Source organism: Podarcis erhardii, assembly GCF_964252035.2.
Source record: "Podarcis erhardii genome assembly, chromosome: 15".
Classification (NCBI taxonomy): Eukaryota; Metazoa; Chordata; class Lepidosauria; order Squamata; family Lacertidae; genus Podarcis; species Podarcis erhardii.
The window spans coordinates 3,651,286-3,782,828 of NC_138505.1; the positions used below are offsets into that span (position 1 = coordinate 3,651,286).

Here is a 131,543-nt window from a genome sequence, read left to right on the forward strand (position 1 = left end):
AAATGCATTAAACAATGACAAAATCACATTGGGAGTGTCACAGACTAGCCATCCTTTTGTTAAGTGAGACATGAAGAAGTTCTTGATTTGTCTTTTTCTGCTGCCCTGGACCTGCTGCTAAGTCTGTTTCTTGCAGGGACCTGGTTTTAAGATCTTACAGTCCTCCTTAAAATGCAAACCGCAGCCAAGTACCCTCCTGATGTTGTGGTACTACAGCTCCCGTCAGTCCCAGCCATTGGGAATCGTAGTTCCCAAAGATGTGCAGGGGTTGGTGTTGGCTGGTGAGCACGTACAGAGCTACTCTTTCAGAGCTTAGTGAGTGCAAATGCAGGACCCATTTCCCCTTCCCTCTAGCATACTTCCCTCTGCAGGAAGACCATTCAACCCAGGCAGCTGCTCTGCTGGGCAAAAGCTCCACCTGTTGGTTCCACCACAACTATAAAAAGCACAGGAGCCTTTTCAGCTGAAGCAGGGGGTGGGAAGGAGGAAGTGGGAAACTTATGACTATATTGCTGCTGGTGGTGGGTTCCCTCCCCCCGAAAAGAAATGGGAAATGGGTCATAGGAGGAACTGACTACTTTGCTGCAAGCCATGAAGTGGTTTTCTTTAGGCACAAAATCTGAGCTGCTTCTTCACACACACACACATACCAGTTTGCTAAACTATCTCACATGTATCCCTCCTTTCCTCCAAATAGCTTGAGGGGGCGCTATATCCTCCAAGCAACCCTGTGAGGTAGCTTAGGATGGGAGGCAGTAATGGATGGGCCGAAGTTGCCCCTATCGGAGCTTAATGGCTGAATTTGGCGGTGGCAGTGGGGAAGAGATTTGGTCTATTGGTCCAAAATGCCACAGCCAGACTACTGGCTGGGATTCTGTTTAGATCTCACATAACCCATCTTAAAAGCGGCTGCACCGGTTGCCGGTTTGTTTCTGGGCCCCATTCAAGGTGCCATGATGGCAGGGGGTTGGATTAGATGACCCTTTTGGGTCTCTTGGAACTCTGTGTAAACACACCTGAATGTGAAAGTGAAGCAAGAGCACTCCCTGGTGGGACAGGCCAAAGTAAATCAATATATACTGTTCTGCACACCAGTAGATTGTAGGAATTGTATAAATTGTCCTCATTATTATTCTGGTCCCTGGGCCTCTTCAGAGCCACCCTGCAGCATCACAGAGGCAGAAACTTTAAAAGGGGTGAGAGAAGCAGAGCTTAACCTCTGATACAGGCTTTGCGGAGGCAGCTACTCAGAAGCCAGTGATGTAAAAAGAAAAAGGCAGAGAAGTTTAACTCCTGGCCAGAAGCATCAGTTGCAGGCATCTCAACTCTTCAACTGGCAGAAGCAGGAGCCTGAGAGATGGGGGGGAGGCGGGGGGATGCTCTGGGGCAGTGTGGGGTAGTGGTTAAGACACTGAGCTAGGGACTGGGAGCAGAATTGAGAGGCCTTTTGCTGTAGCTGCTCTGTCATCATGGCATTGCATGTTTACCTGAGCTAGGTGAGTGTTAAGGCTGTAACCGCGTCAGAGATCTGAGGGAGGGCACCAGCTGAGCGTGTGGAACAGCCCGCAATTGAATCACTGGCAGTTCCAGATTTAGAAATAACCCCCCCCCCCCGAGAACCTGAGCCAGCCAGCCAAAGTAGGCATCCTTAAGTGAAATGGACCAATATTCCTGCATTGCAGGGGGTGGGCTACATGGCCACAGGGTCCCTTCCAACTCCGTGTAAGGCAGCTGCTACATGGTTTGTGTCCATGTAGAAGAAAGGCTGTGGCTGCCCTACACCCCATACATTTAAGGCTCCCCCCCAAAAAAATCCTGGGAACTGTAGCTGCGTTTCCCAGCACCCCTAACAAATGAGTTCCCAGGATTCTTCGGAGGTTAAATGTAGCGTGGCCAAACCGATTTTTTTCTCTGTTGAGAGAGGGAAGTAATGGTTCTTATTAAAAAAGGATTAAATGAGTTTACATAGATCTCCTGATAGCTATTTATGCACAATAGAGCCTCCAGATATAGAAGCAATATATCCTGGGAGTACCAGGAAACAGGGCAAGCTGCTCCTCGTTTCTGGCCGTTGTGGGGAAAGCACCCAGTGTAATGAACCATGGATTATTACGTAAGCGAGCCATTGGCTCTGCAGAAGTGTCTCTGCCAGTTCACAGGTCTGCTAGAAAAAAAAGAAACCTTTGTCCAATCTCATTAAGAACCATGAGGACTGGGATCTTACTTTATTTTTTCTTGCAAGTAGCTCAGTGATAAGGGTGGTGGGGGTGGGCTGCAGCGCAGTGCACTATGGGTAAAGTGGCATTGGGGTGGGGAGGTGGGCAATGTTCAGGCTTTTGGGCAGGAGAGATGGATGTACCAAGGTTTCTTTCTTACTCCCAGCCTGTGCCCCATTGAATGCATACTCAGGGTGCCTTGTGAGTCATGGAGCATCATGGGTACAGGGAAGGGTTGCAGCTCAGCAGCAGGACACCTGCCTTGCATGCAGAAGGCCCCAAATCCAATCCCCTGTGGCATTTCCAGGAAAGCTGGGGGAGATCCTAATCCTCAAGGTATCGGGAATACACTGTTTTTGAGGTACTGGTCAACTGACACCCCCCACAACGCCCCATCTCTGGAAACAGACCCTAAAGCACAGCCTCATGAGATTCTGAATCCCAATGTCTATCCCACAGCACATGAGCCTGAGATGGCACAGTGGTCCAAGTTAATTTGGCCCTGGGGAAAACACCATATTCCCATATCATATTTTGACCATATCATATCATATTTTGACCATATTCCCGTATGCTTAAAACCCACCAGCTGAAATTCAGGAAAAAAGAAACTCTTTTCTCATCAAAGTTGAGCACAACATCATGAATAAAACATGTGGCATATCGTTTATTTTGCATAATTGCTCTGTTAAGCCAGGGCAAGGGACAAAAGGCTGACACGAAAAACAGTAAAATGCTTCTGAGATACGGGCCCACAGACATCATCAAGCTGGTCCTCTTCATCATGAGGGCCAGAAACTTGATTTTTTAAAAAGTACACAAAAAGGGGGGGAAAGAACTAGAAATTATCCAGATGCTGAATTATGCAGTCATTACTAAAAAGTTCTTGTTGCTTTTAAATCGCAAAGTGGTTGGTGCCATATTTTTGGGACGCCGGGAGATCAATCCTTGCACTTTGGCAAGCAATGGCTGAGTTTTGCAAGATAGAAATGAGAATCGCTGTGGGTTTTTAAAAGAATTTATCCTGATCTTTCATTTTTCCTTCTCAGAAAGGACAGCACTGCATTGTTACACTATTCAATATCGTATACATAACTTCTGGAACACGAGAGGAACAGTCTTCCCCTCTATTCCAAGCCTGGGGTGCACCCCACTTTCAACTGAGAGTTATGAAAGAAGACAGTGGTAGATTCCAAGAATTCAGGCTTCATGACAAATGTAAGTATATTTCGATGACTATCACACATCTCCAGAACAAGGTTCCCATCGTCTCATCTCAATTCTTACTCCCCACCCCCTAGAATAGGTGAGCAGGATGATGCCTGGATTGGGGGGGGGGAGAGACAGGTATGTGTGTTCTTTACCCCCCACTGAAGAAGGGGGGGAGGGGAAGACATCACCAGAAACAACAGATGGACAGGAAACCTGCTCAGATTAAATCTGCTTGTTTCCAGAATTGTGTGAGCGCCGGGGGAAGATTGCAGCCCTGTCCCATTTCACATTAAGAGAGGGGTGGACACAAAGGGGACCCACGTGAACCCCAAAATCCTCAACAATGCAACAACAACAAAAAGCTTTTGTGCTACGGATGCTTTTTATGGCTTGGAAGTGTCCCCTGTCCTGAAGCGTTACAAGAAAAAAGGAAGCCAAGAGGGTTCCGCTAATGAGCGAGGCCCACTTTTAATTGCACAGGTTATGGGAGGAAACAGGGCCAGCTTCAATGGTGGATACCTTGAGTCTCATCATCCCAGAAGGCAAACACCACACTTGCTTGTCTGGGTTTCCAGAGAACAGAGGAACCTGAAGGCTTCCTTCAGGACAAGCCATGCCTACTTTTTCCTTGACTAGCCAGGTGCAGCCAGCTTCAATGTCCCCCAACTTCCTTGTTGTTCCCAGTGCCGACTGGAATCCCAGTTCCCCTATACATTATGGGGAAAGCACAATGCTCTAAAGACATACACAGCATTCAAGCCCTGGTGGGGGGCTTGGCAGCTGCTGGGAAAGGGGGGCACTTGAGAAAGTTGCTAGCCCAGCAGGGTGAACAGTTGGGGTGGGGGCAGGCAGACCCCTCCATTTCATTAACACTGCTCGAGGGAGATAACGTGCAAGACCTGAACACACGAGTGCGGACGCTAGTGAAACGAGTGCGCGGCAACGAGTTCCTCTATATGCCTCGGGTGTTCACAGGTGACGGAATTACACAGCACTTTAAGCATCATTTCAGGGGGCAAATTCTGCCCCCATTCCCTGACATCGTATAAACAAGAATACAATTTTGATATATTTATATATATATGTATATATGTATAAAAGGTTATGGCGTAGGGTGTTTCTTTTTTAAAAAACCAAACACCCATTGAGCTTTTAAAAATCCCTGATGATCGCACACTGAGCATCGTCCACTCATCGGGCTCCCCAAGTCCTCGCGACTGCTTTTGGACTCTGCACACGTGGCTTTCTCCAAAACACAACCGGTTCGCGGCAAGTCTGCCGGGAAGGAGGGAAACAGCGGCCTCGCCGGAGGCTCCACCCAAGTTGGGAACGAGCCGGACTCCCTCTGCGACGCTTCGCCTGCAGCGCTTCTGCTTCCCAGAAGTAGGAAGACTTTGGCAGTCTTTGACAGAAGTTAGAAAGGTGGGGGGGGGGAGAGTGACAAACGCTCCTCCCTCCCTGCGTCGCTACACGGGGGGCCAGGGGAAACTGCACCATCTGCACAGATCTTTTCCCATCCTTATTCCGAAAAGGGGGGGAACATGTTCAGCTCAGGAAACTCTTCGTTGTTGTAGCTGGCTCCTTGTTCCCCTAGCATGGACAACATGTCCTGTAAATGAAAGGGAATTCGAAAATGAGAATGAAATTATCGTTGCTTAGGTGACAGTGCACTGTATCTTCTAGGACGGGCAGAAAGTGGTTCCTGAATGCAGGAGAAGGGTTTCCTACTTGCAAACATTTAACACCGCCCCCTAAAATGAACCCCACCCTCAAATGTGCTATGTAAAACCTTTATCTGTATTAACTCAGATCCCTTCTGGATCATACATTTAAAGCACCCTTATACCACTTTTGGGACCCGGGTGGCGCTGTGGGTTAAACCACAGAGCCTAGGACTTGCCGATCAGAAGGTTGGCGGTTCGAATCCCCGCGATGGGGTGAGCTCTGGCCCTCCTCCTGCCAACCTAGCACTTCGAAAGCACGTCAAAGTGCAAGTACATAAATAGGTACCGCTCCGGTAGGAAGGTAAACGGCGTTTCCATGTGCTGCTCTGGTTCGCCAGAAGCGGCTTAGTCCTGCTGGTCACATGACCCGGACTGTACGCCGGCTCCCTCGGCCAGTAAAGCGAGATGAGCGCCGCAACCCCAGAGTCGGTCACGACTGGACCTAATGGTCAGGGGTCCCTTACCTTTACCTTTATACTACTTTAATAGTTATGGCTTCCCAGAAAGAATCCTGGGGACTGTCGTTTGTTAAGGGTGCTGTGAGAGGATCTAGAGCTGCTGCCGGTCTGTGTAGAAAATACTGAGTTAGGTGGACCAACGGTCTCGCTCAGTATAGTGCGGCTTCTTGGGTTATCAGTGCTTTTAAATAAATCAAAGATGGGGAAATAGAGTCGGCTGCCGTAGGTTTAAATCCTGGTTTGGATCCCTAGCAAGAGGATCACTGGCGTCTTGGCCTCTGTTTATAAAACGGGGAGCAGGAAACGTTACTGGAATCGTGGCAGAGGGGAGGTTGACTGACCGGGAAGACTTCCGACTGGTTTGGTGGTGGCTGCTGGGTGTGCGACTCGCTTGGACTCTGTCCGTGGTGCTGACCCTGCCACTGCGACCACACAGCGACCCCCTCCGCTGCCCGGGGCTGGAACGGGGCTGGGGCCTGCCCGCTCTCTCCAGCAGCTTTGAAAGGAACAAAAATGCAGTTAGCACCGAGTGTAGCAGACAAGACTGTTCTTTCCCCATGCCCTTGATAACACGCTTTGGTCTAGATTGACTGGTTTGGCTTAGAAGGAGTTGGTGGGCGGAAACACCCTGTTTGGGCTGCAGAAAGAGGTCTAGCAATCAGAAGTGGGGCAGAAGGTAGATCCCAGGTGGATTCACAGGAGATGCCCTCCCTTGTGAGGTGAGCCTGTCTCCCTTGTTATTGACATTCAAGAAGCATTTGAAAGTATTCCTGTTGGAAGACTGAAAGATACTGTTCCCGGCAACCATGAAATGATTGTGCAATTGATGGCATGCTCTGAATAACTCTTGCAATGTTACAGAGACTGGACATATTGGAGAACTGAAATTTGGATGAACTCTAATATGCAGTTGATTAAGAAACTTAAAGCACCCACAGAGGGGAGGAGGGGAGTCCTCTAGGATTTGGGAGAATCTTGTTTTATTTTAAACTTTTCTTTTATTGAAAAATGTTAATCGTGATTTATTTTGTAAAACCAATAAAAATTATTTCAAAAAATTGATTATGCTTTTGTTTCCAGGACAAAGACATTTAAAAGGATGTAGAGTATTAATCAGCCAAAGGCTTGGTTGAAGGGAAATGCTTTTGCCTGGTGCCTAAAGATATGCAAGGAAGGTGCCAGGTGGGCCTCCCTGGGGAGAGCATTCCACAAACAGGGAGCCACTACAGAAAAGGACCTGTTGTCATGTTGCCAGCCTCTGGACCTCTCTTAGAGGAGGCACATGAAAAAGGGACTCAGATAATGATCCCAGGGTCCATGTAGGTTCATATGGAGAGAGGCGGCCCTTGTGGGCTCTTGTTACGTTCAGGCATGGTCTCCCCAGCCCTAGCAGAAGGTGCCTGGATTTGAACCTGGGACTTTCTGCAAGCAAAGCAGGTATTCTTCTGCTGAGCTCCGGCCCTTCCCGCTGTGCTCAACATACACGCCCATCATTTCAGTGTTGCTTCTGCAGAACGAGGAACTGCACGGCGAAAGAGTCCTGCCTCTTCAGCAGAAGGATCACCGCTTGCAACTTCCAAACCCGGTGGGGAACACTCACCAAAGCTGGCGTTGCGGCTGGCAAGGCTTGGGTAGGCAGACCCGCCTGGCGAAGCTGTGGAGCCTTGTGTCGACATGGGGCTGAAGGAGGACGGGGTGCCTTGGAAGGTGCCCATGGCAAAGGAAGGCGGCCGAGTCTTAACAGCATGGGAAGCCGCCTGCTAGAAGAGCACGAAAAAGAAATTTAAGCAGTGAGCAGATAAATAAAAAGCAACTGGTAGGTTACGGGAAGCTGGAGTGTATGTCCTTGCAGGAAAAAAATGTCCCTCCTTGGGAGATTTTTAAGCAGAGGCTGGATGGCTGTCGGTTATGTACAATCTCGTTGAGATTCCTGCCATCGCAGGGGGTTGCACTAGATGACCACCAGGGGTCCCTTCAAACTCTACAAGTCTATGATTCTACGAGGCAGAAGCTTCCTATACTCCTAAACCAGGCCCAGCTCCAGCTTCTCCAGCAGACACGGCAGCTTGTGACTATTCGACACAAAACTGTGGCTAAGCCCACTTCGGACCAGGGATGCCCATATATATGGTCTGTAGGAAAAAGACAAAAACTACCTGGGCAGTGAAAGACGTGCGTGTCGTCCCTGAAGCCCACGTGGTCCCGGAGACCTGATCAGGATTGGAGTGGCGAGAGATCTGGGCCAGGATCTGCCCCGCCGAGGCTGAATGCGGTGCTGTGGGCAGCTGCTGCTGAATGACGTTCACGGGGGGCACCATCGTGCTGCTCCTACAGAGGCGAGGAAGAGGGCAGAGTTAAGGGAGGAAAGGCCAGTGTGGCTGAAGAGGCACGCAGAGAGCTGGCATGCCATTCATTCCTCCATTTGTTCACTCAGTTTCTATCTCGCCTTTCTTCTGAGGAGCTCAAGGCGGCATACGTGGTCCCCCCACCCCCTTTGATGTAGGTTAAGCTGCGAGACTGTGAGCTTGGTGGCCGAGTGAGGATTTGAATCATCACTCACTCTAACCACTGCACTGCAGAGGCTGGGCTAAACTGAAAAGGAACCTCAGCCAATCACAGGAGTCTTAAGACTATCCCTTGGACCTCACCTGAAGTTCTCGGTGGGACGAGGAGCTATGAAACTGCTTCCCTGGGAGAAGAGGGACTGGCTGGCGGGCAGAGAGCCAGAAGAGATGGCTTTCGTCTGGTCTGATTGAGAGAGAGAGAGAAGCATGGTTAGCCCCAACCTGGCCACCCAAGAACGCGATATTGGGCGGTATCCAACGAGGACCTACTGATACTAATGGGCTTTATTCCAAGAGACTGGCTCTCTCCTTGCCCTTCCTGCTGGCAGATGAAGATAAATTTATTCTGACAGGCTTTTGGGAATGACTGTTTTTAAGGAAAGGGCTTCTGACACTGCCGTGCTGCTTTTTTATTATCTATATTTCAATCTGCCTTTATGCTATTTTCATTCCACTCTAGTTTAAACAAACTATTTTAAAATATGCTTTTAGCTTCTTCTACATTCTCTGTGCCATTTTAACTTGTGTAAGTCACCTTGAGTCCCGGCCTGGGGAGAAGGCAGGATTTATAAATTAAACAGCTAAATAAGGAACAAATCCACTACCTTTGTTCATTTCAAGGGGTCCTGGTCTTAGCAGGACTAATGCTGGATCCAACTCATAGGAAGCTATAGCAAAAAGGCTGCTTGGGCCCATCTCGCCCAGGACTGTCGACACTGATGGCAGCGCCTCTCCAAGGTTTCAGGTGAGGTCGGACGTCCCCAGCCCTACCTGAATATGCCCCTGGGGATTGAACTTGCGACCTCTGGCGTTCCCCAAGATTTCTCTCTTTTTTTCTCCCAGGGGATGGACTGACATGGCTACTGATTACCGGCTCTGATTTCCCACCCCCGACCCCAACCCTCTCACCTGTGCTGATGCTGCTGTAAATTTCACTGAAGCGAGGGTCCCGCTCCTGACTGAAGAGGCTCTCTGCTTTCTCCAGAGGTTTACCATGGTCCGGGCCAGTGGTGGCCACCGGTTGAACGGCAGCCTGGAAGGAGATGAGCAAACACAGGGTTGCACAGTTAGCTCAATCCTACTCCTGAGTAGATCCTCTGAAATCAACGTGCCTAAGGTCAGTCAAACCCATTAACTGCAGAGTCTTGAGTATGATTAATGTTGGATACAATCTGCAGGTGTCAACATGTGCACACACAACTAAATAAGTGATAAGCCCAGGGATTTATTTCCATTTCCATCCCCCACCCCGTCCCGAGAGTTCAGGGCACCATACCCCATTCCTCCTCCCCTAATTGTATCCTCACAACTACCCCAAGAAGTGGGTTAGGCTGAGAGATGGCAACTGGGCCCCTGGACACCCCAATAAGCTTCACGGCTGAGCAAGGATTGGAATCTAGGTGTGTTCTAACATAAATCCTGCAACATGCCACTTAAATGAGAATGGACAGGGTGGGAGAATCCTGTCTGGATTGCCACTCCACAAAATCTATGTTTTCAGTTGTGTGCATGCAAAGGGGGCAGGCTGAAGGATGGCTGAAGAGGGGAGTTATGGAAAAAAAAGTCATTTCTTCCTCTCATGCCACTGCAGTCCTGTATTGAACGACTCCTCTAGTCGCCAATGGCGACTGGCAACTCCACAGAGGTGAGCACCATGAGTTCCTTCCAGTGGAGTGTGTGGTCTGCCAAAGGAGGGACACAGTGATCCGTGTCAGCGGGTGTGTTTGTGTGTGCCCTCTGCCAGGTCTCAATTTAGGGCAGGGAGCTGGAAACTCTTGGAACCTTTGCCGATTTACCTGGGCGTGGTCGTAACTGGCTAAGCTCTCCCTGACAGGGACCACGTCGACGTCTGTTGGCTGTGTTGCCTGCTGCCTGAAACGCAAGCCATTTTAAGAGGTTAGGAGCCGGTCGTGGGTCAGAGGAAAGTGACACAAAGCAGGGAGAGGAACTGAGCAGAGCTTACAAGGTGCTCCGACACCTACATGCCCCAGGGGGCCTTGGAATAGACCCCTCACAGAGCAAAGGGCCCCAGGGTGACTCCAGCCAGCCCCCCACTTACCTCGTCGCCAGCTGGGCAGGACTCATCTCCAAAGGCAGGCTGGCGTTTGGGCCCAGTTGGGGCCGCTGCATCTGACTGGCCAAGGCAGGCCGGGACTCCTGGCTGGCGTTCCTGGGGGGTCATCGGGGAAGGGAAGGTCAGGGATCGGAGGGAGCCAATCGCAACCCTCAGAGCATTCCAGTGAGCCAGGGGATCTTTATGCACCTCCCTCTTCTTAAGGCTGTTTTTGGCACCTGCTAAAGTCTTTTTCGCTACCCCAGACACACAATTCTTTTTACATGTATCTGTTGGTTTTAAATCTGCATTTTGAGAAATTTCAGGCATGTTTGTTTTTAAAGCTTGATTGTAATCAGTTTAAAAACAAAACAAAACACATTACACTGTTCTACGTAAGCGACTCCATAATAAATGCAAAATCTGGCTTTGATTTCTCTGAAGCTCCCCGTCTGAAGCTGGTATATGGAAATGGGATGGATGAGTGTATGGGTGTGTGGGGTTCTCCCCACCCCCAAGTGAAGGGGCAGAAATAGATTGTGCAAAAGCTTACTCAAGCCGACTGCCACAACACTCTCTCAGAGGCCACCCACCCCTCCACACCACCACAAAATTATTTTTAAAATAGACTGAAAGATGGGCAGTGGGCAGAAAATTGAGAGCAGTCTCCAATGTTGGCGCTACTCAAAGCAGAGCTACTGAAATCAATCAACATAACTTAGTTCCATTCATTTCAATGGGTCTACTCTCAGTAAAACTTAGCTGGAGATGATTCTTAGTCTTTAGCTCAACCTGCAAATGTGTCCCAGTTTCAGATTTAGGGATGGTGAATGTATGGATTCACTCAAGGAAATGACACCAACATGACAATATGGGGCAGACCAAGAGGAGAGCTGGTGTCCTGATGGCTGAGGGGGGCGGCATTATGGGTCACATCCCATTCCAGTCCTACTCAGCAGCAGACCCACTGAAACTAATGAACCTCCTGCTGTGGATGGGCCATTGGCCTGATCCAGCAGGCTTTTCTTATGTTCTCCAAGGTAGTCAGGTTCTGTAGGTCTGCTCCAATTAAGGCTAGCGTATTCCCTGACATCACAGCAGCCTGTCCAATCAAGAGCAAAAGAGGGGGATACTCAGAGCAGACAGGCGGTTTAGACCAAGGGAAGGGCAGAAAGTAGACTGAGATCTGTGGGGAGATCTCAGGGCAATTTTGCAGTAGATCAACAAGGGTTTCTGACCCCAGAGCAAGAAAAAGCAAGTTTTCCCACCTAGGTTAGGCAGCTAAAATGAAGAAATCTGAACTCATAGTTGGCAGATTTTTGTGTGTGTGCAAAAGAGCTGTGACCTCTAGCACTGGAAACAAATCCCTACACTCTGGAGGCTCCTTGCTCCTTAATTCTAAGGGTGGCAGCTAACTAAGTTCTAGTCAGGGCAGACATATGGAAATCTATGGACCTACGTTAGCCTGTCCACTGATTTCAGTGAGCCCACTCTGCATAGGACTAGCATCGGGTACCCAAAGGCCACATTCACACCATAAATTTAAAGCACGGTGATGCGACTTTAAAGAGCTATGGCTCCCCCCCCCCAAGGAATCCTGGGAGCTGTAGTTGATGCTGAGAGTGTTCAGGAAGAGTGTCATATTCCTTTCCCAGAGCTACAATTCCCAGAGAGGCTTATCCCTCTTTCCCATGAAACTCTGGGAATTGTAGTTCTGAGAAGGGAATAGAGGGGCCTCCTAACAACTCCCAGCACCCTTAACAAATAATATTTTCCCTAATTCTTTGAGGGAAGCTGTGACTTTCCAAAGTTGTATTTAAAAGTGAATGTGCCCTGCCTAATTTTGCATCTGGCTGGTAGGTCTTGGGGTTCAACTGAACAACAACAACAAAAAAAGGCAAAGGAGATTTGACAACCCAGAAGCAGAAACTTATTTTAATGCATTTTGCTTAAAAAGAGGCTGGAATGAAGCTAAGGAGGAGTTTTTTGGGGTGGGAGACTGCAAAGCCCCCTCCGCCCTGCAAGTCTTTCAAGGACACAGCAAAAGAGCAGGCCCCGCTGCCAGTGGGGGTGACACAGGGGGTCCCCGTGTACGTACTTCACATTGGTGTTGGTACAGATGATGTACTCTATCTCATCTGAGTAGGGGTTCTGGAAGGTGAAGGAGCTAGTTCTCATCCAGAGCCATTCTTGGTTCTTGGACCGGAAACGGAACATGACGGACAGAACTTGGCCTTTTAACTTCACCACCTGGAAAAACGGGGGTGGGGTGGGGTTTTGGTTTGGTTTTACGCCGGCAACAGCAGCAGCCACAGCAGAGGGGTGGAAAGGAAAGACCCCCCCCCCCAACAAAACATGCACTTCCTGAAAGAGCAGCGCTTACCCTAAGACCCAGGATCAGAAGAACCCCAAATAAAGCTCTGCTACTTTGGAGCTTCCCAAAATTACCCCCCCCCCAACTTCAACTTTCTAAAAGATGCCAGCAAAGGGGGCTAGGGCAAGAGATGAGATTGGGTTGGGGGCTGCGACTTCCCTGCCCTCTTTTAATGCCAGCACTGGCTACAATTCCTCCTTGCCTGGGATTTTGGAGGTTGCCTTCCCTGGGGCAGGGATTCCCCTATGCCTCTCAGTACCCCTGCTTTGCACCCCCAAAGACGGTTTTGCCTGGCTGGAGATGTTTCCTCGAACTCTGATCCTGCCTCTCGCTCACCTGGACAGAAGACAGAGAGGCATCTGTGTGTGTGTAGGAACCAATCTATTCTACAGAACTCAAATTTACGTTCTTGGCCCCACCCACTTTTGACTATGGCCCCACCCACCAGTGGCATGTGGCCCCCAGAAGGTTGCCAAGAACGGAATGTGGCCCTCAAGCTGAAAAAGTGGTTTCTGCAAGCTTGCGCTGGGGCACCTGACAGGTATTTATTTCCATTTTCCACAGATGTTGATGGTTATGGGGTGGAATGCAGGACTGTGAAGGTCGTGAAAAGCCAGCTTCCCCTCCCTCCCTCCCTCCCTCCCGGGGCTCTGGAAAGATGGCCTGAAGTTTGTGCTCCAGACCAGGTAACAGATTGGTCTGTAAGGCAGGCATGTGTGCAACCTCTGGATCTTACGACTCCCACCAGCCCTGACGGCAAGCGTGGCCAACGGCCAGGGAGGAGATGGGAGTTGTAGTTCAGCAACCTCAGGAGGGCCCAAGGCTCCCCCTGCCTGCTCCGACGGCATTCAAAATGTGTTTGCCAAGGGGTGTGTGCTGGGTTGTTGCGCAGATGCCAGGCTGAATCAGTCATGGACTCATGGCTGGTTTACCTGCTGGAAGCTGTCCCTCAAAAGCTGGTGGTCTTCCGGGTGGCAGAAGTCAACAATATCCTTTCCCAAGAGTTCCTAATTTTTTGTGGGGGGGGGGGCGGGGAGAGAGAGAAAGAGTCAGAATGTCACTGCTGAAGGCAGGTTACCTTTTTCAATGAATCTGGGGACACTTTTCAACTTCAGTAGGAATGATAGGATTTTGTCAGAGGACTGATTTCTAAATCGGGGGACTGTCCCCGGGAAACCTTATGCTATACGCAACTTTCATTGATTTGAAAGCTGCGTTCGACTCAATTTTGCGAGTAAGACTCTGGGATAAGCTGAACTCCTCAAATATAGACAAAAGACTGCTGTACTTGATTAAATGCTTATACAATGATACTGTGATGAAAGGCGTGCTGCTCTACAAATGGACAACTTACAAGCCACAAAGGGAGTTAAGCAAGGGTGTATTTTAGCCCCGGCACTGTTTAACTTATATATAAATGATATTGTCCAGGATGCTGGACTAAGCGGGCTTTTGGCCTGGACCCAGGGAGCCAATGTGCACCCAGCTCTTGCTGGGAACCCCCTCCTCCAGTTCCCCGCACCTGTGGCTGGTAGCCAACGGTGGCCACGCAACGGTGGTCGACGAAGGTGAAGAGGCAGTCGGTGTTGTGCCGCGAGATGAACTCTGTGGGCTGGCACACGGTGTTTATGTCCACGCAGCTGGGCGAGCTCGTGACCTGCAAGGGAAGGGAGACGCTAAGAGGTTAGGGGCCGGTTACAGAGAGGGGGCTAGGCAGGAGGGATTGGGCTTCCCGCTTGGAGGAGAGACAGCCCTTTCCCCCGTAAGAAGGCGAGTTGGCAAGTAAGGGGAGGCAGGAAACTCTGCGGAAGGCCCCTGATTATTTCTCTTATTTCTCTTCTCCCTAAGAGCTGAGAGAGGCGAGGGACTGGGCCCTAATCTCTGCCATGCGCTCACCAAACTGGCCATCTCGCGGGGATTCTTTAGCCATGATTCCCGCATTGCAGGGGGTTGGACTAGATGGCCCTTGGGTTGCCCTTTCAACTCTCCTATGATTCTACGAAAGTGGCCTCAGGCAAGCTGCCAGCCCTGCCCTGGAGCAACACAGGGGACAGCAATTGTGGTCCGGCTTTTGAGGCTCTCAGATAAGGACACCTGCTGCAATAAGGTACAAAGAAGGCTCAGCAATCGATGGCAACCTGGTTCCCGCGTCCTTTTGGGGCTTGAGGGAAAGGCTAACTCACCTGCAGCCTGCCGATGGCCACCAGGCAGAACTTGCTCCCCTGCCCAGCATCTGGGTCGTCATCTGGGAGGGAGACCCCTGTGGATGGCAAGAAGGAGGAGTTGAGCTCAGAGCCAGGACAGGCTTTTCTCAAAGGTGGGTTCTGGTCTTAGTGGGTTAAAAATACCGTATTTTTCGCTCTATAACACGCACCCGATCATAACACGCATGTAGTTTTTAGAGGAGGAAAATCCGTAGGCATGCCACCCGTAGGCATTCCCTCCATAACACGCACAGACATTTCCCCTTACTTTTTAGGAGGAAAAAAAGTGAGTGTTATGGTGCAAAAAATACGGTATATATGTTATTGACCCCATGTGGCTGGTACAGTGGGAGAAATTTGGTGGAGGTAGAGAGGGACCAGCATTGTGTGAAACACTTCTGAACCAAGGGGTAATTGGAAGCCATTGAAAACGGGGGTCTCCGTGTGGAAACCCTCGCGGGGTAAAATTAGTGGGGATCTTGCTATGGGAAAGGAGGGAGAAAACAACTGACAGAGGGGAAGAGAAGGGATGCAGTAATTTTTTAAAAAAATTGCTAGTGAATTAAAAAAAAGAAAGATGAGGGTAAGAGGGAAGTGAAGGAACCTCAGAAAGGATAATTGACAGTTATGTAGAAGAAAAATGAAAACAAGGGAAAGAAAATCTGAGCAAGTTAGGATGCATGGCTTTATTTAAGCATAGATGCAACCTGAGCATAGGATGGAGGGGCTCACAGCATTAAAACTCCAGCAGATATTGCCTCCTCATTAAGTTCCCAACAAGATTATCAAATTGTAGCTTTGGATCCAGAACAGAGCAGGACAATCCTGTGTGTCTCCAGCTTCCAGCATCAGCCAACACATGCACACATTTTCTCTCTTTTTTTTTCACACAGAGCACCCCCTGGCCTATCGTTCTCCAGCCTAGGATGACTTGGCATACAGACAGGCAAGGTGGGGAAAGATCCCCCCCATTGATCTCTATGGCAACCAAACCAGCTCTTTAAGACATGTAAATGGCAGTACTTCAGCGGCCAGCTAAAGCTGGAATCTTGTGAAGAAACTTGTCTGGGCAGTTCAGTGGCCTCTTCTACTAGACTCTAAACCCACTGGATACAAGATCACAGGCCTGGAAGGGACCCATGAACATCATCCAGACTTCCCGCCCTCCTGATAAAAACCCTATAACTATTTTTAGAAGAACAGGACTTCAAAGTAACAGGAAATAAATGAATTAGCAGAAACATCAAAAATGAGACATTCAGGTGAGGTTACCTGCCGGTGGCCAGGCTTTGATGTAGCCTGTGCAGTGGACCACGACAAAATGAGGCTCGCCATCCTTCACAGCACCCAACCCATTCCTGGAAGGAGGGAGCAGAGAGAAATATGTTGCCAGGGCTGCATTTGCTGATCTTACTGGGGTGCGGGGGTGGGGGGGGGATGAGAGTCCACCTGAACTCTCAGCAAGGCAACCTGCCAACAAAAACATCAGCTCTACCCCCTGCACTGATTAAACAAATGTGAGAGGCAGCGGTGGTATAGTGGTTAGAGTATCAGACTAGGACCTGGAAGATCAGAGTTTGACTACTCCACTTTGCCACATGAAGCTAACATTGGGCTGCTTGCTACCCTTTATCAGCCAACCAAGCCCTGGCTCCCTGAACAACCAGTTTTACCGGGTCCTGTTTCTCATAAAGCTGAGGCGATTCATGGAGACTGGATCCACCGTGGCATTGCCGCATCTGTGGAGCGAAGAACAGAAACAAACTCACGTTACTTCCACTTTCACCCAAAGATTCTGGTTCCTCCCGCCCCCTGCAAGACGTTGGTATCTTCGCTTAGGGACCAAGCTGGCCCACAGCCCTTTGCCTGCTTCCTTGTGGCAGAACTACACAGATTTGCTTCCATGCCACCTGGCAAGGGAGCACTCCCAAAAGCCATGCTGTGGCTGCTTCTGGTCATGAAGCTAAGAGTCTACTGGATCAGGCCAGGGGCCCATCTAGTCCAGCGTCCTGTTCTCGCAGTGGCGGAACCCCACAAGCAGGAATTGAGGACAAGAGCCCTCTCCCCTCCTGTGGTTGCCAGAAACTTTTATTCAAAAACAATGCAGTTGCCATCCATTTCTGGGGACTTTTAAGGCTGAAGGGGAGAAACCTGGAGCAGGAACCCCCAGCCCTGCCCTGCCCGGACCCTGTATGTTTTTAAATTTGCTGTAAGTCACCTGGAGACTGCTATAGATCAGGCAACTGATGAACTGAATATTAATAATACTCTCTCCTTCCTCCTCACCCACACAGCAGCGTCGAGTGTGTGAATTAACATCTCCCCAATCCATTTATATTTTATAGCAGGAGGCTTTTAAAATAATAATAATACTAGTGATATACAGATTTGGCAGTTCGCTGAACAAGTGGTTAGTGGGGCTGTCCTTCTGCGCAATAGATTTTCTACATAAACCGGGTCCCTATTGGAAGCTTTGCTTGGATTTTCTCAGGGTTGCATTTTTATTGAAAGGTTTGTTCCCTGACCTGGCTATGAACCAGTGGTGTAGAAGTAAATTCTTAATACACTACGTTGCTTGGCACATTTCTTAACAGAAACATGGCCTTGAACAACGTCTCCTTTTCTGAAGGTTCAACAATGTGTTTATTACCGTATTTACTTGAATCTAATGCTCACCTTTTTTGGCCAAATTATGCTGTGAAAATTAAGGCGCGCATTAGATTCGATGGCACATTTACATTTGCCGGCAAATACTTTTTTTGGGTTTCACAGTTCTGAAAATTGAAGCGCGCATTAGATTTGATGGCACATTGGACTCGAGTAAATACAGTAGCTACAATACACTTCCAAAGCACCATAGCGTACTGTTGCATCACACCAAGGCCTCTTAGCCTGTCCCTCTCACTTTTTCCTAAACTAAAAAGCCATAGATTCTGCTAGAGGAGTTACTGCAGCCTCTGCAGCATTCTGGATCCTTTCATTCTTTGCCCTTCCCTAACCCCTTTTTCCAGCTCTATAGTACCCATTAACATGGTCAGACAACCAGAACCATACTCAGTGCCAGGGAATGTCGCCTTCCTGAACCCTGGAGAGCCTCTGCCTGTCAGTGTAGACAGCACTGGTCTAGATGGACCAAGGGTCTGACTCAGTATAAGATAGCTTCAAGTGATCCTGGGCTCATGTTTTGACAAATCATGCTCTGGCACTGCATCCCAAGCAGGCCCTGACACTTCTCCTTGATTGCGGTCCTTATTTACGCCCAGCTCACGCAGAAACGACATGTGGGTTTTGTACGCGGAACCGAGGAGCCCCGTCCTACCTCATCCGACAAATGAAAGACCGCCGGGATCCCATGCACATCCGCATGGATTGCTGCCCTTCCTTCTTGACGGTCCCCGTCTTCAGGTCCAGGATGCGACCTGGGAAACAGGAAATCGTCATTGTCACAGTCAAAAATGCGAGGGCAGTTCCGCTCAGGAGAAACCTACCTTTCAAGGTTGTTGTTGGGTTTTTTTTGCACTCCCCAGCAAAAGGAATGCACATGGCAGACAGTTAAGAATTGACTGTCAAAAGTGGACACTTACAGTAGCTTCTATGGCTTCCAGTAACCATGCACTAGCATTCTCTGGTTTGCGCCCTATGGAGCAGTTGCAGCAACAGGGAACCTCCAATTTATGTACCTGCTCCCGATGGGCTGTGCGCACACAGCTGGAGATTATGCCTGCGTGGAAACTTCCCCTGCTCCTCCCTTTTCAATTCCCTCCTGGTTCTGGGAGACAGTGGCTCGGGGGAGAATAGGGAAGCACTGGACTCTTTACTTGCCTGACCTGCCTTCCTCCTCTTCTTCTGACCCATTCTGTGCTCCACCCTCCATCTCTGGAGATTCCCCTGCCTCCGACTCTTGCCTCCTGGCTGACACAGGTCCCCCCAGATCATGGACTGCCTCTCCCAAGTTAGACTCCAGCCCTCTTCCCCCCAATGCACCCTCACCAGCACTTTGCCAGCCCCTAACAGCAGTATTCTGCAACGTAAAAACCTCAGAAGAGCCCTGCTGGATCAGGACCAAAGGGGGTGTGATGGCCTGTGACTCGGGCTCGGACTCAGAACCAGAGGAGTCTCAGTCCGCACCAGATCCTTAGCCTCAGGCATCATCTGAACCAAGTCTGGGGCTTGATACTGAAGAGTCCCATTCTGCACAGGTTCCCCTGCAACAAGCACCAGCTGGGCTGAATCAGGGGCCTGAGCCTGCCCTGGCTCCAGATGCAGAGATGACCTCATTGCTTCCAGCTGGGCCATCACTTACAGCTGCTCCACTACCGGTTGGGTCAGGAGAGGCGGAGGTAGCTTCTGGGTCTAGTAACCCACCGATGTCTCCCGAGCTGCAGAAACTGAGGTCTGAGAGAAGGAGAGACCTGAGTACTCGCAGGAGGAGTGCTTGCCTTGGGTGAGACAGGGAGGTGAGTCGCCGGGGGATCAGGACCGGCCGTTACCCTGACAGAGATAAAAGGCGGCTGGACCCCGTCCCAGGTTGTGGGAGCAATATTGCGGTATGTTAGATTCTGCCTGAGATCCTGTGCCTGTCCTTGCCTTGTTTCCTGCCTTGGCCCTGTCGGACTGACTCCCAGCAGAACCTTTGGATTCTGGACCGGTCCTGGACTGTGTTTCAAGGGTTACCCCCGGGCCCAGCACAGGGGGCCCATCTAGTTCTAGCATCCTGTTCTCACAGCGGTCAAATGACCCAAACCACCCAGGAATCTAGATAGATTGCCTCAGGATCTGGAGGTTCAATAGGAATATCTGAAGAGCTGGATCAGCCCAACAGCCCGTCCAGTCCAGCATCCTGTTTTCACAGTGGCGAACCAGGTGCCTGTGGGAAACTTGCAAGCGGGACTTGAGTTCAAGAGCAACTCTGCCCTCTTGTGGTTTTCTAGCAAGTGGTATTGGGTTCTGCTTCCCCAAGGTTGGCAAGCATTGTTGCCATTCTGAGCGGAACGGGGGGCACTCCTGCGCTAAAAAGCAGGGCGAAGCATAAATCCCGGGACATCCACGGTTATGAAATGTCAACAGGATTTCAGCAGGAAGTTACAGGACATGCGGTGACTGGGATGGTGGTGGCAGGACAGCCGAGCTCACCCGTGAGGGCGTTTTCCGACGTGGAGAGCTGTTCCCGCAGCTTGTCCACGTCGTCGGGGTGCACCTGGTCGTAGAGGGTGCTGCCGAACCACTGGGACTGGGGCTGGTTCAGGACGGGCGTCACGGAGTCGGAGACGTAGACCACCCGGCCCGTCTCGCAGGACACGATGAAGAGGAACCCGTCGGCCGCCTCCAGAATCAAGTGTTTAAGCTCCTGCAGAGAGAGAGAGAGAGATAGAGATGGCAGAGCATTAAGCTTAGTAGTGTTCACACTGACTGGCAGCAGGCATTCCCATCCCTACCTGGAGATGCCAGCAATTGGACCTGAGACCTTTTGCATGCAAAGCCTGTGCTCTACCCCCGAGGCATGGCTCCCGAAAAATAAACTCAAGATTCTAGTCCTCATGACTCTGAATAGGAACATTGGGAGCTACTTTGCCCCCAAGGGGTCTCTGGGGATTGAGAGAGCAAGTCTCTCCCAGCCTTACGTGGAAAATCATTTATTACAATTGTACTCCGCCTTTCTTCCAAGGACCTCAAGGTGGCAAACACAGTTTTCCTCTTCCTCCACTTTATCATCGCAACAACCCTGCGAGGGAGGTGAGGCTGAGAGAGGCAGTGACTGGCCTAACCGAGGCCCCCCACAGTGAGCTTCCTGGCTGAGTGGGGATTTGAACCCTGCTCTCCCAGGTCCTAGTCCGACACCCTCACTGGCGTTTCTCAAACTTGGGTCCCCAACCGTTGTTGGATTACAGCTCCCATCATCCCTAGGTAGCAGGACCAGCGGTCCAGGATGCTCGACTCTCATGTGACCAAACATACACTGGGGGAAAATCCAATTCAATTCAAACCTGGAAATAGTGGGAGCGAGCCGGAAAGTCCTTGTGGCACACAAGGAGAGCCCAAAGAGGACGTCAGGGAGGGCGGAGGAAGCCCCAAAGGCACCAGAGGCACAGCAGGGATTTGTTTAGGCTGCTCAGCCTCTCTGCCTAACAGCTGCAGCAGCAGCAGCTGCTGCCACTTTTATTTACACATCCTCCAGCCTCCTGGAGGCCCCAGAACTTCAGTTCTAGTTATGGATATTTTTGGATTTGCTCTGGGTTGGAGAAAGCACGGCACAGAGGGCGTTTAAAGGGAGTTTAGAGGGTGCTCCCTACTTACGCACATGGAGGCCCTGTACGTAACCCCCGCGTTAAGTGGGGATAGACAGACGCCTGTGTCGGAATTCTGTACGGCCGACCTACTCCTCCTCCGATGTTCCTCCGACTGTGATTAACGACCTAAGCCTTTGATGAGGCTTCAAGCACGTTCCCTCATTACGCAGAGTATCCAGGCAGCAGAAGGACGAGAAATATAAGCTACACTGCTAGGTGTTATTTCTAACTACGCAGACAGAAAAGAATATACATCCTCTCTCTGTGAGAGTCAGTGAACGAACTGAGACAAAGAAACAGGAAACCAACAACATCCGTCTCCCGTTTGACTTCCAACAGTCTGGAATGTAAACAGAGTCTTGTGACTCCAAAAACTGCACAGTGGCATAAACAGAAATCTAACAGCCTGTACCTGGTCAGTGAGGAAGGAAGGCTTGTAGGTGCCGTCAGTGGAGGTGTTCCCGGTGCCCCGCAGGGACTTCATGTGCGAGACGGCCATGCGCAGGATGGTGAGCTTGTCAGGCTTGCGGGCCAGGGCGCTGCAGGTGGGGACCATGTCTGACAGCTCCGTTATGTAGGCCGTCATCTTGTTCCTTCGGCGGCGCTCGATCTCGCTGTGGTTCTCCCTGCAGGTCGGCAGGAGGGTGAAAGGAGGCAGGCCGGTTAGTTCACAAGGCTCCAGTGGCCAACCCTGCGCACGGTCGCACGAGAGGAGGAGGAGGAGGAGGAGGAAAGGAATGGATGCGGGGCCAGGAATCGTGGTTAGAGGCTGCAAAACTCTCATGCTGGACATGCAACAGGAAAGGTGCAAGAGAAACTTCCGGCCGCTTCAAAACAGGAACAACCATAGAAGCAGCTCTTGGAGCCAAAAGGACCATCGGGCGCTGGGTTCTGCTTCTGGCAACTGGCAGCCAGTTAGGTGCCTTTGGGATGCTCACAGGGCACAGCAGTTGAGAGCATGAAAAGAGCCCTGTTGCCAGATCAGGCCACTGGGGGCCCATGTGGTCTGGCACCCTGCTCTCACAGTGGCCAAAGCCCCTAAGCATTGAGACAGGCTGCCTCTGGATCTCAGTAGCTGAGAAACAAGCTGAGCTTTGGAGAAGAAAACCACGGTTTGTTGGGGCAATGCATAGTCAACCTGTGATTAAACAAACCACAGTTATTGTTACGTGCAAACCAGGCCCTCAGGCGTGGCAAGGATGTAACAGGCCACTTTAAAGGAAACGTTCGCAGGTCGGACTGTGAAAGCCACCCTCCCAACACTCCTCCCCTCCAAAAAAAAGATTACACTGGGCTTCCTCCAAGGAAAAAAGAAACCGGGTTAGAGGCAACGCAATGAGTCTGATGTGTGGCAAGCGTGGAATGGGAGATGGAACTGGATGGATGGTGGAGTGAAGACGGAACAAGTATTTTTTTTCTTTCATGGGAAAAAAGTAGGCTTGGAATTGTCCATCTTGACAGCTAATTTTTGGGAACCTTTGGCTGGGATCTTGTGCTTCCCAGTACAAACACACAAAGGAACCAAGTGAAGCAAAAAAAGGGAGCAACTTTTCTGCAGAGCAGACTTACGGGCTTCTCTGCAGAACTCCTCGCCAGTGCTCCCCCCTACATCCCTTCTCTGCACAAGAAGTTGGGGGGGCCTGGCACTAGTGCGACTCGCAGAGTAACCATGGGAGATCTTGGCTTTGGCTGAATTGGGCGCCCACAAAAAGCTGAGAATCTTTTTTTTTTATATAATATTTTTATTAAGTTTCTTTTCTTATAGTCAAAGATATACAGAGTAAAGAAAAAAGAAAGAAAACAGAAAAAAAGGAGAAAGTATAAAGAGTCCAACTTTCCTTAATATTTTTTAACAAACCAACTGGACTTCCCCACATCCTCCAAACCCTGCATTCTTTGTAGTACAAACATCAGCAATTTGTTACCTTGTTTCATAACTTACTGTATCTTTCGATTTATCATGTTTCTAGATTCACAATGTTATGTCCCAATTCTTATGTATTTAAATTAAACATAATAAAGTTATTTCATAATTCCACCTCTTATTTCTTGTACCTTAGTTTTCATTTCACCTAATCAAGTTGCTGAAGCTAGAGTTTCCTAAATCGTGCATTTTCTTAACATTCATACAGCTTATAATGTTTTTGCAAATAGTCCTTAAATTTTTTCCAGTCCTCTTCCATTGTTTCTTCTCCCAAGTCTCGGATTCTGCCAGTCATTTCAGCCAGTTCCATATAGTCCATCAACTGCGTCTGCCATTCCTCCAGCGTGGGTAAATCTTGTGTCTTCCAATACTTTGCGATAAGAATTCTTGCTGCTGTGGTAGCGTACATAAAGAGATTTCTATCCTTCTTTAACACTTTCTGGTCCACAATGCCCAGAAGAAAGGCCTCCGGTTTCTTGGGAAAGGTATACCTAAATACCTTTTTTAACTCATTGTAAATCACCTCCCAGAAGGCCTTCACTTTTGGACAAGTCCACCAGAGGTGAAAGAATGTCCCTTCCGCCTCCTTATATTTCCAGCATTTATTGTCAGACAGGTGATATATCTTAGCAAGCTTGACTGGGGTCATGTACCACCGGTATACCATTTTCATAATGTTTTCCTTCAAGGCATTGCATGCCGTGAATTTCGTTCCGGTGTTCCATAACCTTTCCCAGTCCTCAAACATGATGTTATGCCCAATATCCTGTGCCCATTTTATCATGGCAGATTTAACTGTCTCATCCTGTGTATTCCATTTAAGCAGCAAGTTATACATTCTCGAAAGTATCTTAGTTTTTGGTTCTAGCAATTCCGTCTCTAGTTTCGATTTTTCAACCTGGAACCCAACCTTTTTGTCCATTTTAAAAACCTCTTGAATTTGAGCATAATGTAGCCAATCTCGCACCTTATTTTTTAATTTTTCCAAGCTCTGCAACCTCCAATTGTCTCCAGTTTTTTCAATTATTTCCCAATATTTCGGCCAGTAGGCCTCCATATTAAGTCTTTTTCGGGCCTTAGCCTCCACCGGTGATAGCCACCTCGGGGTCTTACCCTCTAATAAGTCTTTGTATTTAGTCCAGACCATAAATATTGCTCTTCTGACAATATGGTTTTTAAACAATCTGTGAACTTTAACCTTGTCGTACCACAAATATGCATGCCGACCAAAAGCATTGTCAAACCCTTCCAGATCCAGGACATCAGTGTTCTCCAACAAAAACCAATCTTTCAACCAGCAGAAGGCTGCAGATTCATAATACATCCTCAAGTCCGGCAGGGCAAACCCCCCTCTTTCTTTCGAATCAGTTAATATTTTAAACTTTATTCGGGGCTTTTTGCCCTGCCAGACAAACTTAGAAATATCCTTCTGCCACTTTCCAAAACATTCCACTTTGTCCACGATCTGTAGGGCCTGGAACAGAAATAAAATTTTCGGCAATACATTCATTTTTATAGCTGCAATTCGACCCAGCAAGGAAAGTTTCAATCTTGACCAAATTTCCAAATCTCTTTTGATTTCCGACCAACATTTTTCATAGTTATCTTTAAACAAATTCAAATTTTTGGAGGTCAAATGAACCCCTAGGTATTTCACTTTTTTAACCACATTTAGTTCTGTCTCTTTCTGAAACTCCTCTGTTTCTGTAGGTGTCAAATTTTTAGCCAAAACCCTAGTTTTTTGCTTGTTCAACTTAAATCCCGCCACCCGACCAAATTCATAAATCAGTTCTAAAACTCTTTTTGTACTAGATACTGGCTCCTGTAATGTTAAAACCAAATCATCTGCAAATGCTTTCAGTTTATATTGTTTCACTCCGACCTGGATTCCTTGTACCAACCGGTCCTCCCTAATCATGTTCAAAAGCACCTCCAGGACTGAAATGAATAAAAGGGGGGATAAGGGGCACCCCTGTCGTGTCCCTTTTTCAATTTTAAACTCCTCTGTCACCACATTGTTCACTATCAGTTTAGCTTTTTGCTCTGAATAAATTGCTTCTATTCCATTTTTAAACCCCCGTCCCACTCCCATCCCTTCCAAGTTTTTCTTCATAAACATCCAGGATATGTTGTCAAAGGCTTTCTCCGCATCAATAAAAATTAACACCGCTCTCGTATTGATATTTGTTTGTAAAAGTTCCAAGATGTCAATGATGTTTCTGGTGTTGTCAAACAAATGCCTGCCAGGGAGAAAGCCCGCCTGGTCCTTGTGAATCACTCCATTAAGTACTTTTTTAAACCTACTTGCCAGAATATCCGCAAAAAATTTTATAATCCACATTTAGGAGTGAGATGGGACGGTAGTTCTTAAGTTGAGTCTTTTCAGTCTCTGATTTGGGTATCAATGTGATGAAAGCTTCTTTCCACGTTTCCGGTGCCTTCTTCCCCTCCATGATCTGGTTACAAACCTCCATCAAAGGTTGTATCAAATAATCTTTCAAAGTCTTATAATATTTGGAGGTGAGTCCATCAGGGCCTGGAGATTTGCCTAATTGCAAATTCTGGATAGCACCTTCAATTTCCTGTTGTGTTATTTTGCAGTTCAGGATTGTTCTCATTTCCTGAGGTAGTTTTGGTAATCCATTAATTTTTAAAAATTGATCCACCTCAAACTCTTTCTGTGGCCCCTGTGCATAAAGTTCTTTAAAATATCTCTGGAAACACTTTCTAATTTCTTCTGGTTTCTGAACAATTCCCCCTTCAATCTCTAGGTTTGTAACTGTATTTAATTTTTGTCTCTTTTTTAACTGCCATGCTAGCACTTTCCCACATTTATTTGCTGATTCAAATGATCTTTGCTTCATTTGTTTAATTTTCCATTCAACCTCTTGATTTATCAATTTCGAATATTGTGCTTGATAAAATTTCACTTCTCTCAGCACCTCCTTCGACTTTGGCCTAGATCTTAATTTTTTCTCTCCTTCTCTTATTTTCTCCAATATCTTATCCTTCTTTTCATTCCAGAGTCTTTTCTTAATCGTATTTTGTTGTATCAGAAACCCTCTCATAACTGCTTTACTTGCGTCCCAGATTGTTCTTTTTTCCACCGTGGTATTTAAATTTATCTCAAAATAGTCTTTTAGAGTTTTTGGGGCCTTCTTCACAATCTCCTGATCTCTTAATAAGGTGTCATTCATTTTCCATCTAAAAGAACCGATTAAATTGAGTCTCAATTCCACTTTCAAGGCATTATGGTCGGAGCAGGTTCTTGGGCAGATTTCCACTTTTCTAGTCTTAGGTGCCAGTCCTCTAGTTGTCCATATTTGGTCGATTCGTGTCCATGACAGGTGAGCCTCGGAAAAAAAGGTTCCTTCTTTACCTAAGGGGTTCTTTGTCCTCCATATGTCAATCAAATCCATATTGTCAGTTAGTTCAAAAAAGGTTTTAGGTAGCCTGCCGTCTTTTGTTATAACAAAAAGCTGAGAATCTTGACACCTGACAATAAATCCTTTAGCTCCTCAAGAGCCTTCTCCTCCCCCCAAACCAGGTGTGGCGAAACCTTTGGCCCTCCAGCTGTTTATTTATTGCTGATTGATTGATTGATTGATTGATTGCACTTAGATCCCACCTCCTTTCCCCCAAGGAGCTCACAGTACATGGCTCTCCCCCCCCGCCCACTTTATCCTCACAAGAACCCTGTGAGGTAGGTGAGGCTGAGAGAGGCAGCGATTGGCTACGGTTACTTCGTGGCTAAGTGGTCTCTACAAGGTCCTAGGTCTCTACAAGTTCCTAGTCCAACACGGACCATTGCACCGCAATGGCTCCCAGTCTGTTGCTGAACTACAGCTCCCATCAGCAAGCATGGCCAATGGCCAGGCATGATGATGATGATGATGATGATGGGAGTTGTAGTCCAGCATAATCCAGAGGGCCAGAGATTCCCCCACACCTGACATAAGGGGGAGGGAGATGGCTGCAGCCCCAGGAGGCTTCTTTGGCCCAGGGAATGGGGTGGCTCTCCAAGGCAACTGTTGAACTACAACTCCCAGCAATGTCATCATCAACCCTGACCGCTGGGCCAGCCTGGCAGGGGCTGATGCGCATTGGGAGTTCAAGAACACCTGGAGGACACCTGGAGGAGATGCTTTTCTCTAGACCTTCTTTATTGTCCTGAAATGCTGTTAACACAGACACACATGCTACAGAAAAACAACCTTGCAGAAACTGTTGCTGTTCTCTCTCTACCTGCCTTGGGTTCTATACTCCCAATATTCCAACTCGCTTTCTGCTATAGTTTGGACATGACAAATCTTTAGCTCTCAGTTATGTTCAGGATTATTATCCTACTTGGACCAAGCCTCTGTGCTTGCTATCTGCTGGATCTATTGTGGATTGTGGCTTTTCCCTCTGAACCAGCCCAGAGGGAAATTTCACCTTGCCAGCGCCATCCCTATGACTTTACCCCACAGCAAAACCATCTGAAGGCCTTCCCCCAACTCCTGAAGAAAGACTTCAACACAATGCATCGGGTGGGACTTTGCTCTTCTAGGCTGCGGGCAGTTTGGAAGTAAAAGAAAAAGAGTCCAGCCGTAGATTCTCGCAAAAGCGGAGGCCTGTCTTGTCCAGCATCCTATCTGCACAGCCGCCAAATGCCCCTAGGAAGCGAGATAGACTGCCTCTGGACCTGGAGGTTCCAGAAGAGCCTGGCTGCTGGATCAGACCAAGGGGGTCCCACCTAGTCCAGCGTCCAATTCTCACAGCGGCCAACCAGAGATGCCCCAACAGAAACCCCACAAGTTCTACTGAAAGGGCACGGTACCAATAAATAAATTTAAAAGTTTCCACGTAGATGCAGGGAGAGAGTCTCAACACGCTCAGCAGGCTCAGGTGCCACCTCAAGCACCAAAGTCAAGATTAAGCTGCAAAAAATAAAAAGGATTCTAAAAGTGCTTGCCGCTGCTACCTGTGGCGCTGTTGTTAATGTAGGTTAAATGTCTCTCTCACCCACCCACCCCAAGCATTGCAATCAAGGGGCCGGCGGCTTTGGACTGGCGGTAAGAGGAGCCTGAGAGGAGATATGCTAGGCATCTTCAAATATCTCAAGGGCTGTCACGTGGAAGAAGGAACAAGCTTGTTTTCTCCTGCTCTGGGGGGCAATGGCTTCAGGTTACAAAGAAAGGAGAGTCCGACGAAACATCAGGAAGAACTTTCTGACAGTAAGAGCTGTTTGACAGTGGAACAGACTCCCACTAGAAGTGGTGGGCTCTCCTTCCTTGGAGGTGTTTAAGCAGAGGTTGGGTGGCCATCTGTCATGGATGCTTTAGCTGAGATTCCTGCATTGCAGGGGGTTGGACTGGATGACCCTCGGGGGTCCCTTCCAACTCAATTCTATAACTGCCTCCCAGTTTTGACAGAGGACCACCTCGGCTAAGAAGTGGCAGCCAAGGTCCTTTTGGTCGCCCCATTAAAAAACCAGCCTGCCATCAAGTCCCCCTGTTGATTGGGCAGCCAGATGAGGCATAAGCGATACCAGCTGCCGACCCCCCTCACAAAGGCCGGCTTCGTCATAAGCCAGTAGAGCAGGAACAAAGACAGCTGCCTTATACAGAGTCAGCCCACTGGTCCACCCAGCTCAGTATCGTCAGCACTGACTGGCAGCAGCATCTCAAGATTTCAGACTTAGAGGCCATTCCTGATCCTACCTGGAGATACCGGGGATCTTCTGCATGCAAAGCAGGTAATCTGAAACTCAGCTATAGCCCTTACCCTAAAATAAAGTAAGAATCCAGTCCTCATGGCTCTGAACGAAGGGTTTCTACAAAGCCAGACCCTCGCTCTGCCTTGTCTACACTGACCTGCTGAAGTTCTCCAGGGTTTCAGGCATGAAACGTTTGCAGCTCCACCTGGAACTGGGAAATGAACCCGGGTTCATTTGAATGCTGCTGCTGAGCCCCTTGCCCTTATTTGGCAACCCACCCTGCTTCTGAAAGAGCCAAACATGCCGTTCATCAAACCAAACCAGGAAAGGTGCTGATTTTTCAGGTAAGTCTCGTGTTTGGGTTCAAGACCTCGATTTAAGGAAGGAAGCAGGTGAGGGCAGGGAGACTATTAAGAGGAGGTGGACGGGGAGGGGTGTCACAGAGGAGGAAAAGAGGAGGAGGAGGAGAAGGAGCTCTGCTTTGCCATGCTTAAGTAAAAAACACACACAACCAAATCTCCATTCTCCTACCTGGCCAGTCTTTCCTTATCCGCTGAGCTCTGCTCATCATCAGACCTGGAAATAAAAGGGGTGAGCTAAGCTAAAACTGGGGAGGAAAAAAATGTATTTTAAAGTAACGGGGAATAAAAGAAAGGAGGGTGGGGGAAGGGAATGTAACAGGAGACCCAATTTATCTGCAATAAGAAGCGGAAGGTGGGGGGGGGGTGTCATGACTTTGCTGGCATTCTGGAACCAGCTGCAGGCTGGGTGCTATATGCCCTGCGTGAGAGGAAAAGGTCTCCGTCCAGAGGGGCTTACAAACCGTGTTAGAGACACGGATGAGGGTGGAGAGAGAAAAAACAAGAGGTGAGAGAAGAGGAGAAAGTCTGGCCAGAGTATAGTGTGGAGCAAGTGAAGGACGAGTTAGGTGGCACAGCAGGACCCCACAAAGGACACTATGTATGTATATATTTATTTATTTTTATTTCACTATATATACAGAGAGCATTATTGTAAAACAAACAATACTAAACCTCAACCTCAAAGCATGTTACAAAAAGAATAAAACAAAGCATCGGAGGGGAAAATCTGTGTGTGTGCGCTAAACTAAAACCCAGAGTAAACCACACAGAAGTCTATGTACTTGGAGAGGCTTTGCCTAAACAAAAATGTTTCTACCAGACATCAAGAACACTACAGTAAAGGCGCCAGCCTGATGCGTCAATAGGCAGGGAGTTCCAAAGTGTGGGGGCTGCCATACCAAAAGAGTGGAGCAAATATTTACGTGGCACCTGGAACACTGCCAGTTCCACAGGCTGGAGCTGCTCACTAGAATGTAAGCCCCAGGACTTGGTTCTAATACTAGGGGAGCTGTACGTCCCTTGCAACATGCCAAGGCATGAGAAGCAGAGGGCCTCTGAGAGCATGCAGAGCGCCTTGCTGCTGACCAAGACACAGCCATGTGGGTTGAGAAGTGCAAAGGCAAGCTTTCATGAACACCATTCCCAAATCCCAAAAAGGAAAGGTGGGATACTTATATGATGAATAATAATAATATTACGGAATGGGAAGTTCTCAGTGGGGAAACTGATTGGCTATTAGTTACGGTTTTGCAGCACTGCATGAAGACTTAAAAAGGAAAAAAAAAATCTGAGGCTTTTAATTCTTAACCTGTGGTGGAACTGGTTCAACCACTGCCTCCTGTTAGTTTTTAAAATGACTGTCTCTTTCCAAAGGAGTCCTGAAGCAACTTGCGAATGTCACAAAATACAAAATATAGTTGGACAATAAAGGACGTGTTCAAAACAAGTAGCCTAAAAGTGTTCACCCAAGGAAGGTTACCGAGCCACATGAAATATCCACGCTGCCAAAGGAATGCCAGACCCCTCAGCGCTGTCCAAATCGCCTGGGGGAATATTGGAAACCAAACCACAGGAAAGGCCAGGAATGTTCCTCATACTGGTCTGTCTAGTTCAGTACTGTTCACACTGGCTGGCAGTGGCTTTCCAGGGTTTTAGGCAGCGAATCTTTCCAAGATGACCCCAGTGGGGACTGAACCTGGGACCTTCTGAATGCAAAGCAGGTGCTCTACTATTGAGCTAAGATTCTAGTCCTCATGGTTCTGAAGGACCAGCTAAAAATAGAAACGTAGGAAGCTGCCTTATACCAAGCATTGTCCGCCCTGATTCTCCAGGTCTCAGACCAGGATTTTTCCCTCTCCCTACCTTGGGAGATGCTGGGGCCTTCTGCAGGCAAAGCAGGTGTTCTGCCACTGAAGCTGCAGACCTTCCCCCAAATAATTATCCAATTAAAACAGCAGTGGTAACATCCAGACTGCCTTTTAAGCCCTGCCACTTCCCACTTTCAAATCTTAAAAAAACTGGGTTGAAGCCAGATTTGGCGGGGGAAGGAAACCTGGGTTGCAGCTTTAAAAGAAACGCCCCTCCGCCACCCCCAAACGACTGATGCAAATCCAGCAGAGCGGTTTTTGCAAGTCAGGAGGAGGAGGAAACAGAGAAATCTCCACCCCTTCTCAAAATCTAAAAATCCTCCAGAACTGAGAAGCAGAAATCTTGCCTTCCCCAGCAGGCAAACAGCTACGAAGGGAGGCAGGGATATTGCATTGGGCGCCAGTAACCTCTTTTGCTTCCCACTGCATCTCGGCTAGTAATCAACTTGCAACGAAGAACCTGAACCCAAGCCTGTATTTTTCCTCCTCCCTCCCACTCAGTTTTTGTGTCTTTCTTTAAAAAAAGGATTGTTAAATCTTTTTTTAAAAAAGTTATACTTTTTACATTACAAAATCAAAAATATTTAACAGAAACGATAAAGAGAGATGAAAATGAAGAGGTGTTAAAAAGCGATGTGTAAGCCACTCTGGGAGCAGGATAAAAATAAATAAATACCAAAATGAATAAGAAGAAGAACATAGGGAGACCAGAAGAGCCTGGCTGCTGGATCAGGCCCAGTGATCCATTTGGTCGAGCATCCTGGCCAACCCGATGCCCAAGTGGGAAGGCCGCCAGCAGGACTTGGGCACCAGAGCAGCTCCCCACCGGCCCCCGCAGTTTCCTGCAACTGTTATCCAGACGCATGGCTGGCTCCCAGTGTGGAGGCAGAGAATAGCCATTGTGGCTAGGAGCCATCGATAGCACTCTCCTCCTCCTTGAATTTGTCTAATCCTCTTTTGAAGGCATCCAAGTTGGCGGCCCTCAACTGTAGGAGCAAGTGCCACAGTTGAGCCGTGTGAAGAAGCACTTCAAAAGCAAAAGTTTTCTTTTACAGTCCTTTCAGTTCATTCATCCGAACCTCCTCCCCATCGGAAAAGACCGTCTCTGTACTAAGCAAGGTAGCTAAGTCATGGGTAGGCAAACTAAGGCCCAGGGGCCGGATCCGACCCAGTCGCCTTCTCAATCCTGCCCGCGGACGGTCCAGGAATCAGCGTGTTTTTACATGAGTAGAATGTGTCCTTTTATTTAAAGTGCATCTCTGGGTTATTTGTGGCACATAGGGATTCGTTCATATATATGTTTTCAAAATATAGTCCGGCCCCACACAAGGTCTGAGGGACAGTGGACCAGCCCCTTGCTGAAAAAGTTTGCTGATCCCTGAGCTAAGTCCTTGTTACCAGGGGTGTTGAAATCCCCCATGAATTCCAACCTTGCACGAGGGCACCCATTTTGAAGACGGGAGTAAATAACCCTCCGAGTGATCCCAACATGATGGATGGTGCAGCTGGGGGACGGGCCCAGCTCGTAGGGTGGAAGATACACCTTAATAAGTAACAAGGATGATATGGTACAATGGCATCTTTTGTGAGGGTTCGGTTCCAAGTGTTCTGTGCGTACATGGTAACATGTATACTCCAACCCTTGGAGCCATCCCTGCGCCAGAACCCCTGGGCTTTTGGAGCTGGTGTGTTGAGAAGTCCTGGCCCGCCAAGCAAGGCAGAGCGTTTATATGCTCTTTCCACACCAGGAAAACCTGGCACAAAAAGAGCTTTTGCGGTCTCTCGCCTTGCTTACCAGGCAAGGCCTGCTTGGAACACCGGCTCTGGGTTGCTCTCGCGAAATCTTGTGGGCCTATCCTGAGTTTTCACGAAATCTCGCGCTTCTGCAGCTGGCACACCGAGAGGGCCTTGCACAGAAAGCAAGTCAGGGAGCTTAAAGGCTCTTTTCATGCAGGAAGAACCTTGCGTGCTTTTAATTTGCGTGATTTCACCCGGCCGGCCTTCAACCACAAAAGGTTGAAACTGCACAGGTTTAATGTGTGCAAGTTGCCAACGTTCTGTACTTCCGTTTTCATCCTTCCTGGACCAGGCCAGATGCAGGAGGTGGAGGTTATGCCCTGGTCTTACTGGGCAAACCACAAAGGACTTCTTTGCCATGCTGAAAACTGGTGAATCAAGCCAGAATCATCAGTGAAAGCATTTTGAGGCTAGGTTCGGATCTGGGCAAAGAGTCCAGGCTGACTGGCTCCTCCTGCTGACTCACAGCGCTCAGCCCCCTAAGAGAGAGATTTCCTGCATCTGACAGGCACCAAAGATAATGGCAGGCAGATGGTGGGGGCGAGCTCCCCAGCTTTAAAAAAAAGGAAGAAGAAAGAAGATCGGCTTTTGACCTTTAAACAGCAAAATGGCCTCACTTCGAACCAGGTTTGCGCAAGGCAGGCGAGTGTTAAAAGTCACTGCGGGCAACAGTTTCTCTCGCCAGCGAGTCAGAGATGCTTATCTTTGAAGAGGAAGAAGAGGAACAGGAAGAAAAATCCCCCCTCCAATTTAAGACGTTTGTGCAGGGATTAAAAAGAAGTCGCTGGATGGCTGCCGGTATGTGGCAATTTAACGGAAAGAATAGCCTGACCTCAGGCAAGCGGATATGAGCAAACTCCTTGACCTGTCTGTTGAGACAGTGTGGCAGGTCCAAACAAACCACGGGATTTAATTTTTAAAAAAACTTATGTCTCACTTTCCCATCAGGCCCCTCCCTCCCTCTGTTATTTACGCCCAGGTTCCGCCAGCTTCCCATCCCACCCCTGCCTCAGTTTACCACCTGGTGCTTGCCTTCTCTTTCTCCCCAGCCCTTTATTCCTGCCTCCGTTTCCCCACCCAGTGCCTGCCTTCTGTCTCTTTCCTCCCTGGAGCAAGTTGCTCTGAGAGCTTTGCCATTTAAAAAACCAACAAGTAATAATAATTTTTAAAACCCTGGCTTTGCAGTCTGCTGCCCCCCCCCCCCCGCGAAAGAGCAGCTGCATTCTTTTAATTAGCCGTGCTTAAAAACAAAGTGAAAATTACTCCAGCCACCCCCTGCACCCCAAATTTTGAGAAAGAGGCTATTTGCTTTGCTGTTTCAAAGGCAGAGTTTTCGGAGGGATTGGGAGGCGGGAGAAGGCGCAGAGGGAGGGAGGGAGGGAAGGAGGGCTGGATTACATGGGATGCTTCGAGCCAGGGCAGAGATGGATGAAAGGCCACCTGGAGCTCAGGTGAGTGGCAAATGACAAGGGTACAGCGCCTGGGCCTCAATGGCTCCTGCAGGGCAGAGGCGCTGGAGGAAGCCTTACCTAGCAAACCGCTCCTTGTCGTTCGGGAGCTGGTCATCATCGCACCTAGGAGAATTGGGAGAAGGAAGACATGAGAAAAGGGCAGCTTCGAACAGCACGGAACAGACTGCGCCTCTTTGGACAACGGCCTGGGCCACAACTGCTGAGACTTGGGAGACTGTTTCATTCCGATCGTTAGAATTCCAAGTCTTGGCAAGTCACCGTTCTTGGAAGAAGAATATTCTTTTTTATTTGCAATATAAATGTTTTATATGAAAATATTTTATCTGCAAATACAGCAGCTCGGGTCCATATGGGCGCTTTGTACAGTCCTTTTCTTTTAGTCGCCTTCTTTTGAAAAGAAAGTATGGTGGTGAATTTTTCTTGATTCACCTTTTTGTAAACTGCTTTGAGGTTTTTACAGCCCAGCGGTATATAAATTTTTTGAAACCAACTAACTGGCTAAGAAATACATGCTCAGAAGACCGGCTAGCCTGGATCTCCTACTGACAACGACACTGGCTTGAAGAGATTAAGCTTTTGAACAGTGACTGTTTCAGAGCCGTAGCTCATCAGGATCCCATACGGGATGAGATGGTGTTGCAGGACTCCATAGCCTAGTTCATCAGGGATCCCAGGCTAGATCATGGAATCACAGAAGTGTGGGCTTGGACGGGACCCCAAGGGTCGACTTGTTCAAACACCGGCACTGCAGGAATCACAGCTAAAGGAAGCTATCCAACTTCTGTTTAAAAACCTGCAATGGATGATAGCCCAACACCTTCTGAAGGAGTCCGTTCTACTGTCAGATAGCTCTTACCCTCAGAAAGTTCTTCCAGATGTTTTGCTGGAATCTCCTTTCTTCTAACTTGAACCCACTGCTTCAGGTCCCACCCTCTGGAGCAGTGGCAAATAAGTTTAATCCATCTTACATTTGACAGACCTTCAGATATGTGAAGACTGCTATCTTATCACCCTTCAGTTTTCTCTTCTGCGGGCTAAACATACCCAAACTCCCTCAATCGTCCCTCCTAAGGCTTGGTTCCCAGACCCTTGATTATCTCGGTCGCCAGACTCCACACACATTCCAGCCTAAACATATCATTCTTAAGATATTATAACGTTGCAGCTCTACGTAGCCATGCTCATCAGGGATCTTCCGCTAGACATGACAATATTGCTGTACTATGTAGCCTATCAAGTGTGGCTATGCACTGGCATCACTAAGGGCAAAACGAAGCCTTCTGTAAATGAAGGAGATCCTTCCTGCACTGGACACGAGTCATCCCAGCCAATCAGGGATACCAGAGAGAAAAGAATTTGACCTCAGCTCTTGCACAGCCAAGTCCCATTCCCTTCTATTTCACAAGACGGATCCCTCTCTCGCTTTGGCTCAGCACAAGTCCCCAAGCCCCTTGCCACTGGAAGTCCGTCTCACCTGAGAAATTTGCTGTTCCCTTCTCCGTCGTCATCAAAATCGAGCCTGGAGAACAAGAGCAAGAACCACTGTTATCTCAGCTGCAACAAACCTCACCCTCGGACTCCCAAGTCAAACAGCAGGTGAAGAAAATGAAAGCCAAGTAGAGTCTTAAAACTCAAGAGGGCTCCAAGGATGTTGAAATTTAGATGTAGGGTTTACTGTACCTCCTCCCACCTGGCCTGGTCTCAACTCATCCCAAAACTCTTCCCAGAGGCAGCAAAAGACGGGCCCTCTACCTGTTCTTGGACTCCAGCTCCCATCAGCCCCAACGTCAGCAAGGACAACAATAAAGGATGATGGGAGTTGTAGTCCAACAATATCGGGGGGGGGCCGGCACCAAGCTGGTTTTGCCTCAGCAGGAGAGATGGGAAGAGGCTTGTTGCAACAGCTTTGCCGACACCCCAGCTCCATCTGGCGCCTGCTCCTACCCCTGAATTGTGCCAGCAATTGGTCATTAATGGAGGAGATATTTAAGAATTGGGGCCTGAGTTTGATTTTTCCCCTTTTCCCTCCCCGTCCCTTTTCCCTTGTGTCTCAGGCTTTTTTGTAAGGCTGTGGCAGAGACTGCCTTGTTTTAATGGATAGCATGTAAGCCACTCTGAGAAACTTTTCAGCTAAAGAGTAAGGTACAAATGCGCCCAATAAATTCTAAAAACAGGCGGGAAGCCTAAATGCAGCCCTCCTGGCCTCACTATCTGGATTCCGAGACCCTCCTGCAGGCCACGCCCTCTCCCAATAGGCCACACCCCTCACAGTCCTGCTTCGTGCCTTCAACTGTTTCTTCCTGGCTGGGATGTGTCTGCTGAACTGTGATGCCATCTTCTGTTTGCATGGAAGGAGGGAGGCTCGTGTGCACGTACGAGAAATGTCTGAAGTTGCTGCCCGTACCAATTTTTGTACAGTAAGCCCGCAACTTGCGCAGGGGTTACATTCCAGAGATTGCGCCTGAAGCCAAAAATTACTTAAAGTCAAAGCACACTGGGTTCAACGGTGGGTGGGAATGCCCAAGTCTTTTTTTCTCAGATGCCTGTCCACTTTTTATTTTTATTTTTTGCCAAGTGTGTAAAATTGAATGCGCACAAGTTAAATGTGTGTAGGTTGTGGGCTTGCTGTACCAGCAAAAATATTTGCAGATGCTAATGTACTTTTGAACTACATTCCTGTAGCATGGAGATTAAAGGGCAGGACAGCAAAAGTGGAATTTGTGAGCCTTCATGGTAGCCAAGAAGCTTAAAACTTCGAATTTGGAAGGCTATCTATCACAAAATGGTCTTGAGAATCTCACCAGCCCTGGCTACATTTGAACACACTTCCTACAAACGCATCAGTCTCGTAGGTGTACTTATTTTGGCTGGCTTATTTTGGCTGGCTATTTAAGATGGATGTACTGATGTTTATTGTATTCTTAATGTAAGCTGATGGATTGTTTTTGCTATTTTAAAGCTCCTCTTCATTTTTTGCCTCTTTCTTCTTTGTTAAATTGCTATTCAAGAATCAGCTTTCTTAAAAAGACAAACTTCTGGCTTCTGGGATGAATCCGATAGAGCAAAGGGAGAGTTGTATCCACGACGCCAGAAGGCTACATGCGGCCCTTGGGTTGGAAGGGGGGAGCCCCCACCCCGGGGAGCATCCTCATTCCAAGTGACCACCGGAGCCACCCTTACCCTGTCCTGCGCTTGTTTGCTCTCTGGACAATGCTCCCTCCAGAACATGCGTCGGGTCCAGGCGTCCCTGAAGCAGAGCCCAGCAAGGGGACATCCGGTGCCATTTCTGGAAGGAGAGGGGGAAAGACGAGAGGGGAAGTGAGGCATCATCCCTTTAAAGCCCTAAACGGCCTCGGCCCAGTATCCCTGAAGGAGCGTCTCCACCCCCATCATTCTGCCTGGACACTGAGGTCCAGCACCAAGGGCCTTCTGGCGGTTCCCTCCCTGCAAGAAGCCAAGTTACAGGGAACCAGGCAGAGGGCCTTCTCGGTGGTGGTGTCCGCCCTGTGGAACACCCTCCCACCAGATGTCAAAGAGAACAACTACCAGACTTTTAGAAGACATCTGAAGGCAGCCATGTTTAGGGAAGCTTTTAATGTTTGATGTATTATGGTATTTTAATATTTTGTTGGAAGCCGCCCAGAGTGGCTGGGGAAACCCAGCCAGATGGCGGGGTACAAATACCATATTTTTCGCTCTATAAGACGCACCAGACCACAAGACGCACCTAGTTCTTGGAGGAGGAAAACAAGAACAAAAAAATTCTGAATCTCAGAAGCCAGAACAGCAAGAGGGATTGCTGCGCAGTGAAAGCAGTGATTCCTCTTGCTGTTCTGGCTTCTGGGATAGCTGCGCAGCCTGCATTCACTCCATAAGACGCACACACATTTCCCCTTCCTTTTTAGGAGGGAAAAGGTGAGTTATAGAGCAAAGAATACGGTAATAAATTATCATCATCATCATCATCATCCCGAGAGAGCAGCAGACATCTGCTCTGGGTTGCTCTGTCGACTGGCTGGCTTGCCAGACAAACACCACATCGCCAGAGCTGAGCCTTCTACATACACCCACAGCAGGATGGAAGTACCAGACTTTCTGGCACATCTCTCTGAAGAAAACACACTGGACACCAGAGAGAAAACATGCACAACTCGAAGGGGAAATGTGTCTGGTTTTTAAGAAGGCGATGTCAGGATCAAAGTCGCTCATCGTTCCCACTTAGTCACAATCTGGGGTTGTGCGAATACTGAAAGATCTGGGACAGACAGAAGGAAGGACTTCTTCGCACAGTGCAGAATTATGGATTTTGCTCCCACAAAAAGACAACAACGGGTGTTGCCTTGGAGGGGCTTTATTTATTTAAGGGAAGGTTTTATGACATGGTGTGGACCCTGCGAAACAACAAAACAACTCCAGTTTGAATGAATGGTGAGCACTCATCCCATAAGAAACACCCATCTGGAAGCCCCCAAAGTCTCCTGGCCCCAGATGCCCAACAGAGGGAAAAGGGAAACAGAAAAGCAAGTACTTCTTAATGCAGCGCCGCGTTAAACTATGGAATTCTCTCCCATTGGAGACAGTGGTGATCACCCACTTGGATGGTTTTAAAAGAGGAATGAGACAAATTCATTAAGGAGAAGGCTAGGCTCTGTCTCCAGAGTTAGAGGCAGCAACACTACTGAAATCCAGTTGCTAGAAACCGCAGGCAGGAGAGAGTAGTTCTTGTGCTCAGGTCCTGCCTTTGAGCACTGGGGCATCTGGTTGGCCTCTCCTGATGTTCCTATTGAACCTCCATGTCCAGAGGCAGTCTACCTCCATTCCTAATTTCTTTGGGGCATTTGGCCACTGTGAGAACAGGACCCAAGACTAGATGGGCCACTGGCCCGATCCGGCAGGCTCTTCTCATATTCTTATTTGCCCCTCAAATAACAAACCGTTGACTCAATTGGGCTGCCACAGATGGAAGAACTCTTGGAGCAATAAAAGCGCATCACGGGCATGGCATGTTTTATGCCGAGGCACTCACGGAAAAGAACAAAACAATACCCACAAATATAATTTAAAATCCTGCTGCAGGCTTCTCTCAGGACTCCGTTCCCTCTGAGGCAGGCCCGATCTAATTAATACCACAAGGCTGTAAAACTCAGAGAACAAGCCATAAACCATCTGAAGTGCTCTTAGGGGCTTCAATCTCCCTGCCTTGCTTCTCTGGGTGTTTTTTTTTGCGAAGAGTTAATAAGATCATATTCATGTACAAAGCCTTCAGAGACTGTCCAGAACAGAAAGGCAGTCAGGAAAAGAGCAGCAATGACGCAACACCAGTCTAAGTTCTGCTCCTTACAACCCTTTTACGAATTGAAAAAATAAAATAAAATCAATTTTCTGCCTGCAGCTGACAGTGGAGAAGGAGTCTGCTGAAAATGAAAGGTTTCCCCGCAGGGAAAGGGGAAAAAGCAGAAGACCAAAAGCCCACTCAAGGAGGGGAACTCTTAAGAGCGCCAGGAGTGGTCAGGCGATATCCCTCCCCACCATTCCTCTCACAGAGCTCCCTGTGATGAGGGACTGAGTGCTAAACCACTCTGGGAATTGGAGTTAAGAGTCCAAAATATCTGAAAGGCAATGTCCTCTCCTTTCGTTTCTGCCCTGGTGACTCCCCATCTTCCATCCTCCATAACGGCGGGAGGACCACCATTTTCCAGCAGGCCTATGTCCTTCATCCTACACGTCTATTCTCAGAGAAGACATGCCATAGAGACAGGGAGACCACCATCTCCAGCTCTTGAGGAGGCAGCTGGTCCATCTAGGCCAATGGGGCAGTGCCTCACCAACTTCTGCCAGCAGCCTGCCTTCTTGGTTGCTGCCAGTCCACTGTCTCATCAGCTTCCTCCTTGGTCTGAGTTGCCCCTTATAGACAGAACTCAACAGGGAGGAGACAAAACTAGAATTTGCTCTAGCACCACCTACTGCTGGTCTCCCTGCCTTAAAGGTAAAGGACCCCCGACAGCTAAGTCCAGCCGCAAACGACTCTGGGATTACAGCGCTCATCTCGCTTTACCGGCCGAGGGAGCCGGCGTTTGTCCACAGACAGTTTTTCCAGGTCATGCAGCCAGCATGACTAAGATGCTTCTGGCGAAACCAGAGCAGCACACGGAAACACCATTCACCTTCCCGCCAGAGAGGTACCTATTTATCTACTTGCACTGGTGTGCTTTTGAACTGCTAGTTGGCAGGAGCTGGGACCAAGCAATGTGGGGAATTGCACCGCTGACCTTCCAATCAGCAAGCCCTAGGCTCTGTGGTTTAGACCACAGCGCCACCCTGCCTTACGTCCTACCAATTTCAACAGGCAACACCAGGGGCAGTCCCTGCCTTCAAGCACTACCTGCCAGCTGAAATGAAACTGCCTAGAGTAATATAAACTGCCTGATGAACTTTATGCAGATGCCCTTACGGAAATATTTCCTTTCTTGGGTTCAACAAAAGGTTAGCAGGCAACTAGGGCAAGTGGCAAACAAGCAGCTCTCTGGGTCTGAGGACCAGTTCCTGCAGACACCTGACATCCCCTTCAAAGTTGCTGCTGCAAAAATCCAACGCTGAACCAAAGGCGTGGCCAAACGGGTTCTCCCCATCTTATCCTCACAACAACCCTGTGAGGTAGGTCAGGCTGGCAGGTCACCCAATGAGCTTAAGAAGAGCTTGCTGGATCTTGCCAATGGCCCATCGAGGCCAGCATCCTGTTCTCATTGCAGCCACCCAGTTGCCTCTTTTGGGAAACCCGCTTTCCGAAATCGGTTTTCAAAATCAGAGGCTCAGCACGGCAAGCCATCATGGCCAGTAAAGGTAAAGGGACCCCTGACGATTAGGTCCAGTCGTGGCCGACTCTGGGGTTGCGGCGCTCATCTCGCTTTACTGGCCGAGGGAGCCGGCGTCTGTCCGCAGACAGCTTCCGGGTCATGTGGCTAGCATGACTAAGCCGCTTCTGGCGAACCAGAGCAGCACACGGAAACGCCGTTTACCTTCCCGCTGGAGCGGTACCTATTTATCTACTTGCACTTTTTTTTGATGTGCTTTCGAATTGCTAGGTTGGCAGGAATCATGGCTAGTAACCATTGACAATTTTCTCCACACCTCACAATTCATGCCTCCCCCTGCTTCTAAGTCCCATGCATTTAAATATATCAGAGTCGATGAAATATGTAGTAGAAACACTCAAGGAAAATCTACCTGTAGTTTTATACGCACTACATTGAGATTTTGTGCCAATGAATCCCAACTTCCTCCCCTCACTTCTACGTGCCCTACTCCACTTTGCACCCCTAACAGGAGAAAACACACCATCATTAATGGTTAAACCAAGCGATTTCTTGGCTTGCAGAGCTCCCCCCACCCAGACTGTGCATGAATCTATAGGTCGCCTTCCTGTGTCTCCCTAAATGCTCTTGCATTCCAGAAAGCGCACTGCGGCTCAGTCACCCTTGTCGTCCGCCCACATCCCCAAATCATCCAGCCAAGGGGGTGTTTTTCTATTTGTTTGATCCTAATGTAATCTTAAATTTCATCACGTTTTCTTGTGTTGTGTATTTAATCAGTCAATATTTTTCTTTTCATTTTTAGAGAAAGGTCAGCTATTAATCCCTTAATAAAGAAAAGGGTCATTTCCATTGGCGGTGCCCCCTCCCCAAGCCAAGACTCCCCCCCCGTCAAATCCTAACTCCAACTAAACCTTTTCCAAAGGGGTACCCAGGAAAAGTCTGCAGCAGAAAAAAGTGTTGTCATGCCCAAAAGCTGATTTCACGATAAATGTGTTATTTCAGGGGAACCCTATTATCCAGCTCATTTACGTCACTCCAAGCCCTGAGCCACCCCATTCCCCTCTCAGCCCACAACTGCCACAGCATCCTCAAGTCATTCTTAGAATCATAGAATCATAGAATCATAGAGTTGGAAGAGACCACAAGGGCCATCGAGTCCAACGCCCTGCCAAGCAGGAAACACCATCAGAGCACTCCTGACATATGGTTGTCAAGCCTCTGCTTAAAGACCTCCAAAGAAGGAGACTCCACCACACTCCTTGGCAGCAAATTCCACTGTCAAACAGCTCTCACTGTCAGGACGTTCTTCCTAATGTTTAGGTGGAATCTTCTTTCTTGTAGTTTGGAACCATTGCTCCGTGTCCGCTTCTCTGGAGCAGCAAAAAGCAACCTTTCTCCCTCCTCTATGTGACATCCTTTTATATATTTGAACATGGCTATCATATCCCCCCTTAACCTCCTCTTCTCCAGGCTAAACATGCCCAGCTCCCTTAGCCGTTCCTCATAAGGCATTGTTTCCAGGCCTTGGACCATTTTGGTTGCCCTCCTCTGGACACGTTCCAGTTTGTCAGTGTCCTTCTTGAACTGTGGTGCCCAGAACTGGACACAGTACTCCAGGTGAGGTCTGACCAGAGCAGAATACAGTGGCACTATTACTTCCCTTGATCTAGATGCTATACTCCTATTGATGCAGCCCAGAATTGCATTGGCTTTTTGAGCTGCCGCGTCACACTGTTGGCTCATGTCAAGTTTGTAAATTCTTACCTGTACTGTACTCCAAGCCCCTGCCCCAGTTATAACCCTATGCTCCCCATGCTATTAAGAACCCTTTGGCCACACCCCCAGTCAAGCCACACACTCCGCCATCCCAAAGAAACTCCCCTCTGCAGGGGTGGCCCCCAGATTCGCTTCAGCTCCCCCAAACCTCTACGTCTGAACCTTCCCCCCAATATCTCATGATTCCATGTAGCCCCCCCACTCCCCACAATTCACCTACAGTCATCCTTAATCTATAACCCCTACCTGCTCACAGACACGTTCATCCTAGAACTCTCCATTATCTCAAACTGCAAGTCTAAGCCCCCAAATCTGTATCTCTGAGCCCCATGGGTTCCCCTTACCCTGTGCTGAAGGCAGCCCTGCTTCGAGAAGCTTTTAATGTTTAATAGGGTATTGTGTTTTAGTGTTTTGATGGAAGCTGCCCAGAGTGGCTGGGGGGGACCCAGCCAGATGGACGGGGTACAAATAAATTATTATTATTATTATTAGATGGGAGGGGTACAAGTAATAAATTATTATTATTATTATTAGATGGGAGGGGTACAAGTAATAAATTATTATTATTATTATTATTATTATTATTACTACTACTACTACTACTATATTACTTCCCCTTTCCACCCCCAGTCTCACCCTCCCCATCCCAAATCCCCCTCAAACCCTCTCCCACTAAGACCCCCAACTCATAACTCACTCCCCCCATTCCCTTTCCCCCCCAAAACCCCCTCCCCCTGAGCCCCTCATTAACCCCTTCCATCCCTCCGCCCCCTCCCCTCCTGTCACTCCAAGCCCTCCCCCCACCTACCTCGTGCTGCCCCCTCCCCACAGCTCCCCCCTCCCCCAGACCCTCCCCCCAAAGCCGCTCCAGCCCCCCAACCCCTAACCGTGAGCCCCCTCCCGCTCCCCCCCCCACCAACCCGACGCCCAGGCCTCTGCCTCCCCCCCCCACTCACCCTGGTTAGCAGCGGCTGTTGCCATGGCGACAGGAGGAGAGGGAGGCCGCTCTCCCCCCCCCCGCCCCTGCCTCAGTTCTCCCCTCTCGCCAAGCGTCAATTCCAAGATGGCGGCCGCTCCAGCTCCGGGCGAGCCCCGCGAGGGGGCGTGGCCGAGGAGGCGGGGAGAGAGGGCTCTCCCATTGGCGCGCGGCCTCCCTTGGGGGCGTGGCCTCGCCTCTCTCTCCTCCCGCGAAGGCAGCTGACGGGGCGGGGGTCAGGGAAGGGCGGGGCTTATAGATAGGGGCGGGGCTTGGGGAAAAGAAAAGGCTGGTTCCGAGGGGCTCCCCGCGCGGCGCGTTGTCGGGAAGGGGAATGCGATGACGTCAAAGTGACGTAGTTTAAAGGGGCGGGGCGGGGGAGGGAATCTCGGGTGACCTCACAGAGTGACGTGGCTTCAGCGGGAAAGGGTTTTTTTGGGTGTGACACCATCGGCAGGGCTGGTTTTAATTGAAAAATTAAAAGGAGGGGTGGGGACGATGCCGTCAGCTTGGCTTTTAATATAATTTTGTAAAAAGGTCGGGGTTCCAGGTGTGACGTCATGGGTGCGTTTCATTCATTCATTCCAATACGTAATAAGTATTATTCCAAAGTTGTTACTATTCAATAGTTGTATTTAACACACAGAAGGTTGCTTATTTTTCTCTGTAACTACTGTACATATGGGGGGGGGGCTCTTTCCAGGAGACTTGCAATCTTAGTACAGTGATACCTCAGGTTACAGACGCTTCAGGTTACAGACCCAGAAATAGTGCTTCAGGTTAAGAATTTTGCTTCAGGATGAGAACAGAAATCGGGCTCCGGCGGCGCGGCAGCAGCAGGAGGCCCCATTAGCTAAAGTGGTGCTTCAGGTTAAGAACGGACCTCCAGAACAAATTAAGTACTTAACCTGAGGTACCATTGTAAAAGGTAAAGGGACCCCTGACCATTAGGTCCAGCCGTGGCCGACTCTGGGGTTGCGGTGCTCATCTCGCTTTATTGGCTGAGGGAGCCGGCGTACAGCTTCCGGGTCATGTGGCCAGCATGACTAAGCCGCTTCTGGCGAACCAGAGCAGCGCACGGAAACGCCGTTTACCTTCCTGCTGGAGCGGGACCTATTTATCTCCTTGCACTTTGACGTGCTTTCGAACTGCTAGGTGGGCAGGAGCAGGGACCGAGCAACAGGAGCTCACCCCATTCCAGGGATTCAAACTGCCAACCTTCTGATCGGCAAGCCCTAGGCTCTGTGGTTTAACCTACATCGCCACTCACGTCCCTAACCTGTAGGCACTAGGCTTGGATGAAATGTAGGTGAAATCACACAGAGGTTCCATTCTGATCTGTCCTGCTCCTACTACCAGTCCTTTTCACTGCAGTGAGTTCTGGTACACAGGAACAAGCATGTCATCTGAGCCAACCTCAAAGGAGTAGTTATCTCAAGGCAGCGTGCTTAGAATAACAGCCCTCTGAGTCTTGGTTGCATCAGCAAGTCCTCAGTCCTGCTGCGAATGCACTCTGCACATGTTTAGAGGCTATGTCATTTGAATCAGGGAACTGGAACTTCAAGGCTGGGCTTTCTCTGTTCTGAAATTCTTTCCAGGCCAAACCCCTTTTTGGCTCTGCACCTTCCTAGAGCACTTTTGGCCTGTCCAGAATGTGTGCTTGAAGTGTGGCAATGCTTCTTCCTCACCTGAGCGGAGAGAAACCTGTGACTTTCATGTGACACTAAGGTAGCCTTCTGTATACACACCTTTTGTTCAACCCAGAAAGTTGCAAAAAAAGATTCCCCACCCTTGATCTTAATGACACCTTCACCTTCAAGGCTGTGCCTGGCTCCTCATGATGCTGACAGAAGCGCAGAACTGTAGAGTTGGACTCTGTAATAAATGAAAATCTTCCCTTATTCCCTTATGGGGAACACAAGAGCCCTTATAGAGTCCTTTGTAGGTTCTCCATCAGTCAGAGAAAAGAACAGAGGCCAACCAGAGAATATTGAGAAGCAAAGCAGCTCGTAAGCCTGATCTTTATTGAACTGTTGCAACAGGGTGCTCCCCTCACACGCAGGAAAGGAGGAGGACCCAGAACCCAGGTGTGCCTGCCCTTATATAGACATTTTAAATTGCCCGCCCTGGAGTCCAAGACCACCCCCAGAAACATCATACATATATCACAGAAAGGGCGGTCTACAGCAGAAATCTGAGGGTTTTGTTTATCTCCTGTCATTTATCTCCTGTCTGGCAGGTTACCTCTTAATGCTTACTTGATTGGATACCCTGGGGAGCCTGGCCAGTCTTTTGTAGTGACAAATACTTAGTTCCTGAGCCAGCTCACAGGCTCACCCTATTCATACAGACATACCCTTAAGACAGGTTTTGTGAATGAAAAGACAGTGGGGAGGCTTTTCCCTTTTCCTTCGACCTTGCAGAGAAAACATTTGGTTAGTTTGGAAGCCAAAATGGCTCCAGGACTGCCCTCCTGTGCTGCCTCAGACATGTGGCCCATACATTTATGTACATGTTTGCCTGGGAAATCCACGAACATTTATTATATATATAAGACCTTAGTTTTTTATTTCAATGGGACCCCAAGGGTCATCTACCCCAACCCCCCCACGATGCAGGACCCTCGAGCAGGGTGGTGGGGCCGGAACCTGGCCTGTTCCTCAGCTGTCCGTCCCCCCCCCCCCCGCCCTTACAGTGGTACCTTGGTTCTCAAACGCCTTGCTACTCAAACAACTTCGAACCCAAACACTGCAAACCTGGAAGTAAGCGTTCTGGTTTGCGAACTTTTTTTGGAAGCCAAACGTGCTAGCACTTTGCAGCTGCATTGCATCCATATCGTAACACCACGCTTCCGTTTCAAGTGTTACGCTGAGGTCTGTCTGTTTTTGCTATTTATTTTGTGTTTCTGTTTTTGCAGCTCTTTTTGTTTTGTTTTTGTGACTGTGTGGAACCCAGTTCAGCTACTGATTGATTGATTGATTGATTGATTGACTGACTGATTGGCAGTACATTGTTTATTGCTTCCCTTTTATGGATCAATGGTCCCGCTAGGTGGTAAAATTCATGTTAAATTGCTGTTTTGGGTGTTGTTTTTAAAAGTCTGGAACTGATTAATCCATTTTGCATTACTCTCTATGGGTAAGCACACCTTGGTTTTGGAACAGACTTCCGGAACGGATTAAGTTTGAGAACCAAGGTACTGCACTGTACAGGAAAAGAAACCCCACATGGAAAGATATGCTGGCTGAGTGACTGAGGGTACAATTTAATGGGTGAGAGATCATGTTGCTCTCATTACCGGGAGCGTTTGAAACGTGATGCCACCCCAACTTGATGAAGTATTCATGATACCTTTGGGCTACAGCAGAGGGGAGCTGGAGCTGCCCAGTGGTTAAGATCAGCTACGAAGGATAACCAGCAGATCTCTTGCCAACTTACAAGGGACATCTCTGTGTCATCAGATTCCAAACGTACGGTAGGAGCCAAATCCGGTTGACTTCGTACCACTTCTCTGTCTCCCCTGCATCTGCAGTGTCTTTTGTTTGACCTAGCCACTGTGATCCACGCGACGGTCACCTCCAGACTTGATTATTGTAACTCGCTCTACGTGGGGCTGCCCTTGAGACTGACCCAGAAACTCCAGCGGGTGCAGAATGCTGTGGTGAGACTCCTTATGGGGTCCTCGCTGCGAGATCACATTCACCCGGTGCTATACCAGCTGCACTGGCTCCCAGTGGAGTACAGGGTCAGGTTTAAGGTGCTGGTTTTAACCTTTAAAGCTCTATACAGCTTAGGACCCTCGTACCTACGGGACCGCCTCTCCTGATATGTCCCACGGAGGAACTTACGGTCTTCAAACAAAAACATCTTGGAGGTCCCGGGCCACAGGGAGGTTAGGCTGGCCTCAACCAGAGCCAGGGTCTTTTCAGTACTGGCCTTGGGAGATTTTTAAACAGAGCTTGGGTGGCCAAATGGTTAGACAAAACGGCCTCTGGTGTTCCTTTGAACCCTTCTGTTCTAAGATTCTAAATATAACAAGTGCAGGGGTTCGGGGGGTGTCACTAGGCATTTCAGATGTTGCTGAACTACATATCCCATCCTCCCTGTCTTCTGGCTTCCGAGGGCTGATGGGAGTTGTAGTTCAGCACCATCTGGATGGCTGGGTGTCCCACATGCCTGAAATATGATAGCCCCTAAACTTAATCAGAAGCCAGTTCCTCTCTTATTATACGCAGACGATGCTGTCCTACTATCATTAACGAGCCTGGGTCTGAAACGTCTTATATCCTCACTGATCTCTTACTGCGAATGTAACAAACTCTCTATAAATTATGAGAAGACAAAAATTTTGGTCTTCTCGAATGGTTGGAAATTAGAGAAATGGAAAATAAGAGGGCAAGAAATCCAACAAGTGAAAATCCATAGGTATCTGGGAATCTTATTCCAGAGCAATTTAGGGTGGGTAACCCATCGCACAAATGCCATAAAACAGGCAAAGTGCACCTCATCAGCAGTTGCCCGTTTTTATTATCAGATAGGTAATCAATTTATTCCTGCGGCCATTCAGATATTTCAAACAAAAGTGCAATCCCAGTTACTTTATGGAATCCCGCTATGGGTCCAAGCATATAACAGTGATTTAAAAAAAATTCATTCCAGCTTTTTGAGACGTATTCTTGGACTCCCAGCTGTGATCAAATATGAAACAATGTGTGCAGAAATAGGCATACACACACTGGAATATTGGGCATGGTCCACCTCAATAAAGTACTGGTTACGCTGCCACTTTCGCTGCCCTCCATCAAGTCTGCTCGCTGATTTGCTCAAAGACTCCTATAAATCAAGATGGTATCAGCACCTCGAAAAAAAGATTGAATCTTTAGGCATCGAGCTGGAGCCCCTGTACAACTCTAATGAGCAGTACATTTTTCATAATATCCTAACTAGACTAAAGGATGTCGAGACAAAATATTATGGCAGCTGTAAACAAAATTTGCTCCCCCACATTCTATGATTTAAATATCTTAGATAGTAGAGCCAATTACGTCACTAAATTAATAATCCCAGCCCAACGTAGGGCTTTTATGCTGGCCCGTTTAAATGTTTTTCCCTCAGCATTTGTCAGGGGAAGATATCAAAACGTTCCTAGAAACAAGAGATTCTGCAGATGCTCTATGAATGTCCCGGACACTGTAGAGCATATTCTCCTTCATTGCCCATTGCACAGTACGCTCCGTCAACGCGTGCTGTCCCCTCTTTCGGGTGGTCTGGAACCCCAGCAAGGTAAATGCGTGGGACTTTACCTATCCGACGCTGACCAAAGGGTAACGGCGGGGGTAGCTGAGTTTTTGGCAGCAGTCCTCCAAGGAGCAGATTAACAAGGGAAACCACTGATTTTATATGTATATATATATATATGTATGTAATCATCTGCTGCCTTTTTATATACATTTCAAGGTTTTTATATGTTATTTTCTCTTTTATGGTTTTATTTGCATAATGCCTAATAAAGGTTTGATAATAATAATAATAAAAAAGCTCAGTCGGTATGTAAAGGTAAAGGGACCCCTGACCGTTAGGTCCAGTTGCGGACAACTCTGGGGTTGCGGTGCTCATCTCGCTTTACTGGCTGAGGGAGCCGGCATACAGCTTCCGATCATGTGGCCAGCATGACCAAGCCGCTTCTGGCGAACCAGAGCAGCACATGGAAACACCATTTACCTTCCCGCTGGAACGGTACCTATTTATCTACTTGCACTTTGACGTGCTTTCAAACTGCTCGGTTGGCAGGATCAGGGACAGAGCAATGGGAGCTCACCCCTTGCGGGGATTAGAACCGCCGACCATCCGATCGGCAAGCCCAAGAGGCTCCGTGCTTTAGACCCATGTCCCTAACTCAGTGGGTAGAGACTCTTAATTTCAGGGTCATGGGTTTGAGCCCCACACTTAGCAAAAGATTCCTGCATTGCAAGGGGTTGGAACTCTACAATTCTATTATTCACCCCCCCACACACGAATGTACGGCCAGGGGTCTGAACCCAGATGGCCCCACACCATCCTGCCTCTCTCTCCCCACAGGTGAGCAGACATGTTTTCGCCCGGCTGGTGAGAAGCAGGCTGCCCCGCCGGCCCCATGGAGAATCCCACGCCAGAGACCTTCGTGGATGTGGACAAGGGAATCTGCATCGGCTTCCTCTCACTCATGTGCTTCTTCCTGATGCTCATGATGGTGCGCTGTGCAAAGCTCATCGTGGACCCCTACACCGCCATCCCCACCTCGACTTGGGAGGAGGAGCAGCTTGACTGACAGCGTCCATCAGCACGCAGCAGCGCCCATGATGGGGAGAGACAAGGTGGAAAATAAAGGTGGATGGAAAGCAGACGCTTAACAGTATTAATCCTTCCTCTTGCTTGCTCCACTGCTGGACTGGACCATCTGGATTCCTTCCAACTCTATGATCCTTTGATTCCATAATTCCCATAGTAGTTCTCCCCTGTTCCAAGAAGCAATGGAAAGCTCAGGACAAAATGCATTGTCTGACGTCAGATCCAAGCCAGACATTTAAAGCACTACTTTCCCAAAGAATTCTAGGAAACTGCCATTCTTCCTCCTCTCAGAGCTACAATTTCTAGCACCCTGAACAAACTAGAGTTCCCAGGATCCTTTGGAGGAATTCATGGTTTTTTAAAAAATGTGCATTGAGTGTACTTTAAATGTACAGTCTGGATCTGCCCTCTGGCTGATTTGGTTCCCGGACAGATTCCCAGCATGGGTTGCAATCAAATGTACAATTGGAAAACAGTATACAGTGGTACCTCGGGTTAAGAACTTAATTCGTTCCGGAGGTCCGTTCTTAACCTGAAGCACTTTAGCTAATCGGGTTCTGCCGCCGCCGCCGCCGCACAATTTCTGTTCTCATCCTGGGGCAAAGTTCTCAACTCGAGGTACTATTTCTGGGTTAGCGGAGTCTGTAACCTGAAGTATGTATTTGTAACCTGAACTGTTTGTAACCCGAGGTACCACTGTGTGGTAAGTGTGCAGCGGCGGCAGCAGGAGGCCCCATTAGCTAAACTGGTACATCAGGTTAAGAAAGGTTTCGGGTTAAGAACGGACCTCCGGAATGAATTAAGTTTGTGAGGTACCACTGTACAATCATAAAACCTACTTGCAAGAGAGAGAGAGAGACACTCCAGGAACCTGCAGGGAATAAAACAGTTCCACTTTCCTGGTTTCATGGATATGAAAACAATTAAAAGCCGTTTTGTGTGTAAAACTATTCTAAACGTATAAACAGTTGAAAAATAGTTCTGATACACACGCAGCCTAGGAGGAAGATTTCCACTTTAAAGTCTTGTTGAAATGTTTGGAAACGGTTTCGGTCCTTTTGAGGATGGCGGTGAGAATATATGGCAGTCTTTGCCAACCTGGTGAGACTGGGCAAATTCATGAATGATAAGGTTATCAATGGCTATGAGCCACAAATCTCAGTTGCTGGAAACTACAGGGGAAAGGGTGCTGTTATGTTCAAGTCCTGTTTGTGAGTTTTCCACAGGCATCTGGTTGGCCAATATGAGAACAAGATTCAGCTCTTCTTATGTTCTTCGGGGGAACCTCCAGGTCCAGTGGCAGTCTATCTAGATTCCTAGATTCTTTGGGACCTTCTGCTTGCAAAGCAAGTACTCATCCTGAAATATAAATGAAGATTCCAGTCCTCATGATTCTGAATAAAGGGCTGATTTAATGGGAACACGGAATGCTGCCTTATAGCAAGCCATCAGCACAGCCCTGTTTCCTGGGAGTTGAGGTTCAAAACAGCCATGCTATCTGGGTGGGCTGATGGGAGTTGTAGTAGAAAACACCTCGAGGGCGCCAGGTTGAAGGCTGAGATACAAATCCATGCCGAGCGCAGAGTTCAAGGCCTCTGACACTGTGCTGTAAAAGTGCCCTGATGTTATCCAAGGCAGCCCCTCACGGCAGTTCCCACGACCCTTGGAAAGTGAAACGATGCTTGTTTCCTTTGGAGTAAACTTGCTACGCCTTGTGCTATAAGAAAAGCTACTTTCATGCTGTGAAAAGTGTAGCAGAATGAATGGAGAGCTTCAGCGGACATTTATTGGTTCTCTTGGAAGAAAATTATTATTTTGACTGCTGGTCATGAAGGGTTTTCATTCATTCATTCATTCATTCAATTTGTATACCGCCCTTCACCCACAGATTTACAGCTTCCCTCTTTGTGTGAAACTGTTCGCATGTATATTTATATCTACCTCACCCACTCACCGAAAACAAACCTGATTATGTTAATATAAAATTAAATTCCTACCTAAAAAGTCACACTTCTTGACTCTGGAGTGATTTATGTTTTCCTGTTCATTTTTTGCATCTTGAGATACCTGGAGAAAAGGAGGGTGGGGCCGCTTAAATCATCATCATCCTAACGGGATTGTGTCGCTGGTTTTTATTTTTTAAATAAAAGTTGCACAAATCCCAGTTAAGAGTTGAAGTGGGAAAAATAGGCCACTGGCCCTTTAAAAGAAAAAAGACATGCAACCCCTAGGGCGCATGCGCCTTTCCGCCTCCTGCTTCCCAATTGAGCATCCGAAGCCTTCTCCCTATGCAAGTGCTATTGCTGCGCCGCGCATGCGCGCTAAGCCCAAACAGCGGCGGGGTGGGCCTCTTTCCTGAGGCGCATGCGTAGACGTGAGAAGCTTCCCGGCCGCTTCCTCGCGATCTCCTCCCGGCAACCGCCTTCCCGCCACGCATGCGCACAGCTGCCGGCCGGCCGCTCGGTGGGTGTGGCCTAAAAGAAATAGCCTCGGGATATGCGATGTGGCCCCGCCCCCGGAAGCACGTTGACCGGGCTTCCGGTCCATCCTAAAGTGCCCGGTTCCAAGGAAAATAATTCCCCCCCTTTTCTTTGGCCCCTCGGGGGGGGGAGGGGGAGAGGTAGGTATGGGGGGGCTGGAGCTTTGGGAAGGGGGGCTACAAAGGGGGGAGGGGCCTGTCTGTCAGGCAAGGGGAGGGACTTTATTATTGGGGGGGGGAGTGAGTAGGAAGGGGCTGAATGGGGGGGGGCCTGAATGTTAAGACTGGTGCAGGCCTTCAAAGGTGGGCAGGGGGCAGGATTCGGGGTGGGTGGTGCAGATTGGGGGGTGAGGGTCTTGAATGGTGAGACTGGGGCATGCCTTCAAAAGTGGGTGGGGCAGACTGAACTTGGGGGTGGGGTGGGGGCTGCAAAGGTGGGAGGGGCCTGTGTGTCAGGCAAGGGGAGGGACTTTATTATTGGGGGGGGAGTGAGTAGGAAGGGGCTGAATTGGGGGGGGGCTGAATGTTAAGACTGGTGCAGGCCTTCAAAGGTGGGTGGGGGGCTGGATTTGGGGTGGGTGCTGCAGATTGGGGGGTGAATTTGGGGGTGGGGGTCTTGAATGGTGAGACTGGGACATGCCTTCAAAAGTGAGTGGGGCAGACTGAAATTGGGGGTTTGGGGTTGCTACAAATTGTGGAGAGGGCTTGACTTGGGGGGGGGGCTTCCATTAGACGTGCAGGTTGTTGGGGAAAGACATTGGCATGCTCTCAAAAGCTAAAGGGGTTTAGAGAGAGGCCAGATTTGAGAAGGGATGGTGGACCACTGGGTGGGAGTGGGTGTCTCTTTCGGAGGTGTTTGTGTGCGAAAGAGGGAGGCTGAATGAGAGAGGGGTTGAATAGGGGTGCATCTTTCTTAGAGGATGTATTGCTGGGGAAAGGTGGTTGAATCTATTTAGGGCTAAGTGGCATGTGGGGGGTGGGGTAAGAGTAGATGGATTTGGGGGTGAGGGAGGAAAGGGCCATCTCAGGGGACCATTACTCTTCTTGTTGTCGTTTAGTCGTGTCCGCCTCTTCGTCACCCCCTGGACCAGAGCACGCCAGGCCCTCCTGTCTTCCACTGCCTCCCACAGTTTGGTCAAGCTCATGTTCGTAGCTTCGACAACACTGTCCAGCTATCTCATCCTCTGTCGTCCCCTTCTCCTTGTGCCCTCCATCTTTCCCAACATCAGGCTCTTTTCCAGGGAGTCTTCTCTTCTCATGAGGTGGCCAAAGTCTTGGAGCCTCAGCTTCAGGATCTGTCCTTCCAGTGAGCACTCAGGGCTGATTTCCTTCAGAATGGAGAGGTTGGATCTTCTTGCAGTCCATGGGACTCTCAAGAGTCTCCTCCAGCACCAGAATTCAAAAGCATCCATTCTTCGGCGTTCAGCCTTCTTTATGGTCCAGCTCTCACTTCCATATATCACTACTGGGAAAACCAGAGCTTTAACTATACGGACCTTTGTCGGCAAGGTGGTGTCTCTGCTTTTTAGCATGCTGTCTAGGTTTGTCATTGGTTTTCTCCCAAGAAGCAGGCATCTTTTAATTTTGTGACTTTTAATTTTGTGTCTTTTAATTTTGTTACTCTTAGAGCAGAGGAACTTCCCAGGTAGGAAAGCTTCCTGCATCAGAATGTGACTAGCTGGAAGAGACTTGGAGCCTGAATGTGGAGAATACTTTGATCCCTTAGTGGAGGGACAAGTGTGTGAGCTGTTCCAAAGGGATGTGATCCCCTAAAGAGAACAGGGGGCCGTGTTTGAGGGATAGGTAATGGTAAAGGGACCCCTGACCATTAGGTCCAGTCGTGGCCGACTCTGGGGTTGGGGCGCTCATCTCACTTTACTGGCTGAGGGAGCCGGCGTACAGCTTCCGGGTCATGTGGCCAGCAGGACTAAGCCGCTTCTGGCGAACCAGAGCAGTGCACGGAAACACCGTTTACCTTCCCGCCGGAGCGGTACCTATTCATCTACTTGCACTTTGATGTGCTTTCGAACTGCTAGGTTGGCAGGAGCAGGGACCGAGCAATGGGAGCTCACCCCGTCATGGGGATTCGAACCGCCGACCTTCTGATCTGCAAGTCCTAGGCTCTGTGGTTTAACCCATAGTGCCACCCGTGTCCCTCCGTGTTTGAGGGATACATGGGTCTATTCATGTCGTTAATATTTTCCGGGATAAGCGTTTTATGTAGGTAATTGTTTAAAATATTTTCTGGTTTTAAACTTCAGTTATTTAGGAACATAAGAAGGCCTTTGACCCATCTAGTCCAGTATCCTGTTCTCACAGTGTCCAGCAAGCCCGTTTCCTTTTCAGTGGTTTCCCGCAAATTGTATTCAAAAGCATTGCTGCCTCTGACTGGTGGTAGAGCACAGCCGTCATGGCTAGTAGCTATCGATAGACCTCTCTTCCTCCACAAATTTGCCCAGTCCTCTTTTTTAAAATCCATCCAGGTTGGTGGGAATTATTATCTCCTGTGAAAAGAAAGGACTTTTTCACAAAGAGAAACTATGGAATTTGATTCCATAAGAGGTAATAATAATAATACTACAGTGGTACCTTGGGTTACATACGCTTCAGGTTACATACACTTTAGCGTACAGACTCCGCTAACCCAGAAATATTACCTCGGGTTAAGAACTTTGCTTCAGGATGAGAACAGAAATCGTGCTGTGGCGGCGCAGCCACAGTGGGAGGCCCCGTTAGCTAAAGTGGTACTTCACGTTAAGAACAGTTTCAGGTTAAGAACAGACCTCCAGAACGAGTTTAGTCCTTAACCCAAGGTACCACTGTAATAATAATTCATTATTTATACCCCGCCCATCTGGGTGGGTTTCCCCAGCCACTCTGGGAGGCTTCCAACAAAATATTAAAATACAATGGTCTGTTAAACATTAAAAGCTTCCCTAAACAGGGTTGCCTTCAGATGTCTTCTAAAAGTCTGCTAGTTGTTTTTCTCTTTGACATCTGGTGGGAGGGTGTTCCACAGGGTGGGTGCCACTACTGAGAAGGCCCTCTGCCTGGTTCCCTGTAAGTTCACTTCTTGCAGTGAGGGAACCACCAGAAGGCCCTTGGTGCTGGACCTCAGTGTCCGGGCAGAACGATGGGGGTGGAGATGCTCCTTCAGGTATAAATAAATAAATAAATATGTTAAAGCTATGTTAAACAGACAATGGAGAATGCTATGGAAAGCGATTTTGTTCCCCAACTGTGAAGAAGCACACAAGTAGTGGTGACTGCCAGCTTGGACAGCTTGAAAAGTGAATGGGACTAATTCATGCCGAATAAGGCTATCCGTAGCTACTAGCTACAGCGGCTGTGCTTCACTCCATTGTCGCAGGCAGTATGCTTCTGAATACCAGTGGTTGGGAATTGCAAGTGTGGAGAGTGTTCTTGCCCTAAGGCTCTGCTTGCTGGGTTTCCAGAGGAATTGCCGTATTTTTTGCTCTATAAGACTCACTTTTTCCCTCCTAAACGTAAGGGGAAATGTGTGTGCGTCTTATGGAGCGAATGCAGGCTGCGCAGCTATCCCAGAAGCCAGAACAGCAAGAGGGATTGCTGCTTTCACTGCGCAGCGATCCCTCTTGCTGTTCTGGCTTCTGAGATTCAGAATATTTTTTTTCTTGTTTTCCTCCTCCAAAAACTAGGTGCGTCTTGTGGTCTGGTGCGTCTTATAGAGCGAAAAATACGGTAAGTTGGCTGTTGTGCGAATAGGATGCTGGACTTGATGGGGTTTTGGCCTGGTCCAGCAGCCTGGCTCTTCTGACATTCTCACTGCCTGATTGGGTCAGGAGAGGAGATACAAGATACACACACAGAAGCTGCACATAGCCTGATGCCAGCAGGTTGAGTTACAGCCGTTTGGTTTGTGATGGCGTTACATACCGTTCGAAATAAGTCGATGAGATTCCATTTGGCCTGGTTTCATTGTGTATGGCTGGTTTATAGTTCATAAACGCCTTCAGGAGGCACCATTTGCCCGAGAAGCAACCTATATGAGTTTATTAAATATAAACATACAGTGGTGCCCTGCAAGACGAATGCCTCGCAAGACGAAAAACCCGCTAGACGAAAGGGTTTTCCGTTTTTCGAGGCGCTTCGCAAGACGAATTTCCCTATGGAAATTCGCAAGACGAATTTCCCTTCCCCCCCTTTTTCTAAGCCGCTAATAGCTGTTTAGCCGCTAAGCCGCTAATAGCGCTAATCCGCTAATAGGGATGCTTCGCAAGACGAAAAAACCGCTAGACGAACAGACTCGCGGAACGGATTATTTTCGTCTTGCGAGGCACCACTGTACATGCTTTTCTCTTCAGATGGTTGGCAGTGTTTTAAACTGAATGCTTCTGGGAACAATGTAGGGAAGAGGAGGGGAAGGGCTGAACAATGTTTTGGGTGCCCCACGTCTGAACGCTTCCTTCTTTTGAACAACCTCAGTTTCTGCCATGATGGCCGAGTCCCCAGAGATGGAGCTGCAGCAAGAGGTGTTGGAGGAACTAGGGATCTCCCTGGAGGATCTCAAGCAGCTGATCGACGAGGAGCTGGAGAAGTCGGAGCGCATCGCGCAGCGTAAGAAGCAACTGGAGGGCGTGGCGGAGACCGTGAAGCAGAAGGAGGATGAAGTGGCCCGGGTAGACATTCTCCTGGACAACGCTGTGAAGTAAGTTGCAAGCCGGGGTGTGGAGGCATGAAAGCGTTTCCCCCGGTTTAGGTTTGGTTCGATTGCTGCATAATGCTTGCATTTCCTGTGTAAAGCTTCTGCCGGTGAATACTTCACCCTCCTGTGCAGGACAGTCTCTGAAGCAGAAATGGCTAACCTCTGGCCCTCCAGATGTTGCTCAGTTGCAGCTCCCAGCATTCCTGACTTTTGGACATGCTGAGGGGAGCTGAAGTCCCATTTTCTCCCCCCATTTTATGCTCATCGTTTTCTTGAGTTTTTGTTTCCTATTGTGCCCTGTGTCCAGGGCAGCTGTTTACCAGCTCCATCTGGTATGCAGGATGAGACCCTACCTGCCCGCAGACTGCCTCGCCAGAGTGGTGCATGGTTATCTCCTGCTTGGACTACTGCAATGCGCTCTACGTGGGGCTACCTTTGAAGGCGACCCGGAAACTGCAATTAATCCAGAATGTGGCAGCTAGACTGATGACTGGGGCGGCCGCCGAGACCACATAACACCGGTCTTGAAAGACCTACATTGGCTCCCAGTACGTTTCCGAGCACAATTCAAAGTGTTGGTGCTGACCTTTAAAGCCCTAAACGGCCTCGGTCCTGTATATCTGAAGGAGCGTCTCCACCCCCATCATTCTGCCCGGATGCTGAGGTCCAGCGCCAAGGGCCTTCTGGCTGTTCCCTCCCTGTGGGAAGCCAAGTTCCAGGGAACCAGGCAGAGGGCCTTCTCGGTGGTGTCACCTGCCCTGTGGAACACCCTCCCACCAGATGTCCAAGAGAACAACAACTACCAGACTTTTAGAAGACATCTGAAGGCAGCCCTGTTTAGGGAAGCTTTTAATGTTTGATGTATTACAGTATTTTAATATTTTTTTGGAATGCTGCCCAGAGTGGCTGGGGAAGCCCAGCCAGATGGGCGGGGTATAAATAATAAATTATTATTATTATTATTATTATTATTATTATTATTAATAATAATAATAATAATTTTGCTCTGTTGCCAATGCTTTCTTAACTTAGTTTTCAGGCAAGGGTGTTGTTTTGTTAGATGCTCATTAGCTCAGTTGGCTGGAGCACAGGGCTGATAACGCCAAGGTTGCAGGCCTGATCTCCGTAACGGACAGCTGCATATTCCTTCATTGCAGGGTTTTGGATCAGACGATCCCCAGGTCCCTTCCACTGCTATGATTCTGTGGTGCCTTTTTGATCATAGTTGGAGTATTAGTTTTAAGTGTGTGGCAGGCCGCCTTGAGGGCATCTTGGTTTGGAGTAAAGTGGGGTGTCAGAAAACCTCCGCAAACCTAAAACATTTGTGAGAAGGTTCTGTGTTTCCTTGACAAGCTGGTTCTCCCGTAATAGCTTATTTGTTTGTTTGTTTATTGAATTTATATCTCACCTTGAGGTGGTGTACATAGTTCCCCCCCATCTCACTGAATTCCCCTCAACAACCCTGTAAGGTAGTTACAGGCAGGTAGCCGTGTTGGTCTGCCGTAGTCGAAACAAAATACAAAAAATTCCTTCCAGTAGCACCTTAGAGACCAACTAAGTTTGTTATTGGTATGATATTTTGTGTGCATGCACGCTTCTTCAGATACACTGAAACAGAAGTCACCAGACCCTTATATATAGTGAGAAGGTGGGGAGGTGTATTACTCAGAAGGGTGGTGGGAATGGGTGATTGGCAGATAGGTGTGGTAAACCTGTTGACGGCTGTTAATGACTGCAATTGGTCGTCTTCTTCTTTGGCGATCCCTCGTAGCCGAGTAAGATTGTCTTCCATAAACACGGTTTTAACAGTGAGTCAGTAAGTGACTGTGGAGGCCAATTCTGGATCCACGCGTCCTTCCACAGTGGGGACATTGGTTTCCGGGCATGAGCTGATCACGGTGTGGATTTGCCAAGCGTGCCTTCCTCCTAGCACATTTCTAGCATGTGCTAGAATTGGTCTTACAGGAAAAAGCAAAGGGTGAGATGGCTAAAAATAGCTTTATCATGTATTCTGTAAGGTAGGTTGGGCTGTGAGGCAGTGACACCCCCCCCCCCCAGATCACACCCAGTGAGCTCTATGGCTGAGTGAGGATTCGAACCCTCGTCTTCCAAACTATAGTCTGACACTCCAACACACTGATTTCTCCAGTGTGGTGTAGTGGTTAAGAGCGGTAATCTCGTAATCTGATGAACCGGGTTCATGTCTCCGCTCCTCCACCTGCAGCTGCTGGGTGACCTTGGGCCAGTCATACTTCTCTGAAGTCTCTCAGCCCCACTCACCTCACAGAGTGTTTGTTGTGGGGAGGAAGGGAAAGGAGAATGTTAGTCGCTTTGAGACTCCTTCGGGTAGGGATAAAGCTGAGGCGATTTCACCCCTCCCATATCCAAGAATCTCCTGACGAGTCTGCTAATTCTCCAGAGAGGAGGAGCAGTGTTCTGCTTTCTACTTATTCAGCTCCAGCACCAAGTCAGTCAGTCAGTCAGTGTGTCGGAGAGAGAGAGAGACTGAGTGTTAGAGATCGTGTGTAGAGATAAGGTTGCTGCTAAGAGCAGCTGCAGACACTCAGTGCAGCATTCATTTATGCTTAGACCTATTTAGCTCTGTATATAGTTTTGTATCATAGTTGTAGTTATAGAATAAAAGAAGATATTCTACAGAGCTGCTCTCCGAGTGGTTTATACACTGCTAGACTCTGCTATACTCTGCTGTGCGACGACTGTATTGTGGAAGTGAATCCGGTGCTCACGGCTCTAAGCTGTGAGTCCACAGCACTTTGACCTGTTCCAGTTGGAAGGAGGTGGTCTCTGGAAGTGCTACCCAGCTCGCCTAGCCCAGTCGGGGTTGAAGTGCATGAGTCCAGTTGGTGACACTGGCTCAAGGGCGATGCTGACAAAAGCGGGATATCAAATCCAATTCTTCTTCTCCTCTCTCTCTCTCTCTCTCCTCTTGCTACCCCAACAGGGCTGTGGGTGAATGTGAAGTTCTAGTCAAGGACATATATGCGAACCTGGGCCTGGAGTATCTGGAGACTGACTCGGACGAGGAGGATGCATCCAGGCCCATGGAAGTGATCGAGATCCCTGATGAGGACGACGACGACGACGTCATGAGCATCGATTCAGGTTAGGCGCCTGGTGGAGTCAAGCAAGAAAGACCAGGTGTGGGGGATCTTTGGTCCTCCAACTGTTGCTGAACTACTGACTCTCATTAGCCCTAGCTATGCTTGGAAGGCTAAGGATGATGGGAGTTGTAGTTCAGCAGCATCTGGAGGACCTGAGGCTCTGAGATGTCTTCTGATGCCTTATATGCATATGGGGAAGTGAGGGGCAGGTGGGGCTCGCCGACCTGGGAAGGTAGTCCATCTAGGAGAAGGAGCCAACAGTGTGACGCGACAGCTCAAAAAGCCAATGCAATTCTGGGCTGCATCAATAGGAGTATAGCATCTAGATCAAGGGAAGTAATAGTGCCACTGTATTCTGCTCTGGTCAGACCTCACCTGGAGTACTGTGTCCAGTTCTGGGCACCACAGTTCAAGAAGGACACGGACAAACTGGAACGTGTCCAGAGGAGGGCAACCAAAATGGTCAAAGGCCTGGAAACGATGCCTTATGAGGAACGGCTAAGGGAGCTGGGCATGTTTAGCCTGGAGAAGAGGAGGTTAAGGGGTGATATGATAGCCATGTTCAAATATCTAAAAGGATGTCACATAGAGGAGGGAGAAAGGTTGTTTTCTGCTGCTCCAGAGAAGTGGACACGGAGCAATGGTTCCAAACTACAAGAAAGAAGATTCCACCTAAACCTTAGGAAGAACTTCCTGACAGTAAGAGCTGTTCGACAGTGGAATTTACTGCCAAGGAGTGTAGTGGAGTCTCCTTCTTTGGAGGTCTTTAAGCAGAGGCTTGACAACCATATGTCAGGAGTGCTCTGATGGTGTTTCCTGCTTGGCAGGGGGTTGGACTCGATGGCCCTTGTGGTCTCTTCCAACTCTAGGATTCTATGATTCTATGAAAACTCTGATCCTAAACCTCTGCTGTCTTGCGGGATATCTTTGGGAGAAGAAAAGACTAAGGCATAAACCCTACACGAAACCGGAGACGGTAGGATGGGACCTTGTGCGCCTCCTCCTGGCAACTCCTGCAGCCAAGCTGGTGCCAAATGTATTGCTCTGCTTTCTTTTGGACCACATCAGTGAGGCTGAGGAGTGGGGGGCTTGTCTGAGCAGTCCAGGCTTGTGTCCCAGGGCTTAGGTGCTGCTAATGCATTGGTTTGACTTCATCCACAGAGGTACACTCCACTGTCTCTTGAGACCGATGGAAGCCAACAATATATGCATAGATAAACAAAGCATTTTTAGTTCACTATTTAGCCGATAAAGGCTCCCAGAGCAGCTTGCAACAATTGGTAAAAAGACATCCTCTGCTTACTATGTAAATAGACATCCTGTGCTTACAATGTAAATAACACAGCACTAAAGGGAAACGGAATGGGGAGGGTGGAGGATGTATACTGAAAATCAGGTGCATATTCCCCCTCACACACAATACAGTGGTACCTCGGGTTACAGACGCTTCAGGTTACATACGCTTCAGGTTACAAACTCCGCTAACCCAGAAATAGTACCTCGAGTTAAGAACTTTGCTTCAGGATAAGAACAGAAACCATGCGGTGGCAGCAGGAGGCCCCATTAGCTAAAGTGCTGCTTCAGGTTAAGAACAGTTTCAGGTTAAGAACGGACCTCCAGAACGAATTAAGTTCTTAACCCAAGGTACCACTGTAATTGATTATAACTCATCTGAAATGGGTGGCAGGCTTATAGATACTTCCTAGAAGTAAGGGCTTTTTTTTACATCTAAACTTTTTTTTTAATTACAGCAGATGCAAGTAACAAAATGGCGAAGGATCAGAAGTTGGTGAGTTTTTTGGGTGGTGGGAAATCACTTGAGTATCAAGATCTTATAGATAAATGTTTTCCTGCACCCTGCCCAGCTTCAGCAGGTGCCCTCAGGGCCTGGGGCCCCAATCCTGGGAACTGAAGGTTCCAGCACCCCTTTGTTCAAGGGAGAGGCATGTGCGTTCACAAAAGGGGAGGTGTCTGGGTCTGATGACTGGGTGAAGCTTACTGTGCTGATTCCCACCAGCTGTCACTCCTTGCCACTGGGTGCTTTTCCGTTTGCTGCCTGGGAGCAGGGAGAATTAGCTGGGTGGGTGGGGAAACTGCCAGGGGAAGGGGGTCACCTTGAACATGCGCAGCAAGCTATGTCTGTAACTATGCCACATTTCAAGGGCATTGCTGGCTCAGTTGATTAGAGCAGCTTGCTGATAATGCCAAGGTTGCAGGTTGGGTCCTTGTAGGAGATAGCTGTGTATTCCTACATTGTAAGGGCTTGGACTAGATCAGAGCTTTCCAGACTTTTCAAGTTGGTGGCACACTTTTTGGACATGTGTCATTCTGTGACACAGTAATTCAGGTTGGCATCCTTTTGCCACACAGTAATTCAGGTTGGCATCCTTTCGCGACACAGTAATTCTGGTTTTTCATCCTTTCGCGACACAGGAATTCAGTTTTGCATCATTTCGTGACACAGTGATTCAGTTTTACTGGCAAACTGGAGGTTAAACCAAGCCTTTCCAGCCCCAGGAGAAGTGCAGGGAGAGTTCGTGCAACACGCATACAAACTGCAGCCAACACACTTAACGTGTCGCGACGCACAGTTTGGAAAGCTCTGGACTAGATGAATCTCAGGCTCCCCTTCCAGCTCCACAATTCCATGTTTCTACGACGCAGGTGGTGCTGTGGGTTAAACCACAGAGCCTAGGACTTGCCGATCAGAAGGTTGGCGGTTCGAATCCCTGTGACGGGGTGAGCTCCCGTTGCTCAGTCCCTGTTCCTGCCTACCTAGCAGTTCGAAAGCACCTCAAAGTGCAAGTAGATAAATAGGTACCGCTCTGGCGGGAAGGTAAACGGCGTTTCCGTGCGCTGCTCTGGTTCGCCAGAAGCGGCTTAGTCATGCTGACCACATGACCCGGAAGCTGCACGCCGGCTCCCTCGGCCAGTAAAGCGAGATGAGCGCTGCAACCCCAGAGTCGGCCACGACTGGGCCTAATGGTCAGGGGTCCTTTACGTTTACCTTTACCTATGACTCCCAAGAGCACCACCTCAGCTCTGCTAGTCCAAAAAGGGCCCTCCTGTTCTCCCTCTATGACCAACCATCCAGATGGCATAGCGGGCCAAGAGAAGCTCACCTCTTGGTGTTCCGGGTTCGAGTCCTGTGCTCGTTTTGTTCTCCCGGGAAAAATTTAAAAAGGAGGGAATTAAGAGATGCCTGTCCCTTCTGTCTGCAGCTTCGGGAAGCCATGGCTGCAATGAGGAAGTCTGCGCAGGATGTTCAGAAATTCATGGACGCCGTGAACAAAAAGGATGGCCTGGATTCCTACAGGGGTAGTTGTGCGCGAAAAAATATCAGTGGTCCAATATGTGAGCTGGCTTCAGCTTTTCAGGGCTCCATTTTTATCTGTGTACACTGGGGTGGTCAGTCCTCTGGAGTCCACTTGCCAGTGTGTGTGTGGCTAAAGGGAACCTTGTGATTGGTTTGCATCCATGGCATATACTGGCCAGAAGATATGATTCAGATCCTGATTTGGCTGTTTGTGAGGGGGGAGGCCTCAGTCTGGGGCACTTCGTAGGTTGCAGGGCTGTTATTATTATTTATTGAATTTATATACCGCCCTATACCCAGGGGTCTCAGGGCGGTTCACAGAATAAAATCAATATATAAAACCACATAATATAATACAGCTCTGCTTATGACTGGTGACACAAATCCAAATGCACAAGGAATGTTGCATAGAAGAACTGCCAATCTGGGTATAAAACATCAGCATTTTTTTAGTAAACAATTATGGGGTACGACGACCAGAAATGCTCAAGCATTTTATTGTCAAGTTCCTGGCAGTAACTTCTCTCTGTCTCTCGCAATCTGTCTTCAACTTTCTTATCTTTGGCCAGAACTGGAGCAAGGTCATCCCTCCAGAGAGCACTGAAGCCTGAGAAATTTCAGAAGGATAGCTGCAGAGACAAGGGTAGACATAATAGTTTTGGGGTGAATGAAGAAGCAATCACTTAACATTCTCTAGTCTTCTGTTGGCAGTTCTGTGAGCGTGAGCGAGATGCTTCTGGGTGAGGACTGCAAAATTGCAAATACAGTCGTACCTTGGAACCTGAACACCTTGCTAGTTGAACGTTTTGGCTCCCGAATGCTGCAAACCCGGAAGTGAGTGTTCCGGTTTGCAAACGTTCTTTGGAACCCGAACGTCCGACGCAGCTTCCGATTGGCTGCAGGAGATTCATGCAGCCAATCGGAAGCCGCGCCTTGGTTTCTGAACGTTTTGGAAGTCAAACGGACTTCCGGAACGGATTCCACTTGACTTCCAAGGTACCACTGTAGATCCAGAGGCTTTTTGACCCTGATCCACACAGTCGCAGAGCAGACCTCCAGGTCGCGTGGCAGAGCATCCCATAATGACAGCAGTGACAGATCTGGAGCACAAGGGTCTAAAGGAAATGGTTCTCAAGCATCCTCCCCCCTCTGCCTGTTTGCAGGATCGCAGCAGGTGAGTCCCGGCTGCGAGCTCACCCATGATGGAGACCTGTCCGTCGGAGACCGCGTCCTGGGGAAGAAGCGGACAAAGACCTGGCACAAGGGCACCCTGATCGCCATCCAGACTGTGGGTGAGTGTGCCAGCCTGCTGGCCAAAGATTGCACTGTTTTATTTACTTAGAGCTTGCCTCTCATGTGCACTCGCCACTAAGCGATGTGCGAGGGTGTGCTGCGGAAACAGAAATTGATAACACCAGAATTCAGTTAAAATGTTTCCTGGGATACAGTGGTGTCTCGCAAGACAAAATTAATCCGTTCCGCGATTCTCTTCGTCTAGCGGTTTTTTGTCTTGCGAAGCAAGCCCATTGACTGCTTAGCGGATTAGCGCTATTACCAGCTTTTAGCGGCTTATCGGCTTAGCAGATAAGCAGATAAGCGGCTTAGCGGCTTAGAAAAGGGGGGGAGGGGAAAAAACCCGCATTTTCGTCTTGCGAAGCAAGCCCATAGGAAATTCGTTTAGCGAAGCGCCTCCAAAACGGAAAACCCTTTCGTCTAGCGGGTTTTCCGTCTTGCGAGGCATTCGTCTTGCGGGGCACCACTGTATATTAGGAAGGTCTTCAGTAGGCACCGAAAGTTCAGCAGGGAGAGTGGGCCTGCCTGATCTCAGCTGGAATATATACCGTATTTTTCTCTCTATAGGATGCACTTTTTCCCCTCCAAATTTAAGTGGAAATGTATGTGCGTCCTGTGGAGCGGTTGCAAGCTCCTTGGCTTCAGGGATAGCGACCTGAAGCCTCCAGAGCGCAGCGGAAGCTCCTGCTGCGCTCTGGAGGCTTCGGGTTCCTTTTGCTGAAGCTGGGAGAGCAAGACTTTCCCGGCTTCAGCAGAGAGGGAGAGCTGCGCAGCGCCCCTTCAGCCAAGCAGGAGGAGAAATGGAAGGGGCTCCGTTTCTCCTGCTGCTTCGCTGAAGGGGCGCTGAGCAGAGAGGGGGAGAATTTTTTTACCTTGTTCTCCCCCTCTAAAACAAGGTGCGTCCCATGGTCGGGTGCGTCCTATAGAGCGAAAAATACGGTAACTACAGGTGAGGCGGGCAGGTGTTGGTGAGACTTGCCTGGGACGGTGTTTAGGGGCACTGCTGGTCAGCTGACTGTCGGATCTGCAGAAGCTCCTCTCTCTTCAAAACGCAGGGCGAGACAGCATTTGGAGAGGGTGTTCTGAAAACCGTTGAGGTGGCAAACAAAAAAAAAAAGCCAGATGATTGACAGGTGGGTGGCTGCCCAGCTGTGAGGATTGACCAGGATTGGCAGAACAGGCGCTGCTATGGATACCACATCATGCCCGTTCTGCAATTGTAACATCTCGTTCTTTTTATGGCGGCAGCAACTACACTTCGGAACTCCCAGCCTTTTGATGCTTTCTGTCTACTCACTTCAGCAAGCACGCTTGTTTAGACAACCTACCCAGAAGTTTAGAAATCTGATGTGCACGTTTTAATCTGTTTTCAGTCTTTTTGAAAGTCTTAAATTATCGCTGTTATCTTTTCTTATCGCTAATCCCATACCATCTGTTTTTGTAAACGGCTTTGAGGTTGCATTTTTAAACAGCCGAGCGCTGTGTGTATTTTTTTGAAATAAGGAAAGAAGCGAGGGGTTTGGGGGGAAGAGAGCCATCTGGGGGTCTGTCTACTTGAATAGCAAAGGATCTTGTGCCCCCCAATAACTGCCACGCCACTTCTAATACTCTTCCCCCACAAAAAAGCTTAGGTTAAAAATTGACCCCTATTTGTAATGACCGGCTGGAATGGAAAAAAGTTGGGAGCTGCACGGTCAGGGAAAAAAGAATGCTGTCCAGGGTTGTAAAGACTGTGGAGAGAATAATTGGGTGCACTCTTCCCACCTTGGATCAAATCTACGCTTCCAGGTGCCATAAGAAAGCTGCAGAGATAGCGCAGGATAGTGTGCACCCCGGAAATGATCTCTTTCAGCTTCTGCCTTCTGGAAGAAGGTCCAGGGTTATAAAGACCAGGACTAGCCGCCTGAGAAACAGTTACTATCCAAATGCGATTTTGGTTTTAAATGCAGTATAAGGAGTCTCTATAGGAGTATATTGTATTTTAAAATGGGGTTTCAGAGTTTTTAGGGGGTTTTGAATGTCTTATGTAGATTTTTCAATTTCATTGTTCTGAATGGGACAATATTGTAAAGTTGCGAGCCAGGGTCGCCCCATTTTTCAGCCACTGCCCCTCCCCTTTCGCCCTCTCCCAGGCCCTGGGAAGAAATACAAGGTGAAGTTCGACAACAAAGGGAAGAGCCTTCTCTCGGGGAACCACATCGCCTACGACTACCATCCTTCGGCCGACAAGCTCCATGTTGGGAGCCGGGTGGTGGCTAAGTACAAGGACGGCAACCAGATGTGGCTCTATGCCGGGATCGTGGCCGAGACGCCCAACGCCAAGAACAAGATGAGGTCTGAGGGGCGGGCGCGTCAGAGCGTGTTACCTTTCCCTTTTTATGGTCAAGAAACCATTGCAGTTCTTTCCCGGCCAGTTAACACATGAATGTGCATCATTGCTTCCGATATACAGTGGTACCTCGGGATGCGAACGGGATCCGTTCCAGAGTCCCGTTCGCATCTCGAAGCAAACGTAACCCGTGTTTGCGCGTGTGCGGGTCATGTCTCAGTGCTTCTGTGCATGCACATGACGTCATTTTGACAGTCTGCGCATGCGCATGCGGCGAAACCCAGAAGTAACGCACTCCGTAACTTCCGGGTTGCCACGGAGAGCAACCTGAAAATGCTTAACCCGAAGCGTATTCATCCCGAGGTATGACTGTATTCATTTAGAGAAGCAGGACCAAAGCGGGAGACAGGCCAGCAACAGCGGAGAACTTTTTCCTTTAAGCCCAAGGGCTACGTTCTCTTCTGGGCAGTTTTGTGGGGGCCACTTGCCAGGGCATCGGGAGGGGCCGGGGCAACTGCAGAAAACATCTTTGTTCAGGCCAGCCCCTCCAGACACGTAAAAGTTCTCAGGTTTTTTTTTTAAAGTTTGCTGTTGAATGTTTCAGCGACCTGCTTTTAACTGAATTTTTATCGTTGATTTTTAATCCCCTATTTTGCCTTATTTTTGTGTAAAAAACAGCTCTGAGGTTTCATTACAGTCAAGTGGAATGTAGATTTTCATTAGTGGGTGGAGCAATGTGAATAAGTGGGCGGTGCAAAGTATGTCCGATTTTACCTTTTTTGCACGGTAGACTAGTTCCTACACTTTGGAACTCCCTGCCTATTGGCAGCAGGCAGGCCCTTTCCTTGTGCTCCTTTTTGGCGCCTGCTAAAAACATGTTTGTTCAGACAAGCCTGCCCTGTTTAGAAAGTTTGATGCAAGTTTTAACCCGTTTTCAGTCTTAAATGATTGCTGTTAATTTTCCTTACTGAAAATTTTTATTGCTTTATCTCTTTTTTAAACCACCACGGGGATTCGAACCGCCGACCTTCTGATCGGCAAGTCCTAGGCTCTGTGGTTTAACCCACAGTGCCACCTGCGTCATGGGTGTGTGGATTTTTGGTTATGGAAGGATTTGCGAAAACCCTGTTCCCCTAACACTTGTTTCTTTCCAAAAATGCATCTGTCACTTGACTGTAAACAAAAAAAAAAAAACCAGCAACAGCAAAATACTTGGACGTGGTTTGCAAAAAGGAATAAAACAATGAAATGACCAGTAAAAGAAAAATGGATAAAGACAACTATTTAAAGCATTAAAGGAAAGAAATTGTGCTAGAATCCTTGGGACTGAGTCCTGCTGTTTAACTGTGCGCTTCCTCCCCCCTTCCCTCCCTCCCAGGTTCCTCATCTTCTTCGATGATGGTTACGCCTCCTACGTCGTCCAGCCAGAGCTCTACCTGATCTGCAGGCCTCGTGAGTTTGTTTGTTTCAGTCCGATTGTTCATTTATCTAAACATGTGTCTCTTCTGCCTTCTGAGGGTGTGAGGCTTTTCTCCTCTTTTTACAAAAACTGTGTGTGTAGAGGAAGATGTCAGTTAACTGAAACAGCAGCATTACAGTAAGGGAAAGACGGTAGCAGCTTTGCATCCCTAAAGTTTGCTAGGCAACTCAAAGCAACTTACAACTGTTTCAGCAAAAAAACAAGCACATACAGTACACTAAAACCAGCACACACACACACACACACAGACATATATACACATATACATATATACACACCCACACCCCATTCAGTGCTTTTTTCTGGGGGGACGCAGGGGTACGCATACCCCTAAACATTTTGTGAATCTTAAGTTTGGCCTCATTGAGGGGCAGTATTTCAATATGAATAGGAAAGTGAGAGTACCCCTAAACATTTTCTTAGGGGAAAAAAGCACTGCTCCCATGTATATACACACAGTGGTACCTTGGTTGTCAAATGTAATCTGTTCCGGAAGACCGTTGACTTCCGAAACATTCAACAACCAAGGCGCAAAGGGCGGGCAGCAATTTCAATTGAGAAAATTGGAAAACATGCAGCGGAAGCATTTACTGTGTGTGTGTGTGTGTGTGTGTGTAGATATAGATGGCATTAAAACATCCAAACTACACAACAAGGCCACAGATCAGGGTATCTGAGAGCCAGTGTGGTGCAGTGGTTAAGAGCGGTAGTCTCGTAATCTGGGGAACCGGGTTCGATTCCCCGCTCCTCCACATGCAGCTGCTGGGTGACCTTGGGCCAGTCACACTTCTCTGAAGTCTCTCAGCCCCACTCACCTCACAGAGTGTTTGTCATGGGGGAGGAAGGGAAAGGAGAATGTTAGCCGCTTTGAGACTCCTTCGGGTAGGGATAAAGCGGGATATCAAATCCAAACTCTTCTTCTTCTTCTTTTTGAAGTACAACTCCCATCATTCCCTGCAGGACCACTGGTCAGGGATAATGGGAATTGTAGTCCAAAAAGATCTGGGGAACCAAGTTTGGGAAACCTGGCCATATAGATAATTAAAAGCCAAAGGCCTGATGAAAAATGAGGGTTTTTTGCCTGGCACCTAAAGACATGCAATGATGATGCCAGGCGAGAGCCTCCCTTTCTAAGTTGCTTTGTGTGGATGATAAAGCTGGAAAAGCAAGAGAAGTATTTTGAAAAGTGTTCCGTGCGGGAAAAATTCCTTTTTTAAATACTTTCCTTAAAAAAAAAAAAAGCAATCTGTGTGTTTTCCTTCCACCAGTCAAGAAGTCGTGGGAGGACATAGAAGACATCTCGTGCCGCGATTTCATTGAGGAGTACGTCACGGCGTACCCAAACCGGCCGATGGTCTTGCTCAAGAGCGGCCAGCTGATCAAAACCGAGTGGGAGGGGACCTGGTGGAAGTCCCGCGTGGAAGAAGTGGACGGGAGTCTGGTGAAAATCCTCTTCCTGGTAGGATCCGCTAAGGTATCGCTCACCCTTCCTTGCCTGCTTTGGATTATCTCTCTGTCGGAATACAAGGGGGGTCCGCTGCCCTTTGCGCGTCTTTCCCAGGACGCGAGATTCGTTGCGCCTGCTCCCCTACAGGACAGGGGGGTGAACAGCAGTAGGAGCCCAGCGATTGCAAGAGACAAGTGCTGAACTGCTGGGCCTTTGGGGGGGGTGTACAAACTCCCCCTGCAGGACAGTAGGATGTAGCGCACCAGAAGCCCAGTGTGACTAAGAAATGGATGCTGGGGCGGGTGTTTGCGTACATACCTCCCCCTGCAGGTCAGGAGGGTACATAGCACAGGAAGTCCAGTGTGACCAAAGGATTAGTGCTTTACCATTGGACTTCTGAGAGGGGGTGTTGACACACTCCCCCTGCAGGACAGTAGGATGTAGCGCACCAGAAGCCCAGTGTGACCAAGAGATGGGTGCTGGGGCGGGTGTTTGCGTACATACCTCCCCCTGCAGGTCAGGAGGGTACATAGCACAGGAAGTCCAGTGTGACCAAAAGATTACTGCTGTACCACTGGACTGTGTGTGTGTTTGTGTTGACACACTCCCCCTGCAGGACAGGAGGGTGTACGGCACCAGAAGCCCAGTGTGACCAAGAGTGCTAAACTTGTATGTGCGTATTAATCCCTTGACCCTCCCTGAGGGAACTGAGCCACGGTGCCTTTTTGCTCTCCCCGCACTGCCAGGATGACAAGCGCTGTGAATGGATCTACCGGGGATCCACCCGCCTGGAGCCGATGTTCAGCATGAAGACCTCCACCGCCTCCACCCTGGAGAAAAAGCAAGGAGGGCAAATGAGGACTCGCCCGAACGTCGGTAAAGCCATCCGCCTCCTGTCTTTCTGAGCGCCATTCTGAGAATTGCCTGTGACCCGCATTGTCGGGAATGAGGAGGGGAGATAACGCAAGGGGAAGGGTGTCCTTTAAGTTCGTTAAATTTGTGCATCCCTTCCCCAAAGCAATTTGCAACCGAACCAGAAAAAAAAATATAACAAGCACGGACCCACATTTTGGGACACAGCTGTGTGAAATCGACTTGCCCGCCTCTGTCTCCAAGCTCCTCTCCCATCCTAAACTTTTCCTTTCTCTCTCTCTCCCGCCAGGGGCCGTCCGGAGCAAAGGGCCGGTCGTCCAGTACACGCACGACTTAACAGGGACCAGCTCACAGTTCAAGCCCGTGGAACCTCCTCTGCCAATGCCTGTTGTGATGTCCCAGCCGGTTTCTCCCCAGTTCATTGACGTGGAGTAAGTCGCTGAGGATTGCTCCGCGATGGGGAGCCTGGGAGGGTTATCGCTTGCTCTGTTCGCCGGCGGGCAAAGTGGCATCGCTCCAAGGTCTGCAGGCTGGCAGTCTTGGGTTTGGTGTGTTCAGCTAAAAGCATAGCTGTCAACCGTCCCTTATTTGGCGGGAAATTCCCTAACCCCAGCGCCGTTTCCCGCTGCTGTCCCAGATTGATGATGTCCCTTAAATTTCCCGGGTTTCAAAGGAAGCAGCCGGCCAGGGAGGAGGGAGGCTCCAGCTGTGTTGCTTGGCTGCGTTGCTCACCCAATGAGGAGTCTGAGAATGACTGGGGGGTGGAGCTTGCATGCCTTGTGCCAATCAAATTGGCCGCGTTGCCTGGGGACTCGCCTTTGCTCTGCGCTTCCCAGCGGAGAGGGGACGGTGGTTTTCCTTGCTGCATCCCCTTTGCTGGGTTGCTGCGCTGTGGGAACCACCGCTGGAGGCTTCATTTGACTGCTGGCTGGGCTTTCTGCCTTTGGCTCAGAGAGGCTCAGAAGTTGAACATACCTGTGCTTGGAATTGGATGGATACCTCATCAACGGCCCGCTCACCCTTGCCAGGGTGATCATCTCTTATTTTGGCTGCTGATCCCTTATTTTCGAGGCTGCTGGTCCCTTATTTTCAAATCTGTAAGTTGACAGCTATGAGCTAAAAGGCTAAAGTCACAAATGATGAGGGCAGCCTTTCCACTTGAGACCCTGGGGAGCCACCACTCCTTGGAACGGATGATGCTGGTCTTCCCCTACAACCCTGGACTCCAAATCCCATCATCCACAACAACTGCTCGCACTTGCTGGGAATGATGGGCGTTGGACTCCTAGGACAGAAACAATTGCCTGGCGTTCTCCAGCCATTTCTGCCTCCTTCCTTAACCTTGGGAGTTTTGTACTGAATCTCTCGCCCTCCTCCTTTCGGCGCAGAAGCCTCGAGAGCCAGCTCGCTCAGGCCAAGAAGCAGCAGGTGGCAAAGAAGAGCACTTCGTTCTTGCGTCCCGGTTCGGTGGGATCGGGGCCGCCCTCCCCGACCTCCCCCATCCTGAGCGAAACGCCTCCCGTGGGCAAGACGGGCGTGACCCAGCAGTTCCGGTGAGTGTCAGAGTTCTGAAACCACATGCAGCAGTGAACGTAAATAGCCGTATCGCCATCTCTTGCTCGTCCTGTCTACTCCATGGCAACTCTGCCAGCCTCTGTGCATTGGGTGGGCAGGGCAGGGGAAACAAGAAAGTCTAAAGCTGGAAGCCTACTTTTTATTAATCCCCACGACGGGGTGAGCTCCCACTGCTCTGCCCCAGCCCCTGCCAACCTAGCAGTTTGAAAGCACACTGGCGCAAGTAGATAAATAGGTACCATTGTGGTGGGAAGGTAGACGGCGTTTCTGTGCGCTCTGGTTTCCGTCACGGTGTTCTGTTGCTCCAGTAGCAGTTTAGTCCTGCTGGCCACATGACCCAGAAAACTGTCTGTGGACTAACGTCAGCTCCCTCGGCTCCACAACCTCATAGGTGCCTTTGACTGGACTTAACTGTCCAGGGGCCCTTTACCTTTACCTTTTTGTACAAACAAACCCAGCAAAATCCACTTACCAGAGGCAAAAGTGGGATGGGCATACATACTGTTAGCATCCTTTCATCTTCTCAAATCCACCCCCCTCTTGTCTCTAGCCTCAGAGGTAGACAGAGACTTACAGAACAATCCTGAGTATAGGAAACCAGTTTAAGTTAAGTTGGTGTAAGTTACTGCTGTTCCGTACTCCGTTCAGGAGACAGACTGAGCCTGGCAAAGAGAAAACAAGCCATCAAAGTGGACTTTGACTTAGCATCATCATCAGCCAGTGTGGTGTAGTGGTTAAGGGTGGTAGACTCATAATCTGGTGAACCAGTTTGCTTCCCCGCTCCTCCACATGCAGCTGCTGGGTGACCTTGGGCTAGTCACACTTCTCTGAAGTCTCTCAGCCCCACTCACCTCACAGAGTGCTTGTTGTGGGGGAGGAAGGGAAAGGAGAATGTTAGCCGCTTTGAGACTTCGTAAAGGTAAAGGGACCCCTGACTGTTAGGTCCAGTCGCAGACGACTCTGGTGTTGCGGCTCTCATCTCACTTTACTGACAGAGGGAGCCGGCGTACAGCTTCCGGGTCATGTGGCCAGCATGACTAAGTTGCTTCTGGCAAACCAGAGCAGCGCACGGAAACGCTGTTTACCTTCCCGCCGGAGCGGTACCTATTTATCTACTTGCACTTGGACGTGCTTTCGAACTGCTAGGTGGGCAGGAGCAGGGACCGAGCAACGGGAGCTCACCCCGTCGCGGGGATTCGAACCGCCGACCTTCTGATCGGCAAGCCCAAGAGGCTCAGTGGTTAACCCACAGCGTCACCCACGCCCCTCTGAGACTCCTTAGGGTAGTGATAAAGCGGGATATCAAATCCAAATCCAAACAGCAGAATAGAAGTGCAGCAAAATGAGTAACTCTGCTTTGTGCAGGCCAACGGAGGCTGAAAAGCGGGGGGCATCAGTGGTACCCTGCGATTGAGTGTGGGTGGGTGGATCCTGCCCCAGCTGCACCCGTTGTGCTCACTGCCAGTCCCCCTCTCCCCCCAACCCCACCCCGATTCTCTCCCCGGAAGGTTCTCGGGCGCCCAGCCCTCCAGCAGCCCCACCCCGCAGTTCTACGGCATGATGGACCGGGTGCCCAACGACCCCACCTACCGGGCTCCTGTGGAGAAGCTCTTCTACCTGCCCCACGTCTGCAACTACACCTGCCTCTCCCGGACGCGCCCCTTCCAGACCGACCAGCACCGCAGCCGGAACCCCCTCCTGGTCCCGCTGCTGTACGACTTCCGCCGCATGACGGCCCGCCGGCGGATCAACCGCAAGACGGGCTTCCACGTCATCTACAAGACGCCGTGCGGGCTGTGCCTGCGCAGCATGGCGGAGGTGGAGCGCTACCTCTTCGAGACGAACTGCGACTTCCTCTTCCTGGAGATGTTCTGCCTGGACCCCTACGTCCTGGTGGACCGCAAGTTCCAGCCCTACAAGCCCTTCTACTACATCCCCGACATCACCATGAGCAAGGAGGACGTCCCCCTCTCCTGCGTCAACGAGATCGACAACACCGCCCCGCCCCAGGTGGCCTACAGCAAGGAGCGGATCCCCGGGAAGGGGGTCTACATCAACACCGGCGCCGATTTCCTGGTGGGCTGCGACTGCGAGGACGGGTGCCGGAATAAGTGAGCGGCTTCCTCTTCTCCCCCAAACTGGCCGGTGGGTGGGAAGGACCCTGTTTCAGCTGGAGGGCCCTGCAGTTATTTGCAGCAATGACTTGTTTTGCGTGGGGGTTGTGTTCCTGACCCCCACGTGTGTAATCCCGTTTCCCCCCTAACAAACGCGGAGTGGGTATTATGTAGCACCTGGTGGCAGTGGGGGAATTAGGATTGGGTTCGTTTGTTGCTTGTAACTTGGAAGGTCTCTCAAGTGACTCACGACACCTTTTAAATCCATAAATGCGACTACAATATATTGATTTATTTATTTCGGTTAATTTGGAGAGTTTCTGCCCTGCTCTTCAGCTGCAAAGGTTCCCAGGGAGACTTATGTGCCATCCGTTAAAAAGATGGCAATCTCTGCCCACAGGCTTACAGTCTAAATTAAAGACCCGACAGGCAACGGAAAAGGGATGGAAAGAATTCAGAACTGAACTTGGGCGCCAATTCTTAAAATAGCTGTTCTGGCTGTGTTCTCCAGCTGAACGGGAGGTGGGATTGCAAACCGCTCTGACGCTGCTGTGCAGAGACCCCTGGGGCGCTCCCTGGCCTTACAGCCGGGGGTTTGGTTTCCTGACTTGAGCCCCACACTTCCCCCCTCCTCCTCGACAGGTCCAAATGCGCTTGCCACCAGCTCACGATCCAAGCGACCGCCTGCACCCCGGGGGGCCAGACCAACCCAAACGCCGGGTTCCAGTACAAGAGACTGGAAGAATGCCTCCCCACAGGGTAAGCTTCTTGTTGTTGTTGTCGTTCAGTTGTCGACTCTTTGTGACCCCCTGGACCAGAGCATGCCAGGCACTGCTGTCTTCCATTGCCTCCCGCAGTTTGGTCAAACTCATGTTGGTCACTTTGAGAACACTGTCCCACCACCTCGTCCTCTGTCGTCCCCTTCTCTTTGTGCCCTCCATCTTTCCCAACATCAGGGTCTTTTCTAGGGAGTTTTCTCTTCTCATGAGGTGGCCAAAGTCTTGGAGCCTCAGCTTCAGGATCTGTCCTTCCAGTGAGCACTCAGGGCTGATTTCTTTAAGAATGGATCGGTTTGATCTTCTTGCAGTCCATGGGACTCTCCAGAGTCTCCTCCAGCACCAGAATTCAAAAGCATCTATTCTTTGGCGATCAGCCTTCTTGATGGTCCAGCTCTCACTTCCATACATCACTACTGGGAAAACCACGGCTTTAACTATAGGGACCTTTGTTGGCAAGGTGATGCCCTGCTCTGCTGCCCGACCGGAGGAGGGCAGCCAGGATTGCAAGTGGTTTTGGGAAGCCCTAGTTGTATGAGAAAAAGCATCTTTTTTAACCTGGAGAGGAGTAGCGTAAGAGGAGAGGATGGCAAGCCATCCCCAGAGGTCTGAAAGGCTGCTGGGAATATGGAGGGGACTTGTCTTTTGTTGTTCCAGAAGAAGGAACCAGGAACCACAAGGGGAGGGAATTCCTGGAGAGCAAATTTTGGGCGGACATTGTATGCTTGTTTGTGTCCTCCCATGATGGTTCCTGATTCTCCTCCGCCTTGCCTGATGAGCGCAGGACATGGTTCCAGCATCCCTGACCGATGGTAGCTCAATGTCTGCTTAAATACCTCTGCCGAAAGAGGACTAGATCAGGAGTACTGACCTACCTGGACCAAGTGGCCTGCCTTGAGTACGAGGCAGCTTCCTGACTCTGGGAACATTGCCATCCCTTGTTACCAAGAAAGGTGAAGCAGGCACACTCTCTGGGCCCGAAGAGGAAGTCCGTTCAGTGCTGGACTCCAAACCAGCTTTCACCCAGAAGCATGAGGACTAGAATCTTTCTTTCTTTTTAGAGGAAGGGCTGTAGCTCAGTTGCAGAGAACCAGCCTTGCCTGCAGAAGGTCCCAGACCCCGTTCCTAGGGTTTATAGGTAGGGCCAGGAATGCCCCCTGCAGAGTTGGGTCGACACTAGAGTATGGGTAGGCAAACTAAGGCCTGGGGGCTGGATCCGACCCAATCGCCTTCTAAATCCAGCTCTCGGATGGTCCAGGAATCAGTGTGTTCTTACATGAGTAGAAGTGTGCTTTTATTTAAAATGCATCTCTGGGTTATTTCTGGGGCATAGGAATTTGTTCATTTTTTCTTTCAAAATATAGTCCGGCACCCCACAAGGCCTAAGGGACAGTGGACCGGCCCCCTGCTGAAAAAGTCTGCTGACCCCTGCACTAGAGGGGCCTCAGTGGCTTGGCTCGAGATCAAGGCAGCTTCCTGATTTTGGGAACGTTGCCGTCTCTTCTTGTAAGATGGGTGAGGCAGGCGCACTCTCTGGGCCCAGCAAGCTGCCCTTTCCAATGCTTGACTCTCCCTGCATCTTCTCCCCTCTTCTTCCTGGGCCTCTGCCAGCGTCTACGAGTGCAACAAGCGCTGCAAGTGCAATCGGAACATGTGCACGAACCGCCTGGTGCAACACGGCCTGCAAGTCCGGCTGCAGCTCTTCAAGACGCAGAACAAGGGCTGGGGCATCCGCTGCCTGGACGACATCGCCAGGGGCTCCTTCGTCTGCATCTACGCAGGTACAGGGCGCCGGGCCTGGGGCCTCTGCCTCTCCATCTGCGAGGCAGCCGCCCCAAAGAGCAGCGTTCACGTGCCAAAGGAACTGGGATTAAGCAAGGCTGCTGCACGTGGACATAGCGCCAAGCCATGGTTGAAACAAGCTGTGGTTCACAAGCTAACAGCACCCTATGGCTTCACATTGTGGTTCCCTGGCAGAAAACAAACCATGGTTCAAGTGAGCCACACTTTGGCTAAACAAACCATGGTTCAAATGAGCCACACTTCAGCTAAACAAACCATGGTTCAAATGAGTCACAATTAGGCTAAACAAACCATGGTTCAAATGAGTCACAATTAGGCTAAACAAACTATGGTTCAAATGAGTCACAATTAGGTTAAACAAACCATGGTTCAAGTGAGCCACACTTCGGCTAAACAAACCATGGTTCAAATGCGTCACAATTAGGCTAAACAAACCATGGTTCAAATGAGCCACACTTCGGCTAAACAAACCATGGTTCAAATGTGTCACAATTAGGCTAAACAAACCATGGTTCAAATGAGCCACACTTGGGCTAAACAAACCATGGTTCAAATGAGCCACAATTAGGCTAAACAAACCATGGTTCAAATAAACCTCACCTGGGCTAAGCAAACCATGGTTTAGTGTTAACGTGCAAACCACATTGTTGGTGGCCATTGTTGCCTCCTGCCTTCCATAGTTTAACTTTGCACTGCATGAAAAGAAATCCTTTTATTTGTCCCGAATCTTCCAATACTCAGCTTCATTGGACATCCAGAAGTTTTAGTGTTCCTCACCCTTCATATTTTACTGATTTTCAGATATAGCAGGTCTGAAGAAACAATAAGCGTAATGTCAACCCCCGTCCCGAAGTACAGAGATAGTGTTAAAGAATAGTACACTGGAATGCAGATGCTGTACATGAGAAGAAATCAAAACAGATGTCTCATTCCAGTGTCCCATGAGAAGCAAGCATGTGAAATAAATTGAGCATAGTCAATAAAATTAAACCACCTTGTATAGGAAGTTCCGCATCTTCTTCCAGTACAGAGATTCTGTTAGTTTATCCGTAAGAATGCTGCCTTGTGTCTGTGACAGTGCTTCAAAAAGGTCTGTATTAAGAGTTCTCCAGTGTCTGGCTATAACAAGTTCAGGAGCAGCTAACAGCTGAACAATAAGGTATTTATTAGACAGATCTGGAGCTCTTAGAAAGTAAACCAATTTTCGGATCAGGCGAGACAAGCGGTTTGGTGATCTGGTGTCGTAAGCGAGGCAAGAAAAAGCTTTCCCCATTCTGTGCGTACTTTTATAAACTTCCTATTTTCAGCTTTATAAACTTCGTATAAACTCGCAAGCTCACAGTTAGCTAGCCCCGCTGTACATCGGGGAGGGCTGTGGAGAGAGTCTCTTCCTTTAAATTCCTAGGAGTTTATCTGAGTGAAGACCTTATTTGGAAAATAAATACAATCCAGGTGGTTAAGAAAGCCCAACAGAGACTCCATCTCCTCAGAATATTGCGAAAGAAACGATGTCAATCAACATTTGATGATCTCCTTCTACCGGTCCATGATAGAAATTGTCCTTTCATACTGCATCATGGTGTGGGACACTGGTTTGACACCAACTGATAGGAAGTGTCTACAGAGGGTGGGGAATACAGCACAAGATATTATGGGTTGTCCCATGAATCCGCTGGATGAAATAGCGGAAGAACGTGGCCTCAGGAGAGTGAGGAAAATTCTCAGGGATGATTCACACCCTGGCCGACACTTTCTTGATCTCCTGCCCTCGGGCAGAAGATATAGAAACATGATTAGTCGCACCAACAGGGTAAAGAACAGCTTCTATCCATGGGCTGTTAGGCTGCTGAAAGAAAAAATAACAACAGGGCAACTGACTTTTGGATTTAGTGGGTGTGCGTCAGTAAACGAGGGGAATTAAGACTAAGAGAGCTGAGTGGGGGGTGCTCCTGTAATCTCACTGTATACAAGTTGTTTTGTTGTTTAGTCGTTTAGTCGTGTCTGACTCTTTGTGGTTTGTGCACGCCAGGCCCTCCTGTCTTCCACTGCCTCCCGCAGTTTGGTCAAACTCATGCTGGTAGCTTCGAGAACACTGTCCCACCATCTCGTCCTCTGTCGTCCCCTTCTCCTTGTGCCCTCCGTCTTTCCCAACATCAGGGTCTTTTCCAGGGAGTCTTCTCTTATGGCCAAAGTCTTGGAGCCTCAGCTTCAGGATCTGTCCTTCCAGTGAGCACGCAGGGCTGGTTTCCTTCAGAATGGAGAGGTTGGATCTTCTTGCAGTCCATGGGACTCTCAAGAGTCTCCTCCAGCACCAGAATTCAAAAGCCTCAATTCTTCGGCGATCAGCCTTCTTTACGGTCCAGCTCTCACTTCCATATATCGCTACTGGGAAAACCAGAGCTTTAACTATACAGAACTTATACAAGTTGTACAAGTGACAATAAAGTATTTCAGTTTCAATAGTATTTCAATTTCAATTAAGGGGAGTGTCATGAGTTTGTAAAGGTTTATGTTACCTAGCTGAGAGCTGAGGGTCTCTCTCTTTTTCTCCCCCCCCCCCCACTGTTTCTCTCCTTGCTGCCCCGCAGGTAAAATCCTGACGGACGACTTTGCCGACAAGGAGGGCCTGGAGATGGGCGACGAATACTTTGCCAACCTGGACCACATTGAGAGCGTGGAGAACTCGAAGGAGGGCTACGAAAGCGAGGCCAAGTGCTCTTCGGACAGCAGCGGCGTCAACCTGAAGGACGACGAGGACGAGAACTCGGGCTCGGAGGAGCAGGAGGAGTCCAACGATGAGAGCTCGGATGACAACTTCTGCAAGGACGAGGACTTCAGCACCAGCTCGGTCTGGCGCAGCTACGCCACCCGGCGCCAGACGCGGGGCCAGCGGGAGAACGGCGTCTCCGAGACGGCTTCCAAGGACTCGGGCCTGGCCCGGCAGGCCAGCCACGAGGAGGCCACCCATTGCAAGCCCCCGCTCTCGGAGGAGACCTCAAAAAACAAGGTGGCCTCCTGGCTCAGCTCCAACGCCGACGGCTTCCAGGACAACGACAGCCGCTCCTCGTTTCGCACACATGAGGCGGGCGAGGCGAAGGCCGCAAAGGCCGAGCCACCGGATGGTGAGAAGGCGGCGCCGGGAGGCCGGGACGATTTCGGGATGGAGGTGAAGAAGAAAGAGGTACGGTTCCTCTCGAGGAAATGGCCCCTGCGGCGTTCGTGGATAGATTTTTGGTGGCCCTCTCTGTCGTGTTTGGAAACACATGGCCTACACCCTTGATTTCTGCATCGCAGGGGGTTTTCCTCAGGGGTTAGCAAACTTTTTCAGCAGGGGGCTGGTTCACAGTCCCTCAGACCTTGGTGGGGGCAGCGGACTATATTTTGCAATGCAGGCCAACTCTTATTAAATATTTCTGCCTAAATGTTTGCTAGGGACGCGGGTGGCACTGTGGGTTACCACAGGGCCTAGGACTTGCCGATCAGAAGGTCGGCGGTTCGAATCCCCACGACGGGGTGAGCTCCCGTTGCTCGGTCCCTGCTCCTGCCAACCTAGCAGTTTGAAAGCACGTCAAAGTGCAAGTAGATAAATAGATACCGCTCCGGCGGGAAGGTAAACGGCGTTTCCGTTTGATGCTCTGGTTTGCCAGAAGCAGCTTAGTCATGCCGGCCACATGACCCAGAAGTGGTACGCCAGCTCCCTCAGCCAATAAATTGAGATGAGCGCCGCAACCCCAGAGTCGGCCACGACTGGACCTAACGATCAGGGGTCCCTTTACCTTTAAATGTTTGCTAAAGTTTGCTCTTTCTCGCCCTTCTTTTCCACAGGAACCCGAAGACCACAGCAAACCTCTGCTGTAAGTTCTCTCCCCCCCCCCCCCTTCTGCTCTTCTCTTCCTTTTGGTAATTTGGGCCAGCTGTGGCTGCTCCTGGATTTCTGTCTCCTTTGGGAAAAGAGTCGGGAGTGTTTCTGAACCTTTTACCAGCTGAAGAACTCCCCGCAAGCAGAAAGCTAGCATGTCAAGGGCAGGGGCAAAAGGATACAGCTCAGAGGTTCCCCAAACCCCTGTTCACCACAGGCCAATGGAATATCACGGAGGGACTTTTCTGCCTGTTGTAGCAAGTGCTAGATGTTATGTTTAATTGTATTTCTACTTCTGCTTTTATTTCCTGTACTGCGTTACCATTTTCATTCTGCAGAATTTTAATTGCGATACAATAAAATACAGTCTTAAGAATGAAGGCAAGCAGTGCAAACACAGTTAAAAATCAGTATGAGTGCTTAACGCAGCATGCCACGGACCACCTGAGCTAACCTTTTGGGGCCACCACTGGGTGGTCCACGGACTACACTTTGGGAACCTCTTTTCCCTGACATGCTAGCCTTCTAGGCACGGGGAGGGTTGTTTTTCATTCTCATCTGACAAACATTCAGACATGATCCAGTCACTTCAGCCAGTTTCACCTGTGAGGTAGGTTAAGCTGAGAAGGTCAAACTCTGGAAGCATCATGGCTGAGGGGGGAATCGAACCCTGGTCTCTCCCTGGTCCTAGTCCAGAACTCTTAACCACTACACCACACTGGGCCTATTCTTTATCATTTATTGCGTCAACTCCACCCTCCTCCTGACCCAGATCCCAGGGTGGCTAGAAGTCCTCTGAACTGTACAAACACGACACAGCTATCATAAAACAAACTATTAAACTTACAGAATGTTAATCCCCATTTTAAAACGGCAACAGCCAAGAGTTTTTTCCTCTCCACAGCCGCATGCTGTTTAAATGACCGAATGCCCAAGCATTAGGGAAATGTTTTAAGGGGACGCCATAATTTCTTACACTTGAGAAAATGAAATAATTAATGGAGTCATTTGTTTTTGTTCTAAATTATATAAAAATGAAGCAATGAATGCTGGGGGGGGGGACTAGTATAATGCATTATAGTACACTGAATATTGTGTTAAACAGAAGATTCTGTATCTTATACATAACCTATGTTGTGCGTTCAAGAAATGCCACGTGAATCCTGAAATGTGGCGTACCTCTTCGGAGGGAGGACTGATTTCTATTTACACTGAGTATTACTTTTGCATTACAGTAAATAAAATAAAATTGGGGGACGGGGCGGAAATCAGTGCTGGAACCACGGCCATATATCAGCTGTCTATTTACGTCGTGGTTGCGGTTTGTTGGCATGTTGCGGCGAATCCTTGTGTGAGCAGCTAACTCCTTCCTCTGTCCTCCCCCAGGGTGCCCAGTGCAGGCAGGTTGTACGGTTACAATCCAAACCCGCCGGTCCCCGAAGGAGTCCGGAGGCCGATCAGCAAGACGGCTTTGCTTCAGAGCCAGAGGCACACAGAGTCCCATCAGGTACCCGTAGATGTAATTATCTTAAGAACTTTTAGGACTGTGGGCATGCTGTTATCCTTCCACAAAGCTTTGTGTTAGAATTGTAGAATCAGAATTGTCAAGTGGGAAGGGATCCCAAGGCTCATGTAGTCCAACCTCCTGCAAGTGGGGGGCATATGAAGAACAAAAGAGGTTTGTGTTCCATCTTGTCGATACCCACTTTAAACTGAGCTGCCCGGAACGGAATTCCTTGCTGGCCAAGGAGAGGGGCGGCTGTAGACGTTAACTTCTCTCTCTCTCTCTCTCTCTCTCTCCCGCCACCAGGATGTTCTGATGCTCTCCAGCAGCACGGACAGCGAGGGCGACAACGGGCGCGGCACTGCGAGGCAGGCGCAGGGCAACGACAGCGACGATATCCAGACCATCTCCTCCGGGTCGGAAGAGGAGCCGGGGCCAGACGGCAAGAAGAGCTCTTCGGGGCTGGGTGAGCGCAGCTGCGTTTCGGGAGAGGGGACGCGATTGTGTGTACAGTCATACCTTGGGTTACAGACGCTTGAGGTTGAGTTTTTTCAGGTTGCAGACTGCCAAAACCTGGAAGTATGGGTTACTTCCGGGTTTCGGCGGCCGCACATGTGCAGAAGCGTTGAATCGCAACCCGCGCATGCACAGACGTCCCGCTGTGGGTTGCGAACGTGCACCCCGCACGTATCACGTTCACAACCCGCAGCGTCCACTTTATATTAAACAATTTTGGAGTGACATTCAAGAGGAACTTTAAAAAATGCTTAAAATATCATATAAAAAGAACCCCAGAGGCGTACCTCTTGGGAATTATATCGAGTGACATTCCTGCTGCCAGGAAAAAAGTTTCCTTATACGCAACCGCTGTGCTCAGAATGATTGCAGCAAAAAATTGGAAGGGAGAAAGAACTCCCTCAATAAGAGATTAAAAACTAAGATTTTGTGAATATATAGAATCAGCAAGACTTACAGCTGTGGTAAGAGGCCAGTCAGACCAAAAACTGATAGAGGAGTGCACTTGCGTGAAGGAGTACGTCAAAAAACATTGTTCAGGTATTAATATATCAATATGCAATGGATGAAACTTATAGAGTAAAAGGATGCTGCATATAGGTGGAGGGAAGTCAAAATTTATGTCTGTATGTTTAGTTTGTATGTTTTCTTTTTTTGTAGTCTTTTAAGTTGAGAGGTGTATGTATCTATGTATAATAAGTTTGTTTAGCGTTCTGGTTTGGGTTTGTAAGTATTGCATTTATCAATAAAAGTTATAACAAAAAGGAACAGAAAAGGGAGCCTTCCAGGATGAGGCCAGTGCAGAGCCCACCGGGTCCAGCATCCCGTTCTCACGGTGGCCCAATGGGAAGCCCCAAGCAGGACCCGGGCGCAAGAACAATTTCTGCCCCCCCCCCGGCTTCTGGCAACTGAGATTCAGAAGCGTTGCTGCTTCCAGCCGTTGAGGCAGCCAACTCACTGTACTTGTCGCTCTATAAGACGCACCCGACCATAAGACGCACCTAGTTTCTAGAGGAGGAAAACGGGAAAAGCCAGCAAGAGCCACAGACTCGCTCGCTCATTCGGCGCGACTCTTTAAAGAGAGAGCGGCTCTTGCTGGCTTTCCTGGGAGGTGGGAAAAGGGACAGAGGGGCTGCCCTCTGTCCCTTCTCCCACCTCCCAAAAAAGCCAGAGCAAGCTGCGCAGCCATCGCTGAAGCCAGCAGAGCAAGAGCGATAGCTACGCAGCCTGCATTCGCTCCATAAGACGCACACACGTTTCCCCTTACTTTTTGGGAGGAAAAAAGGGTGTCTTATGGAGCGAAAAATACGGCTTTTTTTTTTTATTTAGTTGTCGCTTCGTTAGCAGTGTTTTATACGTCATAATGGTTTTGCTGATGATTTGTTAATTACCGTATTGGCCCGAATATAAGCCGCACCTTTAAAATTGGAGAGGAAAAAATAATAATACCGGAATATAAGCCGCTCCATTCCTCGCTGCTCCTGGCTGTATACTTGGGGGGGGGGTGCATTGCCGACGGCCTTTTCCCTTCCTTGCTCTCTCCCTTCTTGGCCTTGGGGGAGAGGATGGCGACTATGCACAGGGCGGCCACAGCTTTGCGCACTCCTGGCGCTGTTTGCCCCACGCTCCTGGCCACATACCGTAAGGTCGCGAATATAAGCCACACTTTAACTTTTCATGGTCGGAATTTGGGGGGGGGGAGTGAGGCTTATGTTCAGGCTAATAATAATAATGATGATGATGATGATAATAATAATAATTATTATTATTATTTATACCCCGCCCTCCCCAGCCAAGACTGGGCTCAGGGCGGCTAACACCAAATATAAAAACAACTGATTGAAATACAGCTTAAAAAACAAGATTAAAATACAACATTAAAACATTAAAACGCAGCCTCATTTCAGTGGAAACTCAAATCAAAAACATTTTTGGGGATGAAAATGTCCAGTCTTCAGTATGGTATTCTGCATGATTCATGCTGTATTTGTGATGTTCTATCGTGTTATTGTTGTTTTTTGGTTTCGTGTGCATGGGTCATTAGGGGAGGGGGGTGGGGCCACGGTTGGGGGGCACACCATGCTCCTTCTGGGGTAGCTTGTCCACTTTTGGCCCCCACCCTGTGCTCACTTGTGGCTCCCGTATGCTGCCAGCATGGGACAGCAGCCACACCCCAGGAAACGGCTCCCACTGGGCTGCCAAACCGGGCGAGGGGAGCCGATAGGTCTCAAGCCCTCCGTGAGGGGCAGGTGGGGCTCGTCCACCTGAGAAGGGAGCCCATCTAGGAGAAGAAAAACTCTGATCCTAAATCTCCGCATTAACCGCTCCACCACCATTGGTTTCCTCCGCCACATCTGAGAAGGGAGCGAATAATGCTAAGGAGGTGCCAGCACAAATAAGGCCCTGCCGTTTATCTGCTATAGGAGGGAGAAACGTTTCTAAAGGACGGGGGCATTGTGGGTGAAGGAAAAGCCAGCCTGCTCAGGCTAGGAATTGCCCAGGCTGTTCCAATATGCCTGAGCATCTGAAATCGGCTTCTTCGATCTCCCTTTAACGGTGTCGACTCCCTTGGGTGTTTCCCAGGACCAGTGAAAAGGCAGGTGGCCGTCAAGTCCACCCGCGGCTTCGCCCTGAAGTCAACCCACGGCATTGCCATCAAGTCGACCAACCTGGCGTCCGGGGAGAACATGCCCGTCCGGAGGAACACGCGGCAGTTCTATGATGGAGAGGAGTCCTGTTACATCATCGACGCCAAACTCGAAGGCAACTTGGGCCGCTACCTCAATGTGAGATTCTTCATGCTGTACCAAATTAAATTTCCCCCTTCTCGCACAACTCTGGTGTTTTTCCTCCGTCCAAGCCGACCTCTCGCTTCCCCTGTAGAGTTTGTACTGTTGGTGGATATTTCGTGATGGGCATTTCTCGCTCAGCAGTTCATTTCCATTGATCTTCTGTGATGTCACTGCAGCTCAGCCAATGGCTAAGGGAGGCACGCCAGCAACAACTTTTAGGTTGTCTTTTTTTTCAATAAAACACTGCTTCATATGAGCGTTTCTGTTCTCAAACAGCGGATTGTTAAAGATAGCTGTGCTAAAATAAACTCCCTCGATTTGTTCCCAGCGCCCAACACTAAATAACAACAGATTTCCTGCATGTGTTGTAAGAGACCTTGAAAACCTAAAGCTGGAGATGTGGGAGATAAATATTGTAGACAGCAGATTTGCAATTGGTGGTTGAATTTTTGGCTTGGTCGCTTTGGAACTTCCTCTCATTGGCTGAGCGGCTGTGATGTCACGGAATGTCCTCAAGAAGACGGGGGGGGGCAGAAATATCAGAGATTAGAGAAAGACTGGATGAATGTTTAAAGGATATTTGTGGGCAGAAGAAGAGCTGATGAGGTTTAGGAATAATTTTTTGGGGGGGTGGGGGAGGTCAGATCAAAGAAGCCCCCCCCTTCTGTTTTCTCACCTTTTTCCAATGTTAATGGTTAGCACCTTGTCAGAAATAATTTGCCTACACCTCAGGTTCCCAAATGCCTCATTCTGACTCCTCCCCTCTGTGCTTACCTTTATTATTAAAAACAGATGTTGAGCTTTTTTGGGGGGGTGGGCCTTGTTGTTGCTTGCTTAATTTTATCTGTGTTTTACTTGGGGTTTTTTTTGGGGGGGGGTTTCTGTGTATTGTCAGTTTTTTTCCTTCAAAGAGATGGACATCTTTGTGGTACCTGCAACAATCCCTTGGAATTTCCAAATCCATCCCTGTAGCCAGAAGAGGCTCCCACAGCCGTACTCTTCTTGGTGCCTACTAAAAACATTTTGTCTAGACAGGATGCGGGTGGCGCTGTGGGTTAAACCACTGAGCCTCTTGGGCTTGCCAATCAGAAGGTCGGTGGTTCAAATCCCCTTGACGGGGTGAGCTCCCATTGCTCGGTCCCTGCTCCTGCCCACCCAGCAGTTCGAAAGCACGCCAAAGTGCAAGTAGATAAATAGGTACCACTCCGGCGGGAAGGTAAACAGCGTTTCCTTGCGCTGCTCTGGTTCGCCAGAAGCGGCTTGAGTCCTGCTGGCCACATGACCCGGAAAAACTGTCTGCGGACAAACGCCAGCTCCCTCGGCCAATAAAGCGAGATGAGCGCCGCAACCCCAGAGTCTGTCACGACTGGACCTAATGGTCAGGGGTCCCTTTACCTTTACTTTTTTACCCATAAGTTTAGAAAATTGACGTGGTTTTTTTTTTTTTTTTTGCCTGTTATTTTAACTTTTCAAAAGTTAAATTGAAAAGTTAAATCTTAAATTGTTGTTAATTTTTCTTATTTATTTATATGCTTATATTTTTTAACGTTTTTATATATATTTTATAAAGTAGCTTCTAGCTGTTTTTATGTTATGTTGGTGGTGGCATAGAAACATCTTCATCCAGTTTTGTGTTTTAACATTTGTTAAAAGAAGAGGATACTCCTTTAAAAAAAAAAAAAACGGGGCATATTGTGGTCTGCTTAGGAAATTCAGCATGTTACGTCCATTTCTGAGTTAACTTCTGTTGATGATACTTTCACACTTTTAAATACCATTTTGGCTAGATACAAGCAGCTTTAAAATACCTTGACGTCAGTTGGCACAGAGGTTTTGCCTTTCTGATTTTGCTCCTTTCTGTTTCCAGCATAGCTGCAGTCCTAACCTCTTCGTCCAGAACGTCTTTGTGGACACCCACGACCTCCGTTTCCCATGGGTGGCCTTCTTCGCCAGCAAGTAAGCACTGTCCAAAAAAAGACCAGCTTCTCTCTCTTTGGTCGAGCCTCCCTTGGGCCGCATCCGCACCAGGGATTTAAAGCCCCCTTCCACCACTTTGAACACTCAATGGCTCCCACCCTCCGAATCCTGGGAACTGTAGTTCATCCAGGGTGCTGAGTGCGATTAGGTTGTTTTATTTTAAAATTTTTAAAGATCTTTATTGAAACTTAACATATATACATAATAACCCAAATTTCCAATGAGTCCCTCACATAAAATATAATATCTAAATTACAACAGCTGCATAATTATACACTTCATTATAAAACCCACCTCCCACCCTTTACTTCCCTCCACAGCAATTCGACTTCTTTCTATTTCTACCTTTCCTCCCTTGCATTCTATAATAAATTATTTTTGTTAAATTCTGATTTTTCCTTCTTTATATGTTTTGTTATTGCTTACATTTTTTGTTCTAAGCCTATAAACTATTTAAGAACAATATTTTGACATGTAATCTTTGAAATACTTCCACTCCATTCTTAACTTTTGATTTGATGGGTATCTCATAATTGAAGTTAATTTTGCCAATTCTATATACTCAATTAATTTACAAATCCACTCTTCCTTTGTTGGTATGTCCTGAGATTTCCACTTAGTAGCATCCCTACCCTGGCAGCTGTTGTTGCATATAAAAAGATTGTTTTTTTTCATATGTGGTATTAGGAGATCCCGCCCCCAGAACTACGATTCCCAGAGTTCCCTGGAAAAGAGGGGTCGGCTGTTAAACTGCTCTGGGAGAGGACTGGGGGGGTGTCTCTTGGCACCCACGACAAACTACAGTTCCCAGGATTCCACTTGCCAGTGGTTGGTAGCGAGGAGAGTTTCTGCCTCTGGCTGCAAGGGCAGAGCGTAGCCATGATGGCTGGCAGCCATCGACACCCCTCTTTTAAAGTTGGCCATCCCTTGTCTCCTGTGGCAAGGAGTTCCACAGTTCAACTAAAGAGGTGCTTTCTTTTATCTGCCTTTACTCTTCCAATCTTCAGCTTCTAGTGTCATGATGTGCCCACTCTGCCCAGGCCAGGTGTACTTTGATATTCTAGCAAGTCACCTCTTTTCCCCCCTCTATACCAGGGGTAGGCAAACTAAGGTCCGGGGGCCAGATCCGGCCCAGTCGCCTTCTCAATTCGGCCCAAGGATGGTCTGGGAATCAGCATGTTTTTACATGAGTTGAATGTGCTCTTTTAATTAAAATGCATCGCTGGGTTATTTGTGGGGCCTGCCTGGTGTTTTACATGAGTAGAATGTGCCCTTTTATTTGAAATGCATCTCTGGGTTATTTGAGGGGGCATAGGAATTAGTTCATCCCCCCCCCCCCAAATATAGTCTGCCCCCCCCCAAGGTCTGAGCCACTCTGAGCAGCCAAGTGCAGCAGCTGCACTCTAGATAACGACATGGTCTCACGAGTCCCATTATGCCCATTTTACAGGTGGGAGAGCAGAAGCTGAGTCACAATGCTGTTCACCCAGAGAGTCTCTCCCATTCTAAGCTGCCATTTCAAAACCGCAAAACCCTTTTCCCTTCTTGCAGGAGAATCAGAGCCGGCACCGAACTTACCTGGGACTATAACTACGAAGTTGGCAGCGTGGAGGGCAAGGAACTTCTGTGCTGTTGCGGTGCAATTGAATGCCGTGGACGTTTGTTGTAAGATTTCTTTCTCCCACTGCCCCCCCTTTTTTTAGGCAGGGGGGCGTATTTCATGAATTTTTTTAAAGCGTTCTTTTTTTTTAAAGCCCTTTTCGGTCAGCGGAGCCCCCCTTACCCACTTCTCACCCGTCTTGTTCTCTGTTTGCGGGCTCATCCATTTTCGGCGCCGCGTTCTCGAGGGCATGGTTCTGTGTATGGTGTTTTGCAGAGGACCGCCCCCCCCTCCTTTCGTCGTTGTAAAGCAATAAAACCATGTTTACTCTCGATTTCAAAAGACGATCTGATCCTGAACCTTTAAAAAAAAAAAAGAAAAAAAGAAAATATAACACGGGGCAGGGCCGTGGAGGTTTTTATGGGGAACGATCTTGTGTGCTGATCCAGGGGTTATTCAGGATCAGGGCCCAGATACGACTCCCGTGGGGCTTTCCATCTGACCCAAGAGTCAAGGAAGGGGAAGAGCTCTGTGTGTGTGTTTATCAAAAGAAAAGCTGGCTTTTCCCAGAGCGCGGTTTAAACGACAGAAAGGTGGTGTTTCATGCATCTGCAACCCATTATCTCTTTGGCGCATGTGTGAGTGTGGTTCAAGGCTAGTGGTCCGTGCCCCCTCAGGGGCAGCTGCGAGCCGGATTCCTGCATTGCAGGGGGTTGGACTAGTCGATCCTCGGGATCCTTTCCCACTCTGTGATCACCTGGAGATGCCAGGGATCGATGCAGCGATGGCTTCCTGAACATGGATGGGTTTCAACCGTTAAGACAAATTCATGGACGATACGGTAAAAATGCCTCGGAATACTCCCAGTTCAGGAGAAGAAAAGGCGAAGGACTAAACCATGGGTTGGCAAACCAAGTTCCACGGGCCGGATCAGGCCCAGTTGCCTTCTGGATCCGGCCCACGGATGGTCTATGAATCGCCGCATGGATTGGCAGCGCACGTGTTCTTTCCCTCTCTCCCCCCCCTCCCTTGGCGGCGGCACCTCCTCCCTCCCTCCTCCTGGCTTCTCCCTGCCCTGCCTAGAGAAGGAAGGAGGCTGGGCTTTGTTGGTGCCAGCAGTAGCAGCGCTCGAGCAACCACCATTTTAAGCAGCCCCTCTCCGGAGCCCTTTGCACGCCGCTCATCGTCCCGCCGCCACCGCCAGCCCCTGCCGCTCGCAAGACACAGGTAAGCAGCCACCGGGGCTTGTCCATAGCTGTCAACATTTTCCTTTTTTTAAGGGAAATTCCCTTATTCCGAATAGGATTCCTCACAAGAAAAGGGAAAAGTCTGAGACCTATGGGCTTGTCCGGTGCTGTGGAGGAAGGGTCGTGGGGGTGTGCAGCTTATAGTCCGGCCCCCCACAAGGTCTGAGGGACAGGGGACCGGCCCCCTGCTGAAAAAGTTTGGACTAAACCCTACACAAATGTGGAGTCTCTTAAGGTTGCCTTGTGTGCCTCATTCCTGCAACTCCAGCAACCAAGCTGGTGTCAAATGTCTTGCTCTGCCTTCTTATGGACAACATCAGCGAGGCCCATTGGGGGGGGGAGGTCTTGTCGTTCTGGGTGGTCCAGGACTCCCATACGCACTGCCCAGGTTTGCATCCCAGGGAGGTCGCTCTGCTACTGCTAGTGTGGCAGTTTGACTTCACCCCAGAGGCATACTCCATTGTCTGTTTGAGGCAGACAAATGCAAACAGCAGCAATACCAGTTCCAGGGAATCGCATGTGGGGTCGTTTTGCTGCTGTGTTTGGGTCTAGATCGTGAGCTTCCCATCAGGGCATCTGGAGAACAGGGTGTTGGACTGGATCGGTCCCTTTGGGCCTGCTCCAGCTGCAGGGCTCGTCTGGTATTCTTACGGAGCCTCCTGGTCCAGAGGAAGTCCATCTTGATTTCTAAGTTCTTAAGGGTGTTTAATGGGACGCAGGTGGCGCTGTGGGTTAAACCACAGAGCCTAGGACTTGCTGATCAGAAGGTCGGCAATTCGAATCCCTGCGACGGGGTGAGCTCCCGTTGCTTGGTCCCTGCTCCTGCCAACCTAGCAGTTTGAAAGCACGTCAAAGTGCAAGTAGATAAATAGGTACTGCTCCAGCGGGAAGGTGAACGGCGTTTCCACGCGCTGCTCTGGTTCGCCAGAAGCGGCTTAGTCCTGCTGGCCACATGACCCGGAAGCTGTACGCTGGCTCCCTCGGCCAGTAAAGCGAGATGAGCGCCGCAGCCCCAGAGTTGGCCACGACTGGACCTAATGGTGAGGGGTCCCTTTACTTTACCTTTAATGGTGTTTAGTCCTTGGGAGAACAGCCCTGCTTTAGCCTGACTTACTGTGGCTTATTGAAGCTGAGACTGGGGTAGGCGGGCGAACATTGGATGTATCCAACTGAATGGTTCCAAACTGCAAGAAAGAAGATTCCACCTAAACGTTAGGAGGAACTTCCTGACAGTAAGAGCTGTTCGACAGTGGAATTTGCTGCCAAGGAGTGTGGTGGAGTCTCCTTCTTTGGAGGTCTTTAAGCAGAGGCTTGACAACCATATGTCAGGAGTGCTCTGATGGTGTTTCCTGCTTGGCAGGGGGTTGGACTCGATGGCCCTTGTGGTCTCTTCCAACTCTATGATTGTATGATTCTATGAGTAAATTCTCTCGCTTCTCCCGTCTCACCCCAACTGTTTCCCAAAGCAGTCCCAAAACAAATGGCCACATGCCCCCTTGCAGGGTTGGCGTTAGGAATTGCCCCACTAATTTATGCTGGAAGCGTTTGCAAACACCGTTGTGCCATTTAAAAAGCACCCTTGGTTGTGTGAACTTTCCCAACGGTAATCCAATCACCAGATATATTTTTTAAACAGAAATTTATTAGTCTTATTTAGGTTTTAATATATTTTAACTTTTTTTTTCTTAAAAAAAAAAAAACACACATTTTGGTCTGAAGATAGGTTAATGGTCCTTTTTTGTAAACCTCCCCCTACCCCCCCCCCAAATGCCCTAAGGCTAGGGAAAGAATAATTGCAATTTGATCCTACAGGTAGAGCAGATACTTCTTCAAAACTGTCTTTCTCTGGAGTTTTTATTCCAGCTGAAGCCAAAAGATTTTTCTCGTTTTGGTGCTTGAAAAACCCTATCTAATAAATTAAAACAAAAATCAGCGTCTCCCCCTCTGGGAGTGGTAAAAGGCAAGTAGACTACATAAAAGTGGGTGTACCTCTGTGGGTGTTTTTTTTTTTAATAGGATGAGAAAAGGATCGTGGAGTTGGGGGCAAAAGGAAAGTACTGCATTCCTAAGAGAAGGAATGCAGGGGAATAAAGTGAAGTGGTGTGCATTGAATTAAATTCTCTACAGGAGGAAGGTGGTGCAGTTTAGAAAAAGCTTTTTTAAGAAAAGGAAAATAAAGACCATCACTGAGTTTTCAGCCTTCTGGCATCATTGACCTGTCTGAATTAGCTTGCCGAAACATCTCCCCCACCCCAAACAAACTAAAATACCCAGGAAAAAAGGTGAGTAAATCCTCCATGATCTCATCTGAACATGATCTCCAAAAAATAAAACTCTCTACCTGTGATTTCCTTCCCTGTGGACTCACCGTAATCCAATCACTTCTTTAATTAAATACTTTTTTGCAATTTAAAAACCTCTTCCTATCGGGCTGGGGGTTGCAAAGGCAGTGGTCAAAACTCCAGGGCCTTACAAGTGTGGGGGGCACTGGGGATACCTTGAGGACCAGAAGACGTATTTATCCATCTCCCTCTCACCATTTGTTTCGCTGCAGCTAAGAAAACAGAGCCAGTAATATGGCTTCTACGATAACCAAAAACGGATTATCGAAAGGCTTTGGAGTTAAGGCAGGAGCGGTGGTGGGACTCCTGGCCTGGTTTCTAAAAAGGTATCAAGACACAGTTGGATAGATGTGCTCAGAGGAGACGGGAACTGTAGCACCGCACCGATGGCGCCTGCTTGACTCCGTTTCCCAACTCTGGCAGAGCAAAGGCGCAGGGATTGTCCTCGTAAGCGGTGAAGGCGGATTGGGGCGGAAACCCCAACCTTGCCCTCTGCTACACCCCACCCGTTTGTACCCCAAATATTTGCTTTTTCCACACACACACACAAAAGGATTACTTGTGGAAAGAAAATATTTGTGCCCATGATATAGCAGATCTGGGGGGTGTCGGGGAAAGGAGGCTTGAAAGCCGAGCCCAACTTTCCTGACATGTTTACAAGCAGGAGGGCCTTTGGCACGGGGAAGAGAGGCCTCGATGAGGTCTAGAAACTTGACAAGTGGAGTACTTTCCCCGCAAGTGTTGGTTCCTTTCGAGTGTGCTAGGAAGGAAAAAAAGATGTGTGTCTTTTTTGGGGTGGGGCGGAGAAGTTGCTCTTTGCTTGCCCAATTTTGTGGAGGGGTTTTGGGTGGGTGAGGAGGGCATTGGCAACGTGTGAGGGGGTCTCAGGACCGCTTTCCAAGGTGGATTCAGGGCAGGGGCTCAAAGAGGCAAGGGCAACCATGCTCCCAAAACTTTGCCGTTCTTCCCATACATAAAGGGTGCTGGGGAAGAGAAAAACGAGCACTGTTTGCAAGCTCCAGAAAAGGCCGCTCGCTTTGCCCCCAAGAAAAGCGGCAAGTGTCTCAGGATCCCGTCTTGAAATGAACCTGGCGCTTCTTCGGGTTCTTGGAGGGTCCAAGGATGGAGAGAGGAGCTGGTGGGGCGGCAGAGGACTGTGCTTCCAGCTGCAGCTCACCAGAGGAAGTTTTGTTTTCTTTTTGGCTTCAAAAATGAAAATAAAAGATCTGGGCTCTGGCGACAGACGGGAGTCCCCCCTGGAAGCGGAGGAGGTCTGGGTACCGAAAATGGACGTCGAGCGATCAATTGGCTTTCACCCGGTGGTTATTGTTCAAGACCGGGTGCCCGTTGCTTAGAGGGCCGTTCTTTGAAGCTACTGAGGCAGCTTTCTCTTCTTCCAACTCCTCTTCCTCCTCCCCGGTGGTGTCCGTCTCGTCACGATCGCTGCGCTCATCCTCCACCACCTGGAGGGGAGAGAAACCCAGGTCAGGAAATGAGAGTGACTCAGACACTTCCCTGGTCCTGGATGGAGTAACTGTGCCCCTGAAGGACCAGGTGCGCAGCCTGGGAGTCATTCTGGACTCACAGCTGTCCATGGAGGCGCAGGTTAATTCTGTGTCCAGGGCGGCTGTTTACCAGCTCCACCTGGTACACAGGATGAGACCCTCCCTGCCCGCAGACTGTCTCGCCAGAGTGCTGCATGCTCTGGTTATCTCCCGCTTGGACTACTGCAATGCGCTCTACATGGGGCTGCCTTTGAAGATGACCCAGAAACTACAACTAATCCAGAATGCGGCAACTAGGCTGGTGACTGGGAGCGGCCGCCGAGACCACATAACACCGGTCTTGAAAGACCTGCATTGGCGTTTCTGAGCACAATTCAGAGTGTTGGTGCTGACCTTGAAAGCCCTAAACAGCCTCGGTCCTGTATACCTGAAGGAGCGTCTCCACCCCCATCGTTCAGCCCGGACACTGAGGTCCAGCTCCAAGGGCCTTCTGGCGGTTCCCTCCCTGCGAGAAGCCAAGTTACAGGGAACCAGGCAGAGGGCCTTCTCGGTGGTGGCGTCCGCCCTGTGGAACGCCCTCCCACCAGATGTCAAAGAGAACAACTTTTAGAAGACACCTGAAGGCAGCCCTATTTAGGGAAGCTTTTAATGTTTGATGTATTACTGTGTTTTTATATTTGGTTGGAAGCTGCCCAGAGTGGCTGGGGAAGCCCAGCCAGATGGGCAGGGTATAAATAATAAATTATTATTATTATATTATTAGTACTACGTAGTGCTTTTAAGGCAGCCAGGAAGTTAATGTGTATCTGAAGAAGTGTGCATGCACACGAAAGCTTATACCCAGAACAAAGTTACTTGGTCTCTAAGGTGCTACTGGACAATTTCTTAATTTTATTTTGACTGCATCAGACCAACACGGCTACCTACCTTAATCTAGGAAGTTAAGTGTGACCAAGAGACAGCGGTAGCGGAGCAGGAAATTAAACGTGACCGAGAGATGGGAGTCTAAGACCCTGGTGGTAGTCCTGCTTTTGGAAATCCTTCCCCCGACACAGTCGTTAAAATCTTTTAGGTATACCAGGCTCGTTCCAACCCACCCACCAGAGATTTTAACAATCATTCATCTGGGTTATTATTATTTTCTGATGTTTGGAAGCTACCTTAAGGGCCAATTGGTGGAAGAGCCTTTTCTTTTTGAAATGAAAATAACTTCTTGAATACATAATCCTTTGCATTCCTGCTTGGAGAGCTGGAACGGGAAATATTCAACCAATATTCAGAATCTCATTTACCTTTCCAAAGGGTGCTGTTGTTTTTTTTAAAGTTACTTTTATTTACCGTAATTTATTCACGTCCTGCCTTTCCTGAATGCAGCTTGAGATGGGCTTGCAATGAAACTTAAAAGTGCAGAGGAACAAAATAAAACCTACAAGCAGCTTTGAAAATCAATTTGATGGGTAATCGGGCAGCCTGCGGCAATTAAAAGCCACTCACGGCCTGAAACGGCTTTCCTTATAACGGAAGTGTTGAGGATAAGCCATCCAGCAGTTTTTTTTACACATAAAATCCCAAGCTCTAACCCACAGAAATTGCTTCTGGGCGCGGCAGAATCTAGCATCCTGCACAACTCAGCTTCCGTTACCAGGAAGAGGAAAACCTGAAAGTAAGTTGCTAGCCCTCATGAAGACAAGAATAGGGTTAAAAATGTGTATGGTCACAGGGAGACGGATTCAGTTCCTCAGTGCAAAATGAAGATCCCAGTGTGGCACAGCGGCTAGAGAAGGGCAACCTTTTTTAGCTCCACAGGACAGGTCCTTATCAGGGTTGGCCTCCTGGCCAAATATTGACAGGTGGGTACAACCGTCCACCTGGTGCTGTAATGGCATCAGGTGATTCAGAACCTCATAGCCCAAAACTGGGACTTCAAACCACCACTAGGGCATGACCAAAATGGAGTTTCGGCCCTTAGAAATGAGTGCTTGAGTTTTGATTTTTCCTCATCCCTCCTTGTACCTTTCCCCTTGTATGTTGTTGTGGTTTTTTTTTTAAAGACTGTAGGCCTTTAGGTAGGGACTGTCTTGATTGTACGTAAGCTGTGCCCCCTTTGCGGGAGCCTTTTTGACTGAAGAGTTGGGTGCAATTGTTCCAAGCAAGAAATAAATCAACTAAGGCCCAGGGGCCAGATCTGGCCCAATCGCCTTCTAAATTTGGCCCATGGACGGTCTGGGAATCAGCATGTTTTTACATGAGTAGAATGTGCCCTTTTATTTAAAATGCATTTCTGAGTTATTGGTGGGGCTTGCCTGGTGTTTTTACATAAGTAGAATGTGCCCTTTTATTTAAAAGGCATCTCTGGGTTATTTGTGGGGCATAGGAATTCGTTCATGTTTTCTTCTTCAAAATATAGTCCGGCCCCCCACAAGGTCTGAGGGACAGTGGACCGGCCCCCTGCTGAAAATGTTTGCTGCCCCTGTAATAAATCAATAAGGGCTTTTGTTCTGAATCTTGCAGAATTGGCAGCATTTACACCCCTGCTTCTGGCTCATCCGCAACCAACGCAGGACTGAACCCCACCCACCAGAGTGGCATCAGCTGCTGGGCCAGCAGTTTGGAGAAAAATATGTCATTGGCCCAACTGGAATCATGACGGGCCAAAAGTGGCTTACAGGCCGCAGGTTGCCGACCCCAGGGTTAGGGAGACCAGGGTTCAAAATCCCCATTTGGCCATGTAGCTCACTGGATATGACCTGGGGGCAGTGCCTGTCTCTTACCTTGGCCCACCTTGAAGGTTGTTGTGGAGAATACGGAAAGTCGGAGAACCACGTAAGTAAGCTACCTCGAGTCCCTTTGAGGAAAAGTGGGACCGCAATAAATAGATATATTTTAAACAGAGTTGCCCTCTGGGTTGGTTTGTTTGTCTCTCTCTCAAACACCAAAAAAAAGAGTTGGTCTTCTCTTATACCTCCTACTAGACGAAACACAAATTGGGGAAGGGTTCCAAAAAAAAAACCCCAAAACCCAACTTGCCTTTCCAGTTATGAATTTCTGGGCCATCCGGATAATGAGGTACGCCCAAAATATGTGCAGGGACTGCAAAATCACCATCATGAGGTTGAAGAAATAGTAGCCGAAGAAAGCTGGGTATATTTCCAAGGGGTACACCATGGTGCAATGCAGGATCCTATAAAATTCAACATAAGGAATCAGATCAAGACAAATCAGATTGGAGAAACCACATTGGTAGTTTACCCCCTCGCAGAGCTACAATTCCCAGCGCCCTTAAACTACAATTCCCAGGGTTCTTTGGGGTAAGCCAGGGGCTTTAAATGCCCTTTCAAGGAACAGCATGGGTGCGGCATAATAGCAACTGGCAGATTATATTCCCCTATGAACTGGCCCACATTTATTCATTAGCAGCGACTCCTGTATTGCAGAGGGTTGGACTGGATGACCCTTGGGGTCCCTTTTGCCACTCTATACTCTTCTGTGCTTCTGTTTGCCCCCTCCCGCCCATTCTCTCTCTCCCAACAGCGTCTCAACAGGCAGACGTCCAACAGGTAAACCTCAGCCACACGCCGTGCACGTAACTCACCAGAACGGAAGGATGACGAGTCGCGTGACAATGAAGATGGTGGCGAAGACGATGAAGATGTTATTGGACATGTTCTTCCAGCCTGCGTAGTTGAACATTTTCGCCGACTGCAGAAACACACACAGAGAGAGAGGAGAGAATATTTACAGGCAGCCCTGAGCTCAGGGATCGGGACCGGCAGCGAGAGACGGAAGATGCTCTGGCTATGAAGAGCACGATGGGAGCATCTCCTTCTCGCGGGCAGGATGCGGCCGGTGGGGGTTCCTCTACCTGTCTCCCCATGGTCTCTCCCAGGGCCGGATTTAGGTTTGATGAGGCCCTCAGCTACTGACGGCAATGGGGCCCTTTTATATGTCCAGCTGTCCTTTGTCAACAACAAATTGTCGCTGTTTTTTCGTGTTGAATATATGCTATATGGCAATTTATGGGCCTAATAGGTATCTAAAGCCATTTGCACATCACAAAATATGTATTTTATCAAAGTAATTGTTGAAAAGTCCATGCAGAATGCAAAGTCCATGCAGAATGTAGGCACCCTATATATAGAAATGAGCAAACCAGTGATATTTTAGGGAGCAGGCTAGCTTCATAGGAGCCTACACAACACAAAACACTCTTGCTGTATGTAGGCTTTATTTTATTAGTTTTTTATCTTATATTTTGGAAATGTACGTCCAGTTTTTCCCCTTTAAATTTTCTCCCCGAGAGAGTGGGGCCCTAAGCTATAGGCCATTTAGCTTATACGTAAATCTGGCACTGGTCTCTCCCCACACCACACGCTTCCCTGGACCTGTTCCACCCCCTAAGTGTTTCCCCCCTCGGCTGAGAAGTGTCTTTGACTGCCTGGGGGGACAGACCAGGGAGTGGAAACCAGCCGACAAAACTGAAGCAAATTGCACTTGCAGCGGCTCTGTTAGGGGTTTCAGGCAGAGATTATTCCCAGTCCTACCTGGAAATGCTACTGGGACCTTCTGCATGCGAAGTGGGTGCTCTAACCACTGAGCCCCACAGCCCTTCCTGGACATGCCGCCATTTAATTATGTGTTTTTAAGAAGCGACGACAGCACGCAGCACAAGGCGTCCAGAACGGGGAGAGTCCCTAAGTCGAGTCGGACCCCTGGCCTTGAGCTCCGGGTTACACCCCTGTGAGGGAAGAAGGGGACCCGATCCCTCACCTCCAGCAAGTAGTCCGAGGAGTCGTGCAAGGCCATGATGAGAGTCCCGGCACGGATGTAGTTGGTGAACCAGGAGAAGCTAATCAGGACGATGGTCGCTACGTGGTGGATGACCTGTTCCTTGAAGTCCTGACCAAAAGCAAAAAATCAGCCAAAGCGTAACGGAAAATACCCATTTCCCCAGAAATCTTTTCAGGCTGTTTCATATATTTTCTTTTACAGTAAGTTAACTTAAAGGTAAAGGTAAAGGGACCCCTGACCATTAGGTCCAGTCGTGACCGACTCTGGGGTTGCGGAGCTCATCTCGCTTAACTGGCCGAGGGAGCCGGCGTACAGCTTCCGGATCATGTGGCCAGCATGACTTCTGGCGAAACAGAGCAGCGCAAGGAAACGCCGTTTACCTTCCTGACGGAGCGGTACCTATTTATCTACTTGCACTTTGACGTGCTTTCGAACTGCTAGGTGGCAGGAGCACCGACCGAGCAACAGGAGCTCACCCCGTCGCGGGGATTCGAACCGCCAACCTTCTGATCGGCAAGTCCTAGGCTCTGTGGTTTAACCCACAGCACCACCCGCATCCCAAGTTAACTTAGATCACTGTTATTACAAACCAGGTTTTTTCAATTCTGAATTGAGACGAGTTTGGATTTAACTGTATTATTATTATTATTATTATTATTATTATTATTATTATTATTATTATTTGCTCTCTTTATATGTTACTGAGCTTTCAACACTACACCGAATGCAATGCTTGTTAATGTTTAACACTTGTGTTCTCCTGAGCCTCTCTGAGCTCAAAATTCATGGTCAGAGAAGCAGTATACAGTCGTACCTCGGAAGTCGAATGGAATCAGTTTCAGAAGTCTGTTAGACTTCCAAAATGTTCGGAAACCAAGGCGCGGCTTCTGATTGGCTGCAGGAAGCTCCTGCAGCCAATCGGAAGCCCCGTCAGACGTTCGGCTTCCAAAAGAACATTCGAAAACCAAAACAGTCACTTCCGGGTTTGCAGCGTTCGGGAGCCAAAACATTTGTGAACTAGGCCATTCGAAAACCAAGGTACGGCTGTACAAATATTTTATATCTGTCTGCATTGAAACCCATGGTAGGGTTGATGCCTCTCTGCTGCTAAATTTAAATTTTTATATGTGTATTTAGACCTGTTGTGTTTCTGAGAGTGCCAGTTGCTTTAAACTGATTTTTCATATTGTGTCTCGATTTCAACAGGTTTAAGCAGAGCTCTCTTGAGTACCACATTGCAGGGGGTTGGTCTGGATGACCCTCAGGCCCCCTTCCACCTCTAAAATCCGATTTTTCTTTCATATACTTTCCCCCCACTTATTTTTTAGCTATCCTGGAAGTTTAATGATAAGACTCAACCTTATGCTGCCATCAGCCTGCAATGATAATATGTGTATCTCGTTATGGAAATGTATTATTATTTTTTGTTAACTTTGTTGAATCTAAAAAAATAAGATCAACTTCCACCGAACAACTGCAGATCCAGCAGCGAAGGCCAGACGCCGTCTGCGCTCCCCGTGAGCCAAGCCTTCGACTCACCTTCCTCTTCACGTCCGAGGCGATGCTGAACAGCAGGGACCAGTAAAACGAGAGCTCAATCATGTAATACCAGTACTGGGACGGCAGCAGGTTCTGGTGGAGGGAGAGAGAAAAAAACCCTCAAATATAGCCAGGTCGTTCCGCGTCCTCAGCCAACATTTTTTAAAAACCCAGTTTTGTGGTCTCCCCATCCCAGGGAAGTGTAAGAACACAAGGAATCTCCTGCAGAATCAGACCAAAAGGACCACCTCTCCTGTTCTTCCGGAGCGCGTTCTTTTCCTCTGCCCTCCTCATCCCTCCCTTCCTTTTGTGTCGTGCCTTCTTTGACGGCAAGCTTCATTTATTTAAAAGCATTTTTTGCCGCCTGATGTTTCACAGTATCTCTAAGCAGTCGACTGCAGCGGAAGGATTTCGGTCATCTCGATCTCGCTACAACCCCCCGCCGTTTATAGTTATGTGCTCCTTGTTTCATGGTGTATTGTAGATATTTGTGGATTTTTCTTGTTTGTTTTTTATAAAAAAAGATAAATCCAAAGGTTGGGTATATATAATTTCTAATGCACACACCACATGAACACAGAGGGCTGTCCCAGCTCAAGTTGCTCGCGAACCCTGCCTACCCCGCACCAACCCCCCTACCCCATTGCCAACCCCCACCCCGTGATTTTGCACCTCACCAAGCCGTCCCCTCGCAGCCACATCAGGCCCACATTCTCACAGCTCTGTCAAGCTCTCTGCACATCCTCAGAGACACTCTGTGTGTTCCCCCACCCAGCTTTATTCAAACCTCTGCTGTTGTTTAAAACCACCATTTCTCTTTTAAATCCTCCCTGATTTCATGCAACTCCAGCATGGTGACGCCGCACTACAACTCTCCCCCCCCCCCCAAAAAAACAAAGGCTGCGTGATGACAGCCTTAGGTTTCTATATGTATATGAAGATATACTTTTTTTAAAAAAAGCAAAGTTTGCAGCATAAAAACTTAGCTCACCTGTGTAGGGTATCCTTCCCAAACTAGCCTGAGGTTGTAGAACCAAGGTTTCTGCAAGTTTGGGAGACAAAGGATAAAAAGACAGGATCCCGTTGATTCACAGAAAAGGAAACTCCCATTTCCCGCCTTAGGTTGAGGAGGAAATGTACTCACGTCAGCTATGACGGCCGTGCCAGCAATGAAAGCAAGAAGGTAAAAGGTGAATCTCCAACTGGAAAAGGAAATACAAAGTCTTGTTTCTCATCCCCTGAGCAAATGAAGCGCATGTTCTCGGGCATGTCAAGAGCGCCACTGGGGGCGTGCAGAGTGCCTCTGACGTCTGCCAGGAGTGGTAGGGCGAGAGGCAAGGAGACGGACGAACCGTAGGGGGAGCCAGAGCGCCAATGGGAGGCGATTACTTATCGGAAGTCTCCGGCTACTAAATCTCTTGGACTCGTGCGGCTGTGACACTCGCAAAGTCTGCCTGAATTTGTCACCCCCTAGGTGTTGCTGGGCACCCAGCTGCCATCGGACAGCATGCTCAATGGTCAGGGGCATTGGGAATTGGACTTCTGGAGTGTTTTGGCGGGCAGAGAGCGTTGAGGCAAGCTGGCCTGGGGCAGCCAGCTGCCGACCCCTAATCCAGCGATGCTTTTGCAGATGGGAAAGTGTGCACGGGGCTGGGGGAAGCCTGCTATTCACCCAAGCTGCACCGCGGTGCTGCAGGCCTACCTGGCCTCCCGGAATTTCTTGAGCAAGCTGGGCCGGTCCTGATTGCGCCGGCGGCGGAACCAGCGCTCGACCTGCCGGGGGGTGCAGCTGCTTTTCTTCGAGAGGCCCTCGATGTCTGCCTGTGGGGGCAGAAGAAGGGAAAAGAGGGGCCCATTCAGAGAGAGGAGAGGGAGCTTAGGGAAGAAAGCCACTGAAATGCAGGCAGCAGCAACATTTGCTTTGCTTTGCCATTTCTACCTTGACACACTAGATTTCTAAGTGCGTGGATCGCATGCCTCCTTCCCAGAAAAAGCCATTGGTTTTGATGAAAGCTTCCAACCGGGGGTCCTACTTTGGGAAATGACCTCTCGAGTTGCAACACCAACCTGGCAAAGACTTCTTGATTTGAGGATGTGCTGGTTGGGCCCAGAAGTTTTTTATGCTTAAGAACTCAGTTGACCCAATGCAGTTTCCAAGCTGCTTTCATGGTGGACTTTGCAGACCTTCGATTCCCCCAAAATTTTATATTTTATAAGGTTGGCTTTGGGTCATTGTATCCCGGAGCTCTGGGAATCTCAAGAAGGGGACATTTCCAGGCCAAGAACACCAGGGATTGAACCTGAGATCTTCTGCAGCCAAATTTACGCCACTGGGATGACGAATTTAGGGAAACTGCAGGGGTGAGCACACCGCAGGTGCAACCGAGGAACCTCACTCTGGAAAAACCATCTTCCATTCAACAGGTTTCTCCTGGCCCTACCTGGAAATGCTATTGAACCGGGGACTTTCTGCGCTGCACCAGTGAGCTACGGCCTGTCCCCACATCCATCCCGACAGAAAGAGCTGCGATGCAAGAAGGTGCAGATTTGGCTTGGGGGCTGCCAGCTGGCAAAGGCATACAGGAGATGGAAAGCTTTTTGCTCTCGTTTATAGGCTTAATTTGGACGCAGGTGGCGCTGTGGTCTAAACCAGAGAGCCTAGGACTTGCCAATCAGAAGGTCAGCGGTTCGAATCCCCATGATGGGGTGAGCTCCCGTTGCTCGGTCCCTGCTCCTGCCAACCTAGCAGTTCGAAAGCACGTCAAAGTGCAAGTAGATAAATAGGTCCTGCTCCGGCGGGAAGGTGAACGGCGTTTCCGTGCGCTGCTCTGGTTCGCCAGAAGTGGCTCAGTCATGCTGGCTACATGACCCGGAAGCTGTATGCTGGCTCCCTCGGCCAGTAAAGCACGATGAGTGCCGCAACCCCAGAGTCGGTCACGACTGGACCTAATGGTCAGGGGTCCCTTTACCTTTATAGGCTTAATTACCCAGATGCACCAACTGGGAGTTCAGAGCGTATGTCCACAGCAAGTATTGGCACGGGCCGCATGGTGCCAGCAACAAGCCAACTGATTTTTCAAGAGGCTTCATCTGGGCCCCTTGGTGGGAGAAATGGCAAGCCAGAGGCTTGGGCCAACAACTCTGGTAGAAGACCAGCTCCATTAGGTGCCTTCTGACCCAGGACTTTTTCTATGCCAGCTGGTCAATGCAAGAGTTACTATTAAAAAACTGGCACCTGAGCACATTTTTCCTCTGCCTTCCCTGTCCTTCTTCCTCGTGTGCCGTGCCTTTTTTCTTTTCTATCACTGTAAGCCTGTGGGCAGGGACTGTTTTGTTTTAATTGACTGGACGCTGGAAGCCTTTCTGGCTTAAGAGCATTGGGCAAAAATGCTCTAAATGAGGGAGCTGAGAGAAACATTTTCCATGTCTCCGGGTAGAGGGCGACCTTCGAGTCTCCTCTGTGAAAACCTCCTCTCACGTATTGCGAAAAATCCTGACCGCTACCACTGTCATACCGTCCATTTAAAGTACTACAATACCCCCGCCACACAGGAAACCTTGGTTCCCTTTACAGAGCTAAAATTCCCAGAGTTCTCTATGTTTTTAGCGGTTCCTGTTTTTATCTGTAAGCTGCCTTGAGTCCCGTCAGGGGAAAAGGAAGGGTATAAATTATTGTTATTATTAGGGATGGATCGTTAAACCGCTCTGGGAATTGTAGCTCTGTAATGGTATGTGAATCTTCTAACAACTCTCAGCTCCCAAACTGACAAACTACAGTTCACAAACTACAGTTCCCAGGATTCTTTGAGAGGAAGTAATGGCTGTTCAAAGCAGAATCATAGTATTTAAATGTATGATACAAAGAACACCCCCACTTCCTTCCTCTCTCAGACATGGCTTCCCTGGCAAAGTTACCTGTTTGGGGTGTTTACAGGACGTCGTATAAAATTTCTCTAGGACGGGATTCGGAGTGGCTTTTAACCGCACTTTCTCCTTGACGTTCAAAAGGGCCGCTAGCGGAGTTGCCACGTATCTGGGGGGGAGAAGAGAACAACGGAAAGGGAAGAGAGGGGACGAAAGAAAAGAAACACAATGTTAGGATTCTGCAGCAGTTTCCGGGGCCAAAACAGAAACGGCCGTTAAATTTTACGGACTTCTCTCAGACATTCTCAGAGGAGGTCTGAGAAATAAGTTATATGAAAATAAGTAATTGGAATTATATGTGTTTTTAACTGTTTTTTTCTTTTAAAGTTGTATTTTTGTATTTTTGTTATTTTTTGTTTAATTGTTGTTTTTGTGTGTGTGTTTTTCTTTTTTGAAAATGCCAATAAATATTCATTAAAAAAAAAAAAAATTACGGACTTCTGCAGCAAATCAGGGCTTCCTTTGAGAAAGGTTTGAGCGCCAAAACCATCAGATGCGGCATGAATTAATGGAGGAAGTTGGCTTCATACAGAGTCCAACCACTGGGAGTGCATCCAGCTCAGGACAGATTGGCAGCCGCTTTCCAGCGGTTCAGACAAGGGGATCGAGCCCGAACTTTTCTGTGTCCTAAGCAGAGGCTCCACCCCTGAGCTACAGATCTTCTTTTAAAGCAATACTAAGATTCCAGTCCTGAACGTAGGACCGATTTAACATTTAACTTGTTGGCAGGCTTCGGGCATGGAGTCTTTTTCCAGTCCAGTCATGGGGGGTTGCTACAGCCCTCTTTCCAGGAAAAAAAGCAAGATTCTAGTCCTCATTCTGCATAAAGGGCTGAATTGAATGCAAACAGAGGAGGCAGCCTTATACTGAGCCGGACCCTTGGTCCATCTAGCTCAGTACTTCCTGCACTGACTGGCAGTGTCTCTTTGGGGTTTCAGGCAGGGAGGGGTGGCTTTCACAGCCCCACCTAGAGATGTCAGAATTCGAACCTGGGACCGTCTGCATGCAAAGCACGGAATCGGGGATCCCAGTAGATGCTGGGCCTCACATGAATTCAAAGAATTGTAGAGACCCCACATCCAGGACAGATGGACATCCGACCTCTTCACCCCACATAAACCCACCCGGCCACTCCAATCTGCAGAACTGCTGCAAGTCCCCCCTAATACTCGCTCTGCATCTGTAGGAAATCCTGTTACACTTTGGAACTCCCTGCCTATTGACGTCACGCAGGCTCTTTCGCTGAATTCTTTTCGGTGCCTGAACCTCTTTGTGCAGGCAGGCCTTATCCAGACGTGTGGAACACCTCCAGGCGTTTTAATCCGGGTTTCTGGCTTAGATTATTACGTGAAGGTTTCCAACAGTCTCCCTCCTCCATCCGAGATAATCTCATGGTTTCATTCCCTGCTTCCCCGCTTTACAATCAAGTAATAATAATAATAATAATTTATTTTTAATTTTTTAATATCTTTAATACGGTCAATGACCAGAAAGCAATTTATAAAAGAAATACAACATTATAAGCAGTATTGTGCTTCAAATAACAGTGGAAATATGGCCAATTCACAGAATTGGTGCTTATATTTATGACCGGGTTTCGTCTGTTAAGGTCTTAAGAATTAAATTCAAATGTCGCTTCTGTTTGTTATCGTTCCTTCGATGTTTACAATTTTGACTCCGTTGCTGACATCATTGCTCGTCTTATTCTTGTTGCAACGTAACAGTACTTTGCCACAGGCCTGTTAATTTCGGGCTCTTTATCACCTAGGAGGTGTCTGATATAGGAGTCGTCTGTACTACGGGGTATTTTCCTCAGAATCGGTTCGATCAGCTCCTTTCTTGAGTCTCGATATAATGGGCAGTATAAGATGACAATAATAATTTATTATTTGTACCCTGCCCATCTGGCTGGGCTTCCCCAGCCACTCTGGGCAGCTTCCAACAAAGATGAAAAATACATTAAAATGTCACACATTAAAAACTTCCCTGAACAAGGCTGCCTTCAGATGTCTTCTAAATGTTAGGTAGTTGTTTATTTCCCTGACACATGATGGGAGGGCGTTCCACAAGGTGGGCGCCACCACTGAGAAGGCCCTCTGCCTAGTTCCCTGTAACCTCACTTCTCGCAATGAGGGAACCGCCAGAAAGCCCTCAGAGCTGGACTTCAGTGTCTGGGCAGAATGATGGGGGTGGAGACGCTCCTTCAGGTATACTGGGCTGAGGCTGTTTAGGGCTTTAAAGATCAACACCAACACTTTGAATTGTGCTTGGAAAAGTACTGGGAACCAATGTAGGTCTTTCAAGACCGGGGTTATGTGGTCTTGGCGGCCGCTCCCAGTCACCAGTCCAGCTGCCGCATTCTGGATTAGTTGTAGTTTCCGGGTCACCTTCAAAGGTAGCCCCACGCAGAGCGCATTGCAGTAGTCCAAGCGAGAGATAACCAGAGCATGCACCAGTCTGGCGAGACAGTCCGCGGGCAGGGAGGGTCTCATCCTGCGTCCCAGATGGAGCTGCCGTGGACACAGAATTGACCTGCGTCTCCATGGACAGCTGTGAGTCCAGAATGACTCCCAGGCTGCACACCTGGTCCTTCAGGGGCAATTTTACGAGAGGAATCCAGTAAGGCCGTCCTAAACTGAGCCTCTGGAGATCTGCAGTGCTGAAGGGATTTGTTACAAGGGGGCACACAGCCCCCAATATCCCCCCCATCAGCCTGCCCCCAACCCCCCCCCTTGTTGAGCCTATCCTAGAGCTAAATGGCAACTCTTCTCATGCTCTCTCCAACATTGCTGCACTGTAAAAAATAACATACACACAGAGGCCAGCCTCTCAAACAATGCTCTGATTGTCTCCATCCTCTGTGGAGAAGGAGCGGGGGGTGGAATGGTCAACCGTGATAAATAATTGCTCTTTAATTCTCCGGCCTGGCTGTCTCAGGCCAGTCCGCGGGCGCTGCTGACTTCATCAGGATTGCCACCCCCTCCGCAGTCAACCGCTGGCAGGTGACACAATGCCACAATTATGCCAAGAGCCCATGGCCGGGTCAAGGCTGATGCCAGAGCCTTGCTGCCCTCCCCCCCCCGCCCGATTTGCCTCCAATTGTTTCCTTAGGACTTGGCGCGGGATCCGGGCACAGGGAGAAAAACGTCTCGCCTTTGCCCCAAAACTCTCAAGGAATCCGCAGCGCCCACGCAGGGCCAACCCTCCTTCCCAGGACGAGCGGTCAAGAGTTTGCAAGGTTTGCAGCTTTCCGTGGGGACGGAACGGCCTGGCAGCAGGATCAGGCCAGAAAAGGTGCATTGGGTCCGGCGTGCTGTCCTCGCGGTGGCCAAATGCCCCTAAGAACCGAGGAATCCAGATAGACTGCCCCTGGACCTGGAGGCTCCATAAGCGCTTCTCTCTTTTTTTGTTCCAGCCAATCAGAAATTCGCTGAGTGTTGACCCCATGGGGCCAGACTCTGGCTCTCAGCCTAGCCTACTACGCAGGGACCTCGCTCCTTGTCCCCCTTCCCCCTGGTTTACCCCAAATAGGCCATCATACTCACGTTTCAAAGAGGTGCCTGATGATGAGGAAGACAAACGCTAGAGGGATGGTGATATACAAGTCGCTGGACTTCGGGGCCACGCGGCCTTCGCTGAATTCGACGTCCGCCCAGGTGAGGTTGGCCGGCAGCCAGAGCCGGTCCCACCAGAAGTAGTTGCATAATGTCTGCAACATCCTGCGAAAATGAAGAAAATAGAAACAGGGTGAGTGAGGAAAGGCAGTTTCCAGCTGGGAGAGATGACGGGTAGACGGCTTAGAGCCCATGTTCACACCATGTACAGTGGTACTTCGCATTACAGATACCCATTTAAAGGTAAAGCGACCCCTGGCCATTAGGTCCAGTCGTGGCCGACTCTGGGGTTGCGGCACTCATCTCGCTTTCTTGGCTGAGGGAGCAGGCGTACAGCTTCCGGGTCATGTGGCCAGCAGGACTAAGCCACTTCTGGCGAACCAGAGCAGCGCACGGAAACGCTGTTCACCTTCCCGCCGGAGCGGTACCTATTTATCTACTTGCAATTGACGTGCTTTCAAACTCCTAGGTTGGCAGGAGCAGGAACCGTGCAATGGGAGCTCACCCCATCGCAGGGATTCATACCGCCAACCTTCTGATCGGCAAGTCCTAGGCTCTGTGGTTTAACCCACAGCGCCACCCGTGTCCCATACCCAGAATTAGTACCTCAGGTTAAAAACTTTTCTTCAGGATGAGAACAGAAATTGCGCAGCGGCAGCAGGAGGCCCCATTAGCTAATGTGGTACCTGAGGTTAAGAACAGTTCCAGGTTAAGAATGGACCTCCAGAAAGAATTCAGTTCTTAACCCAAGGTACCACTGTATTTAAAGCCCTACGGTACCACTTTAAATGCCCGTGTCTCCCCTCCTGCAAAGAACCCTGGGAACTGAAGTTTGGCTAAGGGTGCAGAGTGTTGTTAGGAGGGGAACCCCAACGTTTCTCTGCTACAGCTGCAATTCCCAGAGCGGTTTATCCATCAATCTCTCTTCACAGGGAGTTCTGGGAATTGTAGTTCTGTGAGAGGGAATAGGTCAGGTACCCCCAAACTCGGCCCTCCAGATGTTATGGGACTACAGTTCCCATCATCCCTGACCACTGGTCCTGTTAGCTAGGGATTATGGGTGTTGTAGTCCCAAAACATCTGGAGGGCCGAGTTTGGGGGTGCCTGGAATAGGGGGTCTCTCTCCTGACAGCTCTCAGCATCCTGAACAAACTACAACTCCCAGAATTCCTGGAGAGGGGAAGCCACGCCTGTTCAAAGTGTCATCGCAGAGCTTTGAATGCATGGTGTCAAAGAAACCAAAGTCAAAATAAAAGTAAAGGTAAAGGGACCCCTGACCATTAGGTTCAGTGGTGGCCGACTCTGGGGTTGCAGCGCTCATCTCGCTTTACTGGCCGAGGGAGCCGGCGTACAGCTTCCGGGTCATGTGGCCAGCATGACTAAGCCGCTTCTGGCGAACCAGAGCAGCGCATGGAAACGCCGTTTACCTTCCCGCTGGAGCGGCACCTATTTATCTACTTGCACTTTGATGTGCTTTCGAACTGCTAGGTGGGCAGGAGCAGGGACCGAGCAACGGGAGCTCACCCCGTCGGGATTCGAACCGCCGACCTTCTGATCTGCAAGCCCTAGGCTCTGTGGTTTAACCCACAGCGCCACCCGCGTCCCAAAGTCAAAATAGTTTCCCCTTTATTTTGACTTTTTTTAGAGTGATGTGTTCCTACTACACCAGAGGAAGGAACCATTTTCCCCACAGCTCAGGGGCCACGTTGACTTGCAGGGACCTCACCCCCCCCCGGGGGGTGGTAGTGAGCAAAAGTGGGCGGGGCCAGACACACAGGTGTTCCCTTTGTCCAGGGGACAACTTCAGAGAGTTGCAGCCAATGAGAGCAGAGGCACCAGAAACAGCGGAATATTCAACACAACTAACTTTGGTCAATTGATTTCAACGGGTTTACTCAAAGTAGAACTTAGCTGGATACCCAACAGGGGTTTCTAGGCACACACACCTCTATCCGAACAAGCAAGGGGACTCAGCATGCCTGAAAGATAGACTTCCCAGGTAAAAGTCCTCAAGGAGTGTGCAGAGTTCAATGTGGCCTCCAGTCCTCCCTACCGGGCCCCCAGGACCCTCCCTCTCTGGCCTGCCTTTCAAGTGCTTCTGATTACCGCAAATGTATCCTCTGAACCGTGATGCAAGGAAGTATATAGAAACCTTTGGCCCCGGCCACCACCACACGTGGCCCCCGTGGAACGTCGTCCGCAAGGAACCTGCCCCTCTGGCTGAAAAAGCTTTCTCCTCCTCGTGCCTTGCACGCCCCAAGTAACTTGCGCCTTCAGGAATAACCAGAGTGCCTCTAAGCATATTCAGAGTGCCAGGCGTCTCCAAGAAACAAGCCACACACACGCTGCATTTAGGAGGCCGGAGTGGACAGGAACTCTGGGTGAGGTCAACAAATGAAAGGCAAGCGGTTCTGTAGGAAGAGCTAAAGTGGGGGGGGGGGCACCCAGCCCAGCGCCCTGGGAGTGCCAGGAATCCATAATCAGGACCCCAGGAAAAGAGAAGGGGGTGGCTGGGTCAATGTGCCCTTTTGATTTCCCTCTGCCAATCTCGTTAGAATAAATAAAACACTCTTGGCAGCCAGTGTTGGAAATTGGCCAGGCACGTTTTGCAGCTGGCGCAGGTCCACTTGTGCCCACGTAGAGATCTCTGGGTGCCAAGCTGACATCTCCACCCGGCTGGCTCCTCCAGCCTTCTTCAGAAGGTAAGCAGAACAGCTTATTTTTGGGTTCACATCCCACCTTTTTCTACATGGTTCAGCCCTGCTCCTCGGTTAATCCCTACGACGACCCTGTGAGGTAGGTCTCGCCAGAGTGGTGCATGCTCTGGTTATCTCCCGCTTGGACTACTGCCATGCGCTCGGCGTGGGGCTACCTTTGAAGGTGACCCGGAAACTGCAACTACAGTCCATACCTCGGGTTACAGATGCTTCAAGTTGCATTTTTTCAGGTTACAGACGCACCAAAACCCAGAAGTACTGGAATGGGTTACTTCCGGGTTTCGGCAGCCGCGCATGCGCAGAAGCGCTAAACCGCGTTTTGCGCATGCGCATAAGCATTGAATTGCAACCCACACGTGCACAGACGTGCTGCCGCGGGTTGCGAATGCTGCAGGCTGCGAACGTACATCCCGCACGGATCACGTTTGCAACCCGAGCGTCCACGGTAATCCAGAATGTGGCAGCTAGACTGGGAGCAGCCGCCGAGACCACATAACACAGGTCCTGAAAGACCTACATCCCAGTACATTTCCAAGCACAATTCAAAGTGTTGGTGCTGACCTTGAAAGCCCTAAACGGCCTCGGTCCAGTAGACCTAAAGGAGCGTCTCCACCCCCATCGTTCTGCCCGGACGCTGAGGTCCACCTCCGAGGGCCTTCTGGCGGTTCCCTCACTGCGAGAAGCCAAGTTACAGGGAACCAGGCAGAGGGCCTTCTCGGTGGTGGCGCCCGCACTGTGGAACGCCCTCCCACCAGATGTCAAGGAAATAAACAACTATCTGACTTTTAGAAGACATCTGAAGGCAACCCTGTTTAGTAAAGTTTTTAATGATGATGTTTTATTGTGTTTTTAATATTCTGTTGGGAGCCGCCCAGAGTGGCTGGGGACGCCCGGCCAAATGGGCAGGGTATAAGTAATTAAATTGTTGTTGTTGTTGTTGGTTATTGGTAAAGAGGCTGAGACTGATACGAAGGTCACCCAGTGAACTTCATGGCGGAGTGGGGATTCAATTCCGGACCTCCCAGGTTCTGGTCCGACGCTCTAACTGCTGCGCCACCCTGGCTTCCTAGAGTACTTCTGCTCTATAAATTAAGGAGGCAAATAATAATGGGGAAAGCAAAATGTCACTTAGAGAAGCTTGAATTTATTTTGGTTCTGGGTTGATTTGTTTGACACTTTAATGTGTTGTAAACTGCTTTGATATTTGTTCTTCAAAATGTAAAGCGGTATAGAAATGATCACCATCACCCCACCGGGAGAGGAGGGGAACCCGGTGCTCAGAGATTCCTTCGTGACTGGATTATAGATCTGAGTTTCAAACATGGTTGGCAACACCTTAGGAAGCCTGTTGCAAGCCCTTTGCCTCCCAGAGGAGTAAATGAAGGCAAGATAAGAGAATAAGAACATAAGAAGACAGAGAACTAATGATTAAGAGAAAAGCCCGGTGCCAAAATTACAATGGAGAGGGACACACCACCTCACCGCAGACAGATCGATGGCACTGCCAGCCCACACAGGACCGGTCTGGAGCAGTTCAGGCAGAATTTGACCCCGTTCAACCGTCCAAAAAAAACCGGACTTTTTTGCCACCTGGGTCAAGATGTAATTTTGCCGCAGTTGCTGAACTTCGCAGAGTTTGGCAAGGGCAAAACCGAGAACGATAGCAGGAGACTCCTAGGGTTGTGGGTTCGAGAGCCCCACGTGGGGCAAAAGATCCCTGCGCTAAAGGGGGTTGGACTAGATGACCCTGAGGGTCCCAATTCTACGGTTCTCTGACATGAAATGCATCGTTGAGAGGGCAGGGGAAAGAGAGACAAGAGATAGCTGGTGGTCAGGGGAACATCTGAAAACGTGACTTCGCGCCAAGTCAATAAAACATTGAATATTAAGCCCCCGGCGTGCTAAGATTTGCCGCCACAAGTCAGGGCAAGACTGGAGAGGTTTGCGGCGGTGCCAATTTGGGAAAGGCAAAATTCTGCCCGGACATGGTCCTGGTCCCAATTGCTCCCACCTGAAGAAAGGGGCCAGCGTTTGGGACCTTTTGGTTTGGAGAGCAGGCAAGGAAGACGCAACATGATAGGGCAGAGAGGAGATTTTCCTCCCTCTCTCACAACACTGGGACTCGCGGAGATCCGAGGATGCAGAAGGTTGGAAGGTTTGGGGCAGATAAAAGGAAGGACTGATTCACACAGAACAGAGATGAACTGCGGAACTCCCTGCCACAGGGAGGCAGGCAGGGCCTAAAGGTAAAGGTAAAGGGACCCCTGACCGTTAGGTCCAGTCGTGACCGACTCTGGGGTTGCGGCTTTACTGGCCGAGGGAGCCGGGGTACAGCTTCTGGGTCATGTGGCCAGCATGACTAAGCCGCTTCTGGCGAACCAGAGCAGCACACGGAAACGCCCTTTACCTTCCCGCCGGAGTGGTACCTATTTATCTACTTGGACTTTGACGTGCTTTCGAACTGCTAGGTTGGCAGGAGCAGGGACTGAGCAACGGGAGATCACCCCGTCGCGGGGATTCGAACCGCCGACCTTCTGATCAGCAAGTCCTAGGCTCTGTGGTTTAACCCACAGCAAGGACTAGGCAAACGAGTGGCTATTGACGGCAGCAATGAGAACAGGATCCTGGCCTGATCCAGCCGAGCTTTTCTCACGTTCTGATGGAACCTCCAGGCCCAGCAGCAGTCTACCTTGATTCCTAGGTTCTAGGCCTAGGACCCTCATACCTATGGGACCGCCTCTCCCGGTATGCCCCGCGGAGGACCTTAAGGTCCATAAATAGCAACACCCTAGAGGTCCCGGGCCCTAAGGAAGTCAGACTAGCCTCAACCAGAGCCAGGGCCTTTTCAGTACTGGCCCCGACCTGGTGGAACGCTCTGCCTCATGAGACCAGGGCCCTGCAGGATCTGATTTCTTTCCGCAGAGCCCGTAAGACAGAGTTGTTCCGCCTGGCCTTTGGCTTGGAATCAACTTGATCCCATTCCCCTCTTTCCTTTTTCCTTCTGTGATGGAACTCCTATTTGGGGACTTCCCTGGCTTTTTCTGGCCCATTTAGGACCCGTCTGGATAGTTGGCCTTGGTGAAGACTTGACGTTTTCATCCCCAAAAAAGTTTTTGATTTGAGTTTCTACTGAAATGAGGCTGCACTTTAATGTAGTTTAATCTTGTTTTTAATTTGTATTTTGTTTTGTTTTGTGTTTATATTATTAACTTGCAAGATATGGATTTGTTTTGTCTTTTTTAGTTGTTGTTGCTTTTTTAGTTTTTCGAATGTTGGTTTTTGTGTGTTGTGTATTGTTATTTTTCGATACTTTTCGTGTTGTTGTTGCTGTGTGGAAAATACTAATAAAACTTATTTAATAATAATAATAATAATAATAAAAGTTGTATTTCAATAAATTGTTTTATACCTGGTGTTAGCCGCCCTGAGCCCAGTCTTGGCTAGGGAGGGTGGGGTATAAATAAAATTTATCATTATTATTATTTGGGGCATTTGGCCACAGCAAGAGCAGGAGGCCGGAGCAGGTGGACAACTGACCCGCTCCAGCTAAAAGGGCTCTTTGTATATATATATATTTTTTAAAGCAGCCGGTTCGAAGAAGGAAAGCAGAGGATATAAACCGGAATTAACTGCATATCCAGCAGGTCTGTGTGCCTGAGGGAGGCAGAGATTGCAAGAGGACAGAAGATGAGAGTTTGCCCAATCTCTCTTCCCACATGACGGGCAAAGGTCACAGTCAGTGGACTCTGCTCCTCATCGGGCTGCAACGCGATGCACACTTAAGCAGAATGGGAATTTATTAACACACGCCCAGAGATTAACAGGCATTGCGTGTCCTTGCGACATCCACACAAGACGCATTACGAGCCAGGCTGCAGCCAGGGCAGGTTTGCCCAGGGCAAAGGTGGGGCTTCGCGTCTCCTCTCTTGAGGACTAGCCACTTGCAGACGCTCTCTGCAATGGCAGCCTGATCTCTTATTCCCCTTCCTTCCCTCCCCCTCCCCTTTTTATGAAGATTACCTGCTCTGGGATCCCACAGCTAATTTTCCCCTGGTTTCCTCGCTGGCCCAAATAGGACTAATTTAGCCAGCTAGCCCTGGTGATCATCTAATGTTTATTGGGTGGATTTCCCCCCTAAATTGATTTTTGAATTCTGAATTTATTGTTATTGACGTTTTATACAGTCATACCTCGGGATAAATATGCTTCAGGATAAGTATTTTCGGGTTGCGAAGTAATGGAGCATGTTACTTCCGGGTTTTGCTGCTCGCGCATGTGCACATGGTCAAAATGACGCCACGCGTATGCGCGGAAGCGGCAAAACGCGACCCACACACGCGCAGCTGCGCCTTACGTTCTGTTCAGGATGCAAACAGGGCTCTGAAACGGATCCCATTCACATCCCAAGGTACCACTGTACTGTATTTTATGCTATTTTTTGTTGCATCAATTAAGTGTTTAAAAAATTTTGTTAGCCACCCTGAGCCCGGTTTTTGAACTAGGAAGGGCGGGGTATAAATAAAAAAATATTATTATTATTATTATTATTATTATTATTATTATTATTATTATCAGATGGGCAATAGCCAAGCTGGTCGCCTAGTTGATTGATCTGAAGACCAAGGTGCTAGAGAAATCCAGGGCTTCAGGATTAAGGATGGTGAACTTTGCTCCGGTCAACAGAACAAGGGAAGGTTACAGGAAAACCAGCTTTATGAGGAACAGTTGAGCTAGCTTGGCCTGGAAAAGAGGAGACGAGAATCTAAGAATCATAGACTTGGAAGGGACCCGAGGGACATCTAGTCCACCCCCCCCCGAAATACAGAGATCTCAACTCAAGCAACCATGACAGATCGATCCAACCTCTGCTTAAAAACCTCCAGTCATGCTATGACGCCACCTTCAAATATCTGTCGCACAGAAGATGGCGCGAGCTTGTTTTCTCCTGCTCTGGAGAGTGGGACTCGAACCCGTGACTTCAGGTTACAAGGAAGGAGGTTCCGACTCAACATCAGGAAGAACTTTCTGACAGTAAGAGCCGTTAGACAGTGGAAGAGGCTCCCTCAAAAGCTGGCGGACTCTGTTTTAGGTTTTCAAGCCGTGGCCGTTTTGGGGGGGGGGGATTCTTTCGCCACGGTTCCTGCTTTGCGGGGGCTGGGCTAGATGACCTTTGCGAGTCCCTTCCAACTCTATATACCGGATGTCAAAGAGAAAAATAATTACCAAACTTTTAGAAGACATCTGAAAGCAGCCCTGTTTAGGGAAGCTTTTAATGTTTTATAGGTTATTGTATTGTAGTGTTCTGTTGGAAGCCGCCCAGAGTGGCTGGGGAAACCCAGCCAGATGGGCGGGGTATAAATCATCATCATCATCATCATCATCATCATCATCACTGGTCTGGCAAGAACATCAGAAAATCCATGTAGCTGGGCCAGGTCATTGGTCTTTCCTGCCCCACATCCAGCCAAACGCTTCAAAGAATGTCGGAATCAAGGTAGACTGCCACTGCGCCTGGAAGCTCCGTAAGGATATCAGAAGAGGGCAGGGCTGGGAGAGAGTGGGGCCGGCTCAATTGGGCGTTTGGGGTTTTACAGATACAACCGGACCAAGAGACTGGAAATGCAAGCCTGTTTATTTGCAGGCGGCTGCGTCTTGTTTTCACAAGCGTGCAACCCAGCACCGTTCAGAAGGAAATTAAGATTACAGGAGGATTAAGGAGCAGCTCAAACAATTTTCTTCCTGGGGCTAGATGACACTTTTCACATCTTTGCGCTGCTGGGTGAGAAATTCCGACACCGGGTCTCTTCCCAGGAGCCAGGAAGGAATCTCAGAAGGCTCTGTGGGTGGGGAGTTCACAGCTGGTCCGGTCTCTGGCCGGCAGCCAGCCCGTCCCAACCGAGATGACTCTGTAGAGAGGTGAAGCCTCTCATAAACGCTGCTTTCTAGCCTCTGAGCCACATCTGCAACCTGTTTCATGTCCAGGCAACACCTTGTGATGGGAACAGGGGTGCAAGCTGCTGCCTGATGCCACGCCCGGTCTCTTCTCCATCAAACTTAATATTGTCTGCACTGACCAGCAGAGGCTCTCTGGGCTTTCTGGCAAGGGACATCACCTAAACGATGTATTTATTATTACTATTATTCATTAAATTTGTATACCAAACTACAGCCACAGGTCTCGGGGCAGTTCACAACATAAAATGATATCGCTTCTCCGCTCCAAATTAAGAAAGATACTAGTCCTCATGCCTGTTGTCTTTGTCCATGGAGTTTGTCCAAGACGCCTGCTTCTTGGGAGAAAAGCAATGACAAACCTAAACAGCATCTTAAAAAGCAGAGACATCACCTTGCCAACAAAGGTCCGTATAGTTAAAGCTCTGGTTTTCCCAGTAGTGATGTATGGAAGTGAGAGCTGGACCATAAAGAAGGCTGATCGCCAAAGAATCGATGCTTTTGAATTCTGGTGCTGGAGGAGACTCTTGAGAGTCCCATGGACTGCAAGAAGATCCAACCGATCCGTTCTGAAGGAAATCAGCCCTGAGTGCTCCCTGGAAGGACAGATCCTGAAGCTGAGGCTCCAAGACTTTGGCCACCTCATGAGAAGAGAAGACTCCCTGGAAAAGACCCTGATGCTGGGAAAGATGGAGGGCGCAAGGAGAAGGGGACGACAGAGGACGAGATGGTGGGACAGTGTTCTCGAAGCTACCAGCATGAGTTTGACCAAACTGCAGGAGGCAGTGGAAGACAGGAGGGCCTGGCGTGCTCTGGTCCAGGGGGTCACAAAGAGCCGGACATGACTAAACGACTAAACAACAACAACAAGTCCTCGTGGTTTTGAGCAAGGGTCCTTCAGGGCTCAGGGCTGTCCACACGCACTGGCAGCATCTCTCCAGGATTTCAAGCTTTCGGGGATTGAATTTGGGACCTGAGGCATGCAAAGCAGAGGAACTATTGGCTCATCCCCAATAGATAAAGGAAGATTCTAGTCCTCAAGGTTTTGAACGCAGGACCCGTTTAAAGACAGAAGTAGGAACCAGTGTTGTACCAAGGCAGGTCCTTGACCCAGTTAGCTCAATATTGTCTACACTGGCAGGCAGCAGTTATCCAGGGTTTCAGACACGGGTTGGTCCTACTTGACAACATCCAGGCATGTAGCAAGTTTCTTTTTGTTGTTGTTAACCGCTGTGAGTTTATATTGGCTTTTGTTTTACCAATCAAGCCGTCTGTTTCAATAAACAAACGAATACCGTATTTTTCGCTCTATAGGGCGCACCTGACCATAGGGCGCACCTAGTTTTCAGAGGGGGAAATCAAGGGGGGAAATATGATTCCCCCCCCCCACGCAGCCTGTGCGCTTCTCCCAGACCTTCTCCCTGCTTTTGCGGGAGGTGGGGGAATTCCCCCACCTCCCGCAAAAGCCCACAGGAGGGAGAAGGGACTGACTCGGCCAGTCAGTCCCTTGTCCTTCCTCGGGGAAAAGCCCCCAAGAGTGGCACGGTCTTTAAAGGCTGCACGGCTCCTGCGGGCTTTTCTACGACATGGGGGAATTCCCCCACCTCGTAGAAAAGCCCGCAGAAGCCGCGCAGCCTTAAAAGAGCCCGCGGCTTTTGCAGGAGGTGGGGCAAAAGCCCACAGGAGCCGCGGACCCTTTAAAAGAGTGTGCAGCTCCTGCGGGCTTTTCGACCCAGCTTGTGGGGCTGGCGGTGGGGGAAAGCGCTGCTGGCTTCAGTGAAAGCAATGCAGAGCCTCCGGAGCACAGGCTTCGGAGGCTTCGCGTTGCTATCGCTGAAGCCAAGGAGCCTGCATTCGCCCCATAGGACGCACACACATTTCCCCTTAATTTTTGGAGAGGGAAAAGTGCGTCCTATAGAGTGAAAAATACGGTAAATAAAGTAAGATGCTAGTCCTGGCTCGGAATAAAAGGCCCGTTCAAAGAGGAATATTGGAAGCTGCCTGCCTGGCAAGTGGTTCCAGGGTTTGAGGAGGGAGAGCTCTCTTCCAACCCTTCCTGGATCCTTTCGCATGCTCTCCCCCTAAGCAACAGCCCTATCCCACAAATTATTATTATTATTACTTATTTCTATTCCAGACTTTTCTCAGAGGAGCTTAGGGGCGTACATGGCTCTCCCCCTCCTCATTTAATCCCCCCATCAACCCTGCGAGGTAGGTTAATCTGGGAGGCAGTGAGTGGCCCAAGGTCACCCGGCTAGCTTCCTGGCTGAGTGGGGATTCGAACCCTGGACTCCGAGTCCCAGGTCCTAGTCTAATTGCCACCCTGACTTCCGTTCGCTGACATCGCTGCACTGCTAAAGCAAGGGTTTCACAATTGCTAGATGGCAGTATCACAGGAAGCTGCCCCAAAGCCAGTTAGACAGTCGTTGCATCTACCTTGGTATTGTCTACACTGACTGGCAGCAGCTATCAAGGTGTTTCGGGTGTACGGTGTCTCTCCCAGAACTAACTGGAAATGTCAGGGACCGAACCTGGGACGTTCTGCATGCAAAAGAGATGCCCTACCGCTGAGCTAAATCCCTCCCCACCAAAAACCCCAAGATTCTAGTCCTCATAGAGAACCTCCTGCAATGCAGGTATCTCAACTAAAGCATTCAGGACAAATGGCCATCTAAACTCTGCTTTAAAATCTCCAAGGAAGGAGAGTACACAGCCTCCCAAGAGAGACAGTTCCACTGTTGAACAGCTCTTACTGCCAGTAAGTTCTTCTTGAAGTTTAGTTGGAATCTCCTTCGTTGTAACTTGAAGCCACGGGTTCGAGTCCTACCCTCCAGACCAGGAGAAAACAAGCTGGCTCCCTCCTCCATGTGGCAGCCCTTGAGATACAGTGGTGCCCCGCAAGACGAATGCCTCGCAAGACGGAAAACTCGCTAGACGAAAGAGTTTTCCGTTTTGGAGGTGCTTCACAAAACGAATTTCCTATGGGCTTGCTTCGCAAGACGAAAATGTCTTGCGAGTTCCTGAGGGTTTTTTTCCCTCCCCCCCCTTTTTCTAAGCCGCTAAGCCGCTAATAGCGCTAAGCCGCTAAGCCGTCAATGGGCTTGCTTCGCAAGACGAGAAAACCGCTATACGAAGAGCCTCACGGAACGGATTAATTTCGTCTTGCGAGGCACCACTGTATTTGAAGATGGCTCTCATACCTCCTCTTTCCCAGGCTAAATATCCCCGGCTCCTTCAACCGTTCCTCATCAGGCTTGGTTTCCAGACCCCTGATCATTTTGGTCGCCCTCCTCTGCACATGTTCTAGCTTGTCAATATCCTTCTTAAATTGTGGTGCCCAGAACTGGACACAGCATTCCAGGTGTGGCCTGACCAAGGCAGAATAGACTGGGACTATGAGTTCCCTTGATCTGGACCAGGGGTCCCCAAACTAAGGCCCGCAGGTCGGATAAGGCCCGAGGGACTCATTTATCCAGCCCACGACGACCCCCACTGCCTGCTCTTACCGGTGCTGCACTGCACGGCTGCCCACTTCCGGGTCGGAGGAGCACCGGAAATAGCTTGTGCACAGGCGCAAGCATTATTTGCGCATGCGCAAGCGTTATTTCCAGTGCACATCCGGGTCGGAGGAGGCCTGTGCACATGCGCAGAAGCTATTTCCGGTGCTCCTCCGACCCGGAAGTGCGCCAGAAATAGTGTGCGCGCACATGTATGGGCATGCGCTCCCCCACCGCGCGATCGGCGCTGGAGACACCGGCCCAAGGCGCGGTAAGTTTGCTGACCCCTGATCTGGAAACTAGACTTCTGTTGATGCAGCCTAGAACAGCATTGGCCTTTTTTGCTGCTTCATCACACTGTGAACTCATGTTCAGCTTGTGGTCTACAAAGACCCCTAGATCCTTTCCACATGTGCTGCTAGTAAGTCAGGTGTCCCGTCTTATATTTGTACAGCTGATTCTTCCTGCCTAAGTGCAGAACCTGACATTTGTCCCTGCTGAAATTCATTTTGCTAGATTGTGCCCAGTTCTCCGATACGTTAAGGTTATGATTCTGAAAACTTTCCTTTGACTTATGGGCTTTTCCAAGCCCTAACAGCAGGTGCCAAGTGATTGAAACTTGAGGTCTTCTGCATGCAAAGAAGACATCCGACCCATTGAGCTACAAGCCCTTTGCAAATAGAACTCATTTATGTCACTGCAAAAACCCCAAACAGCACCCCATTTCCAGGGCACAACCAATCAGAGGCTTTTTCCCGCGCAGCTGCACTGCTACAAATTGCTGCAGCCCGAGAGACGGTTGTGCCACACGATTCCTTCAGATGTGGCCCAACCCTGGAGGCCGGCAGCAAAGTGGAAGCAGCAAAGATGTTGCAACACTTGAGTCACACTCTCAGGAAACCGCCTTGAGTATTGTAAGATAGAAAGATGGTATACAAATTAAAAATTATGATGATGACTCCTGCAGCCACGCTCTTCTGATATTAGCTTAAATGATACTGTGTTATGCCTATCTGGAGGGGTTCTTATAAAAGTGTAACAAGGGTGAATTTATTTCTTTTTTTAAAAAACAGCCCACAACATTTGGGGAATGCAAACTTACAGGATTTCAGTGATGAGCTATGCACAGACGAAGGAGAATGTCTCCCCAAAAACTTTTGTAGGTTGAAGCAGTATCAAAATTAATAATAATAATAATAATAATAATAATAATAATAATTTATTATTCATACCCCGCACATCTGGCTGGGCTTCCCCAGCCACTCTGGGCGGCTTTCAACAAAATATTAAAATACAGTAATGCATCAAACATTAAAAGCTTCCCTAAACCACCCTGATGCCATCCAGAGTACAGTGGTACCTCGGGTTAAGTACTTAATTCGTTCCAGAGGTCCGTTCTTAACCTGAAACTGTTCTTAACCTGAAGCACCACTTTAGCTAATGGGGCCTCCTGCTGCAGCTGCGCCGCTGGAGCCCGATTTCTGTTCTTATCCTGAAGCAAAGTTCTTAACCTGAAGCACTATTTCTGGGTTAGCAGAGTCTGTAACCTGAAACATATGTAACCTGAAGCTTATGTAACCCGAGGTCCCACTGCAATATGCTGCTTTTTGTTTTCTGTGTTAAGAAAATCTCCGGCTTCTGACAAGAGTCCAGTTTAGCAGGTTTCAATATTTGCAAAAAAAACCCCAAAAACCAATGACACTAAAATGCATTTTTCAAATGCAGCAAGGCACAGTGAAAGAGAGCGTCTCAGGCCGAGAGAGGCGGAATAATAATAATTATTATTTTTATTCCAGCAAAACAAAATCCTAGCAGCAGACAAAGCCAGGCTAACACACAATTTAACACAGTGTCCCTGTTTAAACAATGCCACTGTTTACAAAGAAGGACCACTTGTTTCCTAGAACTAAGCTCTTGACAAATTAACTGTCCCCATTTGCCCTCGGGAGAGGGGGATATCTTTTAATTTGTTATTTCATTTTATAATGTTTAAACAGACTTGTGTTCCCCAGGGCCTCTGGGAGCCAAATCGCAGAGCCGAGGGCGATAAAGCATTATTATTTTTTTGCGCACGGTCGCAAAGAACGCCGGCGAATTTGATACCCGCATCCAGCCTGTCTAGATAGGAAAAGGTTCCTGTGCGCAGTGGAACATTCCCCAAAATGACCCAGGCATGAAAGGAAAGCAGGGAGGGGAGGGGAGAGGGAAGAAAAAGACGCTCCGTTTTATCAGACATTCCCCTACTTCAGAAAGTAGGGCAGGATTGTCTATTGTTGGGGAAATAAAGAGAGGGAGATTAAAGGCACAGATAGTTTTGCTGACCGACTTTGGACAAAAAAGCAGGCTGTTTCTCCCCAACCGATTTGGCGCTAAGTTGCCAGAAAAACAAAAGCAGCTCATTTTTATGATAGGCTCCTTAATGCAAGTGGACCGCCAACCTTTTTTAAAGGTGCACTATTTGAATTTCTGAGCCAATTCCCTTCCCACTCACTCAGAATACTGTAGTTCTGTCCGCCAATGCAAGACACAGATGAGAGATAGCACAAAGCAGGGTGGATAAAAACCAATGATTTTTTAAAATATATATTTAAAACTCAGATTTTTAAAAATTAAATTGGATTTTTAAAATAAATTTCGGAGGATAGTTTTCTATTTAAGTTACATGATAGTCCAAAGGCTATTCATCAGGAAATAAGGATTTGTTTTTAAGTTCTTCATGTGTGCTAAAACTCAGTCTAAGTTGTTTTTAATTGTTTAACCACATTGGTTAATAAACATGGATACATATGCTATAATGTTATTGTTTTAGTTGAATAAATTGTTATTAAGGAAATGATTATTTTTCTCCTTCCAATAAATCACAGCAGAAAAGTTGTCCAAATGTAAACGGTTGAGGGGGCGTTTTCTTAATTTGGAGTCCGCCCAAATAGGGGGCATCTCATACACAAAAAAATACAGTAGATCAAATTTCTTTTACAGAAAGACTATTCTTGCTGGTATAATCTTAATATTTACCAACCAAATGAAGGTTCCGTTTTTGAAATAATACATTTTCAGAGTAGTTTTTACAGTTATATCAAAAATCACTGATTCAGTTATACTCTTAGAAATATATAGACCAATAACTATGAAATTATTGTGAGGTTTAATAAGCTGTTTATATTTGGACAACTTTTCTGCTGTACCTTTATTGGAAGGGGGGAAAAGTAACCACTTCATTAATAACAATTTAAACAATTTATTTGACTAAAACAATAACATTATAGCATATGTATCCATGTTAACTGATGTCGTTAAACAATAATAATAAAAAAACCTTACACTGAGTTTTAGCACACATGAAAAACTTAAAACAAATCCTTATTTCTTGAATAGCCTTTGGGATATAATGTAACTTAAATAGAAAACTGTCTTTAGATTGATTTTTCCTCCAAAAGCATATTATTTTAAAAATCTGATTTAAATTTAAAAAAAAATTTAAAAAAATTATTTATCCACCCTGGGATTGCTGCTTGGGTTTCGGCACCCGCCATTACTCATAGTGGAAGCCCTTCACACATCCTTCGACATAAGATCAGATCAAAAGAATCTTTATCTGCATCAGCCACAAGCTGTAGCAATAAAATAAAATATAATGAACTGCAGATAGAGGTAAAAACTATACAAAATACATTTTTGAGGTTTACATCAATCATCAGATAACAGATCTTACTCTAATTGCCCCTGCTAATTAATATTTTTTACAGTTTTTGCTGTCACCTGATTATCTTTCTTTCCGCGAAACGTTTCCTACCAGCCTGGGGTTGTCTCCCTCTTCTCACTTAGAAGCCCCATAAGATGCGTGGGCAGAGAAAGAGAAGCACATTAGTGCCTTTTATTAACTGTGGTGGATGCCAAGGGTTGCAAAACACCAGGTGACACCCCGTGTGCGCATGAACTCAGGGCCAGATTCAGGTTTGATGAGGCCCTCAGCTCCTGAAGGTAATGGGGCCCTTTCTATGTCCAGCTGTCCTTTGTCCACAAAAATTGTCCTGTTTTTTTGGGCTGTATACAGTGGTACCTCTGGTTGTGAACAGGATCCGTTCTGGAGCCCCGTTCGCAACATGAGCAGAACGCAACCCGCAGTGGCGCGTCTGCGCATGACGTCATTTTGTGCTTCTGCACATGCGGCAAAGAGTGGCGAAACCCGGAAGTAACCCTTTCCGGTACTTCTGGGTCGCCGCGGGACACAACCTGAAAAAACGTATCATGAAGCAAACGTAACACGAGGTATGACTGTATATGCTATATGATAATTGATGGACCTGATAGGTATCTAAACCCATTTGCACGTTCTATATATATAGAAAGGAGCAAACCAGTGATATTTTAGGGAGCAGGCGGGGCCCATGACTTACATCATAGGAGCCTACACAACACAAAACACTCTTGCTGTATGTAGCTTTTATTTTACTTGTTTTTTATCTTATATTTTGGAAATGTACATCCAGGTGGTTTTTTTCTTTAATTTTTTGGGGGCCCCCAAGAGAGTGGGGCCCTAAGCTATAGCTTGTTTAGCTTATACGTAAATCCAGCAGACAATGGATGTGAGCGCCTTTGCAGTGTTCAAAATCCGCCAGGCCCCAGGCGAATTTTGCACCCTGCTTTCTGCCCCTTGCAACCAAGCGAAAATCTCTGCCACCTGGGAGATCATTGAATCTGGACTGTTTTCACACAGTAATACCCCGCCCTGTAGAATTCTGTCCGATGACCTGCACAATCGGAATGAATTTTGGGAACCAAAATGCCTTTTCTGTGCAGCCTTGAGCAGGAGCAGCGAACAACAATTGTTGCCACTTGTCTTCATTCGCCCCATTGTCCTGCTCACAGTTGGTCTGTGTCACCATTAAGAAAAACAGGTCGGAATAGGCCTCTCTCTCTCTCTCTCTCTCTATATATATATATATTTATGAACTTTCCTGGGATCAAGTGACTTTTCTTCTTTAAGTTCATAATCAAGCTCAAGGTTGCCTTCTGAACTAGCCGGATGTTTAACTGAGAACCAATCGCAGTCAGTCCATCATTTGAAAACTGACTTTTGAGCCCTCTTGCCCCAAAATGGCAACTAGACATTCCGTTTTGTCGACTATAACCCTGGTTTAAGGAGCCATTTGACGCCTGGGCTTATAATCTGTGGCTTATAGCAGTTTCGCCTTCGGGGATGAAGTCAAACCATTAGAGAGCGACAGCTGCGGCTATAGAGAGCAATATGAAAAATCTTTTAAAAATAAGGATTGGATAAAATGCCATGAAGGATTCGAAACTTGCAGGACCAGAGATTTACAGAAGATTGGAAGAAATATATGAACTGTTCGAAGAGCAACTGTACAATGGTACCTCAGGTTAAGTACTTAATTCGTTCTGGAGGTCCGTTCTTAACCTGAAACTGTTCTTAACCTGAAGCACCACTTTAGCTAATGGGGCCTCCTGCTGCTGCCGCGCCGCCGGAGCCCAATTTCTATTCTTATCCTGAAGCAAAGTTCTTAACCTGAAGCACTATTTCTGGGTTAGCGGAGTCTGTAACCTGAAGCGTATGTAACCTGAGGTACCACTGTAACTAACAAATTACGCTAGTAGAACTACAAGAATTTTTGTAAGGAGAAGTATATTAAATATATTGAGATTTGAGAAACTGAGATTTGAGATATTGAGGAATGAGATTTAAATGTAATAGTGAGAGTAAGAAATGCAAATTAAGTGAACAGATTGGAAAGTTTTCAGATGTGATTGATGGAAGTCAAAAAAATGTATAAGATATAAAAGTATGTTTAGTTATTGTTGGAAATGATATGTTAAAAAACTAGTAAAAATTTATATATATATATATATATATATATATAAAAATCTTTAAAAAATAAATAACCCTTTGCCCCACCCACTTTTGCCACTGGCCACGCCCACCATCAGCATGCCATGGGGGAGGGGGCAAGGTGGTGCAGAAGCGACTTTGGCCAATCAGAAGACAGCCATTTCAATCTTGGCAGTTCTGCTTCTTTCAGAGGTACACGCTGCTGATCCTCATGGACTGGATGAGGCCCCGAGGAGGAGAAAGTGGATGAAAGTTCCCGTGTCTTGCACCAGTTGGCTGGGCACAGGAACTTTGCGAGGGAGACCATTCCTGCCAGCAGCCTCTGCCCGTCTCGTCCCATTTCCCCCCCCCCCAATGGAGCAATCCCCAAAAGGGTTTCAATTGCCAGGACAAATATTGCGCAGACCTGCTTGGGGAAAAGTTTCAAGGAGTTTGCGTGGGGTGGGGAGAGAAACAGAGGACGGCAAGTGGAGGTCGGGTTCTCCTTGCGGGGCAGCTGACTTCTGTTTTATCTTCTAAGCCTTCAGTTCAGAGGGTGGGAGTCCGCCAGGGCTCCTCGACGGTCATCTTGCAATTTAGAAAGGCGGGGAAATTATGTGCTTGCCATTGCTCTTTCCAAAAGATGGCTGCTTCAATGGATCGGGCAGATATATTCCTGTATTTTCCCGGGTATAACACTCCCCTGTGTATAAGATGCTTCCTATTTTGGGGGACTCAAAATTAAGAAAATGGGGGGAGATTGCCCAGAGTTGTTGACCTTTTTGGGGGGGACTGCCGAGAACCGCTGACCCTCCTGAACAACTCTTCCTAGCACACGCAAATCAAATCATTGCCACAGCCACCACTAACCCACACTACCACCGCTGACAATCTCCAGCTCGCGGCAGCAACCAGTCCCCCGTCCCCCACACAGAACTACCCGTGTATAAGACAACCCCAATTTTTAAGCATTACTTTCACATAAATAATCCTCGTGTTATACATGGAAAAGTACAGTACAATGGTAATAATAATAATAATAATAATAATAATAATAATAATAATAATAATAATAATTTATTATCTGTACCCCGCCCATCTGGCTGGGTTCCACAGAGACCAAAAATACACTAAAATGTCACACGTTAAAAACTTCCCTGAACAGGGCTGCCTTAAGATGTCTTCTGAATGTCAGGTAGTTATTTATCGCTTTGACATCTGGTGGAAGGGCATTCCACAGGGCGGGCGCCACCACCGAGAAGGCCCTCTGCCTGGTTCCCTGTCACTTTGCTTCTCGCAATGAGGGAACCGCCAGAAGGCCCTTGGCGCTGGACCTCAGAGTCTGGGCAGAATGATGGGGGAGGAGACGCTCCTTCAGATATACTGGACCGAGGCCGTTTAGGGCTTTCAAGGTCAGCACCAACACTTTGAATTGTGCTCGGAAACGTCCTGGGAGCCAATGTAGGTCTTTCAAGACTGGTGTTATGTGGTCTCGGCGGCCGCCCCCAGTCACCATACCTCGGGTTATGTATCCAGAGGGATACGTAAACTTTGGGTTGCGAATGCAGCAAACCCGGAAATGTGTACTTCTGGATTTTGCCGTGCGCACATGCGCAGAAGCGCTCAATCGCGCCATGTGCGTGCGCAGAAGGGTGCCACCTGGGTACAGACTTTTTGGCATACGGCCGGACCTCCAGAACAGATCCCATCCGTAAATGGAGGTACCACATAATTTCTTTTTTGAACAGCAAGCCCTGCTTTCGGGACCCGGGAGCAAAACAAGAGCACTTCTACCATGGGTCGGCCTGGTCACCGCAGCGGCCGACTCAGGTGTTTTGAAAAGGGACACTCAAAAGCAGGTCACAAAAGGGACACTCAAAAGGTGTGTTTCCCACAGCGACAGGCCTTCTAAGGGCAACTGCTCCTGCGCATGGAGGCTCCACTATCCAGACAGGAGAGGAGCCCTTCTGAAGGGCCTTCGAGTTCAGCAGCCTATCTTAATATGGGTTCCAAAGAGGACAAAGCTATCAAAATCTGGAGGCTGCCAGTCCGAGTTGGTAGCACGGGGATGGGGGGAGCCTTAGAAACACAGAACTGGAGAGACAGGAGAATGAGGAGCTGCCTCCCACCGAGTCAGACCATTGCTCCATCTAATTCAGTTTTGTCAACACTGGCTGGCAGCGGCTCTGCAGGGTTCCGGATGGGGGGGGGGGGACACCGACTTACCTGCAGATGTCCGGGTTTTCACCTGAGACCTCCGGCACGCAGAGCTGATGCTTTGAGCCACAGCCCTCCCCTTTTAAAGAAAAAGCCCGGTTCTGAATCGAGGGCTGAATTAAAATGCAAACAGAGAAGGGCTTTGGGTGAGTCAGACCCAGAGGAAAGCTGACAAGGGGTCGCTCCTAGCCTCAGATATTGAAGACGCCAGAGGTTGAACCTGGGGCCTTCTGCAGGCAATGCAGGTGCTCTAACCACTGAGCTACAGCACCTCTCTTCCAAACAGAGCACGATTCCAGTCCTCATGAGTCTGAGGACATAGCTCTCTGACTGCCCTGCCAGGAGATTTCAGGGAACTGAGCCTGGGACTGTCTGTGTGCGAAGAGACTTGTCCTGTGATTAAGCTGCAGGTGCTCCTCCAGCTAATAATAATAACAGATATTATAATAACAGATATTATTATTATCGGCAGAGAGCTACAAGAACACATTAATCTGGCCCAGAGGCTGCCAACTGGCAAAGGCCAGCACGAAACGTAAAGCTTTTCACCTTCAAAGGATGCTAGACTTAATTACCTGCGCACAGCAATAAGAGACGCAGACGGCTTCCATAAGACTTATTTGCATCTGCTGACCGGTGCCAACAGAAAGAGAATTTGTTATGCAATAGGCAATATTTGAAGCTGGCGAAGAGAAGGGCCCCGAGAATGCAAGGGCGTAGGATGCTGGATCAGGCCCATGAGGGCCCATCAAACTCAGGATCCTGTTCCCACAGGGGCCAAGCACATGGGACAACTGGAACCCCAAAAGCAGAACCCAAAACACAGAATCAGCACTCTGTCCAAATGAGATCTATTGTCTCCAATGGTGAATTTTGCAAATTTGGCAAACTGGCCTTTGCAAATTTTGCAAACTGGCAGCTGGAGACCAAGAGTGGCTGAGGGCTCTTGACTTTAGCGCCTGGTGCAGTCAAGGTAGGACGGGGGGGGGGGGCAGGGGGAAGCACAGGCAAGGAGCCCCATTCAGCAGAGACCCCCCCCAATCAACACAGTGCTAGCTGATCACATTTTGAAGTAATGCACACCCACCTCTTAAAATAGATTGGGTAAACAAGATTGCTGGGCTCAGCAGGGCCCTCATCCTGACAAGGGGCCCTCATCCTGCTCCAAGGAGGCTCTCCAAAGCACCTGAGCCGATTCCGCAAGTGCCGCTCCATTGAGAGGCAGTGTGGCGTAGTGGTTAGAGGACTGGACCAGGATTTGGGAGGAACCAGGGTTCAAGCTTGGCCATTAAGCTCGCCGAGTGAGCCCTTGGGGGGGGGGGCCAGTGACTCTCCCTCTCAGCCTCGCAGGGTTGCTGTGGGGATTAAATGAGGCGGCGGAGAAACCACGCTCTTTGAAGGAAAAAAGCAGGCTATCGAGGCAAACCAATCGGTAAAATCCCAATAATAGCCATTTGCAGTTGCCTTACCTGGAGGGAAGGGGAGGAAGGACATCTAATGGCCTTTTTCAGACACGGGAGGTTTAGGAGTGCGGAAAAATCCATACACAAAAAGCTTTGAAACTTGCCCTTCGGGTATTTTCCTCTCTCCCCCAACCAAGATCAGATGCAAAAGCAGGTAACTGAAGCCAAATCCATTAAGAGCATTAAAGCCTTACTGCGATCAAAGGTTTGCCACCCACCCAAGCACAGCGTATGCTCAAGAAAACCGTCCTGTTATTTATTCCCCGCGTCCAACAGATCTGCCACCAACTACTTCAAAAAATGCCTGCTTCTCTTTTTTTTATTATTAATTTTTTGAAAAAGTTTTTCTTTTACAAATTATTTGAACACAATCATATTCCATATGTTACAAATTTTTGACTCCCCCCCGCTCCCCCTGCAATCCTCATACTTTTGTATTTATTCCGCATTTCCTTTATAATTATATTGCCAGTTTATAAATCTTTACAGCTCTTTTCCCTTTTACAATACCCTTTCTCCTTCACAAAGCCTCTTTAAATCCAACTAGCGTTGTCTGTCCATCACAAATATTTTCCAGATAAATCGTAAACTTTCTCCAGTCCTGAGTGAACTTGTGGTCTTTCTGATATCTAATTTTCCCTGTCAATTTATCTAGTTCAGCAAAATCCATCAGTTTCCGCCTCCATTCTTCCAGTGTCTTGCTGCTTCTCTAAAGGCACCCTTTTTCGTTTTGCAGGGAACTCTCCAAACACCCAGGGACACGGGTGGCGCTGTGGGTTAAACCACATAGCCTAGGACTTGCCGATCAGAAGGTCGGCGGTTCGAATCCCCATGACGGGGTGAGCTCCCATTGCTCGGTCCCTGCTCCTGCCAACCTAGCAGTTTGAAAGCACGTCAAAGTGCAAGCAGATAAATAGGCACCACTCCGGCGGGAAGGTAAACGGCGTTTCCGTGCGCTGCTCTGGTTCGCCAGAAGCGGCTTAGTCCTGCTGGCCACATGACCCGGAAGCTGTACGCCGGCTCCCTCGGCCAATAAAGCGAGATGAGCGCTGCAACCCCAGAGTCGGTCACGACTGGACCTAATGGTCAGGGGTCCCTTTACCTTTACCTTTACCTCCAAACACCCATCCACACCTAAGACATAAGAAGAGGCTGCCGGGATCAGGCCAGTGACCCCTCTAGGCCAGCCTATGGCTCTTACAGTGGCCAAATCTCCCTGGGAACCGTGACGCCAAGATAGACTGCCCCTGGGCGTGGAGGTTCCATTA

At 48.8% G+C, this 131,543-nt stretch overlaps 3 protein-coding genes and 1 long non-coding RNA gene across 10 annotated transcripts; 1 reads left to right on the forward strand and 3 right to left on the reverse strand.

The window, feature by feature from the left end:
- Nucleotides 1-2,863: 2,863 nt before the first annotated feature.
- On the reverse strand, nt 2,864-43,900 carry ARNT (aryl hydrocarbon receptor nuclear translocator). Of its 3 annotated transcripts, none has more exons than XM_081840945.1 (22): nt 43,758-43,900; nt 37,394-37,499; nt 35,688-35,732; nt 34,271-34,315; nt 29,246-29,290; nt 21,505-21,718; nt 19,939-20,152; nt 18,125-18,224; nt 16,479-16,544; nt 16,078-16,163; nt 14,785-14,861; nt 14,124-14,258; nt 13,534-13,608; nt 12,326-12,477; nt 10,234-10,344; nt 9,971-10,046; nt 9,084-9,207; nt 8,259-8,358; nt 7,767-7,938; nt 7,211-7,367; nt 5,952-6,106; nt 2,864-5,037 (listed from the first exon to the last, which is right to left on the reverse strand). In XM_081840945.1, exons 1-22 carry the CDS (start codon nt 43,780-43,782, stop codon nt 4,948-4,950), a joined length of 2,370 nt encoding a protein of 789 aa, XP_081697071.1. In that variant the 5' UTR covers nt 43,783-43,900; the 3' UTR covers nt 2,864-4,947. The 3 variants fall into 3 exon arrangements, with proteins under 3 accessions (XP_081697071.1, XP_081697070.1, XP_081697072.1); XM_081840944.1 differs by having other exon boundaries at nt 7,211-7,370; XM_081840946.1 differs by lacking the exon at nt 29,246-29,290 and having other exon boundaries at nt 7,211-7,370.
- Nucleotides 43,901-51,496: 7,596 nt separating this feature from the next.
- LOC309331054 lies at nt 51,497-52,313 on the reverse strand. The gene is made up of 2 exons (XR_014151709.1): nt 52,102-52,313; nt 51,497-51,821 (listed from the first exon to the last, which is right to left on the reverse strand). It is a non-coding gene; the product is annotated as an uncharacterized lncRNA (long non-coding RNA).
- A 356-nt stretch (nt 52,314-52,669) lies between these two features.
- SETDB1 (SET domain bifurcated histone lysine methyltransferase 1) lies at nt 52,670-89,988 on the forward strand. Of its 5 annotated transcripts, none has more exons than XM_081840847.1 (22): nt 52,670-52,724; nt 57,048-57,270; nt 60,230-60,390; nt 62,141-62,178; nt 63,611-63,707; nt 64,869-64,997; nt 67,131-67,332; nt 68,706-68,779; nt 70,076-70,281; nt 71,001-71,130; nt 71,417-71,558; nt 72,516-72,680; nt 74,211-74,813; nt 75,459-75,575; nt 77,204-77,373; nt 79,984-80,576; nt 81,221-81,249; nt 82,641-82,761; nt 83,065-83,224; nt 85,858-86,060; nt 87,934-88,022; nt 89,595-89,988. In XM_081840847.1, exons 2-22 carry the CDS (start codon nt 57,056-57,058, stop codon nt 89,710-89,712), a joined length of 3,762 nt encoding a protein of 1,253 aa, XP_081696973.1. In that variant the 5' UTR covers nt 52,670-52,724; nt 57,048-57,055; the 3' UTR covers nt 89,713-89,988. The 5 variants fall into 5 exon arrangements, with proteins under 5 accessions (XP_081696973.1, XP_081696970.1, XP_081696972.1 ...); XM_081840844.1 differs by lacking the exon at nt 52,670-52,724 and adding an exon at nt 52,844-52,886; XM_081840846.1 differs by lacking the exon at nt 52,670-52,724 and adding an exon at nt 52,844-52,886 and having other exon boundaries at nt 70,076-70,266.
- A 2,738-nt stretch (nt 89,989-92,726) lies between these two features.
- CERS2 (ceramide synthase 2) lies at nt 92,727-108,707 on the reverse strand. Its single transcript, XM_081841521.1, has 10 exons — nt 108,534-108,707; nt 104,980-105,097; nt 102,767-102,885; nt 102,209-102,266; nt 102,056-102,106; nt 101,065-101,157; nt 99,505-99,633; nt 98,330-98,436; nt 97,765-97,918; nt 92,727-94,695 (listed from the first exon to the last, which is right to left on the reverse strand). The coding sequence occupies exons 1-10, from the start codon at nt 108,704-108,706 to the stop codon at nt 94,534-94,536; spliced, it is 1,164 nt and encodes a 387-aa protein (XP_081697647.1). The 5' UTR covers nt 108,707; the 3' UTR covers nt 92,727-94,533.
- Between the last annotated feature and the right edge of the window lie 22,836 nt (nt 108,708-131,543).

Coding starts and splice junctions, on each gene's coding strand:
- ARNT (XM_081840944.1), bottom strand. CDS start 43,782: ATGGCAACAGCCGCTGCTAACCAGG. Junction 14,259..14,784: donor TGGCCATCGGCAGGCTGCAG/GTGAGTTAGCCT, acceptor CTTCCCTTGCAG/GTCACGAGCTCGCCCAGCTG. Junction 10,345..12,325: donor TGTACCAACACCAATGTGAA/GTACGTACACGG, acceptor ATGACCCCCCAG/GAACGCCAGCCAGGAGTCCC.
- SETDB1 (XM_081840844.1), top strand. CDS start 52,859: ATGTTAAGACTGGTGCAGGCCTTCAAAG. Junction 75,576..77,203: donor GAAGAATGCCTCCCCACAGG/GTAAGCTTCTTG, acceptor GGCCTCTGCCAG/CGTCTACGAGTGCAACAAGC. Junction 82,762..83,064: donor GGCACACAGAGTCCCATCAG/GTACCCGTAGAT, acceptor TCCCGCCACCAG/GATGTTCTGATGCTCTCCAG.
- CERS2 (XM_081841521.1), bottom strand. CDS start 108,706: ATGTTGCAGACATTATGCAACTACTTCTGGTGGGACCGGCTCTGGCTG. Junction 102,886..104,979: donor CCTGTAAACACCCCAAACAG/GTAACTTTGCCA, acceptor CTGCCCCCACAG/GCAGACATCGAGGGCCTCTC. Junction 97,919..98,329: donor CTCGTCATCCTTCCGTTCTG/GTGAGTTACGTG, acceptor TGAATTTTATAG/GATCCTGCATTGCACCATGG.